This window comes from Coffea arabica, chromosome 1c (genome assembly GCF_036785885.1).
Source record: "Coffea arabica cultivar ET-39 chromosome 1c, Coffea Arabica ET-39 HiFi, whole genome shotgun sequence".
Classification (NCBI taxonomy): Eukaryota; Viridiplantae; Streptophyta; class Magnoliopsida; order Gentianales; family Rubiaceae; genus Coffea; species Coffea arabica.
The window spans coordinates 40,404,122-40,548,300 of record NC_092310.1 but is presented as its reverse complement, the minus strand read 5'-3'; the positions used below and the strand labels follow the sequence as shown (position 1 = coordinate 40,548,300).

The following is a 144,179-nucleotide window of genomic DNA, read 5'->3' as shown; positions in this document are numbered from 1 at the left end:
TTTAATTAAGTTTTCTTTATTGTGCTTAAATTTGATATATCTTTGTGCATCATTGTGATATTGTTTGTACTCATTGGGTTGCACCAGGTCTTACAATTGGTATCAGAGCTTGGTCTCTTTTGATCAAGTTTAACCGTTTAGAGTAAAGATCATGGCAACCATAAAAGTTTCTTTTTTAGAAGGGCAATCTATTGATAGACCACCTATGTTTAATGGTTCTCATTTTAGCATGTGGAAACAAAGAATGATGATTTTCTTACAATCCGTTTATATTGAATTATGGTATGTGGTAGAAGATGATCCTTATGAAGCTAGAATAGTTGACTCCACCACCAATTTGAGTAGATTAAAGACTAGACAAGAATTGAATGAAAAAGACAAGAGATACCTTTCTTTGAATGCCAAGGCCATGTGTATATTGTACAATGCATTAGATGTAAATGAATCTAGCAGGATTAAAGGTTGTAAATCAGCTAAAGATATTTGGGATAAATTGTGTGTATTTCATGAAGGTAACCAAGATATTAAAGAACAAAAGAAATCTTTGCTTGTTTCTCAATATGAATTTTTCAAAATGCATCCTCTTGAAAATGTTGATAAGATGTGTAGTAGATTTTGTGACATTATTCAAGATCTTAAATTGCTTGGAAAAGAATATTCTTTGGGTGAGAAAAATAGAAAGATTTTGAATGTCTTGCCAAAAGAATGAGAAAACAAAATAAATGCTATAGAAGCGACAAAGGATTTAAATTCTATGTCTATCGAATCTCTTGTGGATACCCTAACCTCTTATGAATTAAAGCTGAAATTCAAAGTGCAAGAGGAAGAAAATGCAAGAATGTATAAGAGAGGCATAGCTTTTAAAGCATCTCAAGTGGGGGATAACCCATCCTTCATGGGTAATGAAATCATGGAAGTGGACAATGATACAACTCCTCACATCAAAAGTTCCAAGAAGACCTTCAACAAGAGATGTTCAAGAGGAGATTGCAAAATTACATGGGATGAATGCAATTCAAAAAGAGAAAAAGAAGAGTTGGCTCAAATGGCACTAATGGCCGTTGGAGAAGATGAGGTAAGTTCTTATCACTCTTCTTGTGATGAAGATAATGAAGATGATGATGTGAAAATTCTTATGATTAAAATGCATAAAAGTTTGAGAAAATCCTATGCTAAAAATAAAGATTTGAAAACAAAAATAAATGATTTGTTGGAAGAAAACTCCAAACTTTTTCAAGAAAACAAATGTTTGAGAATGGAAAATGATGATTTAAAAAATCAAAAAGGTGTTTTTGATTGCAAAAATAATTTGAAAAGGAAGTTGGAAGAGAAAACAAAGTTTTATGAAAAAATGTTGGAGGAACAAAATTTGTTAAAGAAAAGAATTAATGACTTGAACGAGTTTCTCCAAAATGAAAAACAAAAGTTTTCTCAAACAAAAGAAAGCAAATCTTTTCAAGACACAAATAAGTTTGCTATGATAAGAAGTAAGAAAATTAGTTGCATTAAATCCACCTATGTGCAAAATACTTCTATCATGTGTCACTTTTGTTGCAAATTTGGACATATGCAAAATGATTGCTATGTAAAGAAAAATATGAGAAAAGGCATGAAATCCATGTGGATTGCTAGATCATGTCGTATTAACTCCTAAGGACCCTATAAAGAAAGGGTACCAAATGAAATTTCTCATATTTAGGCACATCATGATGATTTGATCCAAGAAGTGCTATATGGTTATAAGTACAATTGAAAATTTTGATATTCAATATGGTCTTGATTTGAAAAATAAAGGGGGAGTTTGCTTTTGATTGATGCCAAAAGGGGGAGTAGGATTTATTGAAATTTCTTTGTATGTTGGCACTTTCTAAGAGGGAGCTTTATTTGAACTTATTTGATAAAAGAAATCTTCATTTTGTTTGTCATCATCAAAAAGGGGGAGATTGTTGACCTTGGTCGATCAATCCTTGATTTTGATGATTAACAAACCAAGATTTGGGCTAATGTTTTTATGTGAGTAATTTGTTAGAACAGATTCTTGTGGCATAAAAGAAGAAGCAAAAACAGGGCACTCATGTCGGACGCTATCGGACGTCCGAAAGGATGAAGAACGTCAAGAAGGAAACTCTGTCGGACACACATCGATCGCATCGGACGTCCGAGAAATTTCGCAAAGATTTGATGACTCTCTGCCTACGTTTGGACGCAGGGTTCGGACGTCCGACAGGTGGTTTGAACGCAGGGTTCGGACGTCCGACAGGAGGTCTCGGACGTCCGACAGGCCAACGGCTAGTTTTGACAGCATTTAATATTTGACCGTTGGAGAGACTTTTGGAGCCATTTCTCACCTTCTATAAAAACCCCAAAGCACAAGAAGACAAGGGACTTTTGCCAACACAAAATACAAGCTTACAAGTGAGATTTTTGAGTAGAAAGATTCTTTGTTGGTTGTATAAGGGGTTGGGAAAGTTGGGTTGTGAGATTGCTCAAGTGAAGGTTACTCTCTAGTAGGAGTAAAACCTTGGTGAAGGTGAACCTATCACTTGAAGTGGTAAAACCTTGGTGAAGGTTGTCTCATTTGTATAAAATAGTTCTTAATTGGGTGAGTGATCTTTCAAGTGTAGGTTGTTGAGGGTTAACTAGAATTGTTGTAAAACTCCTTGGCTCAACCAAAGTGTGTTTGGGGTGAGGAAGGAGTGAGCATTCACTTGTACATCTTGGTTAGCATCGCCATCTATTGAAGAACCTATTGGATTCATATTTGGTTTGCATTTCTTATCTTTTCTCTTTAATTAAGTTTTCTTTATTGTACTTAAATTTGATATATCTTTGTGCATCATTGTGATATTGTTTGTACTCATTGGGTTGCACCAGGCCTTACAACCTGGGATTGTTTATTAGAGACGACAGGCTTCTTCATCACAATCTCTTTTTGTGAGGATTCGAAAATTCTATTATTTTTTTTAAATCCCTAATTTTGGCTAAAATAATTATTTATTTGAATTTTTGTCACGAATAATATTTTCTAACCTTATTAGACTGAAGTACATGGTTTTATAGATTCGTTATATTTTTAAAGTGCCTCATTTCAAAAATTATTTTTTTAAAAAACTTGTTTAGCGAAAAAGTGAAAACGTGTCTAAACACTTTAGCCAATTGGGAGTACAATAAACTAAAAATTTGAGACCTATACAATGATTCTAAAATAGACAATTTAGGTTTAAAAACATGAGTGATAGCTAGTGGTTCGATCGTTATAAGAATTTCTCAAAGGTTTCAATTTTTATTGCGCCTAAATTAGAAATACGTGTTTCACGTGCGCGCTTAATTGAGGGACTTTGGACAATTATTTTGGAACAATTAAGAATGAATAATATTTATATAAATGTAAGTGTCCTAGAGATTTAGTACACTAGTGCAACAAACGTGAGAGAAATCGAACACAAAACGGGCGCGTAGGGCACTAGTTGCAATTAAAATTTTACGTACTTAAAATATTAGACGTCAAGCGTCTTTTGTACGCAAAGGCATCCGAATCACATTTCATTTCTGCTACTGCAATGGACGGATAGCACAGCCGCAGCTCTTCACCATTTCCTTCTACAAATCTCACAAAAATCACAACCAAACCTCCATAGATTCAACCAAAACTTCACATACACTTAGCTCTACACTTGGACAACACATTAAGCTGAAAAGGGGAGGAGCTTTCACGGTTTCTTCGGGCTTCAAAAGGACCGAATCTCTGTCTTAAACATCAACTAAGAGTAAGTCTTAATCCAGCCATCTAACTTTGATTTTTGGAAGTCTAGTATATCTTTTAGCTCTTGATCTCTTATGGATTGTTGTGGATGTTGGAAAATTGTTAAATATGGGGTCTATGAACTCCCACTTTGGGTTGATGGCTGTGATGATATTTGATGATGGTTTTATTGCTGAATTAGAACTTAAGGAAGTAGATTAAAGGTGCATTGCTGCCAGAAACGTTATTGAACTCTTGAAGCAAAAAGTTCCCATTTTACCCCTGCTCTGTTCGGTCACTTTAATGCAGAAATCTGAGGATTTAATGGCTTGATTGTGTTGTTTATATGTTGTAGTAGTTGTGTAAAAATTTTCATTGAAAAATACTGAGTTTTGGTGGGTCAAACGAATTTATTTCAAAAACCAGTAATCTGGAAAACGGTTTCGTCGTAATCCAGACCAGTGTTTGTATTTCGTCCATAACTCTGTACTGCGATGTCAAAATCAAGTGCCGTTAGCGGCATTTGAAACTAGATGTTCCCATGTTTCCAACGGTGTATAATGCACATTTTGGTTTCATGTGTGTGAGCCACACCATTCATCTGAAGTCGGCTGTCCTGTTTCTCCGTTCTGCCGAAATGATTTGATGATGCAGCAACTTTAGGCTTAATTTCGAGCTAGTTGCATGCTGAAACTTGTAACGATTTCTTCTGTGAAATTTTATCCCTGTGAATGTATTTTCTAACACTATCAACCATTCCTAATTCTGAATTAAATTGAGGGAGTGATGATCAAAATACGGCGACTGCCTCGTTTTTGAAACCTTAGATTTCGACTGATTGCCTTAAGGATTTTTCCAAACTTTGGTTGATTGATTAACCACCTTTCCGAGGGTATTTTTCTATGAAATTTGATAGAGAGATACCCTTCATATGGGAGTATTATACTACAAAATTTGGTGTCAATTCAAGTCCGTTTCGACACTTAACAAAAGGTCCAAAGTCGGAACCAAATCTGAAAATTTTGTAACAGTCTTGAATTTTTCCCAACTTTGAGCTACCATATCTTGGTGCTCCAAACTCCGATTCTCGATCCGTTTGTTCTACCCTAAACCTTACTTGCACCTCTAATTGAGTTATAAATTTCAAGAGCTGGTTTGCAACGAGTACGAATTTCCAAAGTTAGCGAAAAACCAACCCCGGCTCAATCCTGGGTGATCTGGGACAGCAACTTTAAACTCATTTTTGAATACCTTCCATTTAGATTCGTGGAACAGTGTCTTCTAAGAACTTTTAGTAATTTCCAAGAGGTTTCCAACGGTATAAATTTTTCCAATTTTAGACTTGTATCGAGTGAGATACGATTTTTCAAATATCCATATCAAAACTGAAATTTTCCAACTTTCAAGGAAATAGAGATTTCCAAGAACTTTTTATTCTTTCGACATTATGCAAACATTTTAACCTCGATTTCCAAGATAAAAATCCAAATGCTCCTGTACTTTAAGAAACTCTAATTGAACCTCGATTTGCGAGTAATTGAGGTTCGATTTCGTGGAATTTCCTTAGATTGTACTAGTGTACAATCTTCCTTGATAATTGGGATATATGAATGATAATACGTTATTATTTGCCCAAACGCGCACGAGGACCTTCAAGAGGATCCTACCGTGCACACTTGAACTTCCAGAAAATATTACTTACTTGCATAACGGGTGAGTGTCAAGTGTATGCCTACTTGAACTCTAAAGTCTTGATTCATGCTTGACTTACCTGATTACATGCTTAGTTTATTTGATTTTGAAAAAAATGGAGTCGAGTGTGTACTTAATCGCACTCGTTCTCATTTGGCACGAATGACTCATGTCTAACATGCTCTGCCTGGTTTACATGACCTAAAATACATGCTTAAACCTGTTGAATGCTTGAATATATGACATGGTATGCTATGATTGCATACGTCGATGGAGTGAATCTCCTCGACATTTACATGATACATGGGGGACGCCCAAACTCATAAGCCGACTTTGGAACTCGAGCCGGCATGGGCTTGGTCGGGAACCTCGGTGAACCATGAGATTCACATGATAAGCTTGATCTATTGAGAGATCTCGCTTGGCATACTCGTAAAGTATCGCCTTATAAATGTCGTGCGGGCCCGAAGTGGTGTATGGTGGACGAATGAGAAGTAAGTGGTGAACTACGGATATGAAAATATCAACCCGGTTGACGGAGAGTCATCCCGGGGAGATATACAAATGACATCGGCAAATGTGGAACTTAACTCCTGAGAGCTTCCATATCCTTGAATTGTTTCTGGTTACATTTTGTTGGCGTTATTAATTATTTGCAAGCTATTACCTGAATTGTCATTTGGGTGTTATCTGAACTATGTGTCTGCATGTGTGTTCTTGGCCTCACGAGCGTTTTGCTCACCCTGTAGATTTGTTTTCCTTAACAGGTTTGAACTCGGAGGTAAAATGGAGAAGCCCTCTTGATGTACTTTTGTTTAGGGCTTGTTATTACTTTTGGTTATGCCTTTGGTTTTGGAATTGTACTTTTGGTATGGAAATGTAACCTTTGGACGAAATGTAATCTGTATTCTGACGTGTGGTTTGGAGAATGGATGACTATTATTAAGTTTGAATACTTCTGCGTTTATTGTATCTAAGTTATTGGCTTGTATTGTGTGGTCCGGCTATAAGTTGAATGGAATTGCTTGAGTTCTGGCGAGAGCTAGGCAGGCGTCTCGCGGATACCCTTTGGTTCGCCTTAGGGAGAAGTGAGGGCGTCACACTTTTCGACTCTGGTCCAGTTCTTGCTCCAACCACTCTTAGAAGGTTTCTACGTCTTAGTCATCTGCCTGATCGGTATGATTTCTCTGCCATTATAACTGACACTACAGTTCCTACATCCTATTCATAGGCAGCTCAAAAAGCATGTTGGGTGAAAGCTATGAACGAGAAACTTCAAGTTCTTTAGGAGAATCATACTTGGGATATTGTTCCTTGTCCTGATGGTGTTAAGCCCATTGGTTGTAAATGGGTGTTTTCTCTTAAATTGAAATATGATGGCTCACTTGAAAGATATAAAGCATGATTAGTAGCTCTTGGTAATCGGCAAGAGTATGGAGTAGATTATGAGGAGACCTTTGCTCCTGTGGCAAAGATGACAACAGTTCGACTTGTTCTAGCTATTGCTGCTTCTACGGGCTGGTCATTGTGATAGGTGAATGTTAAGAATGTCTTTTTACATGGCGATCTTCAAGAAAAAATTTATATGACTTCACCATTAGGATTATGTTCGACACTTTCTTCTAATGTTTGTAAGCTAAAACGCTCACTCTATGGTTTAAAACAAGCTCCACGTGCTTGGTTTGATAAGTTTCGTTCTATGGTTATTAGCTTCTCATTTGTTCAGAGTCAGTATGACTCCTCTTTGTTTCTTCGCTAGACTGATAAGGGACTTGTTTTACTTCTGGTATATGTTGATGATGTTGTTATCAGACGAAATGACTCTGAATTAATATCTTAACTTCAGGAGCATCTTCAACATTCCTTTCATATGAAGGACTTAGGTCCTCTACAGTATTTTTTGGGTCTAGAAGTGCAGTCTATCTCAGCTGGTATTTTCTTACATCAGCATAAATACATTCAGGAATTAATTGCTTTGATAGGTCTCCAAGATGGTTGGTCTGTTGATACCCCCTTGGAAGTAAATGTTAAATATCGCCGTGATGAGGGTGATTTTTTCTCAGATCCCTTTCTCTATCGACAATTGGTGGGAAGTCTCAACTATTTAACTATTACTCGGCCTGATATTTCATTTGTTGTACAACAAGTTAGTCAATTTATGCAGGCGCCTAGGCACTTCCATCTAGCTATTGTTCATCGCATTATTCGTTATTTACAAGGCATTTCCTCTCATGGTCTTTTTTTCTCCAGAAATTCTCCTATTCATTTGGTAGCCTATAGCGACATTGACTGGGCGGGTTGTTCGGATACTAGACGTTCAGTTACTGGTTGGTGCATGTTTCTTGGAAATTCTCTTATCTCTTGAAAAAGCAAAAGGCAAGATAGGGTGTCTAAATCCTCTATTGAGTTAGAGTATCGTGCTATGTCCTCTGCATGTTCTGAGATCATATGGCTTCGAGGCCTCTTAGGTGAGCTTGGGTTTCCTCAACTTGCACCTACTCCTCTTCATGCCGATAATACTAGTGCTATTCACATTGCTGCTAATCCTGTATTTCATGAGCATACCAAATATATTGAAGTTGATTGTCATTCTATCCGCGAAGCATATGATGATCATGTCATCTCTCTTCCTCATATCACCACTAATCTTCAAACTACTGATATACTTACTAAAGCTCTCTCTCGACATAGACACAATTTTTTGGTTGACAAATTGATGGCTTTTGATCGATCAGCATCAATTTGAGGGCAGATATCAAGGGCAGAGGTTATGGTCTACTAATTGCAATAATCAAGGGCAGCTGATTATAGGATCTGTTCTATCATAATTGCAAAGATTATGGCTGAAATTATAGGATCTGCTCTACCATGTATATTAGCTATATATTAGCATATCTATAATTAATATATTAGATAGGTAGATATATTTTTATCTAGAATAGAATATACAGAGTTTCTATTTAATGGAAAAGATGCACAAAATGTGACATTCAACCTTTGATCCAAAAAATTGTCAATAGTCATATCATTCTCAAGCTCATTAACATATCAAGCACTTATATAGGTCTACCATGCACTTAGAACACTCACTAAATAGTACTTAAGCGTCTACAGAAGGATCTCCTGCATGCTCAAATTACAACCCTGGCAAACAATTACAACATATAAGTGAACCCTTAGTGTTCACCAAATCAACTCATTAAAGTACGAAAACTTTGTTTTCGAATTAGTCGACTTTAGTGTCCTAGACACTTCAACCCATTTAGACTTTAAAATCGACAATTCAAGTGAAAATACAACTTTTCAATAGGGCAATAGCATTTCAAAAGTTCAAACAAGGTTTTCCACTTTTACAAGTTTTCTAGCAGGCAAATCATAGCAAAAATTCACTTTTCAATTACTTTCATTCGTAGCTTTTGTCCCAAAATCATCTTATACAAAAGAATCATAGTTTGATAGGGTTTCTTGAACTAAATTGACCAAAATTTCATGAAAACAAGGATCCAAAGTCAAATCAATCCATAAAATTGTCAACCACTAAACTTTTGGAGAAAATCTTACTTTTCCCCCTTCTTAACTTCAAAATTTGGATCCAAAATCATTATACATACCAAGATCAAGTTTCAATAGAACCTTTCGAGCTAAAATCCATCCAAAAATCGTTTTTAAAATAACAAAATTAACGTTGGAGTTTTAGCTCACAATTTCGGCCAATCTTAGGTCATTTTCTAGCTTTTTGTAACCTTACTTGTTCCAACAAGATAACCCACAAAATCACTTCATTTTCCTACAAATTTTTTAACATACTTCAACCAACATACATAGAATCAAGTAGCATCAATTCTCCTAAAAAAATTCCAGCTCAAGTGTACAAACAAGTCTCAAATTCAAGGAAGGTAAAGCTGAAAATTTTACCCATGATAATTGGACATCTAAACCAAAAATTTCAGCTTACATACTTTTCAATTTTCGCCAACAATAACCATAAATCACACTCATTCTCAAGGGTTTCATCAATCATTAACCCTAGGATATCAAGAGACAAGAATCCACCATAAATCACACTCAAATCCTCAAGGGTTTCATCAATCATTAACCCTAAGATATCAAGAGACAAGATTCCACCAATTTCTAGCCAAATATACCAAGATTTAAGTGAACCAAGATCATTAAAGCACTTAATACTAAACTTCCATAAAACTTTCAAATCCACCATAGGTTTTCCATAAATAGCATCAATCTACCAAGATTTAGTCCAAAATTGCTTGAAAAATAAAAGAATAAAGTAGATTAGCCACTTACCTTTTCAAAACTTTAAACCCTAGTAAGATCTACCTAAGATGATGGCTAGATGAACCCCTAGGAGCTTCTTTCTCCCAAGATCTTCTAAAGGTGCAAGTAGGTTGGTGGAAGAAAGTTTGGATTGTCAAAATTTTTCAAGAAGAGTGAAGTTTTCTCTCCCTCCCTCTCTCAAGTTCGGCCAGCCAAGGAGAAGAAATGAAGGTCTCTTGGTTGTTTTTTGATCTAAAATACTAGCCACAAGAAAGATTTTTCCGAGTCAATTTTAAATAGTGTCCAATAGTGTCTTCCACTTAAACTTTCTTACTATCACCCTTAGTATTTCTAACCTTCTTTTAACTCCCAAAATCTTTCTTAACTTCACTAATATCTCAACTTACATTCTTCTGGATTTTGGCCAAATTCACTAATAAGTCGCAAAATCAATAATTTTCAAGAAATTAATCGCTCAAAAATTAAAATAAGCAAGTAAGAGAAACTATGAGAACCCGTAATTTTCTTAATTGTTAGATTTTATTTCTTTTAATTGCACGTTTTTCCACATTTTATTGATACGAAAAATTTTAAAAATAATTTTTATGAGTAAATATGGTTTTTAAATCATTTTTCTAGTATAAGTTAGTTTATAAGATTTTAAGAGTGAATACCGGATGTGGGACCCGCTAGTGCAGTAAGTGCAGTAAAATTCGGCCAATTAGGTTAAGTTTTGTATACCAGGAGTAATTTACTAGGTGCTAAGAGATAATTAGAGGTTTCCTAGATGGATTAGTATAGGAGAGACAAAAGGATAATTATCAACCAAAAAGGTGACAAGTGTCACCTTGTGATTTAATCTTGGACTTTGACCACTATTCATGCACTTTACTAATATCCCAAAATTGATAAAAAAATCCTCATTTTCTTCATTCTTGTGGCCGACGCTCCCTTTGAAAGAAAAGAAAAAAAAACCTTCAACTCTCATCTTCTCCATCTAGCTTAATCTAGCAAATCAACCGTTTAAATTTCTGATTTCTCCATAAAAACCCTTAGTTTAGTGTTTGTGAGGTTGTTGTTGAAGTGGTTTGAGGAGCAAAGGTGCTAAGTTGCTTGTTTTCTTGAGGTTACAAGGTGAGTTGTTAAGAACTTTTCCCTTTAGCTTTGATAATGTTCAATTGGTGGCTTAGTGGTCTAATATGATGACATATGGTGTGATTATGGTTTGTTTATGGTTGGAAGTGAAGGTATGATGGATTTTGATTTATTATTGTTCTTTTTCTATTTTGTATGATAATCATGGTTTGGTCATGGATTGAGGGCTTATTATAGTGTAATCTGAAGCTAGTATATGTTGGATACGATTGGTTGCGAAAAATTCTGGTTTGGTGTGAAAATTTCGGTTTAGGCTTCAAGTATTTCTATTCTGCCCGGTACTGTTTCTCCTAGTTAGAGGCCAAATTGGCCTTAGTATAAAACATAAAAGTTGTATAGAATGATGTTTTATAGTTGCCTGCAAAATTTCAACTCAATCGGAGCAACGTAGCCTATGAAAAGATTGAAATACCCCTGCTGCCCTGTTTCTGTCCGAAACTGATAATCAGCTTTGGTAATTGGTTAGTTTGACTGGGAATACTACTGATTTAATTGTTGATGTCTTTTTAAGAATTATAGCCTTGTATCTTGGCTTTCAAATGGTTTTGGAATTACCTGAATTGGAGTTGTGTGTGCTGAGATATGAGTGAATGAATTAGAACTGCTAGTTGAATTCCACAGTGAGCTTCGAACTAGAAAATTTGTAGTTATTTTGGTAAATTTGATCTAGTTAGGGTGAGAACTGGACTAAGTGGTCTTCATCAAAATTGAACCCTCTGTCTTAGCTTCGAAACGGTATAAATTACGCCCCAATCCGATAAGCGTAGATTTGGTTGTGTCTGTTCCGCTAAGAGACGTCAAACCTGCTATTTAGCTTTGTCCTTAAATTTTGATTTCTAGTTGCATTCCTAGACTTGTTTTGTATTTGGATGAATTTGAGCCTAGTTGAAGGGATATTGTATTGAGATTTCTTATGTGTTGAACTGGACTGACTTGAGGAAAATAATGAAGCCATAAATGGCTGGAAAATAGGTAAATACAGAGGGCAGGCTGCCCAAAAGTTTAGGGCTATGCGATTCCTTCAAGTTGAGTTGCTCTTAGTAAAAATGAAGGATTTTGAGGGTTGTTTGTATCTCTAGGACCAACTGTTATCTTTTACTCAAAAGTCATATTTTTATTCTTCGGTACCAGTACTTAACTTGGAAAGGCGTACGACGTGAAGTCAGGCCTCATTTATGCATTCCATTTACTTGGTTTTTGGATGTGCAAACTATAATTGTTTTATTTTGATTATTTTAGGGTTTCTTGGCGATTAAAGCCACTTTGGGTTAAACACTTTTGAAGTATCTATACTGGAACTGGTGAGTGTACCACTTCCCTAATTTGTTACTATCTGACTATCTGTGACTTCTGTATACTCTGTATGAAACGAGGGTGTACGTTATCGCTCTCGTTTCTCTCGTTTGTTTACTTTGTTTCCTGCATACTGTATAAGTCTGTATTTACTCTGTATCTGTCATCTGTATCTGTTCTCTGTATAGTCTGTGACCTCTGAGCTCAACACCTGTGGCTAGTTACTCGAGTCGAGCCGGCAAGGGTCAAGTCGATTAGATAACGAACCACAGTAGTCTGTTCTTGGAATCTTTGGGTATCAAGACTCTTGATTCCGGTATACTCGAGTATTACCACTTCTGTTTCTATTGAGGTGTTCGGGCCCGATAGGGGTATGTTTGGTGGACGAAAATTGGTGTAAAGTGGGGTCTGCGGATATGTTGGTTCTATTTGCGTTGACGAAGAGTCAACGGGTTCGGATCAAGTACTGCAAATAGAAATCTGGCTCCTGAGAACCACCTGTATCTTTTCCCTTTGAATCACTGTGTCTAACTGCTTTCCTTTATATCTGGTATATGTATCTGATTGGTTAAACGTGAAAGACCATGATTTTTTCCCTATATGTTGGTACCTCATTGATCGTAAACTCACTCCTTTCTGTTACCTTTGTTTTTCTTACAGGGAACAAACTTGCAAACCACGGTTTTGGAAGAAAAGGGTCAAACTCGTATATATGTCATGTTGTTAAGCTCTTTTGAAAATGAAGCCTAATTGTATTTTGTGTAGTATGAATACCTGGATTGCACTGTATGTTAAGACTCCAATGTAAATTTATGTATAAGTATTTAACCTTGTCTATTAAATGTATTCCGTTGAAACTATGACTTTATGGTTTAGTAAGTATGTTCTCACCCTAGTAGTTTCCGATTGTTCGTTTTCTTTGGGTCCTATCGCGTGTACTATATTGGGTTTGTGTGAATCGACTCCGTAGTCCTGGCGAGAGTTGAGCAGGCGGTCCGCCGAACCCTTTGGTTCGCCTTAGGGAGAGGTGGGGCTATCACAAAAACTCGTTTAACAATTAACAAGTAAATCACTAAATGAATGCAAACTTTTTAAAAAATATAATTTAAATAAAAAATGCAAATAGTTGGGAGGTGAGAAAATATTTTTCTGGGTCATCACAGTCATTCATTCTAATTGCCAAATTTGTAAAGATGAAAAACAAAGGATGTTGTAAAGGAAAAAATGTAAGGCATATGAATAGATTTTGGTAATCAAGGTAAGAGATGCTATAGCATTTATATAGTACTGAAGATATTATCCACAGAAAGTGTGCATGATATTTATTAATCAGGGGTTATAGTTTTGGTTATAAAGAAAAAATAATAGCACTTATGTTTGTGGATTGGAAGAGGATTCTGTCATGAATAACCAAAGTGCTCGTTTTTCCCTTTTTCTCTTGGTCTTCCTTTTTGCTATCAACTATTGATAAATGGCTCTAAAAGATGGAAAAACTATGATAGAAAGTAATATGTTATAGAATCCAGTGGCCGTTGAATCATCATGTAAGCATCGTCTGACAAATTCTCTAATCTTTTCATCTTTAGTTGTTCTAATGGGAACAAAATTCTGGCAACCATAACTATTGATCGGATGGCTATTTTCATTATGATACTAGTAAACAGGTTTGTTCTAGATACCCAATTCAACATTGCCAACAATAGCATTTTTGGTTACGGGGTTGCAAATCATATTTTTCAAATTCTGCAAAGCGCCTTGCTGTGTCATCATTAGTTGTCATTTTGTGTTCTATAAAAACATAAGAAGAATTTGCTATTAGTATTTGTAATTTAATATTGCTCATTTATTAGATACTAATCTAATAAACTATATAAACTTGTTAATGGATAGCAAAATAAGTATTTGTTCTGTTTTCTACGAATTTGGTAGCTACTTCAATCAGGAGGGATATAATGTGCTTGCCAAAAAGATATGAAGACCTTGTGGAGAGCATTGGCAACAGATTATATAATTGATTCAATATTGGTTTAGATAGTACAAGTTTATAGGAATATTAGTATGGAGTTAATTAGATAAAGTAAGAAATGATTGCAAATTCCAATATGTATAAGAGATTAATTGTCCATAGTATAAATTTTGTATATAATGGTCATTGCTATAGCAAATTTAGCTTACAGCTGTAGGAATTTATTATCTATGAAAATAGTAGACTTTCTATGTTAGAAAACAATAGAATCTCTTAGGAACAAAAAATTGATGTTCTTTTTATCCTATAGCAACTTAACTATATGACATAGGTAACTTTTTCCTAATTAAAGTGTGTTATATGCATGTGAAGAAGAAAAAACATGATATGTTCTTTAAAGCATAGATTTGCTTACATGATGCTGATATAAATTTACAAGTTGAGATTCTCTGTAAGTAGATGTAAAAGTTAATATAGATGCATTTTTCTAGAAACTTTGCCACTAATTGATGAACATGTCAAAGAAGAGCATTATTGAGAAAGATTTTGGTGATAAATGACTACTATTTTTGCATAGTATCACAAGTGAAAGATAATGTATTCATGGTTTCAAAGCTACTCTAAAGTTGTTGTTTGTTAGATGGATAATGATTATAACTGAGAAGTCATTTCCATTAGAATAATATCTATACAGTCTAAATGAAAGAATGTGTAACTTGTAACATTATATTTTTTTCAAGAAAGTATGAGTTGTTGAGGAGTAATTTGATCTTTTTCTTTAAATTGCCATAGAGCTCAAGAAAAAACTTCAGTTAGTAATGTCATCTTTGGAGGGAATGCTACGAATTCTATATTGGATGTTGTGCAAAAAAAAAAAGAATGGAAAAGAGAGTAGCTTAGTTCAAAAAGGCTAATGAAATTATAGGCTGGTGCTTTTAAGTAATATAGATTTATGAGCTAGTAGTCATTATTTTTTTGACCATTTGGTTTGCTCATTGTCTAGTATATGGAAAGATTATATGTATTAGTGTATGTTATTGCATGAGTTGCTATGTTGGCATCTCCTTGGAACCATCAGATTTTAGGTAAGCCAAGTAGACAAGCAAAATATGTCAACAAAAGCCTACATTTTCATTGAATGTCTTTCAATAGCTTTCAATGGTGGATAATAGTGGTAAACTTTTCTTCATTCATAACTTTGAATCCTACAAGTAGGAACTTATAAATAAAATATGCATAGTATTTGTGGTACCAAAAGAAAGTTTTTTAACACAATTTAGCTTGTAAATTTGCATAGTAAAGCTGTTAATAGACTTTGGTATAAAGACTAATGTTTTTCCCACTTCTAATAGATACTTTTCAAAAAAATGATTCCCAACAATTAGTAAACTATCTTGCATGTATCTTAACTTCGAAAGCTATATATCCTATTTTGCAAAGTGAAAATTGGAGTCTTACTCCTATTCAAAAAATGATCGATAAATTTTGGAATTTTCTGCCAACAACCACAAGATAGAACACATAGTTGTAATTTATATGGTGTTTTAATAATAGGCTGTTGTGGTTAAAGATCAAAGGGTAAAAGATATAGATGTACAAGCCGATGTTTATTTTTTTGAGTTTAAATGTGATAGAAGGCAATAGAATCAGCTAAATCTTGAACTATGTTTAGCTTTATAGATGAGCAAATATGTTGATATAATATAAATTTAGCTTTTCTATCTACTGTTCATGAGTTAAAATAAGATACCACTGATCATATATATATATATATATATATATATATATATATATATTAGTGTGTTTGTGTATGTGTGGCTGTTGTGTGAGATTCCATAGAAAATGTGAATTATTAATATATTATTATTTCTAAGAAGGTGTTGTTCCAAAACATCAGAGAGAGAGAAGTGCTATCCAAGGAACTTAAACTTTGTAAATAAGATGAGATCAAAACTTTAGTTTTCATTGTGTCAAAATAGTATCTGTTCATCTTTTGTGATCAGATTGCCTACTACAAATTGTATCCACCCATTTTTCAAAATTAGTCCGATCAATCTCAAATTTTCAACTCTTGTGATCTTGTATAATGGCAACACTATGCTTGTTGTGTCGCTTTAACAAGTCAGAAAGTTCAACTGGTAGACCCTATAATTCAATTTTTTGGCAATTTAGGAATAAAGGAGATAGTCATTTTGTAAATGTAACATCAAAAGAGTAGATGAAGTTAACATTTTTTTATTTTTACATTTTAAAATGAAGCAACATCTGTTACATCATCCAATTCTAAGCTTAAAAGTGAGTTGGTACTTTCAATTATTACTATCATGGAGTTGTTAGGAGATTTCTAGTTGCAATTGAAAAAGTACTTGTTTAAAAAAGGAAACAAACATGATGTTTATTAAAGACATGTAGAGGGTGAGCACTATAAATATTATAGAGAATAAACAAAATGTAACTCAAAGAAAAAATACTAAAAGATTGAAGAAATTAAGGAAATCCATACTTGCAATTTTGATCCTTTCGAATGAGAATTGTTGCCCTACATACGACACATGGTGGTTCAATATTATAAACTCTTTAAATAGATTGAAGAAGAAGTGTAACTGAAGAGGTAACAATGAACAATGAATGCTAGAATTGATTAGTAATTGATACTATGTAACAGTAACAATTTAAAAAATGAGATAAATTTTTTTTTCCAAACTGATGTGTAATAGTAGTGATTTTAAGTGAATTTGCATTAAAACTTTAGCAATTAGCACAGTTCATCATAAAAATAGAAAAATCTTAGTCATTCATGATCTTAGGAAAAAATATTGTACTATAAGGATAAAGATATTATTAGGTTTAAGATTAATAAGTATGTGGAATGCATACTTGTCCATGCACTTCTTTGGTATTATCGGCATATAATGAATATACAACTAAATAAAGATAGTAGAGATAGGAGTGATGATGTTGGCTATATGACAAAAGATACTTAGTTAGTCTGAACATTCAGTGCGAGGAGATGTTAATCCATTTTTTCCCCCTATATATGGTGGTCATCATGCTAATTTTGTTTTCTTCGCAATGCTAATCTGGGCAGTTTCAAAGCTGATTTGGGGACTCATTTCTTTACAATTGGTTGCTTCATCAAACTTGCTTGATAGATTAATACAGATGCTACGTGGAGGGCTCTTATTTTCTAAAAAACAAAAATATTTGGAGGAAATAAATGAGCTATTTCATTTGTACCTTTGACCAGGAGAATCATATGGTACTACTAGTAGGTAGTCTAGTATTGTTCAAGTTTAGGGGAATATTACCCTATGTTTGAAGGAAAGATGGTTGCATGGGAGAGTCGAGTAAGAAAGAGCCCAATATTCTGTGACAATAGTTTGCTGCCACTGATGATCGATTTTCTTGTAGTGAGTTCTAAAAGCTTGGAAAAGCTAGAGCTCCGATTTTTCTCTCTTTCAGAGCATTTTCTCTCTCTTGGGTCGAGAGCTTGTCTCCCTTTGGTGGTAGTTTTCAAAGTTCATGAAAATTCGAACTTCCAAAACCAAAAACCAAGACTAAATCTAAATATTGTAAATCCCATTCATAAATTTTGGTTCTTACCACCAATCAAAGATTTTGCCTCCTATCTAGAAACTCCTTATTGCTCCAAATCAGACAACCCAAATCTATGCAGTTGAGAAGTTAATAAATACCCACCTTCAGACAGATGAGTTTGGAACATTAATGGCTTGGGAGTTTTAAATCAAGATCTACCTCTTCTTTAGTGACATAGTAATCTATATTTTATACCTTCTGATCTCTCTTTTTATTCCTTTTTCTTTCTTTCTCTTTCTTTTTCTTTTTTCAGCTTGTTAGTTACTATAGCAATCGCTGAAAATCTTCTCCTTTGATTGTGGAATCTACAGGTTGGATCAAATTATCACACATCACTGATATTGTAGTTGAAAAGGATGTTGTAAATCTAAGCCTATATAATATCCAGCAGAGTGTAGAGGAATGCCACTTAAGTTTATTAGGCAAAGTATTTGGAGAAAAAGTTGCAAATTTTATTGGAATTAAGAACTTTACAACACATGTGTGGGGTTATCCCAGAAATCTTAGGAGTCACAAAGCTAAAGGCCAACCTTTTCTAGTTCCATTCTGAATTTGAACAAGAAAGAGACAAAGCACTCTACGAAGGTCCGTGGGTTATGGACAATCAATTGTTAGTGATCAAATAGTGGGAAGCAAGAATGGAGATGAAGATGGAAACTTTCAACAGTGCCTTCATGTGGGTGTAGATTTGGAACAAGTATATACACTGGTTGAGCAAAGCAACAGGCTTTAAAATAGAGGAGATCTTCAAATCTATGAAAAAAGTAATAATACCATCAGGAGGGGGAAAACAAGGAGACATATGAAGATATATGCTAAATTCAACATCTCAAAACCTTTAGTAAGAGGCACAAAGGTTAAGCTGAACAGAATAAAGCATTAGGTTGAATTCAAGTATGAAAATTGCCCTGACTTTTGTTATAGATGTGGGATTATTGGTCATGGAGATAAAAGATGCAAATATGAAAGACTAAATGAGCACAATTTAAGAGAAGATCAATATAGGGCATGGCAAAAAGCTAGAAACATTATGGTGTCACCACTAAGAAGTAGAACAAATTGGACTAATGAGAAAAGAGGCACAGGAGAAAAGCAAATTAAAAAGGAAAAAACTTGCACAAATTTATAAGAGGGGAACAAACTTGTTGAGGAAAATAACAATGGAGAAAATCAGAACACAGGTGGAGAAATGCATACAAAAGAGAAAAGGAATCAAGAAATCAAGGAAACTAATGGGAGAGAAATCATGGAAATAAAATCTGGAAACAAGGCAAAGATTGACGGGCATTAGTTGGCATGGAAAGAAAACAACAAAAGAAAGGATAAGCTATAGATTCCATACTTCAAACCAAAGCCAAATCAAGAAACATACGAAATTGCAAAAACAAGCAACAAGGAGGTGGCAGTAGATATGAGTAGATGAATCAATAACCCCAGAGGAGGATCAGAAGCAAAATAAGGAACATGAGCTAGTATGGAACCCAAAAAATAAGGAAAACATCCTTGAATAGGAACAAGTAGTCCAAGAAAAATCAAAGAAAAAGTACAAGAAGTCACAAGGAATGCGAGGACCCCTCTTGAGAATATCAGCAACACAGATATGCCCAAGAGGCAGGGAGAAAAAAGAAGGACTAATCTGTTGGATGAAGATGAGGAAACAATGGATGCAGGACAGGTGCAATAAAAAATTTTAGAAAATAATTCATGACACTATTCCACAGATAAGGAAACTAGAGGCTATTCCCTTAATGCTTCCATAGTCCAAATGAAGATAGTGGTGTGAAACTGCTGAGGTGTAGGAGGCCCCTTGGTAGTTTCCCAATTGAAAAAAGTTATTAACCTCCATTTTTCTAATCTAATTTTTCATTGTGAAACTAAGAATAAAAAAAAATTTATGGAAAAGGTCAGGAAAAAATAAGTTTTGATAATTGTTATGCTGCTGATGCTACGGGTAAAGTTGGGGGACTAGTTTTATTTTGGAATAATGAGTTGAACATTGACTATGTTAATAAAGGGGGATTTTTCATAGAAGCCATGATCACTGATAAGGATAAACAATATGTTGGTAGTTCATTGAAGTCTATGCAAGCATTGATAACAGGATACGAAGATAGCAATAGAAGATACTCCATTAGGAAAAAGACAAGTGGGGTGAAAAGTGGGTAATAACTGTGGACCTAAATGACATTTTATCTAACAAAAAAAGTAGGGTGGGAGGATTGAGCCTAAGAGTAGTTTCAAAGATTTTAAAGATTTTGTGGAAGGTAATGAATTGATAGACTTAGAATATGAAAGGCTACCTTGGACCTAGTCAAACTAATAGGACGAAGAGGGACTTATTCAGCAAAGATTGGACAGGTGCCTAGCAAATATGGGATGAAGTCAGCATTTTCAAAATGCCAAATGTTTACATGTGCATAAGTAAGTTTTAGATCATTATCTACTTCTGCTTTCTACTGAACCAGCTCATAAGAACTATAAGAAGAGATTCCTTTTTGACCAAAGATGGACACAAGAGAAAGACGTAAGCGAGATAATATTAAGAACTTGGACAAAAAATCAACAAGGATCAAGGTTGTTGAAAATGACAAGGAAAATCTGCATGCAAGGTAGCTTTTTAGAATTGGAATAAGAAGAGAAAAACAATTCAGGGACTATCATAAAACAACTAAAAAAAACAAATTGAGGAAGTCAAGATGTCATATAACTACCAAAAGAAGGAAACAATAGATGACCTAAAAAGCAAATTGAGCAAGGCATACAAAGATGAAGAAATTTATCGATCCCAAAATGCAAGGAATAAGTGGCTAAAGCATGGGGATAAAAATACTACTTTCTTCCATGCCTCAGTGGGAATCAAGAGAAGGCAGAACAGAATCTTTGGATTACAAAAACAAGATGAAAGTTGGTGTGACACAAAAGAAGGTATGATGGAGGAAATCAGTAGGTTTAACAACAACATTTTCACCACCTTTGAACCATATAGCATTGATGAGTTTCTTGATGGTGTCCCTTGCACAAATCACACCAGATGAATGAACATTTGATCAAATCTGTGCAGGAAAAGGAAATCAAAGTAGCGATATTTTCAATGCATCCAAACGAACCTCCAGGTCTAGATGGTATGTCCCCTATTTTCTTTCAAAAATATTAGCATATCATCAGTTTGGATGTAGTGAATGCTACTAAAATTTTTTTTCCCAGTGGTCATATGCTTAAGGAAGTCAATGAACCATTGGTAACTCTGATACCTAAAATGACTGCATCTACTAATCTCACCCAATATAGGCCAATTAACCTCTATAATGTACTTTTCAAAATAGTCTCCAAAATCCTTGCTAATAGAATGAAAAATGTTTTGTCCAAATACTTTAATTTACCTCAATCTACTTTTGTTCTAGGCAAACATATCCTAGATAATGTCTTTTTGGCACATAAAGTCATTCATTTCCTTAAAAATAAAAGAAGAGGTAGAATAGGATTCATGACTATCAAACTTGACATGTCCAAAGCTTATGATAGAGTGGAGTGTTAGCTCTTAGGAAGAATATGTTAAAAATAGGTTTTTGTCCTATCTGAATCCAATGGATCATGAATTGTCTCTCAATTGTGCCCTACTCTTTTAATCTAAATGGGAAAAAAGTAGGTTATATCCAACCTAGGGTAGGGGGGATCCTTTATCGCCCTACTTATTCTTGATAATTGTAAAGGGCCTTTCTAATATGATAAACAAGACAAATGTCAACAATCACTGGACAGGTATCAAGGTGGGAAAGAATTGCCCTCCAATCGCACACTTATTTTTTGCAGGTGATACATTACTGTGCTGCAAGACTTCAATCCCAAAAGCACAGAAGGTGAAGGAGATTTTGAATAGCTATGCCAAAACTTCAAGCCAACTAGTTAACTTTGAAAAATTTATTGTTTATTTTAGTAGAAACACTAATCTGGACACCAAAGAGGAAGTATGCAATAAACTAGGGAACCTAAAGGAAGCTTCTAGTGGAAAACACCTAGATCTTCCAATGGCCATAGGTAGAACAAAAAACCAAATGTTTAGAGAAATCAAAGGAAGTGTAACAAAAAAAAAACTCCAGGGATGGAAAAAGAATCTATTAAGCTTGGCAAGAAAAGAAGTTCTTTTGAAAGCAATGGGAATGACACTCCCAATGTATACAATGTCTTGCTTCAAAATATCAAGAGGATTATGCAGAGACATAAGGAAAAAGATGGCAAAATTTTGATGGGGGGTGGATGAACAGTAAAGAAAAGTACACTGGATAAAATGGAGCATACTAACAAAGGTCAAAGGCAAGGGAGGATTAGGATTCAGGAACATAGGAATGTTTAAAACAACACTGCTGGCAAAGTAACTTTGAAGAGTAATTGTAAATCCAAATCTACTTGTTAGTAGAGTAATCAAAGCAAAATACATGAAAAAAAAGTAGGATTGAATGAATGATGCACTAAAGTTAGCATCCTACATATGGAAAAGCTTACTAAGTGCTAGACACATGCTCATAAATGGAATTAGAAAATAGGTAGGAGATGGGAGCATGGTCAAGATATGGCGTGACAGATGGGTACCCGATACAAGGAATAGGAAAGTAACACCAAACAAAATAATTCAAACTGAGGTTCAGTATGTGAAGGAATTGATTAAAAAGGGATAATGGGACAAGGACTTACTAGGCAAACTATTTAGCAAAGAGGATGCTCAGAAGATAACTAACATCCTTCTCAGCATATAGCAAATAAAGGACAGGGTAATATGGAAATACTCCAAAACTGGATTGTATACTATGAAATCAAGTTATGCACTGGCAAGATAAATGGTAGCACAAACAAAATGCACAATGCAAAACAAAGAGTAAACAAGCAATCATAATATAAAAGAAAACTTATGGAAGCAAGTGTGAGGAACGAATGTTAAACATAAACTGAAACAATTCATTTGGAAGTGTTTGAAGAATTGTCTCCCAGTTAATGAATTGGTGCATAAAAGAATAAGGAAATGAAGTAATTTCTGCACAAGTAATGGAAAAGGGATTGAAATTCTGGAACATCTTTTTTTTTTTTTTTTGAATGTGATTATGCCAAGAAGATTTGGAAACTCAGTCCTATGAATTGGGATGGATTAGTAGACCCGCAAACAAATTTTTGGAGGTGGTGCGAAAGAGGAGTTTTAGAGGCAAGACAAAGAGCCAACATCCAGGAGCACATTGAACTAACAATAAACTTCCTTTAATAGATTTGAAAAGCCAAAAACAAAGTCAGTTTTAAAAACTCTAAAATGGAAGAACTCAACATAGTGAAAAAGCCCAACAAAAATGACTGAAATTCAAGGAAGTTGAAGAGGCATTGCTAAAATAACTCTATCTCAATAAAGTAAAAGCTGGAAACCACAAGAGGCATTGCTAAAATAACTCTATCTCAATAAAGTAGAAGCTGGAAACCACCAATGAAAGGTGTATACAAAATAAACATAGATGATAAAATATTCTCACAAATGATTAGGACTAGCAATGGAATTGTTGCTAGGAACTGGAAAGGAGAGATAGTAAAAGCTTGGGCAATGAAGGAAGAAAAGAAAAGAGAACCTAGATTAGAAAAGACCTTGACAATTAGAACAACTCTACAAATGGAGAAAGAAGCAGGCTGGAGAAAGATAGATATCCAATTCGACTGTAAAAGCATAATTGGCAGCATTACGACAAACAATAGCCAAGACTGTAATATTGCAATTGTGTTGGAGGATATACAAGAGTTGAGGGAGGTTTTAGATCAATGCACTTTCTCTTTCATTTATAGAATAGGCAATGAATTGTGTCATAGGCTAGCAAATTTTGCTTTGAAACTAGTTAATGATGTAAAGTGGGAAACCAACTTTCCAAGATGGATCAAAGTTTTAGCACAAAAAGACAATATGGGCAACTTGCCCCTTTTGTAAGTAATACTTGTATAATCAAGTTATATTAACAGAATGATATTACCGTTTTGACAAGCAAAAAGGGTTCTAAAAGCTTGGGTAGAAGGTTCAATGTGTATAGCATGGTCATTGAATCTAGAATGCTTCTGTCAAGACAAAGTCGGACAATTAGATTCTAGAAAGCACACCCCAGTTTCTACATGAGCTAAACCTGTCCAAGTAATATAGGGTTTGTTTTGATTGCAAGATTTTCAAATAAAAATTTCAAATTTTGTTTTGTTTGCATCATACACACAATTTTCAACCACCTTTTTATGTCACGTATATCACATCACAAAAGTGGTACAGTAATTATTTCAAATAACTTCCTATCCAAACAAACTCATAAGTTTTTCTGCCTTTTCTTTTGGCGGTTTGTGTCTACTATAGTAGTGATAGGTTGAGGCTTACTTGATGAAGCATTTTTTTTGCTGTAGAAGCCTCTCGCTAATAGTGTTGTAACTCATCTTTCTTATGAGATAACATTTTTACATATCGTTAGCAGTAGCGAGTATTTCTATCCATCTAACTTAAGGGGAAATTCAAAGGTAAAGAAAAGATTCAAATGATATATGTATCTGATGAAAAATATCAGTGATATGGACAATAGCAAAAGAATTTATTCTCACATACATGCAAAGTAGGAAGTTAAAAACAAAGGACAAGCTAAATTTTGTTACAGTAGATATAAAATACAACTGACAAAAATTGCAAATTCATAACCAAGTGGGAATGGACAAGTAATATCTACGGCAATAATCATCAAGAATGATTTAATCAAACTCAAACAAATAAAATCTAGACACTAAATCTAAAGCATTTTGAGAATGCATTCAAATTTTAGCCATGATGATTGTAAAGAGACATGTAAGGTGCATGAAAGTTAAAGATCAAATAGGACAATGATAAAGGAAAATAAATGAGCCAGAACAAACACAACAAGAACATAGATGAAACCACACTAAAACCACTACCTAGTACAAAGTGGACAGAAATGGTTGATAAGTAATAAATTAAAACTCTAATAGTAAAGTGTATACAGCAAAAGCACATACTACCAGATTAAAACCTGGTACATCAACCCGTCCATAACAATAGCATTACGTCTATTCACAATAAAATTTATCCAAAGATAATAGCTACACGTAACCACAAAAAAGTTTGGAAAAAACTGTATACATGTGTGTATGTGTGCCTATACATATATATAAACATAGGAGAATGTACTACAAGACAACTATACTACAAATATAAGTTTTTTCCTAGAAATAAGCGTAAAAAGTGTAAAAGTATACAGATATATGCTATAGAATTATACAACAGTTATTCACCTTTAAATGTATAGAAAATTATAAAAAAGAATAAGGAAAGGATATGCTATTATTATTAATGATTTTTTTATCGAGAAAGCCAAAACCATGAGTATGAAAGAAAGGATGATCGACAAATATACAAAACTAGCATACTCTATGCATAATAACAAAAATAACTAGCCTAATATAGTATAAGAGAAGATGTTAACCAATGGCCATGAGAATAAACAAATAAAAGAGCAAGGCAAGCAAGGAAATTGAACAAAAGTTGTTTACAAAAAGGACATGTAAAGGGCATGAAAGTCGGAGGTCAAGTAGCATAATGACATAGGAAAATGATGTATGAGATAAGACCTTACTAAGCACTAAAAGATGTATGAGATACAAAAGATAGCACATAAATACCTTTGATAGCACTAGTATAGTAAGCTCCAAAAGATACTTAGTAGAAAAGTAAAAAAATGGTTGATAAGTATTGGGGGGAGAGATGAGTCAGATAGTACGGTAATTGAGAGATCTTGAATTTGAGATCTCCCATTTACACTCAAAAAAGTTTTAAAAAATATTATGAAGTAAAAACTCTAATAACAAGTTTATACTTCAAAAGTGTATATTACGAGATATAAATAGCATGGATCAGCCCTTCCATAACAACCACATTGCATCTATTCAAACATCATTACTCATATAGAACAGTTACTTGTTAGAATAAATCTATCCTAAAAAATTAGGGGGGAAAAAGGAATTAGAGGAGGCTTATATAGCAGATCTAATCTGTGTTTTCTTAAAATTAAAGATAGAATTACTCCACATCTCTTCTAATTTTGTAATTTTTCCCCTTTTGAGATGATTTGCTCCTTTGCTCTGTGGAGTTGATATTTCTAATTGAATTGATTGTTTTACTCTTCCTTTTTCTTTTCTTAACCATGCAGAAAGACATTGCTAAGGATTTCTTCTCAAAGAAGGGGGAATCATGAGCCTAGGAAAACAGTCTTTGGCAAATGCTTGGAGCAAGCACACTAAAGGCATAATAACAGCAATAACAAACTAAATGCAATATAAGAGAAGATGATAAACCATGGAAATGATAATAAACAATTGAGTGAGCAAGATAAGAGGGAAAAGTGGGAAAAGCTAAAGTTAAAAATGATAGAAAAAAACATACTAAAAGTTAAGAATGCAGGAGAAAATCACAGGTAAAGATTACTAATAGCAAGCATGATGATAATCAGCAATTTTTTATAAAAGGGGGAAAAATCTTAGCTAGTATCATTACCAATAATATAATAGGCAAAAGCGATAAAGTGCAGGAAGTTGTGGGATTGAAAGCAAGCAAGACTAGAATATAGTAAAAAGGAGCAATGAAAAAGTAACACATTTGGAATGAAAAAAAGAGCAAATAACAATGAGTACCTCTTCCATCAAAAAGAGCTATTCTAGTAGAAGATTGCCCATTATTAATCAAATAGTGTAGTCTTTAGAAAGAAGAAGAGTGAAGCTTCGGAGCACAGGTATAGGCTTGACAATATCTAGAGACATAAAGTTATGCATATAACTCCTTGATAAGAGAGTGGTAAAAATACAAGGTAGAAGAAGTAAGAATACAAGATAGAAGTAAAAAAGATGTACACTACAAACAATCAAAGAGATCCAATCAACACATGAAAATTGTACACCTCAAAAATAGTAGGAAGAAAGGTCTGCCAGCAGCAAAGTGGCTGTGCAAATTGAGAGGGGTTGTGAGTAAATAGTTAAATAATAACTCTATGATGCATAAATGATTGTTAATTTAGTGTTCAGGTGAGTTATGTAATACTCCTGTGATATTATCTTTGATAGAGGCCTATTGGAATGGGATTCAAGATGTCCAAAAGAGAAAACTATTATTTAATAGTTTTGTCTGACTACATGGAGATTGCAGTGAAGCAGGAAAATTAAAAATTCATTAAGAGGAAAGAGAAGAAGTAGTACAATAATAGAAATGGAAAAAAATAAACAGGGAGTGAACAAATAGGAGAAACACGAGTAGCTAAACCAAGGATCAAAAAAGAAAATCATTTGCAAAGGAACACATTGCAGGATGATGAAAACTTGCAAGTCTGCTAGCAGCTTATATTTAGATGTATAATTAGTCCTTACTATGACTCATTGCGATTCATAACTTATAAAAAAAACTTTTCAAATCCAACTTGTCTTGGGCAAGTTTGTCTTCCCTCTAACCCCTTATACAATACAGTTGGATTCTCCCTCTCCCATAAAATAGGATAGCATGGAAGTTGTCAATTAAAAAGGGTTTTTGTACCTATAGATAGGTCCTCTATAGTAAGTTGGGTTCCTCTCCCCTCTAGGATAGGAATAGTCTAGATGTTGTCAATTAAAAGGAGTTAATCCATTTTGCACCCATAAACAAGTCTCTTGTAGAATAGGATAATATAGATGTTATCAATTAAAAGGGGTTAATCCATTTTACACCGTAGACAAGTTTTTAAAATACAATGTTACAGTTACACATGCTAAAAACACTACCAAAAAAAAAAACCTAATCCATACAATCTCAAATACTACTTAAAAAAATTAAAAAATAACAAATCCTATCACATTTTCTTCTTCCACCCATCGCCATCACCCCTCCCCTCCTCTCTTCTCCATCGCCACCAGACCACCACCATCGCCCCTTCTCCCTCCTCTCTCCTCCCTCATTTCTCCTTCTCCATCTTTTCTCTCTCTTCTTCCTTTCCCCTCCCTTCCCTTTATTCTTGCCTGCCAGACCTGCCTCTCTCTCCCTTTTCCCTACTAGTCACTACTATAGAGGCATGACTAGATCTAGATAGATCTAGTTGTGACCAAAAGCTTAGATGGATCGCGACTAATAGAGGGAAAGGAGAGGGAGGAAAGTGTGAAGGGGAAGGCGGAAGGGAGGGGAGAGAAGGAGGGAAGAGTGAGGAAATAGGGTGAAGAAGAGGGAAGAGGGAGGAGGGAGTAGGGCGGTGGTGATGTGTGGTGGAATTTTTTTCAAATTTGAAAAAATATTTCAATAAAATTTTAAAATTTGAAAACACTTCAAAATATATTTGTAGTCAAAGTTTTTCATGTACAATACTATAATATAGTATTTGAAAATTACCATCAAAAACACCTAATCCATATAGATCCTTAGTTCTTAAATTACACTGTGATTCTCATGTTGATCCTTAAACATTAAATTGAGACACTTAGTCCCCACAGTATACCATGATTCTATCTTTGGTCTGTAAACTCCTTTCTTTTGTCTAATTATTAGACTTTTTTGTTATTGTTTGATTTTCTTTTCTATTCACTTAACTAGTACTTCGTTGATTTTAGAGATTTTTTTTTAATGATTGTGTTTAATTGGGACGATTTTTATACTTTAAGAGCTGAAATATTCTAATTTATAATTTAAGGAGTAAAGTGGGAATTGATGCATTGTTGAAGATTACACATTGAATTTCTCTCTAGAGAAAATGGCCAATTTAGTCATCTAACCCTTTTCTTAAGCCAACATGGTCCTTACCTTTTATGTGGCACAATTAAGTGCTTTAAGTTGAATTCTTTAGCCAATTTCATCTTATATAGCAATATCACGAGATAAATTATTAATTCCCTAAAATTGTGGACAAAACAAATGGATTCATAGGAAGAACACAAGAATAGCCAAATTCATGGGCAGATTTATGAGTTGCTTTCTAAAGCAGACTTATCAGGAGTTTTCTCTAATTTATATCGATATTAAATCCACATTATTTTCTTTCAGAAACCAGATAAGTTTCTAGAATTATAGGACTAGAATGGCCATGTCATTGGGGTGAGATTTGAGAAGACGATTGTTAGAACTTATAAGTAACTTTTGCTTAAGAGTTTTTGCAACCTATTTGGCATTATTTTTTCATGTGAGATTTTACATCGCTTATTATTATACATTAGTATGCCAATATTTTGTCTCAGACAGAGTTGGTTATAGCTTTTCCATCGAAAACTATCAACTTCCATTACTTTTGGTGGTTAGGATATGAGAATCATAAATCCTTTGACTTGGGATTGAGGCATTCAAATGCATAAGATTGCCATTAATGGTTTGAATCTATTTAGCACATAGTTTTATATTGTAATCTCATGATATTGCATGGAAAATAGATATGGTTTCTCCTTATGTTCATGGAGTTGCCAAAAGGGAGATTTCGTGGATGAAGACAAGAGATTGATGGGTGGTTTGTTTGGACTTTTTCTAGGACTTCTCGGTCTTTATTTATTTCTTGAGGTGCTAAACGTTTTGTTTCAAGTGAGGTTCTTTTACCCACCCATGAAAAATATTTTAACACCATTTACTATCTATTAAGTCAAAGGGAATGGCTAGTATTTTCTAAACCTCAAGGACATATTGGTAGTTTGGCCAAACTATGAGGGAGGTAAATGTAATTAAATCAATACTTGATTTTGTGTTGTGTTATAAACATAATTACAATTGTTTTTCTTTTGTTGTCATTGTATATACATGAGTGTCAAAATAATAGAGGTACCCTACAGCACACAGGGAAGAAAGATTTAGTTACTTTATTGCTTTTATTATTTACCTGATTCAATTTATCCACACAAATAAAAGACATACCGTTTTATCTTTGAAAGAATTTCAAAAACCTCTCGTTTCTAACAGCATCATGTGGTACCAAATTTGAAAAATCTCATTTATCTCCATTACTTTAAACTTTTTGTAACATTTGGAATTTATTTCAAAATATAATTTTGAAAAACTTATTTTTGCGAGAGAGTGAATATAATTTCATCTCAAATGTACCCTTTTGTTGTCTTACTCTTTATTACAAAACTTTTTTTTGGCCAGCCCTTTATTTATTAACATATAAAAATAAAAGAAGGAGGGGGACTAGACCAAAACATCCAAAATAAAAGGAGGAGGGGGACTATACCAAAACTTCCAATATATGATGATAGAAAAAAAAAAAGCAAACAAAAGAGGAGTACTAATCCCTAATATATATAATAATTTAAAAAACTTGAGTATATCAATAATAATTTAAAAACAAAATCCAAAAGCATGAAGGTTTAAATCTAATGGGACAAAATATAGTGCACTTTTAAAATAAAAAGAGTTAATATTTCAAAATTTATTTGAAGTCTTTGCAAGTCACAAAACTATTATTTGCTTCATTGCAAAGTGTATTGAGTTAATTTAAGGAGTTTTATAAATCATTTACATTTTTTTTCAACTTTCTAGTTTTTTTTTTGTCTAGATTGATGGCTTGAAAACTAGAAAAATAAAAAATACTACAAATTATGTATAAGCTTATTTATGATATTTTCAAGTTGGTACAAAAAGTTATTTTTATTGCTTTCAAGTTATTTTTACAAGTATTGTAAATTATTTATAATTTTAAATATATTAATATTTCTTGTCCAAACTAATGGCATAAAAAATTATTAAAAGATCTTTCAATCCCATTGTCAACATTTAAATTTTAATTAAAAAACCATATCGACCAAGTTTATAAAAATTAAAAAATAAAATTAATTTGTTATGACAATCAAGCATCCACAAGGAAAAAAAGGGTAAATTTATAATGAAAATTATATTTTCTCTTTCAAGATGAACCTTTTTAGTATTATATTTTGAGGTGGGTTGCAAAAGTTAGGAAAAAAATTTCCAAAATAAAGGAGGTAAATGAGATTTTTTTTAGAGTCGATTTAGTCTCTAACTTTTATTTACCAACTTGCTCCTTAAATTTAATTTTTTAATCCAATTAAGTTACTTTGTGGTGGCGCCACCACGTAAAAGCAATCAAATTTCTAATTTAACAGTTAAATAAGGGTATTTCGGGAACTTCAAGTATGAATTGTAATCACACTGAGTAAATTAAAAAAATCATTAGTATTTAGGGTATTTTTAAATTTAAAACTTTTTAAAGGTATTTTAAAATTTTTAATTAACTTCTTAACCCTTCCTCTATCTCTGCCCTTTTTGCCACCGCCACCCTTTCCTTCCCTTCCTCTCTCCGCCAACCACTTTCCTCAGTCACTCCCTTTCCCATTAACCCACCAAAGATGTGATGTTTAAGGAGATCAAGTACTTTCGCCTAACATCTCTCCATGTTGCGCTGCTAAGAATTGATGCTCATGGTGCATAATAGTATTTCTCTCGGACTGAAACGCTTCCGCTTTACAATAGCTTCACAGCAGAATGGGCTGCGACAGGTCTCAGAATTGCTTGGCTAATCAGTGACTAGCATTGGGGAAACAGTTTTATGACTCCTGTTAAACACGGTAGTTGTCCATCTGGCTGGCTTACATATTAAATTGTAATGGCACCAAGCTGAGCTAAGGGAAATGAATGTGAAATTGACAGAACTGAGTTTGCAAATGGAACTTAATAATGATTTCCAATGGTAATAGGATTAATAGAAAACAACTCAAAACTTATATATTGACATTAATTGAAGAAGATACAGAATTGGGCGGGAAAAGTAAGAAGATGAATAAGAATGGAGGAAACTTGAGAGAGGGAAAGAAGATTGGGAATGGCCCCCAAATCTGACAAATAACAAAACATTTGCTGCCCCATTACAATAGCAAATCTCCTAATATAAAGCTGCTAAGCCTTTAACTAACTTCTTAAATCTACAATCACATTAAGACACATGTCCTTCAAGTTGTTGCGGGACCGCTGATTTTCGAGAAAAGACGTGCTTCCAAAATCACGCTTTCGTCCACTTCTTCTTCTTTTCTGATCACGTCTTCTGCTTCTAGTTTTGCGCCTTCCGTTTCTTTGCTCCTACTTCAATTCTGTTTCATGACATAAATGTGGTCAACCCACCAGAGGGAATTAAAAAAAAAAAAAACAGAAAGGAAAAGTAGGGAGTTCTTTCATTGGGGTCCCTGCTACAGGGTTGCAATTCTATTACCATTTGCTAATTTTTTCCATTACACTGGAAATCTGGAAACTGTATATTGAGGCTAAGTGGAATTTCCACCACCGCTAGAGAGGAACAGTCACTGTACGCTTGATAAGGTGGCATTTTAGGATCTGAGTATGGTTAGATAATATCAATGCATATTGTGGCGAGAAGATGGAACATTTCGGTTTCTAGGGGATGAATAAAATTAGTAAACGTCACAATAGGCCCATAGATAAAAAGTTGCAAAACCACCAGTTTGAGGAAACAACACTGGAGCATCATATTCATGTGCATCAACTCTTGAGGGAAATTGATAGCATCGCATCAGGAAAGAATGAATAAGAGTAGGAAATGACAAGAATGGCAATTGAATCTCCCTTGCTCCCTAGTCCTATGCCCACTTGCATGATTATTCAAGGAAGCAGAAGAATTACACTACTTTTTGTTTGGATAAGAGTTTATTTGCATGATTTATTTGAGATAATTACTGTAGCACATTTTGTGATGTGATGTATGTGAGATAAGAAAGGTGGTTAAAATTTGTGAAGTAAAATTTTTTAATCTAAAATCAAGCCAATCCAAACAAACCCGAGGAAAAGAGGGTGGGGAGAGAGATATGAAAGGAGAAGGATATGAGAAGAAAGAGAAGGTGGGTGGATGGCGACGGAGGTTGGTAGTATGGTAGTAGAGAGATGAGATAATTCAAAATTTTTAAAATGTCCTTATTTAATCGTTAAATTAGAAACTAAATTGCTTTTAGACGGCGCTACCGTCACAGAAGATCTTAATTGGATCTGAAAATTAAGTTCATGTATTAATTTGGCCAAAAATAAAAGTTAGGAACTAAATCAATTCTAAAAAAAAGTTTATTGATGAAATTGGCCATTTTTTCAAAATTTTCAAACTTCCTGCCAAGTGACTACGGTTGGAAACTTCAGGGAGGTTTCTGAAATTATGAAATTATCCCTGTTATTTTTTTTTTTTTGACTTTGCAAAGAACCTCCTCGTCTTCGTTGCCCATTTATTTTTCCTTCTCCTCTCTTGAAGAAGTTACGCAAATTTCAACCATTTCAACTGTAGAAATTTTTTCCCAGTTATTGTTCTCTTTCTAGACACAATATTTTCCCTTCCTTTCTGCTGCAAGCCTGCAACTCAAGCTTTTGCTAGAGGTATATGCATATCGGTGATTTATAGCCTGTAAAATTCAACATATATGGTCCGGAAGATATTGTTTTGAGTCTCAACAACCAAAAATGGCGATATCGATTCCTCTGAGACGGCTTTCGAGAAGCTTCTCAGCAATTGCTTCCAATCCTTTACGTGTTTGCGTCGTCGGAAGTGGCCCTGCCGGTTTCTACACCGCCGAAAAGGTTTTTCTCACATACAAACTCTGATAAAATATATTAGGATGTATTAACTGAAATATGTTGCTAATTAGTGCTATTGAATTTTGTTGTTAAATTATTTCTAGGTCAATTGTTTTGGTATTTCGGTAAATTCATAATATTTGCTTGCTTTATTTGTTCTCCAAAATGACAATTTAATTCATGGACTCAAATTGTTGTCATGAATGGAATGCGAATAGGTTTTGAAGAAGCATGAAAGAGCAGAAGTTGATATAATCGACCGATTGCCCACGCCATTTGGATTAGTCCGCTCTGGTGTGGCACCTGATCATCCTGAAACTAAGGTCTCTATTTTGCTTGCTGTGTTTTATGGATTTGAAAAAATGTTTTTGTTGTTTCATGTAAAGGTAGAAAACTTGCACGGACATTGGATTGTAAATAGCTGTTGTGAACTGTTAATGAATTTTTGGCCCTAAAGCTAGCTTCAAATATTAGGAGACAATGCTAACGATGTGAATTTCAGGAATGTAATTGAATATTATTGATTGCTTCAAGTATTACGTTTATATATGCAATTTACCATCCATTCTAGAAGTTGTACAACATTTTGCCAGCGACATAGTAAACTAAAATAAGGTGTTTTTATGGTGTTAAGTATGCTAAAACAAATGCAGAAATTCACTTTCTTTCTTTTTTGATGTCTGATTAATCTCCATATGCTCCCTGGAACGGTAGAAATTGTATCTAGTTGTGTGTCATGACCATTCTTATGAAGGAGAGCATATACTTAATCGTATCTATTGCTAAAGTAGTTTCTTATGCTTGTTCGTGAAGTGCTGTCAAATAGTTAATCTTTTCTCGTCTTAGTCTACTGACTTGATGGTAAGGTATTTTGTTCTATCTATACTTGTTTGGGATAATTTACCAGACATCTTGCTACAGATTGTGACAAATCAATTTTCTCGGGTTGTGCAAAATGAGCATTGTTCCTTCTTTGGGAATGTGTCCCTTGGATCTTCCATATCTTTGTCAGAGCTGCGAGATATTTATGATGTGGTAAGCTTGCAGCTTTAAATGTATACCTTAGATCTGTATTTCTGGGTTGTTGGCTTGTTAATTTAGTTCAATTTGTTTACAAGAAATGCAACTGCTGTGTAGGTTGTACTTGCCTACGGTGCTGAGAGTGATAGAGTTCTTGGTATACCCGGAGAGGTAGGTGTCACAAACTTGGATTGTCCTACTATTTTACATTTGAGAATATGTTGTCTACATGTTGTCCCATTGCATCTCCTAAACTTGTAAATTAATGCTTTTACTCCTTTCTTTTAAGGGTTTCTTGTTAATTTCCATTTGTCCTTCTGTATGCTCTAAAGGAATTAAAAGGCATTTATTCTGCCCGAGAATTTGTATGGTGGTATAATGGCCACCCGGACTGTAGCAAGCTGGATCTGGACTTGAAAAGCACTGATACAGCTGTTGTACTTGGTCTGGTATGCTTGTACATGTTCATTCCAATATGTGCTCTACATGCCAATTTGAAGATTGCTTATGTACTGCTTTAATTATAAAATGCCTTATTCCATAAATTTTGCTTGGCTTCATTTGGGAATTGGAATTTTCCATGACCCCCCCCCCCCCCCCCCCCCCCCCCCTCCTTTTCTTCTCTCAGACTAATTCAGGAACTGGAGTTCTGCAGAAGTTGTCAATATTGCATGAGATGTTTCATGAAACTGGCAGGAAGAGCGATTGACCTAATAATAATTATAGTTTTAGAACCTGCTTTTGTTAAATGTGAAACACTGCAGCTGCATCCTAGCGAGCTCCAATTGTTTGCATTCGAGGGAATATCGATTTTGCATATTTCTATACATCTATTTCTGCATTTGATTCAGGACCTTGAATGATGAAATTAGCAAATTTCAAACATGTATATCATGAGCTCTTTAATTGTTGACTTTGTACTCGACCAATAAAAGTACATACAATGTGATTTGGATTTTCTCATGTAAGTGTAGTTACAGGCAGAAGAATTGACCTGTACAAGTCGGCTTTTTGACAAATTCAGTTATTTATTAATGATGGATATTCATTCTCATCCAATAAGAATATGTTTCATGAACATTACTTGATATCAACACCTAAACCATCCAGGGTAATGTAGCTCTTGATGTTGCACGAGTTCTTCTACGGCCTACAATGGAATTGACATCGACTGATATTGCTAGCCATGCTGTGGCTGCTTTGGAAGAGAGTTGTATAAGGTTTGTATTCTACTATGTCTTAGCGATTTGATGAATTTGTGTAAATATATGTTCTTGAATCTACAAGTACAATTGCAGAAAAGTATATCTGGTTGGAAGACGTGGTCCAGTACAAGCAGCCTGCACAGCAAAAGAACTGCGTGAAGTTCTTGGTAAATGCTGTAGTAACACATCCATTTTGTTATCTTACTTTGAGTATTACTCAGTGTCTTTCAAGTTGAACTGGATATCTTAAGATTCGTTGAGCAATGATGCTATAGTCTTTTATAGTGTTGAATTCATTTTGCTTCAGTCTGATTCCAGATTGTTTGGGTACATCAGAAAGGATTTGTTTGAATTGACTGCCAGCATAATGTTTCTTTTGCGCTACAGATCTAGATTTATGACACGTTCAAGATCTCATAAAATCTAGTGGTTATGTTCTGAAGGTCTATCATATGAGAATATCTTGCCCTTGCTGTGTATGTAGGATCAACTCTATCTGAATTAACTTAGTCAACTAGCTTTTGTATACCATGGATTTGGTTGCAGGCATCCAAGATTTGTATGTGCACATAGATGAAGCTGATCTTGTGAAAACTCCAGCAGATGAGGTACATCTCTTCTATTTTATTTTCCTGGCTTAATGATCGGTGCAGGTTTATCGCTTTTACTTATTTCCTGCAACTAATTTTTTTGTGTATTGGCAAAGGAAGAACTAAAGAACAACCGGATTCATAGGAGGGTTTATGAGTTGCTTTCTAGAGCAGCCTCGTCAGGAGTTGCCTCTGGTTCAGGTCGACATGAACTCCACTTCGTTTTCTTCCGGAAACCAGATAGGTTTCTAGAATCGGAGGACCAGGGTGGCCATGTTGCTGGGGTGAGGTTTGAGAAGACAATTGTTAGAGGTAATGCTTGCTTAAGAGTTTTTGCTTTAGGGGGTTGCAGCCACATCTATCTGGCATTATTTTTTCATATGAGATTTTACATCTCTTATTATTATACATTAGTATGCCAATTTTTTTGTCTCAGAGAGAGTTGACAACAGATTTTCCATCTGAAACTATCAAAAATAGGATTTCACTAATGAATGATCTTATGCTTCCTGTTGGAGTGCACATGATAATTGGTGAATAAGCGGAATATCTTAATTGAGTTGTCTATATGTTGACGTTGTTTCTGATTTTCCAGAAGAATTGGAATCTGGTAAGCAAATTGCAGTTGGTACTGGACAATTTGAGGACATTGAATGCGGGTAAACATTCTAACCACATGCAATGAAACTTGAGTCCTTTGTTTTAAACTGTGGTTAGTTTCCAGATTGTCATCGACCGGTTTGTTCTGTGTAATATATGTCTCATCATTTTTTGCAGCATTATTTTCAGTTGTAACTTGCATTATGAAACTTGCCATCTTTTTTTATTTCCTTAATTTAGACTATAGTTATCTTGCTCTTTTCATTATTGGGAAGATGATTTTCTGGCTGTTTAATGTGTTTTGACATTGTTGGACATGTATTTTACTGAGCATAGTAGGTAAAGTTTTCATTTGTTTTGCTTATATACACACAATTTGTTCCTCTTTGTTCTGTTGGCTAGAGTGCCTAAAATTGTGTCGACTGATTGTGTCCATTCTCTTTCCCCCTCTAATAAATTAACGAGGACTTAATTTCTGCCAAGCAATTTTTCTTTGTTCTACATTACAGTGTTATTGGTGAAAATCATGAAGTGAATAAAAGATCTCTAGCACTTGCTGTAGTTTTGATGAAGTACTTGTTAGGTTATGTGAAAATAGATTCTTTGTTAGCTAAATCAAGATCAAAGAAGAAAGCAAGAATAAATGGAAGAGAGATGATTAGGGTATAAGCCAAGCTTACTTGGAGTATGATGGTTTATTTAGCTTGTCGAAAGTCTTTGTGCTTCACAGATATCTGGTACTTTTATCATGCTGCTAATAGTATAGCAACCTTTCTGTTTGGCAGATTAGTGCTGAAGAGCATTGGGTACAAATCAATTCCTGTTGATGGTTTACCCTTTGATCATCAGAAAGGTATATCCAATGGTGAAATATTTGCAAAATTATTGTTGGACTTCACGCTGTTTTACGCTTGTTTGAACTTGTTCCTGTGCTGTTTGTATTCTATTCAAGCATATTTACTATTGCACAATTCTATAGCGACCTGAGGAATCCTGGAGTAATTTTCCTTGATGACTGTCCAGTTTGGATAGTTGTTCTTGTTGTACCTTGTCCTTTTAGGTGCATTGGGAGCATAGGACAGGAAAATTTGTCCCTTTTTTTGGGGTGGCAGGTTGAGGGAATTGGGAAGAGGGTGCTGAAGGGATGCAGCTTCTGCTCTAACCCTTTCAGCTTTATATTCCATTTCTTTTACATATACAAGATTATGGTAGAAACACAGGCTACCGGGATTCTAGAAATTTTTTTACTTTTTCATTTTTCTCTGACTGCTTTACCAGGCATGGTTCCAAATGTTGGAGGTCGTGTCCTCAGTGATGCTTCTGGAGATGAAATGCAGTTTGAGAAGGGCTTGTATGTCTGTGGGTGGTTGAAGAGAGGTCCTACTGGGATCATTGCTACCAACCTCTACTGTGCTGAAGAAACGGTATTTGAATGCTTCATTCCATCATCAGAACGGTGTTTTAGAAGCCTTGTTTTATGCAAATCTGCTTTTCAGTATCTCTACACTCTTGATCATTTAACTTCAGATATTACCTGAAAACCTGGCAGGTGGCTAGTATAACTGAAGATGTTGAGAAAGGACTATTCACACGTACGTCCAGCTCACAGCAAAAGCCTGGGAGAGAGGGACTGCTCCAGTTACTTGACAGTAGGGATATAAGATTTTTTCCTTTTGGAGCCTGGGAAAAGATTGATCAGGAAGAAACAAGACGAGGATTGTTGAAAAACAAGTCCAGGGAGAAGCTAACAGAATGGCTGGAGCTATTAAACATTGCCTCAGCGTGAAACGATTTACCTTTTCCTCTCAACCCTGACTCTTTGGGTTCATTTTATCAACAGGAATATGATTCTTATCATCTTGTCCACCCTTGCATAATGTTTACCCTTTGTTAGAGTAACACATAGTTGCCTCTTCAAAGGGTTGAAAGCAGACGAAATTTTGGAACTTCTACTGATGTATTTGACTGCTCAGGTCATTGTAATGTAGCAAAATTTGGGATCTAATGAATGTTGTAGGAACAGCTGAATTTTTACGTGAACAACTTGAGAATTCTAAGTGATGTAGCCGTTATTAGTTTAACTGTCGATTGTAATATATATTCCCTCGAAAGTGTCTGCATGACATACCTTTGATCTTGCCTTCAATCTGTGCCTTACTTGAGCTACGCTGCTCATCTTCAAATGAAACGATGAAGGAAAAATGTGGTGATAATGATAAGGATAAAGCAAAACCGGAGAGTGGAGCTAAATAGGAATGTGCGATGTGTTACTGAGTCAAATTTGTTTTCTCTGATTCTTAGTCCTATTCAAATTTGATTTGTCTTCTGGGATTTGTAGTCCTGTTCAAGTTCTAATGAAAGACGACCAACCATTAAAACAAAAATGTGTCACCAAGTGTGAAAGTTGGAACGGCAAAGTACATTTTCATTTCTTAGTTTATGTATTTATCTCATCTTTTTAGTTAGTCAATTGTTCAATTTTCTTTATTTTCTTGACCTTTAAAATGTTAATCATTTTGGACACACAGAACTCAAAATAGATCTAACAACATAAAGAAGAAAGCCAAGCATGTGCAAGAAAGAAAACAAAGGCACGTTAAAAGTTCATTTGTACTTTTTTTAAGTTACTGAGATAAAGTTACTAGGATGTGGCTAAATCCTCAAAATATTGTCAAGTGCTAAAAAAATCAACCAGATGGCGCGACGGGCTCCAGATTTTTTTTTTTTAAACAAGCTTAAGCGTGATGGCCTCACAAAATTTTTTTAAAGAACCTGTCAAGCCGTCGCGCCATGGTGGCAACACGGCTGACAAGATTTTCCTTTTTTTTTCTTAGTAAAAATTGTGTATAAAAATTTATGAAATAAGAATTAGGGTCGGTAAAACCATTTTAGCAAGTTAAGGGCAAAACTATTGTTATCCCCCCACAACCCTTTGTGAACAGGTTAAGGGCAAAAATAAAGGCAAGAAACACGCGAGGCGTTGATATTGTTCTTTTTTTAACAATATTTTAAACTTCATCCATCTTGACATTTATTTATTTTGATTTTGTGTTTAATCCAGTTGCTATACGTTTGAACAATGTTCAATATTTTCAAAATTGAGAAGTACACGGTATTTTATGAAACCTTACAATACTAGAAAAGGGTACATTAATTTAATAGATAAAAAGGTATAAGTAACTCTATGATCAATTTAATTTTTTTAAACGTTAAATATGAGTATCATATATCAAATAATGACCTATAAGAGCACATTTACTCTCTGTGCGTTTTATACAAACATTCTTTATTTCTATGAAGATACTATTAGTTTTTTAACACAATTGTATTTTATATAAATTTCTAAATATAAAAAATTGCAATTCACGTAGTAATTTTTCTACTTCTATACAATTACAGTTGATTTTGTAAACTCTAAACCCTATTTTGTAAATTGTAAACCCAAAACCATAAACCCTAATTTGATACAACTAAGTGATGAAGACTATATGAACAAAGTTAATATTAACAAACCGTCACTTTACTAATTTGTAAATCATACAAATTATTTATAATGTGTAAACCCTAAACACTTCTACACTTGGTAAAATGGTTTTACCGACCCTAATTCTTATTTTACAAATTTCTATACACAATTTTTTTAAAGAAAAATAAAAATGGCGTGCACGATGGGACAGACAACCACAGAAAATCCTGTCAGCCGTTGCGCCATGACAGGTTCTTAAAAAAAAATTTGTGGGGCCGTTGTGCCATGTAACTTTTTTTTTTTAAATCTTGATACTACGCTTCTGCAGACTCGCATTTGGTTGATTTTTTTAGAAATTGACAAAATTTTGAGGATTTAGCCCTAGGATGTAACATTAGTTAATTACATATTAATTTAGCCATTTTATTTTTTCAAGAGCAACAAATTGTTAGTATTTGTACCACACCAATCCAATTTGAAACAGCTAATCCTATTGAACAGAAAAGTGCAACTATTTTACCCAAAAAAATTTTAAATCAAAATTTTGGTTTAAATCAAATGCTCGAATGTTCTTAAAAGTTTGAAATGTGCCAAATTTACCTTTTAAAATCGGTATTTATGAATCATTTCCTATATTGTAAAAGGATTTCACAATAGAATTGTTCTCTAGTTCAAGAGCAAGTGCCAACAAAGGATTATGGGAGTCAATTCAGTTATTTACAATTGTTACAACTTACAACTTTTGCCTTGTTTTATTGAGTCACTTTTCCTGATTGCCATTACTAGTCTACACATATATAAGTGACAGTACTAGTCTACACATATATAAGTGATTTACACTAACTCTTTTAATTTCACTTTCTAATTCATGATTTACTTAGCAATATAGAGGACTTCACTTTGACAACCTGCAGACGGAAGGGTTGAAGTTGATGAAGAAAATCACTATGCAAGAAATCTATGATTTGAAAGTTCTAATTATCTATTTTAATTCCACTAGAATTACTTTTTTTTGGGCGACTTTGCCAAAATCTTAGTAGATGGTATACGCGATTAAAATTTCAAATCTGTAAAAGACAAGAAAAATACACGACAAATATGTGATATATAAATTTAAGAAAATATGTGAGTACAATCTTTGGGGTTTTCTCGAACTTGTGGAGAGTTTCCCTCGATTCTCCTCCTCAAACACCAATCCAAGGGCTTCGCAGTTTGTTCTTGGATCCATCACCGGTTCCTTCAAATCTTGATATGGAAGACTTGAAGGGCTTGGAAGATATTTGAAACTCAAGTCTTGATATATGGGAGACTTGAAGAGTTTGAAGATCCAAACCTTTCGTGGCTTGGAGCTTCAATGTTTGAGCGTATGAGATACCTCTGGATCTCTGTGTGTCTCTGTGTCTGTGATTTGGTTGAGAAACCCATATTTATAGCTGTGGCAAGAGGTAGAGGTTGACGACCTGTGTACCACTTTACTTGTCTTGCAAGACGTGCAGTCATAGTAGGACTGTGCTAGTCAAATATTATCTCTTCATTTTATATTTATTAATAAAGAGATAAGTAATTCATCGATTGGCCAAACTTGTGGGGACATGTGACGTGGCGTCGTTTGACTGGCCAAGCTATTGCAGTATATAAGAAATATACTTGGATTAAACAACTCTAAATATTATCCCTTTAATAAGAAATAAATATTTAGATATTTATCCAATAGACATGTGACATGATATGATTTGGTTGGTGGAGATATCCCTGTAATTTGAATTGATTCGGAACACCTCAACTTGACACGTGGTGAAATATAATTGGCCATTTAATAACTAATCTTTCCAGGTATACATGACATATGACAATATCCGATTGGATAGAAATATGTCGCAAAAATAATTTATAGACCAATGGTACTTTTAAGAATTAATTAAAATTTCATTGTCTACAAATGCCCCCTCGAAATTTGTTCGCGAGTGTTGAAGACTGAAGCAAGATTTGAACAGACAAGTTTCGACATTTTTTTTTTGAGCACCGTCGGAATATTAATTCTCAAATAAGTCCATAAATAGACTAAATTGGAGATTTAGTGACTTAGTGATCCTAACATAAAGTCTAATGACTTAATGGTCTCAAACTCCACATGAAATACCACCAACATGTCCTTAATGATCTCAATTTCCAAGATCACTAGTGCTTTCAATTTCCCGAGGCCGGATCACTTCATTTGGAAGCTTTATGTCCACCGTTTGAATATCAATCCAAGTAAAGTCCATTCAATGCCGTGGCTTTACTCAAAGCTTTGCAATTCAAATATCAATTCATGGACTTTATTCACAAAGTTGCAATACCGTGGCTTTGGAATTGGTCATAAGAAAGCCATGTGGGGTGCCACCAATTCATGCAAATCATAGTGTTATGAATCCCCAGGGTCAGGCATATCATGCCAATAGCCACAAGTCCATTGCTACGTATGCATTGCTAGACAAATTTCGGTGGTTTCACTTTCCAAGGCCGCATGACTTCATATTAGGTTGCCCCGAGTCCTCTTCTAGTTGAACATACTGGGAAAATGTGGTCCCCCCCATTCCAGCTGACCACTGGCACCGTTCGCTAGTTAGCTGCCATACCTTTGCAGATCGCCTGATGCTCGGTCATTGACATACTTCTCCATTTTTTCTCAGCGGGTGAATTAAGGAAGGTCTTCCCATCAACCTTGACTCAACTCATTAGCTTCATTTGAGACGGCATGGTTGACGAGGTGCATCACTCCCTACTCCATGGCAGCCTTCTTTAACTCGTCGCGACATCTCTCACAAACAGCTGCGTCAAATGCTTCACCGTCCCTCGAATCGATAGTAGGCACCAGCAGAACTTCATTTTTTTTCCTCTTCCTCAAAGACATTACCCATGCTCATCAGCTCTTCTAGACGTCTTGCGTCCCCTTTTGGTAGAATCCCACTATTGACCAAGCTCTCAACTTTTGAAGTCACAGCAGAGGTGGTCACTCTTCCTGTATGCCATTCTACGCGGCTAGCTACTTTCGATACCCCTTCTCTATTTAACAATATATATACATATATAGCCTGCTAAACCAATTTGAATACTGCCCAACATCCTTGACATGGGCTATATACACAAACTATTCCTCCACTAAATTTACCTGCAGGTTTCTTGATTTTCCATGTGTTGGGCATAGTTTGTAGGTTATTCATGTGATGGAGCCGATAGGGTCGAATGCTACTGCACTTAGAAGTTCATTCCAAAACTACCAGTTAAGTAATTCAATCCATGGCAAGCTCCATTCGCTGGAACCCAGGTCTCCATGCCGGTGATCTGCCTCATAATATAGTTGGTTAAAAGACACCATATTAGACTTGAATTCCATTTACTGGAGCCGTGCTAAAAAGGACACCGTTTTGGACTTGAACTTCGCTTACTAGAGTTCTACTAAGCACGCGTAGTCTTCAAGGCAAGACCTCCGAGTAGTTCATGTAAACCCGAACTCTATTCACGTTCGGACTTGAATACCTGCAGGCTTTCAATGAAACTCCCCGCTATAAAACTCTCGAGGCCGAAGTCATGAATTCATAATTTCCTCAGAGTCGTGGATCTCCAATTGCTGCCCCTTTCTTTTTTGCCGCGTTTTGCAATTTGCCCAACAAGAGTTGCCGCTATTTTCTTTGTTCGCTGCCGCCACTGCTACGCTTTTATTTGTTGTTGCCGTTATTCATTGTTTGCCAGTTTGCTTGGCTTTGCAGCCTTTTCGACTGATAAAATCAATTTGAAGTCGGACATCACTCTCGCCGAGCTACCCTTGAATTATTCTAAGGCACGCTCCACTTCTCCAAGCTATGGATGAATTTCTTCTTTGCTAGAGTTTAAAACTCTCCCTTTATATATATATATATATATATATATATATATATAACTCCCCGAATTTTAAATTATCCACGGGCACGCTTGCTCTCATATTATCCCTGCTTGTGTTTCTCATTTTGCCACTTTGCATGGGACAATTGTTGATTTTTGGTAGTTTCTGCACAGATAGATTCAGGGCAATATCTTCTTTGTTGCGAGCCGTTTGCAAAATCTGGTTGCTGCTTCTCCCACAGTTTTGAAGGTAGTCATCTCCAATTTTCGTTCATAAATATTCATACTCTCTCATATCAATGGTTCCCATACTTGTTTTAATTTGTCTTGACCGTGTCTAATGCTTGAAATCTGCATGTTAAGCTGCCATGTCTCAAACTTATGAACCTGAACCACCAACTCATTATAAGATATCATTATAAGATAACATGATTTCCAAATCCCGAAACTTGTGAGTAATTCGCATACGAATCCTTGCATGTTTTGATTATAGGTAATTCTACCAAGTTGCGTTGGAACCTCGGCTCTTTATGTCTGACAAATCGAAGTGACATTTTAGAGTTTCACCACAAAACTAAACAACACCTCAGCCGCCACAATTGCACACACGATCCCTTATAATTGAGACTCCACCGATCTATGTTACTGATCTTCTTGACACCCGAACTCTTAAGCATGCCTTGACATATGACTGACTTTCCGAAACTTTAATTGCCTTATCAATTATTTGTCGTCATCCCATCTTACTTTTGCTTGCCTTTTATTGTCAGGTCCGACTTCAATAGGAAATTAGCATCCAACTCGAGGAATTAGAAACGTAACCATGAGGTAACTTGACTGGCAATGTTTCGTAGAGAAAAAGGAAAAGGTCGCCCTTTTTTTTCTTTTTTTTTTAACCAGCTCAACCTTTCCCTTTTTCCTCCAAATTTGCAGCAACCATGCAAATTAAGGACTATGCCACACCATTGCCACATATTTCATTGACGGATGAACGGGGTGGACCTCAATCAAAGAGTTTGTCACTACATGTTCATAAACCAGCAATTGAGCCATTCGTTGAGTCTTTCATTCCCCTTGAAAGATGCTTTCATCTTGAAGATTGGACTAGCTAGTGGACTAAGGAAGTTGTGGCACCGTCGACTTTCTCCACTACGTCGAGGGAAGAAGAAGTGGTCGTATTAAACTCGTCACTTCATAGTGGAAATCCAGAAATAGCCAAATTCACACTTCCATTCGTGGGATTCAATATTGACAAAACTACATGGAAAATCCCTTCGTCCTTCTTCGGCGAGGCGTGCTTCACTTCTCACTATTGGGAATGAGTCGAGGACATTCTCGGACGGTATAAAGAGGTGCTCACACGTGCATATTTGAAGCTGTTTACGCGTCGAGGTACTCCTACGACTGCTGTGAAAATATCTTACGAGCTTTCTTCAAATATTGGTGCCCCTCGACAAACACACTTCATACACCCGTTGGAGAGTTGTCTATCACACTTTGTGACCTTTATCGACTTGGTGGCCTTTCAATCGATGGTTCGTTCTTTGATGAAGTCGTTCCTTCGGCGCAGGAGTTTCTCACTCGTGACAAAGAAGGGAAGCCACTTCTCCTTGAGAGTTGCAGGCACCTCTTTTCCTCCTACTACCACCTTTGGACGAATGACCAAGGAGTATGGATGAAAGACTGGATTCGCTTCTGGTTCAAAGGAGAGGCTAGGTATATGGCTCCTGCGAGTAGGGCGAATAGAAGAAAGACCACGTCTAAATCGAAAATGACTTACAACCCTTCTGGAAGCGTAGAGCCACACAACCTTGCTGATACGAAGGACTTCAACGTCCCTTTCGACACACTGGATATCCCAGGGTCTTTAAGAAAGGAAACCTATATTGCGGCATTCATAGCGTATTGGATTTGCAAGTTCCTTTTGCCAAGCAAAAAGGTCGATCGTATTCGCCCAAGTGTTTTCAAGGTTGCATACTTAATGGCCACGGAGAAAAGATTTTGTCTTGCAATTCCCGTTCTTGCGAGCATATATCATGGGTTGAGGGAGATCGTCCACGCCCCTAACCTTGGAGAATGTAGGGTAACCTTTCCAATCCATTACGTTTATGCTTGGATTGGCCAATACTTCAATGTATGTTAAGAAAACAATCAAGTGAATAGCCACCACGTGCGCATGACAAGATTTAGTGGTGGGAAAATGGCATATTTTATGGCCGATCAGAAGCTGAGGAAATCTTCAAAGAAGTGAATCCTTTGATGCTTCCCAAATTGTATTGGACTGAGAGTGAAGAAAAGGTGTTGATCGACGATGGATCTTTATCATCAAGACTTACGAGCTACTTCATTAGTCAACGCTCTTGTCATTTAACTCTACGTAAGGACAATACTTTCATTATTAAAAATTCTAATCCTTGCAGGTTTAGCAGACAATCCGATTTCTGTCAGGACATTTCCAACAACTTGAAAGAGATCACTCATACTTATACTTTGGGTGAAGCTATTCAACTAGGGGATTCCTCAGTTCGCACGCAGACGCGATCTCGGATGACTATATCCACACACAAAAAGCATCCATTGATCACAAAAAACTATAATGCATGGTGGTCAACTAGGTCAAATAGTGTCTCTTCAACTTTCTTTAAATTTACCGTTAAAATCCTTCAGCAATCATCAAAGAAGGGTAAGGTTACTTCCGCCAATGAGTCAGTGCATCATAATAGAGCTATAGAGATTGTAACGGGTCTTACCTCATCCACCTTGCGGAAGAACAAAATTATTAGCAGTCCCTCGAAAAATATTGTCACAAAAAATAAGTCTTCCAAGGATTCTCGACAAGCCATCAAAGAGGCGCAACCAGCGATTCCAACAAAGAAGACGCCGCCCAAAGTTTCAAAATCCTTGAACCGGTGGACGATCGTGAGTCTATCGAGGCTATAGAAAAGGAAGGGACTCAAGTTCAGGGCATCGGATCTACCCAAAGAGGAGCCCATTCTTTGGCGAGCAGTAGTAGTAGTCAAGACCGTCACTGGAACCGATCAAAGAAGAGGACATCTTCTGATTTGGAGGAGGTTTCCTTTATACCACCGTCGGCTGGAGTGTCGCCACTTGAGGTAATCATCTTGCTATATTTTTTTTTTTTGTAATTTTTTTAAACTTTTTTCTTTTCAGCCCCCGTTTCTTGAATTCCATCAAGAAGATATTGGTAACAATTCACCATCCGAACTCGAAGTTGATGATATAATTTCAAACAACAAAAGTGACGAAGTAGCTATCAGTACTCCAAAGCAATTTGCCGCCAGTGGATGTACCTCGTCAATGCGTAAGAAGGAGTCAACTAGTTTGCACGAGATCCGAAAGAGACCTAAATCAACACTGGTTTCAGAATTTCACGGGCAAAAATTGATCCAAGCGCATCGAAGGAGATACTTGCAGAGTTTGTGGATAGATTTTCGCCGGTAGATTCTTGACACTCCTATTGAGCAGATCTCTTCTTTAAAAGAGTGTGCAGAGGAAATCGTTGCGAAAATTACAAGAACGGATCCTACCAATGGTCTCCCTTTAAAGGACTTCTTGATAGAATTATTTGCCAAGGCGGAGGCATATGATGTTTTAGCATCTTCGTCATGGGAAAAGATGAGTAAAGAAACACGTGCAGAACTCCTTTTCAAAGTGACCGTCCAACTCGGTAGAGCTAAGGCGAATAAAGAAGAACTAACTCGTTATCTGCAAAGTTTTGAAGAAAAGTTACAATCCATTGAAGACAGGAAGGAAGTTCTGCAGTAGAAACTTATCAATTTGGAGAAACAAGGTCTGAAAATCAGCTCAACTATTGATCAAAAGCATGAAACTTTCAAAGAGATCCAGACAGAAATAATCCGGGCACATGATGAGCTCTATTCTATTGAAAGTACCAGCATCTTGACTGATGACGCAGTAAAAGAACTTGAAGACATGAAATCTGCACTTGAATCATGCAAGATAGCTGTAGTGGATTACAAATTTGACATTTAGTCTTTTCATCATGTCTTTTTCTGAATTTTTTTTCCTCTTTTTTTTTCCTTGTAATGAAATTTGTTTTTATGAATAATAAAATGTTTCTCATTTCTTATCTCTTGTTATTATTTTTTTCTAACAGAAAAGAACTCTTAAATTTAGCATTTTATTTCAAAAAAAAAGAGACGATTTTTTTTTTTTTTTGCAAAGAAAGAGGGTTTGGTTTAGGAGGTGTAACTGAACTTAGAAGTTACCCGTCAACCTGCCTACGTATCCCAACAAAGGAATCAAGTCACACGTAGTTCCTGTCGTTCACATTTTAATCTCATGCGGACCAGGAACATCTATTTGTTTACCACCTTAGACTTGATGGAGTCTTTTAGCAGTTTAATCACATACTACACTATTGGTGATTGCCATCCACAGTTTTAGCTCATGCGGGTCAGGAGCATCTATTTGTTTACCACCTTAAATTTGATGGAGTGTTTTAGCAATTTAACCACATACTACACTATTGGTGGTTGCCATCCACAGTTTTAGCTCATGCGGGTCAGGAGCATCGCGCGGTTCCGATTACGCATAGTACCTTTTTAGGTACTTGCCATTGATGGGGCCAACCCTTAATCCATCCTCAGCAACCAACTTGTATGAGCCATTTGTATACACTTCTCGAATAACATATGGACCATTTCACTTAGGAGTAAACTTTCTTTGGCCGCCATGAGTGAGAATGATCGGTCTCCGAACAGCGAGTACTAACTCTCCAATCTGGAAAGAGCGTGGCTGGACATGCTTATTGAATGCTTTTGAAAGGTGGGTTTGATAGCACTCAATTCGTTGTTGAGTTTCAAATCTCTTTTCGTCGAGTGCTTCTAACTCTTCAAGGTGAAGATGAACATTATCTTCTTCACTGAACCCTTCTTGAATCGCAATTCTTAGCGAAGGTATTTGACACTCAAGTGGAAAAACAGCTTCAATACCGTAAATAAGCGCATATGGGGTCGTTTGCGTGGAAGTTCGAAAAGTAGTTCGGTATGTCCAAAGTGCTTCTCCAATTCGAAGATACCAATCCCTTTTCGATTTATCCACGATTTTCTTCAACAGATTACATAAGGTCTTGTTGAACGCTTCAGCAAGTCCATTTGTGACAGCGTAGTACATGGACGAATTGTATTGTTTGAAATGAACCTTTTCGCAAAGCTTATTCATTGCTACATTGCAAAAAGGCTTACCATTATCGATGATGATATAACGCGGAACTCCATATCAATAAATAATGTGCGAACGAATGAAATCTACTACATTATCCTTTTTGACCTCTCTTAGAGGAACCGTTTCGGCCCACTTTGAGAAATAATCCGTTGCTGCTAAAATGAAAATGCATCCTCCAGAAGATTCTGGGAGCGGTCCAACTATATCCAAATCCCAAGTATTGAATGACCAAAAAGCCACAGTTGGATGCAATGATTCAGAAGGTTGACGGATGAAATTGCCATGGAATTGACAAGCTTGACATCTTCTAGCAAAATCAATACAGTTTTTTACCATCGTTAGCCAGTAGTATCCCATTCTCTTAATGCGGAAGTGTAATTTTGGGCCACATTGGTGAGCACCACATATCCCAAAGTGAAACTCCTTCATTGCTTGCATGGCCTCATCTTCTCCAAGACATTGTAGAAACACTCCATCGAATGATTTTCGGTAAAGCGTCCCTTTGTAGTAAATGAAATGTGGCGCTCGATAACATATATCAACCCTTTTTTTAGGATCTTCTAGTAACTTCCCATGATTCAGATAATCAATGATGAGATGACACCCCCTCCTTTTCGATCTCATAGACAAAAATATGATAAGTATTTTCTTTCTCACCATCATCTTCTCCATCAAACATCGGAGGTATGACCCAATTTTGACATATTGAAATTTGATTTTGATGAGAATGTAGAGTGATCATGGACACCAACCTTGCCAAAGAGTCAGCTTATTGGTTGAAATTTCTAGGGATATGTTTTATAGTGACATTATCTAAATATCCCATGAGTTGTCTTGCATACTTATAATATGGGATCAATTCAAGTTTTTTGATATCATAAATACCAAGAAGTTGATTTACCACTAATTTGGAATCACCATAGACCTTAAGATGCAACTGCTTCATGTCTACAGCTTTTTCTAGACCGAGAATCAATGCCTGATATTAGGCCACATTGTTTGAACACCGACGTGTTAAAGTGATAGAGTATGGCAATATATCTGATTCAGGAGTATAAAAGATAACTCCTGCACCAGTTCCGTCACGATGCGCGGCTCCATCGAAATACATCGACCACGAGGATTCGACCATAAATACTTCTTTATCGGGGAGTTCATCAGTCAACTCCCACTCGACAGGTATGGGATGATCGGCTAAAAAGTCTGCCAATATTTGTCATTTGACAGCTTTCACAAGCACATAAAAAATTTCAAATTGTTGAAACTGAAGGTACCATCTCGCGAGTCAATCAGACAGTACAGGTTTTGCCATGACATATTTAATGGAATTAGACTTAGATATGAGTCGAATAGTGTGTGTTTGAAAATAATGTTTCAACTTCTGAATGACAAATATAAGTGCTAAACATAACTTCTCGATGGGTGAGTAATTCAACTCATTAGATGTCATCATCTGACTCAAGTAATATAGCGCATTCTCCTTACCTTCATCATTTTTTTGAGCAAGTAAGGCCCTAACCGACCGTTCTTGAGCGAAAATATAGAGAATCAATGATTTTCCTAGAATGGGTGCAGCCAACACTTAGGGATTCATGAGGTATGTTTTGATACTTGTAAAAGCATTCCTACACGATTCATCCCACCCGAAAGGCACCCCTTTCTTCATCAGTAGACTGAAGGGTTAGCATCGTCTGGCCAAATTAGAGATAAACCTCCGGATATAAGCTAACTTTCCTTGAAGGCTCTTTAATTCATGAATATTTCACGGTTCAGGTATGTTCACAATGGCATTAATTTTAGATCGATCGTCCTCTATCCCCCGTTGATGAATGATAAAACCGAGAAACTTGCCAGAAGTGACTCCGAAAGCGCACTTCAAAGGATCCATCTTCAGTTGGTATCTCCGAAGGCATTGAAAATCTCTTCGAAAGTCTTAAATATGATCCTCTCGCTTCTTTGATTTCATTACAAGGTCATCGACGTAGCACTTCACATTTCTATAGAGCATATCATCAAAAATTCTTTGCATTGCCTTTTGATATGTTGCTCCAGCGTTTTTTAAGCCAAACGGCATTACTTTATAGCAATAAATTTTCTTGGGGGTGCGGAAGGCAGTGAGCTCCTCATCCTCGGGCGCCATGCGTATTTGATTGGAACCAGACGATCCATCGAGAAAATATAGTGCTTCATGCCCGGTTGTAGCATCTACCGTCAATTCTGTGATGGGGAGTAGAAAATCATCTTTGGGGAAAGTCTCATTTAAGTCTCGAAAATCAACACAAATTCAAATTTGTCCATTCTTCTTCCTTACAGGGACGATGCTTGAAATCCATGTTGCATATTTTACTTCCCGTATGAATTCAGTTTCAATCAATCTATTTATCTCATTTTCTATCAAAAGAATCAATTCGGGTCGAAAACGCCTCTGAATTTGCTTGACAGGTTTTGTTCTTCGGTTGACCGACAAGTTATGAACAGCGACCCTTGGATCCAAACCAGGCATTTCTGAGTAATTCCAGGCAAAGGCATTCTTAAACTCGACCAGCAAATCAACATACTCTTTCTCTTCTTCCGAAATCATGCAAGAACTTATGTAAATTGGACGAGAGTCATCACTTGTGCCAAAATTAATCTCTTTTAGCGCATCGATTGTATTTTTTACTCCTTGTTTAAATTCAGCGGAAGCGTCATCTGCATCTTCTTCTTTTTCTTCAAAATCACTGATCGTAATATGATGGCAAGAAGCAATACTTTCTTGACCCTGTTCTTCAAAGATGGTTTTGATCCTTACGTTAAACAAATCTCTATAGTGCATAAAGAAATTGAAAACTCATTTCCTCGTACCATTCTTCTTTATTGGAGTAAGATCTTCTTTCTTGACAACTTGGTACCATTGTTTTTTGCTGCCCAATTTCTCATAGATGGGTGGTTTCAAATTTTTCGGCTGCGGGCCGAGTCTGTCGAACACAAAAGTACGCTTTCACTTATTTTTTAATCTGTCGAAAACAGACTTCTTTCGACTTGTGATCTCCATTTCTTCGTTCACATAGTTACAACTTGCCCTTTTGATCATTATACGAACAGGAGAGGGCGGTTGATAACCAAGACCCATCGATGAATTCTCAACGTTATAGTCTCTTTCTTTCAACATTTTCTGCGTAGGTGTCAACTCGTGAGTCTTCTCGCCAGTCACTTCAGGAAGGAGTTTGCCCAATGCATTCTTCTCATTGGGGTTATAACTTGCCTTAACAAGAAGTCTGTATGCGTTTGGATCAAAACCTTCTTGAGTCCGATTAGTTGGTAGTGAGTAATGTTCTACTGCCAGTTCTTCTTGGGGACGGACAAATCCTTGCAAGCTCACTTTCTCACTTTTAACAGGTTTTATTTTGGTGAGCGGGACATTTAATGTGTCATTTCTGACAAAAGAAAATTGACATTCTTCTCTCTTTGATCTTGGAATAAACGTAAAATAGGTACTTTGAAATCTTGACTTTCTTCCCTTACTGACTCTTTTCCTTTTGCTTTTTTTTGAAGATAAAATTTGGCATTGACAAAGTGAGTCTCAGCCTCCGTGAAAGGTTTATCATCGGCAGTAACTATTCTAACTACACCGTCTCGACAATATTTGAAACATTGATGAAGAGTAGACGGTATAATTTCATTCTCATGAATCCAAAGTCTTCCCAGGAGCATGTTATAAGAGGTTCTGGCGTCATTAATATGAAATAACGCACTCAAAAATAACTCACCAATGAGCAATTCAAGCCTTATGAGGGCAATCGCTTTTTGCCTCCCTTGGTTGAATCCTTAGATCATAAGACGGTTCTGGGAGAGTTCATCGCTTGATATTCCTAGTTCTTTCATAGCACGTATAGACATGATTTTAATAGCAGATCCCCCATCAATGAGTATCCGATTCATCTTCTGTTCTCAGACATATGCACTAACAAATAAGGGTCGATTGTGGGTTTTGAAATCAACTGTTAAATCGTCATCATAAAAAATGATAGCCGTTGCACAATCCACCGGTAATTTATCATCTATTTTGAGTTTTTTCTCAACTTCAGTGCTAATTTGTGTGACTTGAGAATTTTCAGCTTTGATGACATTACAAAAAGTGAAATTATCAGCATCGTCATTTAAATACCTCTTGGATATAAATTCTCTCAGTGTCACGGGCCGTCGAATCTCTTGAAGGAGCTGAAAATCTGAAGGAATTGGTGTTGTGGCCACTCCTTTTTATTTTTTTGTTGCATTTTGTTGTTTCATTGTCACTTTAGATTTTGTCGAATGAATGCTTTTCGAAAAGATGTACTTCTTTATTTTTGGCTTGCAAGTCCTCTTTCGAGTAACTAAAGTCCATCCTCCGTTGTCATCTTCAATAACGTCTTCAATTGAGGATTTTTCAAGTTCCTTAGACAAAACACTGTTTGATGTGGATAAAACTTCTATCGGATAACACACAGACCCAAGCATTATTGTTGTTTGGTTTGCCGATGCTTTATCTTCCTCGAGAAAGATTTTCCCTTGATGGACTAATTTCATAATTTTGTATTTAAAAACAAAGCATTTAATGAGAGGATGGCCAATCAAGCGATTATAACAACAATAATTTGGATCATTGACATGATTGGCTTCCTCTGGGCGCTTAATGTCTGAAAGTTCAAGGAGTTTCTCCTTGAAAAAATCATCGAACATCCCTTGTAAATCGGATTCAAGGAAGGGGTATTCCTTTTCCTGTATTTTTTTAGAGTGGGTCTTCTTACCGATCTATTTTGAGGGGAATTTATCTTTTCGGTGACCTTGGTAGCAATTTTTATGAGAGCTGTGTTTATTGCCACGGACTCCTTATTACTGAATCTTGAAGGAGGCTTGTCCCCTTTTTTATTTTCTTGCCTTTCATTTCTTTGACGAGCCGGCTGCACTCGCGGAGCTTGAATGGAAAGCCCATCAGTTGTATTGGCTGTGATGCTTAAATCCATATCATGAGCACGAGTAGCTAATTTTTCAAATGTGTTTGGACGTATACCCTGTAGAATGTAGTTCAGGTTCCAATGCATTCCTTGGATGCACATTTCTATGGTAGAGGGTTCAGACAGTCTGTCCTTGCAGTTGAGACTCAGACTTCTCTACCTATCAATGTAGTTGACCACAGGTTCATCCTTCCATTGACGAGTGTTAGTCAACTCCAGCATACTAACGGTTCTTCTAGTGTTGTAGAAGCGATTCAAGAAACTCTTGTTCCAACTGTTTCCAACTGTCGATGGACTCCGGAGTGAGATCAGTGTACCAATTAAACGTGCTGTCCTTCAAAGATCGGACGAACTGTTCGACTAGCAGGTCACCATAGGTTCCAGCGTTATTGCAGGTTTCGACAAAATGGGCCACATGTTGTTTTGGACTACCTTTTCCATCGAACTGTTGAAATTTAGGCTGTTGATATCCAACAGGCATTGCTAGGTTGTCAATTCTAGCAGTGTAAGACTTACAGTAGGTAAAGCTTGACTTTGAATCACCCTCCTTTTTATCTTTGATCACGCCTTCAACAAGTTCCTTCAGTTGTTCCACAGGGATAGTTCCATCGGCGGTCACATATACTTCCTTCACCTTGTCTTTGCCTTTATATAAGGAAATTTCACGCTCTTGGTGCTCCTTAGGGTTCGCATGGCTTTCTTTAGGAGCGTGACCTTTCTGGGTAATCAATTGAGCAATGAGAACATCTTGGTCCTTTATGTGTTTCATCATGGTCTCCATCATCTTGGGCATGTTCGAAACTTGTTCTTCAAGACTTAAAGTATTTGTCATCATGGCAGGCATTGCAGCAGAAGAAGCAGCAGAATCTTCAATAGAAAATCTTGAATGAAGAGTTTCATGTGAAGAGGCTGATCCAGTGCCTGATGAATCATCGTCATGCTTAGAAAACTTGGATTCGGATCCAAATTCGAGCATGGCAAGAACCTTTTCAATCGAGGCAGGAACGTCTTGGATCCCCATCGTGGAAGAATAGCTCGTTGGTGATGTTGAACCAAAGACGGGAGTTGGCGCCGATGGAGCTTCCATGCTACTTTGGATGGAGGTTCTCGTCATACTCCTTGTTATAGGACCAATAATACGGGTATTGGTGGCAACATGTGCAGCTTCCTGAACAGGCTTAGCATCAGTAGCCTTGGAACGTGCAATCATGATTTTGTTGCTCTTTGGTGCCATTGATAATGTATGTAATTGAATATTCGAAGAGAAAAGATGGAAGGTAGAGATGGTCCCACTGGACGTGCCAAAAATTTGTACGCGATTAAAATTTCAAATCTGTAAAAAACAAGAAAAATACACGACAAATGTGTGATATATAAATTTAAGAAAATATGTGAGTATAATCTCTGGGGTTTTCTCGAATTTGTGAAGAGTTTCCCTCGATTCTCCTCCTCAAACACCGATCCAAGGGCTTCGCAGCTTGTTCTTGGATCCACCACCGGTTCCTTCAAATCTTGATATGGAAGACTTGAAGGGCTTGGAAGATATTTGAAACTCAAGTCTTGATATATGGGAGACTTGAAGAGTTTGAAGATCCGAACCTTTCGTGGCTTGGAGCTTCAATGTTTGAGCGTATGAGATACCTCTGGATCTCTGTGTGTCTCTGTGTCTGTGATTTGGTTGAAAGACCCCTATTTATAACTGTGGCAAGAGGTAGAGGTTGAAGACCTGTGTACCACTTTACTTGTCTTGCAAGACGTGCAGTCATATTAGGACTATGCTAGTCAAATATTATTTCTTCATTTTATATTTATTAATAAAAGATAAGTAATTCATCGATTGGCCAAACCTGAGGGGACACGTGACGTGGCGCCGTTTGACTGGCCAAGCTATTACAGTATATAAGAAATATACTTGGATTAAACAATTCTAAATATTATCCCTTTAATAAGAAATAAATAATTAGATATTTATCCAATAGACATGTGACATTATATGATTTGGTTGGTGAAGATATTTCTGCAATTTGAATTGATTTAGAACACCTCAACTTGACATGCGGTGAAATATAATTGGCCATTTAATAACCAATCTTTCCAGGTGTACATGACATATGGCAATATCCGATTGGATAGAAATATGCCGCAAAAATAATTTATAAACCAATGGTACTTTTAAAAATTAATTAAAATTCCATTGTCTATAGATGGATAAGACCAATAAGGATTTAAGACTTGTTATATGTTGCAACTTGTTAAATTTTCTTTAATAGTATTCTGCCATTCACATTTATAGTGTTCTTTGCGTTTACAAGTTTATATATCTTTTTCACTTAGTAATGAAATTGAGCCTTCTAAACTAGTAGTATCCTTATTATGAAATTGAGAAGTGATATCAATTATTGATAGTAGTTGATAGCTTTATTAAGACAATAACCAAACCAATAGACAATATTACTAAGGGATACTTTTGGAAACCTCCCTTGAACTTAAGGTTTTGATAACAGCATCAGTCCAATTAAAAAAAAAAAGTACTATTAAAAACATATTTTGAGGACTGAGGTGATAATTTTCTTCCATGTATGCCCTTTTCTAATTGTCCTCAAGCTGTATTAGTAAAGAATAAAATTTGAAAAGATGCAGCAATTATAACCTGAAGCAACAATCGTCTTTGCACATAGTTAGTGCAAATTGTAATGGCCATATTTTTTTCATTTGCAACTACATGTAAAAGACACAACTAACTCTATAAAGTTATTAAATTATTAGTATAAGCATCTAAATTGGGTAAAAAATTTATCTTTTTATTGTAGTTGACGAAGCGAAAGTAAAAGTATTGGTGCAGAAAATATACAAGTCTTAGTCAACAAATCAGCAACATAAGGTATGAATTAGTTTTGCCTTGACACAAGATTTAACAAAATAAGCCAGTTTGAAAATCCTTATATTTCTATTGCTCATAAGATCTATCTGTGCAGATTATATAAGGTTGTCTGTCCTGATTATTGTTAAGTGATATCAATCACAAAAATAGCTCCATCTTAGGATAGCAATTGATGCCATTGTTTGATTGTAATTATGGTTACTAATTTGAGATGAAAAAATCGTCATTTTGGTTTAATTAGTTGATCTTATTTATTTCTCCGAACCTTTTTTTTTGTCAAATACCCATTTGTAATAATGCATAATGTTTTAGGGCAAAGTAGTACTTTCACTATATCTTATGTAAGTAATGGGGTCCAAATTTCTGACAAGGGAGGTTAGTATAATTTTTAAAATTTCAGGGAGGTCAGTGAAAGTGTTAGAAACCTCAAGGGAGATTTCTAAAATTATCCCTATTACTAATAAGCAATTATGATGGTTATATTCATAGGAATGCTTAACAGCAATATTAAGAACACTATTCCGCAAAGACAAAGGTTGTTGGAATGATGAAATCTCCGTGAGAAAAACATCAAATTGGTCAACAAGTTGTGTATTTCGTTTCTAAACCGTATCAAAAAGGGATAAAAAGGAGTTAATTCTATTCCATGTTGTACATCATTGGGCATTAGTCCATTTGGTCCTTAGTTAATTATACATGTTCATCTAAGTAGTTCTATTTGATCCTTGGTAGAAAGCAATAATGATTAGTTCTAGCATATACAAACCTTGGTTAATTAACAATAATGATTACCCAAGATAGAAACATTCCAAATTCACAACCAGTTATTAGTTTAGAAACTTACAAATATCAGACCTTAATTGATTTGTATAGGAATTATTTAAGCTGAACTCGAAAAAAATAATTAAGCATTATAAATTTTAGTAGTTTGATGTATATTTCATACAATTATTTAAGCAGAAGCTTTCCACCATCTTGTGGTGTATTCGTTTGTAGCGAGTAGGAGGTCAATACTCCTTAAAGATGAGAAGAGAAACCTTGATACACGTCATCACTCCACTGGGCAATGATAGACCAGTGATGAGTAAATCGATAATATATATATATATATCATTATTCATTTAAATTCGGTTCAAAGATACTGGGTATTGTTTTTTGAATTAATTTGGTGAGGGAGAGAAGGCCCAGTGCAGCTGAGGTTTGATACGATTCTGTCCAGTTGTTATACTTTTTGTATTATTTGATATATAATTACATTGCATTATATATTCAAGGTAAAAATAATATATATGAATAAAATATTTAACATATATTCAATATAACATGTTGATGTACTTGTACACTAAAACTTTGAATATGTACAATAATTAGATGAAATCACACAAAATACAATTGTACTAAATCCTTATCCAGACGAAGGATAACAGGCGTACCGCTTTTCATGGTACGTTCGGCTCGGAATTAAGGCCGAATGGAGGGCCAGTTTACTTGTACCTCTCACGGAAGTGCTTTTGTTCTAGAAGTAATGATTTGTAAATTATTCGTGCTTCCTCTATTAATTTTTACCTATGAAATTTCCAAAGCACCTGAAGTAAAGGCTTCCAAGAACTCAAAAAAAAAAAAAAAAAGAATCACGGGATATAGTTTGAATAAGTAAAGGCATCCAAGAACTCCAAAAAAAAAAAAAAAAAGAATTGCGGGATATAACTTGATACAATGATGTGGCAAATTTCTCAGAATAATGTTAAAATAAAAAATTATCACAAAAATGGTGTTTTGTAGGGAGTGTTTCTACCATAAGGGTCGCTGCAAGTCACGATATTGGCTTAAAGGTTATCCGATTTATTTTTTCATTTTTTTCCACGACTTAAGAATTTTTGAAGTTAAGATTTTCTGTTGCATTTTTTATTTTAATCAAAGATGGACCGTTGATTAACATATGATCAAGGGTCGTGATATGAAGGAATAGGAAAAAAATGTTTTTTAAATCATTTGCCCCAATACTAATTTGGGACTAACGAATTAAAATATTTTTTTCCTTAACTGCACATCTGATTTGCGTTGGTTTGAAAAAGTTCTCTCTTTCACCGCACATCTGACGCATACGAGATCCTCAGTGCCATTTTTTCCGTGATAATTCAGTGTCATTTCTATATTTATGTCAAGTATTCTGTTTATTTAATTTGTCATATATTATTTATTTAAATTTCTTCTATCATTATGTGATAAGTAAAATCGACATCGAATTTAGAATGAGTAGTGACGTAAAGGATTCCAACTGTGACGTTGGGTGATGATCAATCTTTCATTACCCGCAAATTCGGACATTTGCGGCGATAGAGGAAAGTTTTTTTGACTGGTCAAACGATACAACTATTACTCGGCAATACACCAACTATTACTTGGGAAGATACAATTATTACTCGGCAATATACTTGGGAAAATTCGTAGAGGCAATACACTATTACTCGGCATTGTTCGACTCGCTGGGTGCCTGCTACGGGGAGGAGAGTGAAGAAAGGCAAGTAGTGGAGCAGCAACTCCTGTCGAGGGAGATACGGAATGTGCTAGCTGTTGGTGGTCCGTCAAGAAGCAGCGACGTCAAGTTCAACAATTGGAGGTAGATGCTTCAGCAGTCAGGCTTCAAGGGTAGCTCTTTTGCTTTTGTGTTTTTTGTTTGTTTTTTTGGGGGGGTGGGGGGGCGCGTTGTGTGTGTGTGTGTGTGGAGGGAATGCTGCAGTCTAGGCCACCCTTTTGCTTGGAATGTTTCCTTGAGATGGGTGTTGAGGACAACGGCACCCTCAAGCTTGGGTGGAGGGACCTGTGCTTGCTCACTGCATCTGAATGGAGGCCCTCCTAAATCATGCTTCTGCTGAAAGTCCTCCAACATCCACGCTTCTCTCCACTAATTTTCCATGGATTAGCAGTTGCTATCCTTCATCTTTTCGCTAGCTACCTTTTTTTTTTCATTTTTTTCCTTTAGTAATTCTCAGAATCAACGCGGTCTAGCTTTCTAAATCGAATACTTACGTCGCCTCAGCGGAGATCTTTGTTCTTTGCTTGAGGATCAGCCCGAAAGTCTGCATTTAATGACGAAGTGATAAAACCAAAGTACTAAAAAATGGATGATTTGGCGAAATTTCATTTTTAATTAGTTTTGTATTTTCAATTGTAACCTTAACGAATTTTTAACGGCTTAACAAAGGAATCGCCGCACGTGAGCTTTGCTGCAATTCCTTTTTAATATAATATTCTTCACCGCTCATTTCACGGGCGGCAAAGCTTTTTAAAAATATATATATATATATATATATATATATATATATATATATATATATATATATATATATATATATATATATATATATCCGCTCTATTAACTTTGTTGGCAAAAAAATTAAAAACTAAAACAATTTTTTTACGAAACTTCACTTCTTATTTGCAGTGACCCTTCAAGCAAACACACCCCTCAATTAACACCACTTTTGTGATAATTTTTTATTTTAACATTATTTTGAGAAATTCGCCTAAAGACACCTGAAGCAGAGTAGTCCATCCCTGGAAAAAAAGTAATTCTTATTATTGTGTAGTTTATTTATATAAAATTGAATTTTGACTATGTTCTGAACCGCAATGACTATTTGAACCACTGTAATTTTGAACCATCATAAAATCATATATTAACACTTTCTTTTAAGCATATAGTTTCTGTTTAACTCGCGAGTTACCTTGAATTGCGATTAATTATTTAAACAGGGACATGATGCAATATGCAACTAGGATTCATCAAGTAGAGTCAAGTGTAAAATTAAAGCTCAATTTCAGCTATAAATTAATCACTCAAAATTTAACTCAATTTGATAAAGATTGACTTGACAAGTACCTAAATGAGCTTTTCTCCATAGCCAATATTCTATATTTGGATTGAGAAATTTGGCAAAAAATTTGAAATCCTCTCAAGTCTTTGTAGTTGTCTAGATTATTTAACCGGTATTTAGATTTGTAATTATTTAGATAATTGATAAATTACAAATTCAAATGTCTCTTAAGTAATTTGAACGATTGGGGCCATTTGAGTAGATTTCAAATCTTTTATCAAATTTCTCAATCCCAATAAAACTTGTTTTGTACTGTGCAATAATCTAGATTTTTAGCAAAAAGTGGTATTGAACCGATATTATGTACTTTCAATGGATAAAAATAAAATAGAAGAAGCTCATGCAGCTAGAACAAAATGTATCTTATGAACAAGAAACAACCTTAGAGAATGGCAAATGAACATTAACTTCTTTTTACCTGCATGCAGTTCAGGTTTGGGTAGACCTGATTTTCAAACATCCAATGACCTAGACTATGCCACACTATCTCACTAAGTAGCGTGACACGATTTGGTGTGGCACAAGTTTTGGCCTTTACCTGCTCCTTATGTGACAGCCCCACCTTCCCCTAAGGCGAACCAAAGGGGTTAGCGGATTGCCTGCCCAACTCTCGCCAGGACTAACGGTACAGTTACGTCAATCTATTACGTTCCGGAACATACCATTGCGCGCAAACAAGTTAAAATTGTAAAATAAAAAAAAATGAAAATCGAAGCCGAAATTTATCCAAACCACAACCAAGCATATACATACATTGGAAATCAACATTTACAAGCCAAACGGCCTACCAAACATATCCATCTAGTTCATACATATATCACTAGCCAATTACACACCAAACATTGGTGGAATCAAAACACTTAGGGTTTTCACCCTCAAGGAGCTATTCAAAATACATGTACAAAGCTCAACTTGTCATCCAACTATCACAATCTTTCCAAAAAAGTTCATTCTCCTGTAAGGAAAACAAATGACACGGAATGAGCTAAAGCCCAGTGGTATACTACTACATTAGCAACCAATAGCATATAGCATAACCAATCACTTAAAGTACACAAATGAGCAATGAAGCAAAACGGTAAAAGGATACGGTCGGCTCTCAAGAGCCCATTTCCACGCTCGCAATCTTGATCCAACCTCATTGATTCTCCGTCAATGTTAAAAGTACCAAACCGTAGACCACCCTTTACTTCCAATCCTTCCACCCATCATACCCCGACCGGGCCCGCACTCCATTTCAGTAGCTTTTGGTAATACTCGAGTATACCGGAACCGAGAGTCTCATTACTACAAGGTTCCTCAGTACAGTCCCCGTGGCATGTCAATTTTCACAACCAAGCCCTCGCCGACTCGATCCAATTGACTACCAAACGGGGTTGAGTTCAGTGATACAGTAAAGCCGTTGGACAATCGTCCCAAACGACACCAATTCAGTTTCCATACATGGAATTCAGTATCTCATATAACAAATGCAGTATTTCAGTAAAACGGTAAATAGCTATAAAGGAAATTACAAGGGGTGAGGGCGGTCAAGTACACCCCCACCTCAACCATTTCCAATAACCAAATAAGCCTTCAAGGCAACAATTCACATAGCACGAAGTCACATTGTAATAAATAAGTGAGTAGTATACTCACCAACCAAGTAAATGGTGTTTCATGCACCACGATCACCAAGACGTCGTGAGCTACCGTCACGCCCTAGAACATGTAACACATATAATAAGACTCCATACCGAGCCATAAACAACACCAATTCACAACCCCAATAGGGTTTTATAAACATATACAAGCATGATAGCAAACCAGAAATTAAGAGAGGGCTTTAACTTAAGCCTTGATAATAAAACCGGATTTGACCTCATAATGCGGTAATGGCACAACTCTCACTACAATTATCGGATGGGGGTGTAAGACCCACCATTTCGAAGCCAAGAAACAGAGGTATAACAATGTAGAAGGTCACTCAATCCAGTTCCTAACACAACTAGGTCAAATATGCAAAATACTATACCAGAATTCCCAAAACAGGTTTGCAAATCACACAAAACTGTAATTACTATAACTCAGTCTATACAAGTCCAAATGCCGAAATTCCAAAGGCATATGTTAGCTAAGACATCCAGCTACATTTCATCAGAAGACACCAACTTCAAAATCCAAACCAATTCCAGTCAAAATAGCCAAATACCAACGCAGTTTTCGCATTCTGACCAAAGCAGAACAGCTACAGTAATTCCGACATAACTCACTCTACACTAATCCAAATGACCTGAAATTTTGCAGGCACCTCAAACACATCAATACCTACAACTTTTATGTTTTGAGCAAAGTCCAATTCGGCCTCTAACCCTATGATCTAAAACCGGACAGAATTAGGGGATTATGAACCCTAACTTTTCACAATTCACTTCAAATCCAAAATTGGTTGCATTTATCCACAATTCACACCTACTAGAGTCATTATAGTCCATTGCCAATCATCAAAGATGGCTACAACATCCATTTCATATTAAACCAAAAAATTCATCATAAAATTAAAAACTTCACCAAATCAAGCCAAACCAAGAAATAAATCATATAATCCATCACTTTAGCCACTTCTAAGCCAAACATAAGCATCATTAGATGTAGTAGGGTGTTCAAGCATCACTTACCAAGAAATCAAGAGAGATAGGGATTGCGGACACCTTAGCTCTTCAAATCAACTTCACTAATACACTTATTAGCACTAGAAGAAAGGTTTTTATGGAGTGAAATCTAGTCTAAGCTCTTGTTTGTGGAAGATTGAGTGAGATGGAAGCTTGAAATTTGATGAACTTTCTTCCTTCTTGCAAGAGAGAGGGCCGGCCAACACAAGGTAAGAAAATGGTGAATTTTGTGAATTTTTGGAGATATTAACTAATTTTGGTCAAAAGTAAAAAATGTGAATAGTAAATCATAAAGTCCAACCAATCATATTGTGACACTTGTCACACTCATTAATGCATTTTTATCTTTCTTTTTCCCTCTCACATCAATCATTTCACACATTCTACTTATCTCTTAACACCCGATAAATTTTACACAGTATCCGAAACTTAACCTTATTGGCCGAATTTTTCCGAACTTTTCGCACTAGTGGGTCCCACGTCCACTATTTACTCTTAATTTTCTAAAAACTCTCCAATACTAAAAAAATCATCTTAAAATTATAATTACGCATAAAATCTACCAGAAAATATTTCTAAGCCAGAAAATGCAAAAATTATACAATTAAGGGGTAATAAACCCTAGGAAAAATATTAGGGTTTTACGGGTTCTCACACCTTAGGTTGACCAAAATTTTCATTTTTTCCCCTTTACCCGATCTGGTGTCCATTAATGTCCTTCGATTAGCCTTTTATGCTAAGGCATCCAAGTCATGTGATTACTCAACTTAGTCGAGTCTTCAATTGGTGGGAAAAAATAGGGTAAGAAGACTCCTTGTTAATCAATGACAATAATTTTAGCAAGCTGTTTTAGCTGAAAATACTCGCTGCCACCCATACACTACTCAGAATTTGCACAGTATTTGAACCTTCAGTAAATAATATTTGAACTAAGCAGCAATTTCCTCGACCACGTACATGAAATTGGTTTGTCTAACCAGCTAAAATCCAACCAGGCACTAGAGGAAGATTGGGGAGGCCCCCCCCATGGGGGGAGGGGCAGGAATGGAGACAAAAACTCAAAATATAACCAGATTTGGAAGAGCATTTTTATACAAGAAGATTTCCTTGTTTGGAAAGCCATTTTTTCACCAAAAGTTTTTATTTTTTTCTTGAACACACTTTCCAATCATTTTTTTTACTTGCCTACATCAAATCCCTGTATACATCAAATCACTACAATACATTTTTCTACAAACGCCCTTAAAAAATATCAATCCAAACAAGGATCAATTTACTACTCTAGGCCCCAAAACACTCTAAATTACATTACATGCTTTATTTGTTTCCAACCATTAGAGTATGTTGAAATTGATAATGTATAAAGGATTAATCCTAAATATAATATTACACATCCAAAAACAAGGGGAGGGAGGAAGACCCTTCTTTCCATTTCTTTTTTGGGTTTTATGCCCCCCGGGGGGTGTGTGTTGGAGTGGATTGTAACGAGATACAGGTGGAGGGATCAATTACAACCTTCCCTTATTGTCAACAAATCAACAATAGGTAATTCATATGTAATCCTTAGATTACGCTATGTAATTCTAACACAACTGACCTGTTTGTATTCTTTGTGAATAATTATCTAATCTTTACATTTTCATTTATAGAATTGTACAAGTTATCTATATGAATTACACTTTCCTTTAGTAAAACTCACTGGTATTGAAAGGGGGATCGGAATACAGCTTTCTTCCATGCACATGCATCCAAGTGATGGAAGCAAAATCAGATAAATGGCCTTTTCAATGATGTAGGGCAGTGGTGCAACTCCCATGATGATTTGGAGAACATTATCTTAGACCATTTTGGGTCCATTTTTTCCAGTTCAAAGCCATCTCCTAAGATAATTGATGCGGTTTTGCAAAGGGTGCAACCTAAGGTATCTAAACGAATGAATGATTCACTGATGCGAACTTACTCAGCTTTTGAGGTAACACAAGCTTTAAATCAAATGCATCCTTTTAAATCTCCCGGTCCTGATGGCATGTCCCCAATATTTTATCAAAAATTTTGGCATGTTGTTAGTCAAGATGTAGTGAAATGTGTTCTTGAATTCCTGAACAAAGGGCATTTTGATGATCAATTGAATTTCACTTACATTGTGCTTATCCCAAAATGCCAATGTCCATCCAATATAACTCAATTTCGTCCAATTAGTTTATGTAATGTAGTTTATAGATTAGCTTCTAAGGTTATAGCCAATAGATTAAATAAAGTTCTTTCAATAATTCTCTCGCCCTTTCAGTCTGCTTTTATTCCTGGTCGTCTCATTACGGATAATATCCTGATCGCTTACGAAGTTAACCACTCTCTTAAATCAAAGTCTGCAGGCAAAGAGGGATCCATGTCCATTAAATTGGACATGAGCAAAGCATTTGATAGGGTTGAGTGGCCTTTTCTTAAAGGAATGATGTTGGCTTTAGGTTTTCACCCATCTTTTGTTGATCTTATTTCCAGTTGTTTCTCTACTGTTTCGTATTCTTTTCAGCTAAATGGTGTTCAATTTGGTTATCTACGACCACAGCGGGGCATTAGACAAGGCGATCCAATTTCTCCATATTTATTTCTTATATGTGCAGAGGCTTTTTCCTGTCTATTACAAGAAGCAGAGGCTTGTGGCAAATTGTCAGGAGTTCGAATAGGTCAGAGTGGCCCCAAGCTTTCTCATTTATTATTTGCAGATGATACTTTGTTATTTGGCAAAGCTACCCTACAAGAAGCTTGACATATTCAGGATATCTTGCAACTATATAAGGAAGCTTCTGCGCAAGAAATCAATCTTGAGAAATCAGCTGTGGTTTTTAGTAGTAACATAGATTTCTCAACCCGACAAGACATCACTCAATTCCTGAATATTAAAGAAGTGGTTGCACATGAAAAATATCTTGGTCTTCCCACCATTATTGGACGCTCCAAATGTGAGGTATTCTCTTCTATCAAGGATAGAATTTGGCAACGAATTCAAGGATGGAATGAACAACGGTTATCAAAAGGGGGAAAGGAAATTTTGCTAAAAGCAGTGGTTCAGGCAATTCCCACATATTCAATGTCTTCTTTCAAATTCCAGATTCTTTGCTAATGGATATCCAATCACTGATGAGCAATTTTGGTGGGGTGATGGAAATAAGGCTAGACCAATTCACTGGGTTAGTTGGGATAAACTTTGTAGCCGAAAAGAAGATGGAGGAATGGGTTTTAGGCAGCTTAAGACTTTTAATCTTGCATTGTTATCTAAGCAAGCGTGGCGTATTTCTACACAACCATCTAGCCTTCTTCATCGGGTATATAAAGCTAAATATTTTCCCAATACTGATTTCTTCCAAGCTCAAGAAGGATCACGGCCTTCCTGGTCTTGACGCGGACTACGTGAGGTCAGGAAGTATATAGAAGCAGGAAGTAGATGGCGAGTTGGTTCTGGCGAGTCTATCAAAATCTGGAAAGATATGTGGCTTCCACGGCCATCTACTTTTAAAATCGTGTCGCGGTCTACTGCATTGCCGGAGAATTCCACAATTCATTGCCTAATAGATTATGAGCGAAAGACTTGGCGAGTTGACTTATTGCAGGAATTTTTTTGGCCTGAGGAGATTGAATTAATTCAAAGCATTCCAATTGGAGACACTCATAATAGGAATAAGCTAATCTGGCACTTTTCAAAGAATGGATATTTTACTGTGAAGAGTGCGTATCACTTGATCAAGCAGCGATCTTTTAATTGGGAGAATTTGCCATCAAGTAGTAGTACTCTAAAGCAAAATGTTTGGTCTCGGCTTTGGCACTTGAATCTTCCTGAGAAAATTAAAATTTTCTTATGGAAGGCATGTAAAGATATACTGCCAACCAGCACAAAACTCAATACTAAAGGGCTCCATTTAGATACCTCTTGCCCTTTATGTCTCGCTCCAATTGATGATATTGATCATACCTTTTTAACTTGTCCTGTAGCTGTGCAATCGTGGGCGCTTAGTTTCTTAAGCCAGAAGGTTCATTGGCTGATCATTTGACATCTTGGCTTCCCAACCAGCTTTTGCGACTATCAAGCAAAGAGATGGAATTAATGGGTGTTATTTTTTGGAATTTATGGAATAATCGGAATGGAGCAATCTTTGATGGGCCCTACAGAGATCCTCTTAGCTTGGTCTCCCTATCCATAGCATTCCTGAATCAATTCCATGAAGCAAATTCCAAAGATAAGTGCAATACGCATACCTTTCTTCAATCAAGGTTGTCAATAGGTCATTGGATATGACGCAATGCAGGTTTTGTTAAAGCAAACTTTGATGGAGCTGTGTTTATGGATAATAAATCATCAGGGGTTGGTGTTATTATCCGAGATGACAAAGGAAGTTTTATTGCTGGCCTCTCCAAGAAAATTCCTGGGATATTGGAACCAGAAGTGGTTGAATCATATGCGGCCAAACATGCTACTCAATTACTAAAATCTTTGGGTTTCAATAAGATTGTTTTGGAAGGAGATTCACAAAAGGTCATCAAAATGCTGGACCGTTTGGAATCTGATGATTCATCATGTGTATGATGATACCATTGTCTTATGTCAAGATTTCATGTGTTGGGAAGTTTTATGGATTTCTAGGTCGTTTAATATTCCTACTCATAATCTTGCTAAGTATGCTGTTAATCTTTCAGATTCTTGTATATGGAGAAACTCTCCTCCATCTTTTATTTGTTCTACACTTGTTGCAGATTCGATCTCATGATTAATAAAATTATTCTATTTTATTATTAAAAAAATTACACCTTCCTTTTACTATAGTTTAGAACAATTTCATTAGCAACCGTTCCTGCACCTATCCTGTAAAGAGAGGGGCAATGTACAATTCGGACTGCAACTATAGATACGAGAACAATAAATATTTCAATTCTGTATAATTTCTTGACAGTTGGAAGATTCAAGAATCTTTTCCCAGTAACTGTGTAATTGGAGACTCAAAATTTGCATTACACGCCTCTGAAATCTTTTTTTTTCCAATTTCTCACATGCAAAAAAAAAAAATCAAAATTCAAACACATCTGTAGTTCTAAAAGACTAATTTCCTTCAATCATTTGAATCATTCAAACGACAACAACTCAAAGAAACATAATTTATCCTAGCTATTCCTCTTTAAAGTGCCAAACACAGCCATGAATAACTTGTTTGTACATAACTCATGGTAACACTGGATAAATATTTAGGGTAGTGAACAGACGAATGTTAATAACTGTGCATTTCTTCTCCTGTGGGTCTTAGTCAGGGCACCAATTTTACTGGCAATAGCATCACAAGAATGGGAGAGTTACACATGGGTTTGTAATTTTAAAAAATTATTTTATTTGAAATAGGGTCGCTGCACATTCCACATGCGACGATCATTGTGTGTCCTTTTATGCAAAAGCTCAAAACATTTTGGGTCTGTTTGGATTATTCGGTTTTTCAAATACAAATTTTTTATATACAAGTCTAGAATATCACAATTCAAAATACTCCGAAAAACATTCCAAATACATACAATTTCCAATAAAACTAACAAAAGTATAACAAAATAAAAAAAATAAAAAACAACCTACACCTCTATCTTCTTCAACGCATCACCACAATTTTTGTTTATTTTTTCTTAGAAAAATAATCAACAGCCAACTAGCCATTGGACATGTAAAGCTTCAATTTTTTTTTCCCTTAATTTTGTGGTGAACAATGTCACCACACATGGGATGTACTTTGGTAGCTTTCTCCATGGGCAGTGACACTGTTCATCAAAAAATAAAAATAAAAATAAAAAATTGGAGTTCTGCATTCCAATGCTTGGGAGACTGAAATGCCAAAAAAAAAGGGTCGCCGCACATCCCTATTTCAAAAAGAAATTAAACAAAAAAACTGTCATCACATATGAGATATGCAACGACCCTAAAATTAGAAACTCACCTGAAATTCCTCCATTCTTACAGTTTTTTTTTTTTTTTTTTTTGCATTATGAGAAATTTTCCAATTTTACCTCTCTCTCCCCTTCATCAAAGGCTGCAGTCGAAAATGCATTCAATATCTATCTCCTTTACTCGATTAACTTCTAAAGCCCCATTTGGGGTTGCAGTGGTTTTGATAAAAAAAGCACTTTTGATAAAAAAGCACTTTTTGATGCTAAAAGCAACTTTAAAAGATTTGATGAATGTCATCCCATAAAATTAAGAGTGAAAATTTTGTGTTAAAAGCACTTTTAGCAAAAGTTCAAATTCAGTGCTTGTAGGCCCCATTTGGGATTGCAATACTTATAATAAAAAAGTATTTTAAAATTGTTTGGTGAACATCATCTCATAAAATTAGGAGTTGAACTTTTGATATTAAAAGCACTTTTAGTAAAAGTTTTAAATTTGGTGCTTTTATAGTAGCTTGTCATTTAAAAAATAAAACATCAAATTTAATCATTCTATCCTATATTATAAATCAAATAAAGAGATAAACACTTTTAAAAATTTTCAAATTACACATTATCTAATACAATAAGTACTTATTAAATTATGTCTCCAAAAAATATATTTAAAAATAATTAATTAGTTGATAAGTACTTTTATTAAAAATTCTACTAGAAAAGTACTTTTTAAAAAACTATCGTAACTCCAAACAGGCCCTTAGTCAAAAGCTCCTTTGGTTAAGTATTTTTTAAGAAACTACTCCAATCCCAATCGATCCCTAAGAAAGTGGGATAAGTCAAAACTAGTTTACTTGAAACCTAAAAGAATCTTATCTTCTTTCAACAAAAAAACCCCAACACCCTAAATGAAGAAGACAATATACGAGAATCCTCTCCTTTTCTTTTCTTTTTTTTTTTTTTTAAAACTCACCACAATTTTCACTAAATCCTAACAACTTGTTTTATTAACCTCCGTAATTTTCACTAACCCTAACTACTCAATAGCCCCATTTGGAATGTGAGTTTTTTGGGTGTTTGTCTAAAATTTTATTATAGATTACTGTAGAAGTTGTAAGAAACATTTTTAGGATAAAAAACTTTTTGCTTTCTTTTTCTTTTGCTTTCTTTCTTTTTTCTTTTCTTTTCTCTCTTCTTCTTTTCCCTTCCCTCTCCCCTGGCACCTCTGCCTCTGACAAGAACCAGCAACCATGTTTCCAATTTTTTTCCATTTTTCTCTCCCCCTTTTCTCCCTCTCCCTCTCCTCCCTCTCCCGATTGCCCTCCGACGCCAAAGAGTTGCAGCCATGGATTTTTTTTTTTTGCTTTTTCTCTCCCCCCTCTCCTCTCCCTTTCCTGCCACCCTCCCCTCCCAACCAAGGGATTTCACCCAGTTAACTAGGAAGGGATGGCTTGTAAGAAGATGGGAGTGGTACCAGCTATACCGATTAAGGATCCACTTAGATAACAACAAACACTTATCTGTCGTCTGTCTCCCATGTCCGAATCCGTACTGCTTTTAAGCCATTCTCTCTAGCTGCTGCGCATGAAAAGAATCAGCTCCTGCAATTTTTTTTCCTTTCTCTGCCCCTCTTCTCCCTTTCCCTGTCTCCCTCTTCTCTCCCCCCCTTCACCCTCCGATGCCAGAGCTTGTAGGGTTGGATTTTTTTTTAGCTTTTTCTCTCCCCCTCTCCTCCCCTCCCCTCCCCCTCCCCTAGCTGCGATTTGGCCCCCTCCCCTTCCACCTTTGCGATCTGGTCGCGCGACCAGATCGCAGCTAGCTGGAGGGAGAGAGGAAGAGGGGAGGGGAGGAGATGACGAGAGGGGCTCAGGGAGAGGAAGAGAAAAAAAAAAAGAGGAAGGCCAGCACTGGAATAGGTGATCGGCGCCGGGAGCGGTGATGGAGGTAGTGGCTGGCGACGGAGGGAGGAAAAAGAAGAAAAGTTGAAGAGAAATTTTTTGTGTATTAGAAAAGTTGAAGGGAAAATTTTTTTAAGTGTGTAGGTTAAAAACTTTAATAAGTTTTTTAGATTTCTGTAGCAAAAATTGTTAAAAAATTAGTAGCATACAAACTTGTAAAAAACTTGGGATTCCAAACAGGGCCCTTGATAGCCACAATAAGATGTGACGATGTGAAGCCACAATAAATACTTTTTTAGGCATCATAATGCATACGATGTGAAGATACATATACATATGAAAATTGTTACTTCATATGCATAGCGAAAATTGGTACAGAGGATTTGATGCACCTAGTAAGTGATGTTATCTTTATAGTGGGATCTCAACAACAGGGCATCAATTTTGGTTTAATCAATCGTGGCTAATCTAGCAAATATCTATTCCTACTACTCTAGCCTATTTTAGGGTAGGTCCAACATGGTCTATAGAAAGATTAATCGGAACTGAACCATCATTGAACCAGATGGGTGCATACAGATAGGGACTAAACCACCATCGAACCAAACGAGTGCATTACGCACCTATATGGATCGAGAGGAAGCCACCTAAAGTTGGGATCTAGAGGAAATCACTTAAAGTGGCAAGCCACAAAGTGAACTGACAGGGATTAAAATTCTATCAGACCAAACGGGTACATTACACACCCATATGGATCTAAAGGAAACCACCTAAAGTGGCAACCACAAAGTGACAACCACCATCGAATCAAACAGATACATTACATACCTGTATTGATCTAAAGGAAGTCATCTAAAGTGGCAAGCCACAAAGTGACAAATGATGGAAAGTAAAGTTTGAACTTTTGATCTCGCATCTCACTAAAACTTAAAAGCCTTGATGGTGGCCAACAACCCAAATGGTTGTTGGTTAACAGTGCATCATTCATAAACCATATATTCTAAGGTATCCACATGTTGGTTAACAGGTGTGTGTGTGTGTATCTTTTTGGTATTCAAACAAATTTTCTTTAATGAATTATGCGCTCATTATTGATATGCTTCTAATAGTCAGCACTTATAAAAATTTTACCAACTGTCAATATGAAAAGGGTGTAAGGAAGTTAACAGTGAGAGGAAGCGTTCGATGATGGTGATGAACAAGATAAAATATTGTATTTTGATTTTCAAAATAATATTCTTCATTCCTATACATGATATAATTTTCTAGGTCATTCACTAAATTATCCTTTTTTTCATATAGACATAGAGATAAGTACCAACAACCCAACCCATGACCAATAAAGGTTTATGGAAAGGATTTCTATTAAATATTTTACAAGTGCAAAAACCAAGAGGTTTCGTAGTTTCAAAAATACTTATGAATGTCTTCAATCTAATTAGCAGCAATCAGTCAGGACTCCAACCAGAGTTGGCAATCAAAATTTCAGTCAAAACAGCCTACTCGATAGAATTCACAAGAGTAGGAAAAGAATGCGCAAGGCAAATTGAAGTGCACCATATCATAGAATTAGGTTAGCATTCAAAAACTTGGTGTATTATTCCATTTTATTCAAAAACTTGATAATCACTGGATCACGAAAATGCTAATACAAATGTTTATTACTTCATAAATTTGGAGTTAATTACACTTTTAAATAAAATTATAAATTTAAATGCATTGCAAGGAGCTAATGACCAAATTTAGGAAATAATAAACATTTGTATTAGCATATCTGTGATTTAGTAGTTACCAAATTTTTGAATAGGATGAGGCAATATATCAAGTTTTTGAATGCTAACCTAACTCCATGATATGATGTACTTTAATTTACCTTACGCATCTTTTTCTACTCTCGTGAATTCTACCGAGTAGACTATTATGAGTGAAATCTTGATTGTCAACTCTTGCTAGAATCCTACCAGTCGCTGTTCACCAAACTGAAGACATTCATAAATATCTTTGAAATTACGAAACTTCTTGGTATCTGCACTTGTAGAATATTCAATAGAAGTTCTCTCATAGACCTCTGTTAGTCATAGGTTGGGCTGTTGGTGCCCACTTCTATGTCTATATAAAAAAAGGATAACTTAGTGAATAAATTATAAAATTAGAAAATCATATCATGTATGGAAAAAAAAGAATATTAATTTAAAAATCAAAATGCAATGTGTTATCTTGTTCATCACCATTATCAAACGCTACCTCTCACTGTTGACTCACATAGGATGTGCCCTTTTCATATTGATTGTTAGTAAAATTTTTATAAGTATTGATTGTTAGAAGCATATCAATAATGAGCGAATAGTTTATTAAACAAAATTTGTTCGAATATTAAAGAAAGCCACCTAAAATGACAAGTGATACGAGACAAGATTTGAACCGTTGATCTTACACCCCACCAAGATTTAAACCAACAACCCAAATGATTGCTGGTTAATAGGGCATCATTCATAAACCATATATTCTAAGGTATCTACATGTGTATGTGTGTGTGTACATGCATACGTATGCTGATTGACAGGACACATTTTTCTACCTATGCCTACTATCTTTGACACACGGAGGACAAATTTTTAGATTTAATTGTTTTTTCTACAACGATGCCAACCATGTGTCAAAAAATTATTCCTAATCGTATAGTAGGGATCAATTCACAAAATAAACTCGCCATGTGCCTGCCACACCATGAAAGAATTATTTTTAAAATTTTTTTTTAAGGATTTGCAATTGCCAAATTGCAAACAATTGTTATAATTCAACGGTAGGAATCCAACTTCTACTTCTTCCATTATCCTCCTCTAAATTTCTCATTCTAACACTCTATTTCACTACACCAAAAGCACACTCTCTTCCCCTTTAAATTTTCTCAACTCTTACTCTCGAAACTCTCAATCCGAAACACAAACACTCTCTCTCCAAAGTCTCTCAACTATCACTCTCCTACAAAGGGAGTACCTCTGTTTACAATTGATAATGTCACCCCTGAAAAATGGGACGCAAAATTCCAAGAATTTCATGCTTGGATGCTTGCCCAAAATCTTACTAAGGAATCTCACTTTGAAATTTTATCCACTTTTACAGCTCATTTGTCTGGAATTCTTAAAGACTGGTGGACAACTATTGGAGATGCAGATAAAATGATGTTTCTAACAAGACAAGATTTTATGGAAAATATCCATCTGTTACATTTAACATTCATCGGGAATGTTAAGAGAAACCCAGGAGGCAAAGAGAAAAGAATTCTTCCAAATGAAACGTTTATCTTATGATCGTCATGATCTAAGTAAATATTTTAAAAAGATGATTAAGTTGTTTTATTCTTTTGGTGCGGATATTAATATTAAACAAGCATTTATCAGTTCACTTCCAAAGCCACTGGCAGATGGTGCAGAAATGTATATCCATAACAAGTATGGATACATATTAAATCTCACTATTGGACAAATCAAACAAGCAGTTTTCTTATCTCTTGATGATTTTTGCCACAAGAGGAAAGTTATTCGGGAATATCTAAAAGGAGATGTTTGTTTGGATCAAGCTTGCAAGAAACCAAAATTTATTACTAAAGGAAAATGTCAAGCTTGTGCTCCTTCCCGCAGAAGAAAAGGGTATAGAAAGTTCAAAAGATTCAAAAGTTTCAGTAAATCTTATAGGAACTTTCCAGGACAACCTTTCAGGAAAAAATGGAGATATTTTAGACGCAAGTCTAAAAGATTCAGGGGTACTAAAGGAAACAAATGTTTTATTTGTGGAAAACCAGGCCATTTTGCAAAGAATTGTCCGCAGAATTAAAAGGGAGTAAAATTAATTTCAGAAATTCAAAATGAGCTTCATTTTCAAACCTCTAACATAGAATCTGAATTTTCTGAACAAGAGGAACCAATTGATTCTACTCTTTTGGCTTTACAGGTTCCAGAAGAAATTTTAAGCATTAGCCCTGCTGCTTTGGCAAACAAGGAGGAAGATGAGAAAGAAGTTTATCCACAAACTCTCATCCATATTTTATTGGATAAATATTCTAAGCCTATTTCTCTTATTGCGTTCTTTGATACAGGACCTCATACATCTATTATGAGGAAAGAAATTCTACCAGCTTCATTCTGGATTTCACAAGTCAACAAGTTTCGAGGAGCTGATGGGAATATTTTTTAAACAAAATTCATCACAAAGAATCCCATTACACTTAAACTTCTCCCAGATTGTTTTGTTACTTAAAGATTCTTGGGGGCAGATTTCATTGGTAAAGATTTGCTATTAGGATTTGATCTTTACAAACAAAATAGATATCTTATTACAGGACAAGGGATAAAATCAAAAAAAATTTTAAACCTTTTATTGATATTCCCAAACTGTATTTGATACAAGGAGAAAGTTTTCATAAAAATCAACTCCAGCAAATTCAGACTCAGATTATTCAAGAATCATGCTCATCAAATCACCAAGAGTTTTTACAAAAATGTGATCATCCCTTGTGGAAAAACTTTGATTTTTATATCCGACTTCTCTTTAAAAAAAATGAGGATATCAATCCCACAAAAGCTAGCCATTCAAGAATGAATTCTGATGACACTAAGCTTGCAGAACAGGAATGTCAAGAACTCTTGAAGTTTGGACTTATTGAAATTTCATATTCTCAATGGACATTTCAAGCATTCTATGTGAATAAGAGATATGAACAGGTAAGAGGGAAAATGAGATTGGTAATTAATTACCAACCTCTCAATATTTTTCTACTTGATGATAAATTTTCAATTCCCAATAGGTTCACACTTTTTATCCAGATATCCAAAGCAAAATGATTTTCTAAATTTGATTTGAAATCTGAATTCTGACATTTGAGAATTCATCCTGAAGATAGGCATAAAACTGATTTTTGCATTTCTAATCATCATTTTCAATGGAAGGTCATGCCTTTTGGATTAAAAACAGCACCTTCTCTTTTCCAAAGAGCCATGATAAAAATTTTCCAGCCTATCTTGCATTCTGCATAAATCTATATTGATGACATACTTCTTTTCAGCAACACTTTTGAAGAATATCTCACATTGATTAAAAATTTTCATAATATTGTTAAGCAATATGGAATAATGCTTTTCGAAAAGAAAATATTCTTAGTACAACAAGAAATTTCTTTCCTTGGCATGAAAATTGCTAAGGGACAGTGTACGATGTTAGACAATTTGTCAATGATTTTTTAAAAGAAAATCTCTCAAAAATACAAGTTCAGCAATTTCTTGAAATTATCAATTATGTCCGAGAATTTATTCCTCAAGTTTCAAAGCATATTAGTTTTTTGACTAAAATGCTCAAAAAGAAACCTCCTCTTTGGGGTTCTTCACAGACTCAAGCTATCCAAATACTACAGAAAGAACTTCAAAATCTTCCTACCCCACATCTCCCATCTGATGGAAAAAAGAATTTTACAAACTGATGCCAGCGATAAATTTTGGGGAGCAGTCCTTCTTGAAGAACATGAACAGGGAATGAAGCATTGTTGTAGTTTTGCTAGTGAAAGATTTAAAATTTCTAAACAGCACTATCATTCCACTTTCAAGAAAATTCTTGGAGTAAAAAATGATATAAAAAAAATCTCTTTCTTCCTTATATCTCATCATTTTTTTTTGGTTGAAATGGATATGGGATCATTTCGTAAGATGCTACATTTCAAACAAAAATCTATTCTTAACCCTCAATTGCTTAGATGATCAGCATGATTTTCACAATACTCTTTTGATGTCAAAAATATCAAGGGTAAAAAAAATATTGTTGCTAATTTCTTTTCAACAAAAGAACCTTTACCTCAACAAGCCTTGTCCATCCAAGTTTTTTCCTACTTAATGTTTACACCTATTTCTTCAGAACCCCCTGATATTCATCAAATTCCTTATCCATGGAAAAAAGAAGATATTGAAAGAATCCGAAATCAATATGAACTAGAAATTTTTAGTTCATATGGAGGATCAATTTTAAGTCATTTTGGTACTAATTCTGAATATCCTTTCTGTCAGATCTTCATTGCAAGACATGATTTTCTCAAATCATTATTATGATATTTTTGGTGTCTTTGCCATTCGTTGCCATCAATATCATATTTTGATGGAATTCCAATCACCATTTTTTTATCAGTCTTTAACTCCAAATTTTCAAACCTTTTTACAATGATTTCGACCATTAACATATTGGTTTGGATTATTCTCAACTCAATCTAAATATGTTATCTTTCATTTTCATAAACCCTGTAGTTTGTTAAACAACCAAATTCAATCCTGTCCAAGTGCAGTCATTTATAAAGAAATGAATTATACTATTTTAGACCTTGATGATGAATATGAAGAAGCACAGAGATATATCTTTCAAGAAAACAGTTGCATTCCTCCTGAAATTTGGCCCGGTTACTATAGTTCATGAAATTATCATTCTAACCATTCTCATTGGACCAGAGTTAAAAAAAACTAAAAAAGAATATCAAGACAAAATGAATGACACTGTGATGTAAGATTCTCAAAATCCATATGATACATCACAAAGCTCCACAGCTACATCAGCAATCTCTTCTTATATTTTCAAGAACCGATCAGAACTCAAAAGTTTGAAAAATAAAAGAAGAAACAAAGAAGCACATGAAGACTACATTGAGATGTATAATATTACTGATCCACCCACTACTCCATCTGACCCTCTAGATGATGACTATCAGTGGGCATTGAATGATGTTAACATGAAGGGATCCCTATGATAAAATTTAGAGATTATTATTGTTTTTGTTATTTACTTTTACGAAAGATCATTTGTTCTCAAAAGCCAAGTCAAGTTTGTTGTTTGCTTTTACGAAAGGTCATTTGTTCTCAAAGGCCAAGTCAAGTTTGTTGTTTGCATTTACGAAAGGCCGTTTGTTCTCAAATGCCAAGTCAAGTTTATTGTATAAATAGATGAGTCCATTCATTTGAAAGGATCATCTTAATTTATATCCGAATCTTATTAAATAAAAGTCTAGTTTTGATACTTCCTATGGCAAACTAAATTTTAAAATTCGCCAAGGAAGGCCGAGAGATCTTTATAGTTGCGTGTTGCTTAGAACCTCATAACTCTACAATAATTTGTTCTTGTGATAAAAGTCTCTTGAACTTTTGAAAGCCCAAAGGAGAAAGGTTGATGTGTTCGGGAATACCTTCAAGGAATAGCTTATTACTCTGATATTTGGATTCTAAACCGGCACTCTGGTATTTGGTATCAGAGTCAACCCTGATGAAGTCATTTCCAATCAGTTATATTAATTTTATGCACAATCAAGAAGATGTTTACCATCCAGGTATGCACATGAATATTGTAGATCAACATGACGAGCTTATTGTATGGGTACAAAATCATTATGGCAATTATAATGCATGGTATGAGCATATCCGTAATACTATTTGTATAAATAGTGATATCCCGTTGTTTGATCAGTATAGTGATCTAAGTAAGCAAGAGTGTATAGATAGAATAGAATCTTATAAAGATGTCATTAAAGAGTTTTCTGAATATTTGCATCCTTGGTCATATAGTATTGTCAGTAGACAAGTTAAGATTGATTTGTTATATCATCGTATTTCTGTTATTTGTACTGAAGAGCGTGTACAAGAAGATATTAAAAAATCCAAAAAGAAAGTTTTTATTAATAAAGATCTGAGTGTTAGTCGTGTGTAATTTATGGCTTCTTCTTCTAAATCTACTTCTATTACTACTGCTAGTGGTTTAAAAATAGAAACAATACATAGTAATAAATTAGATTATTTATAAGAAGTTTTTATTGAACCAGAGGTGGTTAATCCTACCTCTATTCTTGTTATAAATCCATATAGTGCTTTTGCTAAACAATCTTTTTTTCCTACTCTTGTGATAAAATCATTAATTAGATCTCATCCTAATGGAGTTAAAGAATATATTCAAGCATCAAAAGTTGACCAACACCCAATTCCTGCTACCAAAAAAGAACAATTTATAACTTTGCACATTCCCAATGATTTTCTTATGCAATGGAAATAGCAAAGTTATACCCATATACACTTTGGAGCAATCAGGATTTCTCTATCATTTCATGGAAGAAAAGGACTTCCAGTAGTTGCTCGTGTAGCTCTACTTGACACAAGATTTAAACAATATCCGCATGCTTGTATAGCAACGACAGAAACTACTCTCAATGCTGGAACTGTTTTTGTTACTCTCTTTCCTAATTTTAACATGTCCTTAGCAGATCCACATCCATTAGATGCTCTTAAAGTGCAGGTATAAATTATTGGGGCAAAATAGGTCTCAGATGCCATTGCTGCAACTCTTCACTACCAAATGATTTATCGTGTCCAGAATCATACTCTGGATCTTACAATCCTTGGTGGTGAAAATGCCCTTTTGATCCGGGAAGATGAAAAAAATAGTGCATCTTGCACTCTTGTTCTCAGACAAATTTCAAAATCAGAGTTAATTCAATTATTACCAAATAGTTGGATTACTGATTATGAGAATTTGCACACTTAAGCAAATGAGCCCCTTGAGTCATCCAACTCAAGCAAATTTAGTTTTTTGTTTGCTTTTACAAAAGATCATTTATTCTCAAAAGCCAAGTCAAGTTTGTTATTTGCTTTTACGAAAGGCCATTTGTTCTCAAAGGCCAAGTCAAGTTTATTGTATAAATAGATGAGTCCATTCAGTTGAAAGGATCATCTTAGCTTATATTCGAATCTTATTAAATAAAAGTCTAGTTTTGATATCTCCTATGGCAAACTAAGTTTTAAAATTCACCAGGGAAGGCCGAGAGATCCTTATAGCTACGTATTGCTTAGACCCTCATAACTCTGCAATAATTTGTTCTTGTGATAAAAATCCCTTGAACTTTTGAAAACCCAAAGGAGAAAGGCTTGTGTGTTGGGGAATACCTTAAAGAAATAGGTTATTATTCTGATATTTGGATTCTAAATCGGCACTCTGGTACTTTGCTTTCAAAAGTTCAAGGGACTTTTATCACAAGAACAAATTATTGCAGAGTTATGAGGGTCTAAGCAACATGCAGCTATAAGGATCTCTCGACCTTCCCTGGTGAATTTTAAAATTTAGTTTGCCAAAAGAGGTATCAAAACTAGACATTTATTTAATAAGATTCAGATATAAACTGAGATAATCCTTTCAAATGAATGGACTCATCTATTTATACAATAAACTTGACTTGGCCTTTGAAAACAAACGGCCTTTCGTAAAAGCAAACAACAAACTTGACTTAGCCTTTGAGAACAAATGACCTTTCGTAAAAGCAAACAACAAAAGTAATAATAATCTCTAAATTTTATCGTAGGGATCCATTCATGTTAACATCATTCCATGCCCACCGATAGTCATCATCTAGAGTGCTAGATGAAGTAGTGGCTGGATCAGTAATATTATGCATCTCAATGTAGTCTTCATATGATTCTTTGTTTTTTCTTTTATTTTCCAAACTTTTAAGTTATGATCGGTTCTTGAAAATATAAGAAGAGATTTCTGATGTAGCTGTGGAGTTTTGTGATATATCATATGGATCTTGGGAATCTTGCATCACAGTATCATTCATTTTGTCCTGATATTCTTTTTTATATCTTTTAACTCTGGTCCAATGAGGATGGCTAGAATGATAATTTCATGAACCATAGTGACCGGACCAAATTTCAGGAGAAATGAATCTGTTTTTTGAAAGATACATTTCTGTGCTTCTTCATATTCATCATCAAGGTCTAAAATAGTATGATTCATTTCTTTATAAATGACTGCACTTGGACAGGATTGAACTTGGTTGTTTATCAGACTACAGGGTCTATGAAAATGAAAGATAACATATTTAGACTGAGTTGAGAATAATTCAGACCAATATGTTAATGGTCGAAAGCATTGTAAAAAGGTTTGGAGATTTGGAATTAAAGACTGATAAAAGAATGGTGATTGGAATTCAATCAAAATATGATATTTATGGCAAAGACACCAAAAATATCATAATAATGATTTGAAAAAATCATCATGTCTTGCAATGAAAATCTGACAGAAAGGATATTCAAGATTAGTACCAAAAGGACTTAAAATTGATCCTCCATATGAACTAAAAATTTTTAGTTCATATTGATTTCGGATTCTTTCAATATCTTTTTTTTTCCATGGATAAGGAATTTGGTAAATATCAGAGGGTTCTGAAAAAATAGATGTAAATATTAAACAGGAGAAAACTTGGATGAACAAGGCTTGTTGAGGTAAATGTTCTTTTCTTGAAAAGAAATCAGCAACAATATTCTTTTTACCCTTGATATTTTAACATCAAAAAAATATTGTGAAAATCATGCTGACCATCTAAGCAATTGAGGGTTAGGAACAGATTTTTGTTTGAAATGCAGCATTTTAGGAAATGATCCCATATTCATTTCAACCAAAAAATGATGAGATACAAGGAAGAAAGAGAATTTCTTTATACCATTTTTTATTGCAAAAATTTTCTTGAAAGTAGAATGATAGTGTTGTTCAGAAATTTTGAATCTTCCATTGGCAAAACTACGACAATGCTTCATTCCCTATTCATCTTCTTCAAGAAGTACTGCTCCCCAAAATTTATCGCTGGCATCAATTTGCAAAATTCTTTTTCCATCAGATGAGAGATGTAGGGTAGGAAGATTTTGAAGTTCTTTCTTTAGTGTTTGGATAGGTTGAGTCTGTGAAGAACTCCAAAGAGGAGGTTTCTTTTTGAGCATTTTAGTCAGAGGACTAATATGTTTTGAAATTTGAGGAATAAATTCTCAGACATAATTAACAATTCCAAGAAATTGCTGAACTTGCATATTTGAGAGATTTTCTTCTGAAAAATCCTTGACAAATTGTCCAACATGTTGTTCAGACGTACACTGTCCCTTAGCAATTTTCATGCAAAAGAAAAAAATTTCTTGTTGTGCTAAGAACATTTTCTTTTTAGAAAGCATTATCCCATATTACTCAACAATATTATGAAAATCTTTAATCAATGTGAGATGCTCTTCAAAAGTATTGCTGAAAAGAAGTATGTCATCAATATAGATTAATGCAGAATGCAAGATAGGCTAGAAAATCTTTATCATGACTTTTTAGAAAAGAGAAGGTGTAATTTTTAATCCAAAAGGCATGACCTTCCATTGAAAATGATGATTAGGAATACAAAAACCAATTTTATGCCTATCTTCAAGATGAATTCCCAATTGTCAGAATCCAGATTTCAAATCAAATTTAGAAAACCATTTTGCTTGGGATATCTAGGTAAAAAGTGTGAACCTATTGGGAATTGAAAATTTATCATCAAGTAGAAAAATATTGAGAGGTTGGTAATTAATTAAAAATCTCATTTTTTCTCTTACCTGCTCAGATCTCTTATTCACATAGAATACTTGACATGCCCATTAAGAATGTAAAATCTCAATAAGTCCAAACTTCAAGAGTTCTTAACATTCCTGTTCTGCAAGCATAGTGTCATCAGGATTCATTCCTGAATGGCTAGCTTTTGTGGGATTGATACCAAATACTAGAGTGCCGGCTTAGAATCCAAATATCAAAATAATAACCTATTCCTTGAAGGTATTCTCGAACACACCAGCCTTTCTCCTTTGAACTTTCAAAAGTTCAAGAAACTTTTATCAAAAGAACAAATTATTGCAGAGTTATGAGGGTCTAAACAACACGCAACTATAAGGATCTCTCGACCTTCCCTGGTGAATTTTAAAACTTAATTTGCCATAGGAAGTATCAAAACTAAAAGTGAGAATTTAGAGAATTTAGAAGAAAACAGAAGGTGTACTTTTTAATGCGGTGAAATAAAATGTTAGAATGAGATCTGTATACAAGGAGAATAGAGTAAGTAACTATTAAATCCATACTATTGGATTATAACTATTGTATGCAATCTGATTGTTGCAAATTTTTCACAAAAAAATTTTTCTACATTCATCCGTCTTGTGTCAAGCATACATCAGGATCATAAACCTAAAAATACCACGTCCTCCAATGATATTTTTTCAACATTTTTTTCCAACAATATTTTAAGAAATTTGCCTTAGAACCACACTTTTGGCACTGCTAATAACTTTATGGTGGGTAATTTTATTTTTTTTTTTGTTGCGGGTGCCGGGAAGAGAGATGGAGAATTTGATGCTGAAAAAGTTCTAGAAATGAAACTTTATGAGCATGTTAGAATCTATATTATATTGTCTTGTTCGAAGTGTATCCATAAACAAGCTAATCCCAGTAATTCCTGTTTTTAAACAATCTACATCAATTGGCCCCAAAAAAAATAAAAGTGATTTTTATACGTTTCTAGTGATTAGAAATTCTATGATGTTTTTGCACTTCATCCGTGTCATCTATCTTATTTATGCACTACAATTTAGTTTCTTGTCATTTATGCTCATAGTCTATCGACTTGCTAGTTAATTGTCGTGAAACAGAATCATAATCCAAAAGCATCTGTTTTTCCTGCTTTTGGTCTTTTAAGCTTGTTTTACTCTATGGAAGCTAAAAGCAAGTTTTGAAAAGCAACTGAGAACAAGGGGAAAAGAGAGAGAGAGAGAGAGAGTAGATATTTTATATTCAAAAGTTGAAAAAAGTGTACCATATCATTTGAGAACAAGTCTGACATCAATCAACAGCAGAAGAATTCACGGGGAAGTTACTATTTGTATAACAAACTAAAGCAAGAGATTTTTTTTTATTGTGGGGATACAAAACAAGCTATTTGGTAATGTAAGTTAAATTAAACTGTATAGATTATGATACTCTGTTTTCCCACTAAAAAATTCTTTAACAAGTTACAGAGATTAAATCGTTTAGGGATACTACATTCACTTGATCTTTTTTCAAACCAACACTTGCAGGTACATATATAACAATTCTCAAGCTTTCATGCTGTTGTATGGTTAAAGTACGTTACTAGCAGCTTACACGAGTTGACCACAACTTTTTTCTAATGACTTTCAGATATGAAAAGTATTAGACACATCATATGCATCACGTTTAATACCATAATAGCATTTATCCATCACCAATGGTGATAGGGTCGTCGTAAAGTACGTGCCACACAAGAAATGGCCCACCATCATCAAGTAATAATAAGAAACTATTAGATAGTCATCGCAAGTCCCGTAATACTGCTGCTACGTTGTGCATCAATATCAACCACATTCCCCCAAATAAGTAAAGTGAAAATCCATCAAACAAGCATATTCCACCTTACTTTTTTAGTAAAATGTGATTGGTATTAATACACCATGTGGCAATGCTACGTGCAAGTATGTTGATCATGTAATACCTCATCTTTGGTAAACAGGGAATTGCCTACCACCATTAAACCATTAATTGATGATGAGTGATTGGCAGTAGTACACCATACAAAATATTTCACATAGTGGACATAACTCACTATGTTATTGGCAAAATGTCTCACAAACATAATCCACTTTACTTATTTAGTAAAATGTGACTAATAGTAATGCACCATGTGGCAATAGTATGTGGAAGTACGTCGATCATGTAATGCCTTCTCTTTGGTAAACAAGGAATTGCCTACCACCATTAATTAATGATGAGTGATTGACACTATTACACCATGCAAAATGTCTCACGTAATAGACATAACCTTCACTCAAGACGAAAACATGATCTTAAATTTTTGAACATCCACTAATGAAATAATTGCCCATAATTAGCTCTCAAAAACCTAAAGCACAAATAGAAAATGTCTCAAGTCTGCTTCCCCTTTAGTTTTAGGTTTCCGCATATTGTCATATTGGCCAACAATATTTTATGGCAGCACCATTAACAACGATTGAACCGAATAACCTATTTATACAAACTCTAAAAGCTCTTTTTTATTTTTCTCCCTTGAGGAATTGAAAGTTTTTATTTAACATTTGAATTTCATGTGGATGCTTTAATTTTAAGAATTTCTCAATTGGACAATAATGTTTAACCCATCTTCCAGAAATCAATTTTTCTTTTAAACCTTTTGCACTCTACCCTAAAAAATTTATCCTAGTCTTTCAAATTCAATATTTTTATTTCTCAATCAATGATTGCATCAAAATCTGGTTAAACTTGTGATTTAAGACAACTCTAATAGTCAAGAGGAAAGAGGATGCTAGCATCTAGTACCCAAACATCCAGTCATCATATCCAATTGATATACCCGGAAAAGTTACAAGCTAACAAGTATAGACAGCAAACTATTTAACAATTATATCAATGAAAATGTAACAACGAACATAGAGAATAATAAACTTATAATGCATATATAAAAAGGTAATTAACACGCACAACTCTAAAATATCAAATGTCAGATTATGTTTCATGTTGGAGATGTTTAAAATTTTGAAAAATAATATTTTGCATGCATCAATTTGCCTCAATGAACAGAAAAGGGACTAAATTACTTTTAACTCATACATTGCCCAATTTTTATCTTTCCATTGACTTTCAATAGTTTCATTTCACCAAAATAAACTTATAACTCTTCCAAATTAGTTCACTCAATTTGATTGTTAATAGCACACACAATGACACATATAGTGAAGGGTAAAACTATCTATAAAATAGCACAAATTTGATGAAGGGTAAAATTACCTAGTAAATAGCACAAATTTGATCTCTCTTGTTACTAATTCAATAAAAAAAACACCGCTCCCCTGGTATTTAAAGGAAAATTTTCCAAAAAAATAAAAATAAAAATTCCAAGACCCTGTGGCAATTAAGCTATAGAGCTCACAATCCCTCCACCTAGATAGTAGAGTATTACATTGCTTCTTTTGCAAAGAATAAATGTGAACAAATTCAACTAATTGCAAACAACTAAAATTTGATGGTGGAAGATTAGTACAGATAAGAGATCAAGTAGGTCAATCCGTTCTACAAAGTAAAAAACGAATAGACTATACTAAGGTGCAAGTAAAAAATTAAATTTCAGGAGTTGTAGGGGCATGAAATTTAAAATAGTTCACATATTCTATTACCACAACTGGAACCTATTTTTTTGGTGCTAAGTTTAATTTTTCTTTAGCAGGAAAGGGTGGAATTTAAGAAGCGAGAAGGAAAAAATGGAGGACCTCTAATTCATGAGACCTAGACCGTCCCCCTCAGCTGGTGCTAACTTGGTTATCAAGTATACATATTTCAACATATTATTCAACCCAATCAATGCTATTAAGCATTTGGAGTTGAACTGCTTTTTGTTTTCGGTTTATTTTTTGCTCTAAGTTTAGGAGGGCAAGTTAGATATTCCACTATCACAGCAAGCCAGTAACGGAATGGGAGGCTTATAATGGTTTTGTTAAAGATTGTATACTGATGAGGGACTGCCAGAAATGCAATTTGAACATAGAGTGTTGCACCAGATCTAACAACCTTACAGTTGATCCAACTATCATGGGCACCTTCTAATTATTATAATCAAACTTAATTTCCCTAAAAAAACAACAAACAATCTCAACATCACCTAAACAAAGGGTCACACCAATACTTACGGTCCGTTTGGATGGTGTGTTTTTTAGTATTTGTCTAAACTTGACTACAGAATTTGTAAAAAAACTTTATTTGATGGTTTGTCAAAAAAATTTTCTTATTTTCATTTTTTTCCCTTCTCTTCTTCTTCCTCCCCACACCCCAGCTACTCTTCCTCATCCCTCCCTCCCCACCACCAGCCACTGGTTGCGGTACCCTCACTCTCTTTCATTTTCTTCTGCATCTCTCTCTCCCTCCCTCACTCGTCCTCTATCTCTCCTCTCCTCTCCTCTCCCCCCTCCTTCTCCTCCCCCCTCTCCCTCATCCCGCCCCCCTCTCCCTCCTCCTACCCTGATCGTTTGACTACATCTAGATCTAGTTAAGCGACTAGAAGTCGCTAGGGAAGGGGTGGGGTGAGGGAGGGTGAAGGGGGTGGGGGAGAGAAGAGGAGAGGAGAGGAGGAGGGAGGAGGGAGGAGGGAGGAGGGAGGAGGGAGGAGGGAGGAGGGGAGAGAAGAGGAGAGGAGAGGAGGAGGGAGGAGGGGAGAGAGGAGAGGAGAAGGGAGGGAGGGAAGAGGGACGAGGAGAGGGAGGGGAAGACAGAGAGTGAGAAGGAAAAAAAGGGAAAGGAGTCTGCCAGCCAATGGTCGTGAGGTGAAGTGGAGAAGGGAGGAGGAAAAAGGAAAGAAAGAAAAAATTTTGTATGTTTTTGAGTATTTTGAAGAATGGGGTGTTTTTAGAGGTTTCATTTAAAGTTGTAAACCAACTTGTCTGTTAAAAATGGGCCAAAAAACTTGGCTACCGAATAGACCCTTAATCTCATAGGTTCCAAACGCTATTTACAGTCCAAATTGAAGCCTTATCCATGACATGCAACATTGATCTCTCTCACAATTGGTCTATTAATTTTTTTTCAGTTGCCAAGGTACTGCCCAAAATCATTGGGATCCCAATCCCGAGTTAACTTGATGTGCATCAAGCCAAACGTGTAATTTGACTTGACATATGTTTGACATTAGTAACAGTCTGAGCTAAAGAGAAAAGCAGCCTAAGTATTACCGATCGACCACCTCTCTCTCTGCCAGAACCAATAAAGTATAAGCTCTAAAGCTTAATTCTGAACCAGTATTTACACAGTCAACGATGGTTAAGGACAGTAGACTGGCAATCATTTCAAATATTTGGCAATATCCGCTAGAGAGTGACTGTACACCAGATGGACTCATAACTCTACAGTCAGACTGCATAGAACAACAAGCCACATAGCTTTTTACAAGTTCTCATTACAAATACAGAACATGTCTCACCTGAATGAATTCGTCAAGCTTAACTGACCATTTCAGCAGCTTCCACAATTTTAGTACCTTGCTCTTTTACCACATTAAGCATGGGACACATTCTGGTGGGATACCAAGCACTACCTGTCATCAGAAAGGAAGTCTGTATTACATAAAATCCACCCAGAGAAATTAACCCAACCCTTACATCCCCAGCCAAAAAACAAGACCAAGCTATCAAAATTGTTGCTCGCAGTTCCCTCTCACTGTCCCTTTTCTACTTCTCTCTGGCTTATAAACCAACAAATCTGCTCACCTTTGACTTGAGAAATATTATCTCGTTCACATCAGCATAAAACCAAGGACAATTTCGTAAAGATAGTATCACATTAGCAGGGAGGGGGAAAAAAAAAGCATAGACGGACAAAAGAATTATTCAAAGAAAAAAAGAAAGGGGAACAAACAAGAATTTCCTAATGACCTAAAACGAATTTTCTAAATCTTTACCAACAAAAAAAGAATTCGACATTTGAAAGCCTTCAAGACTAGCCAAAGAGTTTACAAGAGGACATTTGGGATCAAGAATTATGTCCTTCCTCTCAGTGATATACATAGAAATTGATTAAAAAAAAGTAAATTATGGTTTTTCATTATAGAATAGTCATTTCACTAATCTAGAGAAGTCAAGTTGGCAGCATGTCCACAGGCCTTAAAAAGCGTGTTAGCTATCACCAAGTTACAAGACCTTCAATCTTAAACTATCTTCACTTCAGCATATGTTAGTCAGAATTCTAAAAGATTTTATAGCTAATTTTTCTTCTCGTTGGACACACCATTCTCAACTCTGACATCAAGGCCATGATATGGAACTTCAACCATAGGTCTTGGCACCATCCGTCCACCAAAGTCCTCTGGAAAAGATTCAAAATCGGGTCCAAAGTTGAACTTGACAGTGCAATTAGGTTGGTTTGGCAGCGTATACATCGAGGCAGCTGGGAAATAACGACCACCATAAAGATCCTTGAATGCGGTGCCTTGGCATACTCCATTCTTGAAGAAAGATATCTCACTTCCTGTAGGGTAGAATTACCATCTAACATGTCATCTATAGCACAAACTGGAACTGAGTGCTGTATGAATAAAACTAACAAAAAGTTCATAATAAGTAAAGAAACTAGTACAAAACTGACAAGCCTGAAGACCAACACATCAGCAGAGACACCTTAGGCAAGCAGGAAAATGGGAATACTGCTCCCTTTCAAATGAAAAAACACCAAGCAGAAGGGGGAGGGGGAGGGGGAAGAGAAAAGATTTTAATCTCAATCAAGACATTTTCCCTCAAATTCAGCATCTAAATATGTAGGTCAAAACTGTGTGGCATTCAATCAGTACATATCTTGTTTAAGAGAAACTATTAACCAGAAAAATCTAGAGAAGAAACTTTCTATTCCCAAAACCAATTAATAAGCAAAAGGAAATCATGGGATCACAAAATCCACAACTATGGATAAAATAACCAAACCCTGCAGCTTTGTTGTTAGAATTTGGAAAAGAGTGAGTTACTGGGGCTGTTTATGGTCCAGAAGTGAACATCATAGCAAGGAAAACATTTGCAGAATAACAAGATCTTGAATAAGAAAAAGAAAGCAGAAGATAAACGAATCTCTTAGAATGGTAGACAACTAAAAAGTAAATCATATAGACTCGAAAGCTCTGACTAGCTCAGCCACTGAGAGTGAGTGTTTAGGACCCTATTTTCTATGTGGGAGGTCCAAAACTTAGTACAGGGTAAATTGCAAATCGTTCTATTTACTTAATCTCTATGACAATAAGCCCCACACTGCATCAAAACCAAAGACAAGGGCCTCAAATATTGGATATTCTAAAGCCAGATCCTTCTATGGAGTACCATTATCCATCTCTTCCTATTCCACTCCCTATGCTACTGAACAGCAATTTGTAGTGTCAGGCCTGCTTGCTTTCTTTCAAGGTACTATCCTTAATGTCATTTTAACTGTTAAGACTACCAACAGAAAAATAATATGTTCACCAGGTATTTTTCCAGGAAACCAAGCAAGTCTAATTAAACTCTACAGTAACACTTTGCATACTAAGGATGTAAAGAATACAAGAAGCTTTCATTTTCCATATAAAACTCCTAGCAAGACACCTCCATTTGCATCATAGTGAGCCACACCCAACAAGGCGTACTATCTATCAACCTTCAAGGCCACAGTATGCTTAAATTCATTTTTTTAAAAGCACAATTTGGAAATATTCCCTTCAATCAATAGATTAGACGACAAAATAATACCAGAGACATCAATTGTCCAAATGCAATATAAACATGGCTACATATGACTTCACTGCCCAAAACTATGGCAGAAAAGAAAAAGATTTAAAAAGATACACAACCAAGTCAAATGCCATATCTACCATCTCCCTGAAAAATATAATAATAATGCTTCCACGAAAGGAAAATGCTAATAAATTTAACCACATTAGCCTGAGAAGCAACCAAACTAAAAGCTCTTTTATCCAAAGGAATGAGTCGTATTTAGTTTTAGAGAAGTTTAGGACTGAATATAACAACGAGAGATAGATTCAACCAGAAAACAAATGAAGGAAGAATTGCACACATAGACCACATCCATTGATAAGCAAGCCCTACTGCAAAGAATTTAACTGCAACAACAAAATATATACAAAACATCAGTTCTCACTCACCAGGCACCACTTTGGGAGGATCATCTTTTGCATCGGGAGCAGAGACATACTTCTGACCTTTGTACCATATCCATCTAGGTGGCTTGGGGGTATACAAATTCCCTTCAGGCAAATTGATATAGAAACCAATAACATCACCTTCTTTATATCCGTCCTCCCCATACTTTTCCCTCACAGCCTTGTGCACTTTGCTCCCATCAATATCCCTATAACCAAAACTGTTCCCATCATATCCAACTGGCGCCTGCAAATCCCCTTTATCCGTTGACCACCCCAGCCTCGTGTGACCGGTATCGCCTAAATGTACTACCTTAATTTCATAATACCATGCCCCTTCAACCACCCCTCTGGTCGCCCTCACCATTCTATACCCTTTAGTGCTCCCAGCACTCAATCTATCCTCGCTCAATTCCACCTTCTCAGCTTTATAAACCTTAGAAAGACATATTGCCGCATCCGGGCTATCATCATTTTTGTCCGGAAACCTGGGGATTGGGGTTATTAATACCTTATCCTCTGATTCAGCAATATTTGTAGTATTGTTTCCGTTCTGATTACCATTGTTTTTCCCCTTCTTTTTCCCTTTTCTCGAAGTCGGCCTTGTCCATACATTATTGTTCTTTTTCTTGGATTTCTTGCTGCTTTTCGAGCCAGATTTCGCCATAGCAGCTGGCGGCGTTTCTGCAGCGGCAGCTGCAGGCGTGGTAATTCCACCAAGATTCAGCTTTTCAGGGTTTTCCGGCGATGGACAGGTTAACGAAGAGAGCTGCTTCTGCTTCTTTGGCGGGGGCTCATCTTCGTAGTCTTCTTCGTCTTCAGTGTCCTCCGAGACTTTGGTGAAATTAGGAGAATTCCTTGACCCATTCCCTTCTTCTGCTTTAGGGTTTTCGTTGTCGTCGGAGATTTCGTCGGAGGAGAGGTCTTCCAATACCATTGCCGTCGGTTGCTCTTCTCTGATGCCGCCGCTTCCAATTTCGGGTTCGGCCTCGACCTCTTGTTCCACCTCGGGCTGGGGCTCAGTTTTTGGCAGCGCATCAGAAGGGGCTTCAGTGGCGCCACCGCCAGTGATGGTGGTTTTAGTGGTGGTGGTGGTGGTGGTGGTGGTGGCGGTGGAGGAGGGTGGATGGGGTTGGTCGCCAATGTCACGATCGTCCTCATCGTCTTTGTAATTAGCCATAAGAGTATCCATATTTCAGAAGATACTGAGACAACAAGAGGCAACGAGGAAAGTGGAGTGGAACCAAGTGTTAGATCCGGAAGTCGTTGTTACTTGAAAACGTGCAAGTTATAGGGCTACAGTAGGATTAAAATAAGGGTTAATCACATTTTATCCCCTTAAAGAATACCCCATTTCTCAGTTTACCCCCTAACCTTTAATTTTACTCACTTAACCACCTTTAGGACAAAATTGCCCTTGCATTATTTTGACTTTTCATTTACCTTGTTATCCTTTCTTTTATTTCTTTTTCTCTTTCTTTTTTATTTAATTTTTCCTCTTTCCCACGAAAATCTTTACCTTAATGATTGAAATTAAAAAAGAGAAATTACAGAGATCTATCTTCTCCTTCAATGATTAAAAAAAATATTCAAATCACTTCCCTAAATTACAATTTTTTTTAGCCTTTCAATTCTTTTAATTTTGGATTTTCCTCTTTCCTTTCTAGTTTCTCATTTTATTCTCAAGAAAATATCATAAGATGAAATTGCTTCTCTTTCTTTTATTTATTTTTCTCTTTCTTCTCTTTTTCATCCTTCCCAATAGAAATTCCATTTCAACGAAATTTTTTATTTTGAGTTTGTAATTACATATTTTTGGGTGAAGGTTTAAAAGGCATCAAAAACTAATTTTGATTTTTTGTATGATGCAACGTGTCACAAATTTCAATTGATGATTATTAATTAGGTCACAATTTCATCTTAAGATATTTTCTGGGGAATAAAATGAGAAACTAGAAATGAAAGAGGAAAACCCAAAATTAAAAGATTTGAAAGGCTAAAAAAATTGTATTTTAGAAAAGTGATTTGACTATTTTTTTTAATTATTTAAAGAGAAGATAGATCTCTGCAATTCCTCTTTTTTAATTTCAATCATTAAGGTGAAAATTTTTGTGGGAAAGAGGAAGAATTAAATAAAGAAGAAAGAGAAAAAGAAATAAAAGAAAGGAAAACAAAGTAAATGAAAAGTCAAAATAATGCAAGGGCAATTTTGTCCTAAAGGGGGTTAAGTGAGCAAAATTAAAGGTTAGGGGGTAAACTGAAAAATAGGATATTCTTTAAGGGGATAAAATGTGATTAACCCTTAAAATAATTACATTTACTACCACCAAGGTTTGACCAAATTATTTAACAAACCCCGAATTCATCGATCGACGATCCTGAATTCATCAAAATACGAGTCTATTTCGATGGCGTATTTTTTTCAAACAGACTCGTCTTTTTTTGTGTTTGTATGAAATTTTATACTATGAGTTCGTTTGAATGGTGTATTTTTTGGTATTTATATAAAATTTTACTGTAATTTACTGTAAAATATGAGAAAAAACCGTTGTGAAGAATTTGAAATTTTTTTTCCTTTTCTTTTCTTTCTTTTTCTTTCTTTTTTCTTTTATCTTCCTTTCCTCTCTTCTCTTTCTTCGTTGCCACCATTGCTACTCCAACAACTAGCTGTCACTATTGGCTGTTGGCACAGTGCACTTCTTTTTTTAACCTTTCTCTATCCTTCCCTCTCCTGCCTTTATTTTCACTTTCTTCTTCCTTTCTCCTTCTCTTATCTCCGTTCTCCTTCTTCCTCATCTCCCTCCTTCTCCTTCCCTCCCTTTCCAAATCCAATCAAATCTAGTCTACACCCGACAAAGAAGTGAGAAAACGGTCCCTCATGCGATGTTTGATCTATGACCAAATCCAACCAAATTTGGTCCAAATTCAACAATAGAGGGGATGGGGGTCGCAGGTGTCACGGATTGGCTAAAATCTCTAATAACACACGCTTGTGCAGCCTTCCGTTTAGTTCTCCCAGAAAACAATCTTCTTTTTTTGAGCCCGCTGTTAAGGAGCTGGAAACAAAAATTATAAAATTCAAAAGGGCATATTTTCTAGCTCTAAAAGTTTTAAAGAGAAAAACAAAATTACTTCTAAGAGTTTCAAAAGAAACAAAAAAATGGATTATCGAAAGTTTTTTATTTGTAAAAAGACTAATAAAAGAACTTTCTAAATTAAATCCAATTATATTATTTAGATTCAGAGAAGTATATGAATCGAATGAAACTAAAAACGAAAAAGATTCCATAATCAGCAATCAGATAATTCATGAATCCTTTAGTAAAATTAACTCTCCAACGCTAACAAGTTTTAAGATTTAAGTTATGAAACATTTGCTAATTCAACCTAACTCTCAAATGTGTGGTTGTGTAAAAAAGAAAGAAATAAGCAAAGAAGGGAAAATGTGAGAAGTGAACAAAAGCCCTTGTACTGCACTCAAAGAATATTAATAGGTAAGTCAAGAACTCTTAGTAAAGCTCTTGAAACTTTTACACAATACCTTTCTACACTGGTCTCTACAACATTCTATACAAGTAAGATTCTTATGTACAAGGTCTAGACTATTCTCCAAAACTCTTGAATGGTGTAAAACACTCCGGAAGCCTTTAAGGTTTGCTACAAGCTACCAAAAACGTTTTAAGATACCTCCATGTATTGGTCCTAACCTCCAAAACTTCTCATTCGTTCATTGAAATAGACTATGCCTCTACTACCAATTCTAATTTTTTATTGATTCCCTTATGGGCAATAGTGTATGTCTAGCCAACTACGAGATGGGCACATGCAAACCGTGTCATCTTCTCCCACTTAAACAAGGCATCATCCATTATGCCTATTAGTTCTCTTTGTACACTCATTTGAGATTCTTGAACTGTCATAACTTTGCTACCGCTCTCAACTAGTTTCAAACTTAGGTAAACCATGCCAACACACCATGTACTTCTTCATTGGTGCACGTTTCTTGTGTCAAATAATATAATCAGTTAAAATATCCTTTGTGACCTTTTTGTAGTCATCCATAACATTTGTGGGTGCCCTCACTGATACGTCCCTCGACAGGTCTTGCAAATTCTTACGGAATAGTTTGAGTAGGCTAATAAGATAGATCCGATAGAGTTGGGATAGAATCTTGGGCAATTTCACTTTGTAGGCAACGTTTTCAATCTTATTTGGTACAGTAAATGATCTTTTATATCGTCTCATGAGACTCTTATGCACCCCAATAATGCATTCGTGTTGGAAGAGTTTCATCAACACTTGATTTCCTTCATTAAACTCGTGAAATGTGTGTTTACGGTCAACGCATTTTTTCATCCGCTGTGAAGTCTTCTCCTAGTACAACTTAATTGTTTTTGCTCATTCTTACCAATCTTGGGCAAATCAAAACACAGGAGGATTTAGACCCTTATACCTGTCAACAATATTTTTCAAAACCATTGGTTGAAATTTAATACGATCTTGAATTGATTTTTGTCGGTGTTTTCCTTCCTCCACAGATTGAAGTAAAATTAGACAACAATTAAAAATTTTATCCAATCAACTTGATTTATAGTCACGTAGCGTTGAAAGTACACTTTTAGTACTTTGTTAACTTTTTTCGTCTGCCCATCCATTTGTAAATGCATTGTTATTGACATAAGTTTCGATCCTAACAAACAGAATAGTTCCATCCAAAACTTACCCATAAAACGAAAGTTTCGATCACTTATTATAGATGTTAGCAAGCATCAATACTTGATGACATGCCCCATGAAGAATTTTGCTGTTACCTCTGTTGTGCATTCTTTTAGGGTAGGGATGAACACCGTATATTTGGACAAATGGTTCACGAAAACAAGTATGCTTGTACACCTTTTTTATCTCGGTTGTACTACAATGAAGTTCATAGAGACACTCTTCTATACGCGTACTAGAATTTGCAATGGTTGTAAAAGTTTAGTAGGTGGTTCGTTTTTCACCTTGTCTTATTAGTATGCAAGATAAGTTCTCATATACTAATTGATGTCGTCTCTCAAGTTAGGTTAGTAATACCATTCTCGCACAAAAGACAATGTATGATATGTTGTTAGGTGACCAACATATTGATTGTCGTAACACTTTTAAGAATGTCCCTCTGTAAGTAATCCAAATTCAAAACGAATATGTGTTGCCTCTTGGTATAAAAGACCCAAATCTTAAGCCAAATTCTCTTCCACTTGTCCTCTTTAACTAACTCCTTAAGCATTTGGGATTGCAGGTCTTGTTGAAACCCCTTTTTAATGCGTTTCAAAAGATGTCTCTTGATCATATAAGTAAATGTGATAGCAATTTTGCGGCTAAGGGTATCAGTTATTATATTGGTCTTATCCAAATTATACTCTAACTCATATTTGAATTCTGTTAGATAGTTCATCTATCATGATTACTTGCTTGAGAGTTTTGTTTGTGACTGATGGTAACTCACCGCTCAATTATCCGTCTTGATTTTGAACGGTATAATAACCTTAAGATAACATTCTCATACTCTCAAGTAATGCACGATCGCAAGCATTTCCATCTCATGAGTCAACCATTGTTTGTCCACATCGTTTACTTATGGCTCTCGTAAGTTATGGAGTAACTCTCTTGCATCAGAACCTTACTAATGGCTAAATCGGATGCTTGTGTGCATTTTGAATGGTTTGTCAAAATCTAGTAGTGTCAAGATTGGCTTCTTCATCATTGCATCCTTTAAGACTGCGCATGCAAAGTCATCTCATGAGTCAACCATTGTTTGTCCACATCGTTTACTTATGGCTCTCGTAAGTTATGGAGTAACTCTCTTGCATCAGAACCCTACTAATGGCTAAATCGGATGCTTGTGTGCATTTTGAATGGTTTGTCAAAATCTAGTAGTGTCAAGATTGGCTTCTTCATCATTGCATCCTTTAAGACTGCGCATGCAAAGTGTCCAATTCCTCACCTTATCTTTCCGTAATAAGTCTGTCAATGAAATGGCAATGACCAAGTGACCCTCTATAAATTGACGATAATAGTTCACTAGATTGAGAAATGACTGCAACTCCATTGCCATAATTGGTGCTCTCTAGTCTATGATCATCTTAATTTTTTGCGATTGCATCCAAATCCTATTGTTCTCTACGATGTGATTCAAGAAGAAGACCTCAAACAGTTCAAACTCGCACTTCTCATTCTTTACGTATAGTTGGTTGACTCAAAACGCGACAAATACTTGTCTCAAATATACAACACATTCCTCCATGTTAGTACTATACACAATAATATCATCGAGGTGTACCACAACGAATTTATCAAGCAAATCTTCAACATCTCTTGCATGAGGGTGCAAAATGTAGCTGGTGCATTAGTTAAATCGAATAGCATTACTTTGAATTCAAACAATCCATACATCGTGGTGATAGCCATTTTTGACTTATCTTTTTCCTTAACCCTTACTTGATAATAGATCTTATGCAAGTCTAGTTCAAAGAAAATCTTACCCAATTGAAGGCAGTCGAACAAGTTTATGATTAGTGGAATAAGATACTTATTTTTCACCATAATCTCGTTGAGAGCTCGATAGCCATTGCACATATGTAAGATTCTGTCCTTCTACTGAAAGAGGAGGGACGTTATAAGGTTAGATTTCAAAAATTCTCTTGCCTCCATAACACTTCAAGTTCTTCAGAAGACATTTGATAGGACGGTCAGGAGACGAGTTTAACGCCTTCCACTAGCTTGATGGTGTGATCTACAACACCCTTAAGAGGAAGTCTCTTTGGCAAGTCTTCAGGCATCATGTCTTGGAACTCTTCCATGACCTTCTTGAATTCGTATAGGATCGATACCTCTGTCTTAGATTCCAAAGTTGGAGGATTCTCCTCGTTAAATATAAATGTTAACTCATCTTTTTCAAGTTGAAGGTGACTTAACTCTTTCTTGGACACATGTTCATGAAATAAGAATTATCTTTTTATACAATAATGATAGCATCCTCATAAGGCACCATGATGAGTCTCAAATAATCGAAAAATCTCATATAAAAAAATTGGTAATCATCTATTAGGCAATGAAAAAATTAGCCATACCTATTCACGAATTTATGCGAATCGATACTTTATTAGTTTCTCTCGTGAGTGGTGTCCACTTGCCATTCATGCCCTTGAATTCTCTAATAACCAGCATCCACGTAACTACCATCTTTAAAATGGTGTTTTCACTCATATAGTTCACGATGATTCTGATATCCACTAATGTCATGACTTAGTACCTGTTGATAGTTGTATCAATGTACATATGACCTCAATCTTACGTGAGTACCTTATCTTGAATGGATTTGATGAGTCGTATATATGCCACATTTCATTTTTTAACCGCGCTAGACTTTTGTGTGGTTGTGTCTAGGTAGCCACAATGTAGGCAGTTTTTGGTATAATGCTCCTTCGTTTTATATATGAAACACCTATCAAAATTTTTGCTAGATTTTTCATTGTGACTATTCTTATCCTTCATCATCTTGCTTTCATCGGCATTATTCGATTGCAAGGTCTATTTAAACTTGTTTTCCCTACTCTTTGTGATGACTCCATCTCCCCCTAGGGCGTACCCCAGGGTTTAGCGAATCGTCTGCCAGCTTTCGCCAGGACTCACTCACTTACTTAAAAAAATAATTTACAACTATTGAAATTGAATGAAACAATAATTCCCAAGGTTAGAATGTACATTGATGCTTAAATTAAGCTCCAAGGCTCATACATTCTCAAAAATCTCAAAATATTTAAAATTCCAGGTAAATTCAACCCTAATCGAGCACTAGCGCGAATACAATCGCAAAAATTCAAAAAAACTGAACGATACTAGCCGGCGCCAGCCTCACGCCCTTGCTCGTACTTGGGTGAGGTAAAACTCAGTGAGGTTCCAAAACATCATGCAGACCCAAAAGAAAGTTGACCACTATTTAAAAGTGAAAATATCAAAGTAGTGAGTATAAGAGTTCATAATATGAGCAATAACAGTTCACATAGCAGTCATTAGGTAAACAACATTTCCAAGTGAAAGGATACAGTCGCCTTTGCGAGTTAACTCCGCCATAACTTTATCAAGTAATAGTTGATACTCTGTCAACTTTCAAGTAGAGTAACCAGTCCAGTAGTACCCCACTTAACTCCACTCTCCGACCACCATTCAAACCCCCTATCAGGCCCGAACTCTAAAATAAACACTCGTGGTAATAGTCGAGCATACCAAGTAGTCGAGGAGATAACACTCCACTCGACAAAACTAGAGACCCAGTATTCGTTATCTAATCGACCAAACCCTTGCCGGCTCGACTTGATTAATTAGCCACAAGGTTTCTGGAATTCCAGACCGTATTCAAGTTATATACATGTATATCAACTAATTGCAACCAATGAACAATAATATGTCACAGTAGGGCAAGTGCGATAAAGTACATCCTTGCCCTTGCCCGACCAAACAAATCAAACATTATCCGATTACATTGGTAAAGCATTTCAATCAAGTATCAAGTTCAATAATGCACTTGGAAGTACTCACCAATGACTTATGGCTTTTTAAAACCACGTTCAGGTGCAACTCCTTGGTTGAAATCCAAATATGTGATAAAATATCATTTAGCAGTTTGAAATCAATTAAGTTTCAAAATATAAATGAAACTCGTTTAAGTAGCATTTGTTTACTTATTAAACTTTAGAAAATTCATGTTCACTCTTTTGGTTTTGATAAAGAAGCGATTAACACTTATAAGTTCGCAACTTGGTGTTTAAAAAAACTAAGAAATCTTATTTAAAGTAGTTGCTACTTTCACCTTTAAAAGTATACGAGTTTTGGCAAAAATTCAGCTTATATACTTTTACTAAAGGAATCTTGAATACCCTAAACAACGTAAGTTCAATTCATTCACGAATCACCACTTAAGTTTCGATTTCACTCACTTATTCTACGAAAGAAAAAATTTAGGCAGCATATCCTTTGTATTTATCAAATTTTCAGCCATTAAGGCTTCATTTTTTTTCCTCAAATCAGCCCAACTCCAACACCACAAGTCGCATATTAAGATAGCTCTTCTTCTAGGCTAAAAACTATCAAATTGTAGCTCATTTCTAGGAATAATCATCCAATATCAAAACTGGAAATTTCTTAGCAAAGCTGGAAATTCATCTTTTAATGCTAAAAAGTCACAATCATACTACTAATCACCTCACAAATTCCATATCCAAGTAGGGATGGCAATGGGGCGGGGGTGGGGCGAGGGATCCTTCCCCTGTCCCCCGCCCCGTTGTCAAATAACTCCCCCCGTCCCCCATCCTCCGCCCCTTGCCCCCCATCCCCCATCCGTTTCCCCCACGGTCCCCCGCGAGGAAAAAAAATCAACTTATCATAAATATTCATTTACAATAATACAATTGTAAATAACGTTAAATAAAATTAAATAGCTATCAAGATGAAAATAAAACATAACAAGTCAAGTTACATTCATTCTTGTATTCAACAAATTCAGTCAAATTGATTTCTCATATTCAACAAACTAAAAGCACTCAACAATAAATCCAACTTTTCTCTTCATTAATATAATTCAACAACTTCAGAACATTTTCTCTTCGTCTATCTCGAGATGTGATAACTCACTTGATAAAGCAACCCTAACATTTGATATTAAAATAAAAGAAGAATCTTGTCAACAGAGTATAGTGTATAACAAATAATTGGGAAAAATCAATTTAGATGAATCAAATTTCTTTAATACCTATTCAGTAACACAATCAACATCATCTTCTTCATCAAATAATGTATTACATGACATCTCTTCCGAAGTAGAACAAGTAGCTGCACCAAAAACAATAGCCACTGATTTACTAAATAAAGAAATGCAAAAAAAAATTGTATAAATTTAAAAGTAAAAGTTAAATCTTTTGTATACCATTTATTTCATTCCAGAGCCAAGTGCGAGTACACATCAATGCTTCCAAGGTATTGGCATGAAGTTTACATCGATGAGGACTAATTATTCTTCCACAAGTATTAAATGCAGATTCAGATGCCACACTTGAGACGGGTATAGCTAGAATATCCTTAGCCATTTTTTGTAAAGTGGGATATTTAACCCCATGTGTTTTGCACCAACCAAGTATGTCAAAAGTCGGAACTCTTGGTAACACATTTTCCTCAAAATAAAAATCCAATTCCGTCTTAGAAGTAACATCAATAGAGTTAGAAGCCACAAACTTATCAAAATCAGCAAGAGGATCCGTTTCAACTTCATTCTTATCATGACTCCCACTAACATGCTCACTTTGTGAAGCCATGCACTGACTATCAACTCTATTTCCACCCAAACTAGATCGGTATTGATAATCATGCAACAAAGAATAACAATTTTGACGAATTGCTTCAATTTTCACGAATGATTCATCACCATAATGATAGGAAAATAATACTCAATCAACTTTATTTTGTATCTAGGATCCAAAACTGCAGCAATACCAAGTATCACATTACAATCTTCCCAATATTTTTGATACTTTGCCATCATCTTTTCTGCCATTACTCTAATTAAACAATTTGAACTTTTCATCCATTGAGCCAATGATACCTTAATGTCACAAACTTTTGCAAAAAAATCATTTGATGTAGGATATCGAGTACTGGAGAACATTTCAGTGACTTGGTAGAATAATTTCAACTTCTCACAAATGGCATTACAAACTACCCAATCATCATCATTGATAAACTAGTGTAGTGTTTCTCACGCACTTTAACCCGTGGAAATACGTCTTAATAAATTGCAGCTATTTGCAACATTAAAAAAGTCGAATTCCAATGGGTTTTACAATCCAAGCACAACTTTTTAGTAGAAGAAATGCACAATTGGCGAGCCGCTTCTTCAAAATTTTCAATTCTAGCAGCAGAAGCAGGCCAATACACCATACTATCACGAATTCTTTCAATACCACCTGATATAATTTCTAAACCATCGTTGACAATCAAATTTAAGATATGGGCAGCACAACGCATTTGAAGCACTAGACCATCTATCAACAAATCACTCACATTTAACTTTTCCAACAAACAATTAATCATACCATCATTGGTGGAACAGTTATCTAAGGTAATCGTAGATATCTTACGATCAATATTCCAATCCATCAATGAACTAAGAAGCACATCACTTAACACTTCTTTGGTATGTGGAGCAAGAACATAGATAAATCTAAATAAAAGAAAAAAATAAGTTGCTCATGTATAACAAACAATTAACATAATTCAAGTTTTTAACTTTTGAAAACATACCTCAAAATTTGACTTTGTAAGATCCAAGACTCATCAATATAATGTGCAGTGATAGTCATGAAGCCTTTCTTTGTGTTGCTAGAAGTCCACATATCGGTTGTAATTGCTATCTTACTTCCAAGCTTCTCCAAAATATTGCAATTCTTCAATTTTTGCAATTCATAGATCTTCAAAATATCTCCTTTAATTGTATTTCTTGACACAAGTTTAAAACATGGCTGCAAACTCTTAACAAATTTTCGAAAGCCTATATGATCCACAATAGATAATGGATACTCATGCAGTACAATTGCAGATGCAAGCTCATGGCGTGACTGTTGTTGATCGGACACATAATTGTGCAATTCTTGTTTGCCATCATTCTTTTTAATACCACTTCGAAGTAACATTTGCCTAATATCTTGTTTAGACCTTTTAGCACACCTATTGTAATGATCATGCAAGGTACTCATCCCATGAGTGCTACCTGTCTTGTATTTTTTTTTACAATACTTGCACACACCATAAACAATGCCATTTTCACCTTTCTCTCTATCAAAATGTGCCCAAACTTTTGATTTTAATTTCCTTTTTCCTCCTTCAATTTCATATTCATCTTCTCCTACTGTATCGGTCAAGTCAACTGATTCAACATTCATTGATTGTGGAGTTGATGAATTATCCCCTTGTTCAGATGCAATTAGATTTCCGGACTGATTCATTGTGATAAGAATTCTACAAAGACAAGAAACCAAATAGCACAATAAGTGGACTGCTCACAAACATGAAATACAACTATAATTTGTCACTTACACTAAAATTATAGCTACTCTGTTTAGAATCTAGAGGAGCACAAATGGATCATTACTGATTTGAAATGCTTATGCAAATATTTAATTCTGAAGACCGAAGAACAAAAAGTTTATTGTATGTTTGATGTCAGAAACAAACACAACAATATAGAGTCATCACAAATAATCACCTTCGTGTTCTTAGGATCCTGTTTTGTTTTAAAATGGACATACCAATTCATCAGCACAACAAGACAATCAATGTATAAGCACAACAATGATGGGCCCTTCAAATCTACCGCGAGGCCCACGACCACCAACTATAAGAACAAAATTCTACTTTGTACATCAGGGATTCAGGGTTCAACAACACATAGTTCGCAACATCAACGACTAGCTTCACATTGAACAAGATACATCACAGGACTCATCAGCAATATAGTTCGCAACATGTTGAAGTATGTTTATGTGCAAATCAAGCTTCAGAGCTCAGTGCCTCGGTAAATCACAGGTTTCAGTCAATTTAAAAGTTAATGAAAACAGAGTCTGCAACATTTTGGCAATTGCAGAGATAAAAAAGACTCAAGTACATGAAGAAAAAAAAATCAAAACAAAACAGAAGTCGATGCAATAGAAACAGAGGCAAGAGATAATAAACAATATCCTACTACACCACAGCCCACATGAATAATGATGTAAGAAAGACTATAATGTATCCTCACGCAGTAGAAGTCGATGGAAAATCAGTGCTTCCCACAGAAATGCTCTTCTAACTTGCTACAAAACCAGAAATTCAGTTCACTTGGCAAGAAAAAGATGAAGATTTACGGACTGACCACTTGCCGACGAAGATATGAGCTCGATCTGGGATTCTGGGTTGGTTAAAATTTTAGGAGGATTTAGACAGAGAATGGGTTTAGTTGAGTAGTGATTACTGATTAGAATTGAGGGGCATGGGACTATGGGAGGCGACAGCGGTGGTTGGCTGGCTGCGATTCTGCGAAGGAGGAAATGGAGGAACTGAGGGGGAAATGGGAATGGCCGAATGGGGGATAATTACATCTAGGGGTTTTGCCTTTCTTTGTGTATTTAATATATATATATATATTTTTTGCGGGGGACGGGGCGGAGGTATGTTGCCCCATCCCCCGCCCCGTTTTAAGGCAGGGGTAAATATTTTGCCTCTACCCCGCCCCATCCCTCGCCCCCGGGCACCTGCTCCCATTGCCATCCCTATATCCAAGGTCAATGCCAACATAATATAGTTGAACAACATAAATTAAGGCTAAAATGGCAAAATCCTAGCTGCAAATCCACTAATTTACACCAAAACTAGAAGATCATCCATACTATTCCAAGATTCATGCCATCTTTACCATATTTAGCAAGAATAAGAAAGAGAAAAGAAGTTGATAAACTTATACATTCCAAAACTTCTTGAAAAGTGAAGAACCAAGCAATTTTTCCCAAGAATTTCACCACTCCAAACCTCCTAAGCACCAAGGGTGATAAGTGAATATTCAACGTATATTTTGTACAAGTTTGCCATAAATTTTTGGTATGTTTTGAGAAGATTAAAGCCATATTTGAATTCTTTTGGTAATAATTGCTTAAATATTATTTAAGTATTCAAAACTTGACAAATGAGTGGATTAATGCGTTAATTTTGTGAAATTGTGAAGGATATTGATGTATGAATTCATGCACGAGATGAAAGAAATGTAAGGATCGTCCAGGGGATAAAGTACACAAGAAATTATGAGTAAAAGTGAAGAAAAAGGAAAAGAAGTGAAAAAGGGAAAAAAAAGATCAGCACGGATCCGAGCTCGGATCCGTGTAAATCAAGAGAGATCCGAGCCCTTGTCTGTACTTCTGGAGCAGTGTATCCGAGGACAAACGATCCGAGCTCGGATCCATTAGAGAAAGGCCTCGGATCCGCTTAATCCGAGCTCGGATCGAACTTTCACCTCTCGGATCCAAGACTCGGATCTGTCTCTCTCTTCTGCAAATGGCACAACCTTTTTTTCTTACTTTTCACACAACTTTTCAGCTATTTGGAGTCAGTGAATTCGGTGGCACATGCTTCTGCAACAAAAGGGAAGACAAAATGAGTTAAAAAAAAAGTCAAAACAACATTTTCTTTTGACTTCCTTTACAAAATCTAAGTGGTTGAAATTATGAAAGAGAAAAAAATGCCTTTCCACCACCTTTTATGCAGAGACACAAGGGAGGAGCTGGAGTACCATAAGTAGTTAGTTTTCCTTCTTGTAACTAGTTTCTCTCTAGTTAGGAGTTCTTGGAGAAGCATTTGGAGTTTTCACTTGTAATCATCTTGTACAAGAATATAGCAGAAATTGGATTGGTTTCACCATCAATTGGCTAAGCTTTCTTTTATCTTTCTTATACTTGTACTTTATTATGTTTTGCATTAATAAACTTGTGAGTTTGATTGTTAAATCATTCATGAGTAACTAATTTTCTTTATCTAGGAAGTAGATGAAATTTATGGCTAAATAATATGAATTGAATGTGATTTATACTTGTTATATCTTGTATTAACTTGTCTATTTGTGCATGTGATAATTACTTGTTATTGCTTGATCACCAATAGCATGCTTATAGTTGTTATTGTTCAATGAGAATTGGTAGTAACAATGGAAACACATGAGTAGAGGTTACGTTGTATGTTCATGAAAATAGAGATACACTTGAGTGAATTTTCTAACATTTCATGAAGGAAAACAGAGTAGAACTAGTATTTCACCATGAAAATAGGGAAAACTATATTGCTCTAGGCCATTTCATCATGAAAATGAGATTTGGTAATATTGCAAATGAATCCCTGGTTAAACAAGAAAAAAACAAGAGGTAAATCTATTTATTTGTGTTGTTTATGCCATAAGTGGAATCTACATCCCTAGATTCAATCTTTAGTGAAATTTCTCCATTTGTATTTAGCATTGATTAAACCAGAGTTGTAGACAATAGCATTATAATTTTCTTACTCAGATTTATTGTAAGTCTAAATAATAGAGAGAAATAAGGGCCTAGTACTTGTATAATTTGCTTCTCGTGAGATTGACCCAATACATACCATACATTACGATTTCGGCCTGTATACTTGCAGTCAACAGGTATAAAATCGGATTTAAACTTGCATTGATATAAAAATCCCGTCAAAGGGATTAGTTTAATCAGTTTAGTTTTTTGTGATCTCTATTCAAACAAGGAAAAATCAAAGTTGGAATTGAAAGTTTTCTTCTCTCTTTCTCCTCTCCTAGCTTTCGGCCACCATGAAGATAAAATGAGAGAAAGTTAGCCAAAATGAAAGATAAGAAGGAAGGAAATATCTTGGTTAAACTCTACTTTGATTGCCAATACTTGGCAAGTCAAGATTCTTCTTTTTTTTTTCCCTCCTTTTCTTTGGTCAAGAATTTCAGCTGAATAGAGGATTAATTTAGGGCTGATTATATGAAATAAAAACAAGAAGATTATGGTAAAAAAATATTGTTCAAGTGGTGTATTCAATCGGTAACAAACGGTGCACGTCGGTTCAAGCCTATTTTTCTTAACTCTCTCGTACTAGTGTTTTAACTTATGATTTATACTTATTATTAGCACTTCTAATCACAAACTTTCTCTTACCTAAAATTCACTCTTATCCACCAAATTTAGTACACACATCTCACCAACTAATCACACTACTAAAATACGCAAAACTATAGTTTACCCTAACTATAAAGGTAAAGGTAAAACTATCGATTTTATTATTTATTACAACTAGTGAGAGGGTAAATTAGTAGTAAAGATATTATAAAGTAACTTATTCAAAATAAAAGGAAATTTTAAGAAAATATAGAGAATTTGCAAGTGCTCACACTTTTTTTATTAATAGGTGATTACTTACCCTTGTTCTATATTGATTCCTTCTTCTAGAACTCATGCAACTTTTGAGCGACCCTCATTGCTTGAGAGAAATTTTGCATATCCTTGTCCTCAATTCGGTGTCTCACCGACGGTCTCACACCATTAAGGAATGTAAAAAGTGCATCTTTAGAAGACATGTTGATAATCTCCAGTAACAAGTTGGAAAACTTGTCCAGATATTCCTTCATGTGCCCGTTCTTGTGTTGTAGACAATGAAACTTGGTTCGAGTTTCATGCTCGCCATTGAGTGGTCAAACTTCGCTTTTAATCTGATTTTAAACATGTCCCGTGTGATGATGACAGTTTCTCCCTATGCCCATCATCACACCTCCTCCTCCATCATATCAATACGAAATTCTTAAAATATAGTAAAATTGTATAGTATATAGTATCATTCCAAAGGGTGGCAAGCACATCAAAATAACGTTCCAATCCATAGAGAAAATTTTGTATATCTTGGTCTTTCCTTGTTTCGGCATAAATTTCTATGGTCTCGTATTCACTTTTGAACCATCATCAACGTCAGCCCTCGACCCTTGATGTAGCCATTGCGACACCAAATGTCCCTTGTATCCTTATCACATCAAGTTTCACAAGTTCTTCTCCAACAAATGACGACTCCATTGTGAACACACTAGTACCCTTTGCTAGTTGGGCTCTGCACAACTCATATTCACTTTTGAGTTGGATGATTTCATCATGGAGAGACTCGACCAAGAGTCTAATAGTATCGTCCCTCTTGAGGAGTTGATCTACGATCTCATTGAGTGCCCCTTACATGTCCTCTTATAGTTTCTCATGCAACACGTCTTCGTGAAGCTGTTTCACGTATTGATCCAACTCATCCCTTTAGTTGTAATGATTAACTATGATTAGTTTTACTCTATTTAACCTTATCTCATGTGCTGCCATCAGTTCTGAAATGGCCAACTTGTCCCCCTTGCCTTTGCCACGGGCAACTCTGTCTAATTTTCTTGCGGCGTGCTTCTCTTGAACATCCTTAGTTGCTTCCAAAACTATAACCATTTCTCAAACGACTTTTGTTGGTATCAAACTCGAATACCACATGTCTCGGATTGATTAAATTCTCTATTAACACAAAACCTATGCAACACTAGCAAATTTAAGACTTTAGTGATGAATGATTGCTAGTTTAGTCTAACTCTTAAATGCGTAGTTGTATGAAAGTGAAAGAAGTAAGCAAAGAAGAGAAAGGTGAAAGTTAAAAAAAAAAACTCTTTTATTGCACTCAAAGAATTACTTAAGATCCATACTTGTTAGCTTACTCGATCTCGAGTTTAATCATAATTGAACTTAATCAAGTTCAAACAAGCGCAACCAAGTTAAATCAATATAAGTAATATATTATCGTTTCCAAATGAGAGATAAATTTTTCGTTTCATACAATTGTACAACTGACAACAATATTGAAGACCTAAATACTTACTCAACCCACCCAATAATTTGAAAGGTTAGATTGGATCAACTGAATTGGGTCGAGTCAGTTGGGTGTTGGATTTCTGTTGGATTGATTGAAAAAAGTTTTCTATAAAGAGCTAGTACTTTGTTCATATAATGAAGAAGAGCCATAAAAAGGGAGTATTTTATGAAAAAATTGATACTTTATGAAGGAAAGTCATAAATATATAATAATTTATGAAAAAATAGGTATTACATAATAAACTCACTTATTTGTTAAAAATTTTACTCTAATTTTATCCGATAAATAAATTAGTAATTTTTTAGATTTATACATAATTATTTTTTTTCTTTTCTATTTTTATAAAAATTAATCAAATTTTTTTCAAAAATCACAAAAATTCACAAAGGTTGATTTTTTTCAAGAAAGCTGGAAAAAGCTGGTACTTTGTGAGAAATAAATAAATAATTTGAATTTTAAATTGATAATATGAATGGACCATATTCATTCAACCCACTTATAAAAGGATTGGATTTGGGTACCCATCCAAACCCATTAAATTATTCCATATAAAGCTAGTGGTTTAATTATACATAGCATAATTCTTTTCTTACACTCATATACGGACCTTTTTCCATATTCCAGCAATAAAACGAGTTTTTTTCGACTTTCAAAGTATGCCCCCAAAAAATACAGCAATAAAAAATTTCATCAATTTTCTATTGTTTTGATGGTAAGGCCCAATGGTAAGATATGGATTGCAAATTCCTTTTTTTAGTTCAAATCCGGGTGTCGCTTGATCAACAAAAAGCTGAGATAAACTTACCAAATTATTTTTCATCCAAAGTAGAGATAGGCACTATTATTAAGGCTTCTTTGATTCTGCTAATGAATGTTATCCAAGCCATTTTTTCAGTCTTGTAGTTGTCGCGCCCCATTTTTTAATAAGAAAAATAAAAGACGAGTTTAAAAAAATGACTTTTGATTCAATTTTTGATTGAAAAGTGAATTTTTGATTTAAAAAGAACATGAAAAACATGGGTCTAAATGGAACTTGAAAATGTGACGATTTAACTCAAAATATAGTTTAAAAAAGAATTTTTTGAATGAGAAATGAAGTCGCCATTTGGTATAGAGTTAAGGTGTACCAAGTCACCTAAAAAATGAATTTTTAAAGAAAAAAGTAGAAAAATCCTTTTTTAAACGACTCCAAGTCTACAAAAATCAAAGAAAAAGATTCGAGAGTCACATTTGAAGAAAAGGAATGCAAGGATAAGAATCCAAGGCACCCTTTCAAGCTAGCCAAGGCTAGTTGCGCGATTTAGTCAAAAATTTTCTTATGTTAACCTTAAGATTTGTCACATTTGGATGTACTATATGAATGCATACCCTAGACCTAGGAGGGTGTCAGGGGATCGAAATATATCTTCAAAACTTACTTGGTACCAATCACATTAATTATGACGCCCAATAAAGACTCTTCGAAGAAATTACGAATAATGCAAGTCATAAGACTCGAAAGAAAAAAAAAAGAAAAAAAAAAATAATATACAAATGTGTATAACCTAAAGGAATACATCATGTCGGGTGCGGAGAACTAATGTTCGTGACTCCAATGTTCCCTTTAATAGAGGGAATACGAGCGTGCTAAGGCTAGAGAGCCAAACTCGTCCATATCTCATACGCAAGGAATTTTCCCTAGTCTAATCAAGCAAGATGGACTAATCTACCCCTAATTCCCTAAATGAGATGCAAATCTAAATGTTATATATACATAGGGATAAGGGATATTTTATTAGGGGGAAATATGATGTGAAAATGGTAAAGATTCTAAAAAATGGAAAAATATGCATGAAGTGTAACGTAATCATACAAACATGATCTAGCGAGGGAGGTCCTTAAGAGTCTAGCATTGGACTAACCCATATCTATGAATTCCTACTAGCATTGGACTAGTGAAAAATCGGAATGAAGGGCCACAACTAGCGTTGGACTAGTGTGGTAACGTCACACATTCATTACAATCAAATAAATCATGTAAAACCTAATAAAGCACATAAATCACATATAGCACATAACACATAAGCATGATATCTAGATGCAAGACCCTAAGAAAGCGGATAACACATAACACATAAGCATGCAAGACATACCAAGCAAATAAGCAAACAAGCCCTAACTATTACATTAGGGGTAGCCCTACTACAATCTAAAAAGGGGAAAATACATAAATAAATAATTAAAGGAATACCTAACTATTACAAATTTGGCATTCAAGTGCCTTTCAAATGATAGATATACAAAACTAAAGACAATAAAGCAAATAAACAAATAAATGAAATAAATAAATAAACATCCAAGGGGCATGCAATTAAACACGTAAAATCACATAGGGCACGTAGGGTCAAATAAAGTAAGGGATAGGGTGTACCTCCCTTGATTTGGAGCCCCAATGGTGTGAAATTACTTATTTACCCTCCAAAATACAAAGAAAAGGTCAAGGCATCACTTTAATTAACAAATAATCATAAAAGATAAAAGTGAATTGTGAAATTGAATCAATTAAATCATATAAACAACCCACATTTAAGAAGTCAAAAGAAGAAAGGACTTGATTGCAAAAATTAACAAAGTTTTGGGGTCTAAAATAAAAGAAAAATAAAGTTTAGGAACCTATTTGCAATTAAACCTGGGACCCAATTGAAAGAAGCCTAAAGTTTTTAGGGCCGTAGCATAATTAAGGAAAAATCCGAGGACCATTCTGCAAATTCATTTTCTGGTTCTGAAACAAACAGGCCATTGGGCCACTTTTAATTTCTTCTTGGGCCAATACCACTTGGCTCGATCGGAAGTCCAAGGTACTGAAATGAGGTAACCCACTTTTTGCCAATTAAAACCCAACCAAATTAATCAACAACCCAATCCTAAACCCAATCAAAAGTGTTGGACTTTATCTTTCTAAACCCAAATCAGAAACCCAACAAAATAATCTAAACCAACTCCCTTAAACCCAAGTCAAAAAAAAACCTCTCAACCCAAAGCACACATTTCACTAAAACCCAACATGATAAAATCAAATAAAATTATTAAACCACAATCATGACCCAAAATCAAGAATTAATCTATCCACAAAGTCACATAAAATATGCAAACAGAGGATTAAACTTAAAAGGACAAAATTAGTTCAATTTTTCGAGACTTTGGACCACAGTGAAATTGGGCAGGAAATGAAGGGTTCAATTGCAATTTTCAGAAATTTATGCTTCAGGCTCCGCGGAAGCTCTCTTCTTCGACGCTAATTTCTGGGTTCTGCAATTTCTGATGCTTCAAAATCCATCAATTTTACCCGGCAAAACACACTACATCATCCGATACCAAAGACATTGAACATGACAAGAATTGATTCCAAAATTCCTTTATTTTCTTTTCCTTTCCCCAATTAACAAACGGGCAGATTCTAGCTAGCTTTGGACCGGCCGGCATTCCTCTCTCACGGATACAGAAGAGCACCCAAAATCTTTCCTTTTTTGATTCAAGACTTTGGTTTGGGCATTTTAGCAAACAATACATGAGCATAAAAATTTTCAGCAAATCTGTGAGCAATCGAGATAACAACCAACCCCAAAATTATTTAGGAACAAAGAACTTCAATTCCAATCATCATATGCAGTATGTATATTCAAAAATTGAGGCCAATTAGCAAGAAGATTGCACCAGATGAAGCCACGGCCGTCAAGCTTAGGGGGCTTAGGAAGGAATTGAAATTCAAAGGAAAAGGGTCAACTTACAGTGCTCTTATTTGAGCGGCGGCTATGACGAAGACGAAGACGGTGAATTGGAAGATGACGAAGTCTAACTTCGTCTGAGAGCTTTCATCTAGATTCGCAGCGAGCGGCAGCGGCCAAGAAGGTTGTGTAGTGCTTTTTCCCTCTGTGAAAATTCGCAGGTGGGGGTTGAACAATTCCGGTGGTGTCAGATTCCGGTTGCTCTGTTTTCCTTGCCTTTCCCTCGTCTTACAATTACTCAAATTCCAAATCTTCACGGTTCGATCCCACGACCCAGAAACAATTGTCGGCTGCAGATTGTTCGGCTAAACCCAATCTGTAGGCCCATCAGCATCCTGTTCCACAGCTTGATGGTTTTGTCGCCAGAGGCAGAGACAACTTGGCGGTTGCCAATGGAGAAGGCTACGGAGAGAACATCTTTAGTGTGGATGATGAAACGGCGAGCGGTGGTGCCGGATTGAAGGCTCCAGAGGCGGAGCTCGCCGTCCCCAGGATCAAACTCCCTTGTTGCTCTGTTTTTTTTTTTTTTTTTTAGACGAAGCTCCCCCCCTTTTCCTTTTTCCTTCTCAGCCGCCTTTGCTCTCCTCTTTCTTTCGGCCCTCCAATCCTTTTTTATTTCTTTTCAAAATCCCTGTCCTACAAGTGTCTCCTTCCCTTGCCACCTAGGTGATGCGTTGTTAGCAAATAAGAAGGGACATTTGTCCCACATGCAAGTTTCTACTTGTCAATTTTTCTTTTCCTTTTTTTTATGAAATTTAGTATGAAGATCAAAATAAATAATAAAATAAAATAAACTAGAACAAAATAAATAAAAGAACTAAAAATAAAAATAAAATAAATAAATAAACTAAAAACCTAAAAATTGAACACATAAATCTAAACTTAAATCAATTAAATAAACAGAGTTGAAAATCAAAAATTTGGTGTATACAGTAGTCGATTCAGGTATATGGGTTGACGTAGAAGCACTAGCTAATGAATTTTTTGATATTAAGGAATATTTTTATCCCCACAATTTGATGAATTTGATGTCAAATAATGATAAGGATTATGATGTGCTTGTTAAAGAATTTTATACCAATTGTACTAAAAATAAAGACAAATCGATAGTATATTCAGAAGTTAGGAATGTACATATTGAGGTGTCTATTGAGGTTCTAAGGGGTGAGTTTGGTTTGGTTGACAATAGATATTGTGTTGATTATAAAATGATTAGTGCTAAGAATATTGATAAGATTGTTGTGGAAGGGTATAATGAGACAAAATTTTTTAGAGAAATTAAGCAAAAGGATGACAAAATTATGCAAAAGGATGAAAAAAAGAAAGTTTTATGGGTCTGATATGAAAGTTTTGCCAAGTTTTTTATATTTGCTGATTACTCATGACATTGTGCCTAAAGTTGGAAGTGTCACTTCCATTAGTACAGTAGAAAAAATGATTTTGTGGTACATGTTGAAGAAAAAATCAGTGAACATTGGCAAATTGATGATTACCATAATCTTCAACAAGATTAGGAAAATTAAGAATATGGAGAATAAGAAAATCAATCTCCCATTTGATAGATTTCTAGCCAAGATCTTTAAGCGCTTTAAGGTTCCTATAATATTGACAAAGGATTTTTTGGTCAAATAATGGGAGTTTCATACTTGAAAGAAATTGCAATCAAAACTGAAAATTAGGGTTGGATGTTGAAGAAATTTAAAACTGTTGATGATATGGCTATTGGAGTGAGTGGAGAACAGAATAAGAAAATTGAACCAATAAAAGAATTGGATCAAGTGTAGCAGCTTGTTGGAGTGGAGAAGTTGTCGATCTTGGAAGAAAAAGAAGAGTTTGATGATGTTGTTATACTTTTAGAAGAAATCAGAGTTGCGACAAGTGTATGTTAATGTGTTCGTTTTCATCTTATTGTTTCTTCCTATCAAGTAACTAAAGTGTATAACCTAATCCTTTTTTTCCTAGATTAAATATAAGGTGAAAGAAATTCTAGAAAAGATTGGTTTCTAGTGTTGAAAGAGACCAGATTTGAAATATTGGTATTTCTGAAAAATGTAAGACATGTTATTTATGTTTTATTATTAATTTATATATATATTAATTTCTTTTTGAACAGTGTCAGTGAGAAAGTTCTGAAGTACTAGAGAAGGATTTGAAAAAACCTGTAGACTTTTAGCTTAGAGAAACCCTTCTCCACAGAACCTAGCATCATTTCCAAAGGTGCCAAACACATCAAAATAACATTCTAAGCCATAAAGAAAATTTGCTATGTCACGAGCTTTCCTTACTCTAGCATAAGATACTAAACATAAAATCTCAACCCTTGATGTAGCCGTTGCGGCACCAGATACCTCTTATGTCCTTATCGCATCAACATCAGTCGTTAGTTTCACAAGCTCTTCTTAGACGAATGATGATTCTACTATGGACACACTAGTACCCTTTGCTTGTTGGGCTCTGCACAACTCGTGCTCATTTTTGAGTTGGATGATTTCATCACAAAGAGACTCGACCAAGAGCCTAACAATATCATCCCCCTTGAGAAGTTGATCCATGGCCTCATTGAGTGCCCCATACATGTCCTTTCACAGCTCCTCATGCAACACGTCTACTTCAAGCTGTTTCATGTATTGGTCTAGCTCATCCCCCCTATCGTAATGATTGACCATGATTAGTTCCATTCTACCTAACCTCATCTAATGTGCTACCATCGATTCTAAAATGGCTGACTTGTCCCTCTTGCCTGTGCCATGGGCAACTCTCTCCAACTCTCTTGCAGCGTTCTCCTCTTGAACATCCTTTGGTGCTTCCAAAGCTATAACAATTTCTCAAATGATTCTTGTTGGTATCAAACTCTAATACCACTTGTCACAGATTGACTAAAATCCCTATTAACCCGTGCAGCACTAGCAAATTCAAGACTTAAGTGATGAATGATTGTTAATTCAGCCTAACTCTCAAATGTGTGGTGAGGAAGCGAAAGTAAGCAAAGAAGAAAAAGATTGAAAGCTAAGAAAAACTCTTTATTGTGCTCAAAGAATTACACAATGTGTTTACAAATGAAGGAGTTTGGCCTATTTATAGGCAAGCCAAGTAGTCTTAACAAAGTTCTAGAAACTTCTACACGCTATCTCTCTACACTTAGTCTCTAGAACGTTATATACAAGGTAAAACTCTTATGTACAAACTCTAGACTATTTTTCAAGGCTCTTGGATGGTCTAAAACACTCCAGAAACCTTTAAGGCTTGCTACAAGTTATCAAAAATGTTTCAAGAATCTTTCATGCATTGGCGCTAATCTCTACGGCTTCTCATATTACTCATCGAAGTAGACTATACCTCTACTATGGATTCTAATTTTTCACTGATTCCTTTATAAGCAGCAGTGTATGTCTAGCCAGTTATGGAACGGACACGTGCGAATTGTGTCATAGGGGATAAGAGAGGAGGAAGAGGATGAAGGAAAAAGGAGGAGGAAGAGAGGAGGAGAGGAAAGATGGAGCACAAGAAGGCAAGGAAGAAAAAAAAATGGGCAATGTGGACTAAGGTTGGGCAATGGTGATAGAAATGAAAATTGTTAGTAGGTTGAGGGGGGGCAATGGCGACAAAAATAAAAATGGTTTCAAGGGAGATGGTAGAAGAGAGGAATGGATGTGTGGTTTTAAGTGTTTTAGAATATGTAATTTAAGGTTTTTGTGGCATTTTTGAGAATTACTATAGATAAAATTGTTTAAAAAAACTTGTCCAATAAAAATATGCCAAAATATGGGATGTCCAACACTCCCTACATTTGTCTGATTCACTTGTTCTTTTATAATAAGCACACAAAAAGAGAAGTGAGTCACAATAAAATTTCAGCATTTATCACCCATCCATGGATTCTTAATATTTCAACGTTAAATATTTGAATTTTTGCTAATGAAGTTAAACTGGGCTGAACTAAATTGAAGAATGTAGGTGCTTCTACATAAGACTAAAATGAAAAATATAGGAAAACTATCTGGAAGTATAGAGAAGGTAAGGTAAAATATATGTGCTTCTGTTATGACGAAAACGAACATTGAGATGGAAATTGTAAGCCTTAACTTAAGAGCTTGAATTAAAAGAAACTTAATGAAGTTTCTACTTCTAGTTTATATATCATTGAAATTAATATATCTACATTGAAATTTAATTCATGAATATTATAGGAAGTGGTTCCCATATTTGTATCAAATATGCATGAGTTAAAAAGAAGTAGGCTGCTTAATAAGGACGAAGTGGTCATACAAGTTAGTACTAGATCAATAGTTATTGTACTAACTTGAGGAACATATTTAACTTTCTGTGTTAGAAGTAAAAAGTTATTATTTTATTTCAATTTTGATTGCAAATATGATTTCTATTTTATATTTGGACAAGGAAAGTTTTTCCATTGCTATTAAAGATAAGTATTCTTCTTTTTTACATGATGAAATTTTCTATCAAAGTTGGTCCCATATGATTTACATATTCTAAATATGACAAGTATAATTATCAATATAATTACTAAGAAACAAAAAATATATGATTTGAACTCTCTTAAATTTTGGATTGTAAATTAAGTCATATGAATCAGAAATGTATTTCAAAATTATATTAAGATGACTGTTTGGACTCAATTGATTATTAATCATTTAAAACATACAAAAATTTTTCATTTGAAAAGATGACCAAGGTACCTTTTAGTGATATGGGTTAAAAAGTTAAAAAGTCATTAATACTCATAAATAGTAACATATGTGGTCGTATGATAATTCATTTTAGAGGTGGTTTTTTCATACCTCATTACTTTTCTAACAACTATTATAGGTATGAATATGTATAAATAATAAAGTGCAAATAAGAGGCAATTTGAGAAGTTCAAAAAGTTTGAGAAAGAATTAGAGAAATAGTTTGGTAAAAATATCAAAAGGTGCATATTGAGTAAAGGATGTATATTGTTAGAACAACCACCGTTGTAACAAGCAAGTAGTTTCTCAGATGTTGACATGTTGTAAGATACACATAAAGGATGCTAAGTAAGTTGTTACATGGGATAGGGGAGAAGCTTTTGACGGTAGGAGAGGTTATATAATGGTTGATTTTGGGATTCAAATTATATCCTCGTATGGGACTTATTTCTCATAAAGGATAGGTTTTCTCTCCATGGAGATAAATTTGGTAATTGAATTGAACCATGCTAAATCTTGTATATCATTTGTATTTTCATGATGCGTTCCATTGTTGTATTTTTTATTTTTGATAGTTGTTTTATTTCATGCTTGGATCTCAATGGTTGGTATCAAAGCATGGTAGGATTTTGGTTGACTATTAAGGCCAATGAGTCAGTAGCAATTATAAATTCAACAATTTAATGGGTGAAAATATTCTTTTTTAAAAGGCTTGAACGGAAATGATGGGAAACCAACAAGCATAAAGGATATTTGACATTAAATCAAAGCAGATGATTCAAGCTTTTAAATTCAAATTATATTTGTTTTTGGGTGGTGTGGCATGTATTCTAAGAAAACAAAGAATCTAATTTTCAAAATTTTTGTTGCAAATAGAGTTTTTTATCACATAATTATATTAATGGTGGAAGTAGAGTTCAAAAAAGAGGAACCAAACTTGCTTCCAAATTGCAAGTGATGATGAGAAGGAAAATCTGCAAAAAAATAGAGCAATTTGAAACACTTTCTCATGAGTCAACTAAAGGATGGACTTGGGTTAACTATTTGTGTCCATTTTTGGATTGAATCAAGTAGTGTCAAAACTTCATTAGTTCGGGTGTGTAGTTTGGCACAAGGTTAATTAGTGGTTAAAATACAAATGATTACTAAAACAAAAGTTCACCAAGGTGTAGATTGTAAGGAAATTTGGCTTATTTCTCTTTTAAAATATTTTGTTTTGTATAACAAATAAATACTATAGTTTCTAGCAGTTTCTATTTATTTGGGTAGTAGCTAAGAAATTTTCTATTTTTATAATTTTAAGAATTATCTTAAGTTATTTCCTTATGTTATTTGGTTTTAATCAAATAATGTACTCCATAAATAGATAGAAATTAGCATACTCCAAGGTGCACAAAAGAGGAACCATATAGATCTTTAAATGGGGTGAGAGAGGGCTGATTAGAAATGAGAGAAATTATACAAGAGTTGGTTTTGGGGTTTCTAAGTTATATTCTTCTTTACGATTCTTCTCTCATAATAAAAAATAGATTTTCTCTTCATCGATATAGGTTTGGAAATTGAACCAAATTACATTAGATCTTGTGTATCATTTGTATTTCCATGTTGTGATTTGATTACATTAAATTGTTATATTTTTTATTTCTCAACAGTAATTTCATTACGCACTTGAATCTGAACATTGTGCATTATTACTCTATGCATTATAAATCACTTTTTAATTCAAATTTTGTTAGTTTTATTTTGACCTAATGTTTCAAGTGGCTAATAAATAGTTGAGATAGGATTATTAATATTGGGTATGATAGCAATTGATTGCCTTACTTATTGCGGTCTCTTGTCCTTGTAAATTCATGTATACTGTACGTACTTGTATCCTAATAGATTTATGTCTATTATAATATGTAATTTTAGTTTTAGTAATTCATCTTTTCTTTTTTCTTACAATATGAAATTTTTCAATTTTCCCTTATTTTTTGTATATTTTAGATTAATGCAATTGCTAAATCCTTCTGTTGGAACGAATGCAGTTAAGGATGGCAATGGGATGGGGTAGGATGGAGGAACCACCTGCTCCCACCTCGTCACCCAAAAGCTCTCCTTATCTCATGCCTTATCTTTTACTACCTTCATCTTCATCTTATTCCCTACCTTACTCCGTTACCCTTGTAGGTGCTTTTGTTTTGCCTCACTACTATTTTTATTTTTATATTTGACTTTATTTTTATATACGTATAACATAAATAATGAATTTACTAAAATTTTTTTTTGCATTTTTAGTAAAAAGAAATTTAATGTGAGACAAAATTTAGGGAGTCACGGATAGGTTGATTGGTTCAGGGGGAGAAAATGTAACTGAGAGATCTCGAGTTTAAACCCCCCTACTTACACTATAAAAAAATTTAAAAAAAAAGTTTGAAAAGGGTTTAGAAATCATTTTGATCTTGTGAGCTCTCCTCATCTCATGCCTTATCTTTTACTACATTCATCTCCATCTTATTCCCTACCTCACTCCGTTACCCTTGCAGGTGCTTTTGTCCTGCCCTACTACTAGGGATGTAATTAAGCCGAATTGCTTCAAAAGCTTGACTCGAACTTGGTTGATCGAGTTCGAGCGGCTCGATAAGCTAAACGAGTCGAGTTTGAGCATTCAAAAGTGATGCTCGAAGGCTTATCGAGCCTTATCAAGTCTTTTAATTTTAATTATTTAATATATTATTATAAAATCACTCCTATACTCAAAAGAGTTGTTGAATTTATGAAATGTTTCGAATCGTATAAAAATTTTAAAAGGTTAATAATGTGTTTTTGCACAAAAATTATCAAGAAAATGAAATTTAGTAACTCGAGCTCAACCGAGCTCGATAAGACTCGATTGACTCGAGCCCATGCGAGTCGAGCTCGAGTATTGCGAGCAAGCTTCGAGCTCGAGCTCGAGCTCCAATATCACTACTCGCTCGAGCTTGAGCACCTTTCTTGTATATCAAGTTGAACTCGAGTATGGCGATACTCGAGCTTGACTTGACTCGATTACAGCCCTACCTACTACTATTTTTTTTTATATTTGATTTTATTTTATATACGTATAACATAAATAATGAATTTACTAAATATTTTTTTGCATTTTTAGTAAAAAGAAATTTAACATGAGACAAAATTTAGGGTGTCACGAATAGGTTGATTGGTTCAGGGGGAGAAAATGTAAATGAGAGATCTCAAGTTCAAACCCTCCACTTACACAATAAAAAATTTTAAAAAATGTTTAAAAAGGGTTTAGAAATCATTTTGATCTTGTGAATGCGTTTCTCTGTATTTGATATTATATAGTATCTAAATCAATTGTTGTTAATTTTTTATAAAATACATTACATAATTAAAAAGACTAATATAATGAGATTATTATTTAACTACAACAAGTTTACTAGAAAGATTATATTGTTTTATCAAAAAATATCATATAATCAATTTCAATTTACATGTATATAGTTATGTTATATTACATTATATTTCATATTTTTTTACATATAGTATTAAAATTATAAGTGGGTAGTCGGATGGGGGAAGGGGACAAAGGTATCTTCCCATGCATCCAGCCCTATTTAAAAACAGGAGAAAATCTCCCCATGCAAACCCCTACCCCTGCCCCCATCTCCCGCCTTTTATTTTTTCTCACTTCGCTAAACCCCTATATGGGTATCCTTCTCATTGCCATCCCTAGATATAGTTTATAAATTATCACTCACACTACTAAAAAGGCCTTTAATAGCATCACAATTGGATGACTTTTTAAATTTGGGAGAATTAATAAAATGGTAATAGAAAGATTGTTTATTCATAAAAAGGGTATAATATGAGGTAATTCAAGAGAAGGGAATGTGCTACTATATAACTCATTAAACAATGATTATCTCTCAATTAAAATTGCCTTGTTGCCTCTTTTTGTTTCTCTCTAACCTAATCCACTCTGTGCCTATCATACCCATCGCTTTTCCTTTTCTTCGTCTTTAGATGATATTTGAAAATTCTTGAACCTTAGTGTCTACATCGAGCATTCATTTTACAATCAAAGTCAAATCCACTGGATAAGCAAGATTGAAATTTTAAATATTCTAGTTTCTAATGTGTGAATTTTACATCATTAACTCAACTCTATATTTGGTTTTGGAACTTAAGATTTTGACTGATTCAATGAAAATTTCTAGAGATTTTGACCATAGCCCAATTTTTGAAGTTTGCATTGTATAAATGAATTGGGTTTTATTTGTTTGTTCATTCTCATGTCACTCCGTCATCATTTGAATGGTCAAATTTGCTGATGTCTAAATTGTTTGATGTGGAATTTCTAGCTTAAAACATTGTGGAAATGTATTCCGGACTTGCTAAAAAGATAGTTCCTTTGTTAATGGGGTCTAATGTTTAGAAATCAAGTAGGTATCGCAAGGTGGATTTTAGGGGTTATGATGATCATATGTTTTGTTTCTTTAAACCTGGGGTTGTGATGATCATATATTTTGTTTCTTTAAACCTTCTACCCCTTTTCTTCATTGTCAAAGCTATTTTTGCTAATTCATTTGTCAAAATAACACCTACTTTGCTACGACTATTGCATGAAGAATAGAATATAGTCACACGATCTAAACATCAATTAATAATAGTCAAATGTAGTATAAAGCAGGAACAAGGTTTGCAAAAGGATGGCCGTCCTCCCCTGTGTTTTTCATGTGACTTTTATACAAAGTTTCTTGTTCCTACCATGGTCTTTAATTCTTATCTAATGGCTATCTAGGCAAACTAGCATAAGACTCTAGGCCAAAGAAAAGAGCAGGGCAAAACATGGTCGTCCTCCGTGTGCAATGCACAAGCATATTATGTAAGAATTTGCTTTTAAGTATAATTTTTTTGTGTCTTGGAACTCAAAAGAAAAAAAGTATAAAAAGCTCTTTTATTGGTTTTGTGACTTGGAACCCAAAAGAAATTAGTGCGTCTATATAAAAAGCATAAAAATGGAATGACACTTTAAGAGGCCTGAGGCAAAAGCCTTTTTTCGTTCACCTCCTTCTTCCCTTACCATCTGCATCTTTTCTTATTTTTCTCACTCATCAAAAATCACCACCAATTCAACTTCCTCCATGCCTCCCTATTTTTGTCCTCTCTGAAAAACACAGACAAGCAACGTTCAACAGCCAACATTCAACGATCAAGGAGGATGACCATTGTTTTGCTCTCCTTGTACGTCTTTTTTTTTTTTTCAATTTTTTTCACTATCCAAACTTTATCTTTTGTTATTGAGTATTTCTACTTTTTTGTGGTTTTTTGGTTGTAGATACTTTTTGATTCTTGCCTCCAAACCTCTAGACTCACGGGTAAGTATATCAAGGAATTAATATCTTTGTTGTTTTATTTTTTGTATATATCTTATAACCTCTATCCTTTTTAATTCTGGGAAATTATTTTTATTTTTTAATCTTTTCTTTCCTTCAATTTGTGATAGTTCTCGATTAGTTATTGCTTTTATTTTTACCTTGTAATTATGAATTTTGGATAGGATGGCCAGTATAGGTTAGTAATGATAAAAATTATGCTTAATTCGTTGTTAATTTGTTAAGGAGAACTAATTTTTTTTTTTTGAAAAAAAATGTTTTAAATAATTAAATATATACTTTCTAGTAGTATAGTTCAGTAGCTGAATATAAATTGCATACGTGTTTTAGGTGTTAGAAAAGAATGAAGGAGTACTATAATGATGCATCTTAGCAAACTGAAGGAAATAAAAAAGTCAAAATAAAAGCAATAACTAATCAAGATTATTACATGCTATTAATTCCACTTTCTATATTTTAAATGGTTCTACAAATATATTTTAAAATAGGTTGGAATTATGGAGAGTCGACTGAATAACTGTATCATTGATTTTCTTTAATTTGTTCCAATTTAAATTTGCTAAAAGAATATTGAAATGTAATTGTAAGCACAAATTTTGTTGCCTAAAATAAAAGACAAGAAAATTCGCAAAAATATCAAATTAATTAAATCAAATAATGAGCGGGTTACAATCTCTGAAAGTTCTTGAATCAAAGAAATTAATCCCCTGATTCTTTTCTTCGAATAGTTTCAATTGAAGGGCCGAAAAGACTTGTTCTCCAATCGAAAGGGTGTTTCCTACAATTTTGGCGTAGAAAACAATTGATTTGATGATGGCGTCAAACACTTGGAACTTTAAGTCTTCAACACCGGTAGCAGGAGGATTTGTTTGATTTGAATTGGACTTGGATTTGAGGAAGAAAGCTCTTGAGAAAATTTGACAGAGTTTCTCCGAAAGTTAGGAATTTTTCTTGTGTCTTTGCCTTGAGGAAAGATCTCTATTTATAGCCAAAATATGTAGGCTAGATCTTCAAGAAAACCCTCAGAATCTTCCTGCATTTTGGATCACTTGTTACTCAAGAAATCCATTTAACCTGGGTTTAAATAATGGGCCAACCCAAATACTGCATTGTGAATTAATAAATCAATTAATTCACTTCAACTTAAATGGGCATTACAAATTTAATTTGGTTTAATAGCCCATATAATATTGGCCCAATTTGCAAGTTCAAAACATAATGAACTTCTATAATTTAACTTAATTTAATCAAGATCAATTTAATTTAAATAAATCTTAACTAAATAAATTAAATAAATTTTCTTTGTCTACAAATGCCCCCACTTCAAGACTCAATTGAAACTTGCTTGTCAAGGATTGAAATAGAGACTTGAAGTACTTGATTTTTTTTTTTTAATAAAAGGAGGCTGATTTCCCTTGAATCACGTGTGGTTTATACCAAGGTGCAATGCGTAGGATCATTACCCAAGTGATTACAATGAATCTGTTGCTTGCAATTAGTCTCGTGCATTTGGGAACCTTCTATGACCATTGCACCGCCCAAACATTTAATAATCAAAGCATCGCTATGACTTTGTTCGGTGGAATACTTATCATGAAACTTCCACTCTAGAGAGCCGAAACATGGTGCAAAGATTAGGAAATGTCTTCACACTTCGGCACTCAAAATTACATGCGGCAGACTTGCTAAGTCGAATTGATAATTTCCAAATTGCATCTCAAGTTGCTGACCACCAAATCTTGTTCGTGGCACTTGGCAATATAGAATTTGCTAAGTTTTAACACTTCCTAAATCGCAAATGTATTCCCAAAACCAATGTTGGTAACTTCTGAATGCCGAATTTCGAAAGCTTCCCTAATTGACTTGCAATTGATTCCAAGAGAATTAGAAACATACCACCTTCAATTATTTCCAAATTGAGCATTGCCGAATTCATTGAGCACTTGCAATGAATTGGTAATTGCCAAAACCAATTCTACCAAGTTGAGCACCTCGGAAATGGAGAGAAACAAAACAAAAACAGAAGTAATGCTCCTCTTCCTAAGATTACTCAAATGTTTAAAGTAACCGGCAATACTTTGAAATAAGGGATGGAAATGTCCAATTGGGTATCACTGCAACAAGTTGACTATTGCCAAAATAAACTACTGGACACTTCCAACTCTCGGAACCGAATTTGTCATGTCACAATGTCCGGTCCTTGCAACTCCCAAATGAACTGTGACTTCCTTTCTTCTATATGAAGAGACACAACCTGTACAACACAACTTGCAAGGTTTTTTTTTTTTTTTTTTCAGCTTGCTTGGAGAATTACAATTTGCGAAGCCTTCTAGCTCGTGCCGTTTTCCAGCTTTCGTCTAGACCGAAATTTTCCAGCTTTCTTGAAGAACTACAAGCCGTCAGCTTCACACCAGGTAATTCACAATCTCATCTGGAAACTTTCTTGCTAAGAAATTCAATTTTCTCACATTTGTCGTTGCTGGAATTTTAATTCTTTCTTGCACTTGTCGCTGCTGAAAATTGGGTTTTGTCAAACTTTAAGAAGTCATGAGGCCACTTTCCATTTGGTTTGCGGTCGATTCCATGACAATTAGATAACCACTTTCAACCATTTCCATTTCTCATGATGTGGCAACTAGTAGTCATCTAAATTGAGTCTTACGAGGAAGGAGTAATTGCTAGAATCAATGCCCAGGCAATTACCTTTGTCTGCCAAGCAATGTTCATTAATTTGGGAATTGCCAACACCAATTAGGCTACACAAGTGCACAAGTTCCGATAGCTTTCAATTCTATTATAGAGCCTTTGAAGTCAATTTGTAACTTCTAAATTAGCCACTGGATTCATATTTCCATGTTGGATGACTTCTAAAACGGCCAAACCTCTTGGTTTCCGAAATCTTCAACTTACTTTAAACCAAGCCCACCGTGATCACCGAATATGAAGTCCTCAAGATCGAATCACCAAGTTATAAATATTCTTGACTTCCACATAGCTCCAAATACCTCGAATTGCAAGCACCAAGACGTTAGCCTTTACCAGGAGCCGGCCCCGCATTACTCAGGTACCACCCATCTTGATTGAATCTTTATAACACGCTTTGTCGAATCAAAACTCACTGGATTAAGTCATGAACCAAACTGAACATTTGCCTTCTAGTGAAACTAGGTGATAGTTTGTTATCTCAAATTGAACGGGCAAACTTTCATGAAATAATCAGCGATTGCTATGCTTGTAGGATTGAAATTTTCAAACTCGGGTTTTATTAGTGTCCCAAAGTTGTTGACATCTGAATGCCCTTTTGAAATTTAATGGGCATAGATTAACAATTGAATTCGGGGCCAAGAAACTTTAAGCATCTGATTACTCTCCCGCATGCAAAGTGCACGTGTTTTCTTTCCATTGCTGTATACCATGGCTTTCTCGATTCACGGCCAGGTCCATACTGTTTCTTTATTCAAATTGCAATTCAAGTAGTTTGCATGCAATTTTGCTGATGGTAATTGGTTAGAGCAACACATGCCCCGCGCCACGTCTTTTTCTTGAATGTCTGTTCTTACGAAGCAAGGCAAGATTTGTCGTTGATGATTTTTCTTCCTCCTCTTTTTTTTTTTTTTTTTTTTTTGACTTCGTGTGATAAGAAGGGAACATCACCCGATGACTAAATAATGCCGTACTTGATATTAAAGATAAGCATGGCCCACCATAAGAACTTGTCCCGCCATTGCATGCCACACGTCACTTCTTTGTTTTTTTTTCTCTTTTTTTGTTTTTTTTTCAAACAAAAATTATGGCTGAATTTTTTTTTTGTTTTTTTGCAGCTGACGTTGGCATAGCTTGTTTGAAGTAAATTGACGTTCCAATTGTGTCCACAATTTTAGGACCATAACTCTTGGAGTTCAAAACGCTAAGGTAATTCACATACCTTATGGCTTTTATTTCTTATCAATGCCAATTTTTTTTTTTTTTTGGTGATATGAGAAGAAGGATCCCCGACACATCTTGTATGGTAGACATTTAATTTGAAGAAGGCGCAACCGCAAACTCCCACGAGAGTCATATTATGGCTTGAGGAGCACATGAAGGAGATGATACAGCCAAAATTTAAAGAAGGTGCAACCGCAAACTCCCACGAGAGCCATATTATGGCTTGAGGAGTACATGAAGGAGATGATACAGCCAAAATTTAAAGAAAGTGCAACCGCAAACTCCCACGAGAGCCGTATTATGGCTTGAGGAGTACATGAAGTGGGTGTGACCACTCAATTTGAAGAAGGCGCAACCGCAAACTCCCACGAAAACCATATTATGGCTTGAGGAGTACAAAGGAGATGGCGCAACCAAAATTTGAAGAAGGCGCAACCGCAAACTCCCACGAGAGCCATATTATGGCTTGAGGAGTATATAAAGAAGGCGCAAATGTCCACCTCAACAAGAGCTTACTAGCGCCCAGAAATCTCGTTATTTATCCTATGCTAACGACTTAGTACTCCACTTACTATCTTTGATCGCGCCATCGTGACCCTTTTTTTTTTTTTTTTTTTTTTTATGCAGGTTAGCCTTGACGAAATGGCAATATTCAAGGAAGTAATCACTTCAAACGAAAGGTACCTCCTTATCGCCAATAGTCATGACGACTCTGATGACAAAGGAACGAAATTACTGGTGCATATCCCTATACAAGGATCTTACTCGGGTAAGTGGCCTTCTCACCAGTACCCAGAATTGAAGGACTGGTCACTTGAACATTCTCAAGATGACGGCACGAAAGTCCACTCCTTGAGTTCCCTTATTCACAGTAAGGAGCCAAGGACAACTCCCTTTCAAACCCTTGGCAGGCGGATCATAGACGGAGATGCACACTGGGGTCCTTCCTTGAGACTTAATGGTGCATTCAGTTACATCGAGAGTTTTTGGGAGTAGTTGGAGAATATTCTCGGCAGGAGCAAACAAGTGTTTCGTGCAAATTACTTGTTTGATGCCTTATATGCTTCACTTTTCACATATGATAGGAATCCCCATGTACTTAGGGCATTCTGCGAGGCGTGGTGCCCAGACACTAATACCTTGCATACATCTGTCGGGGAATTGCCTCTCTCACTTTGGGACCTGCACAAGTTAGGAGGATTTCCAATCATCGGGGGTATCTATGAAGAGGTAATCCCATGCGCGGAGGAGCTAACTGGAGTAAATGAGAAGAAATTAAGGCATATTCCACAAAATTGTGAATATTTGTTCGCAGCCTTACATCATCTTCAACATGGGGAATCCAACAAAACTGGAGTTTCTGCTGCCCAATGGATTAAGTTCTGGTTTCAAGGCAAAAGCAGGTACTCAAAGCCAAAGCAGAGAAGGATAAAGAGGGCATCTCGTGCTCAAGCGACCCAAAATCCGGATGGCGAAATTGGACAACCACGCAAATTTTCAAGTCAAGACAATGGCGTATTTGACACCATCGGAGTTAAACTTCACTTGCGGGAAGAGACCTACCTTGCAGCATTTATATCTTGTTGGCTCTGTGTCTTTGCTTTACCTGATGAGGACCTTCATTATATTAGACTATCTACTTTTAAAATGGCTAGTATGATGGCTGCCGGTCGTAAGACTTGCCTTGCTGTTCCTGTCCTGCTAAACATATACCGTGGGTTTGATAAAATTTCAAACTCAGCTACCCTAGGGTGTGCACGCGCGGCTTTTCCGGTGCACTATGTATATGCTTGGTTAGCGAGTTATTTCTCTACCCATTATTCGACTCTAAATACCATGCCTGGATCCACCATGACCAACTATTCTGAAGAGGGTGGTGCACGATACTTTGATGAAAATAGTGCTCGCGACCTCATTCATCAGGGAGACAAAGCAACTTGGGGACCCACTTCTCTTGTGAAGAACCGTAATGAACTTTTTATTGACAATGACAAATTAGCAAATCTCGAACTAAGCTATTTTGTAAGCGCCTGCTCAAATTACTTAGTTTCACATGCTGAAGGGGATTTCCTTGTTGAGCCATATAGTCCATACAGATTCGCGCGGCAATTCGGATTTTATCAAGTTCCTCCCCAGGAACTCGGGGCAGATGTTCGTTCCACAAGTTATGACTTGAGTCGAATACTCTGGCGCACTGCCATTCGCAGTAAAACAGAGTCAAGGGTACTTTTCCCTAGCTATCCCTTGAATGCTAGCAAACACACATCTTCGGGCTTTCGAACATGATGGGTTATGGTGCATGATGATCATCTCCTCAAAGGGCGTGATACTTTGATTAAGAGTGTCCAATCAAATGGGGAGCAGAAGAAGTCGAAAGGGAAGGAACTTGCAAAGCTGAACAATTCTTCCAAGGTTGGCAATAGTCTTGAGATGAAGCAAAAGACTATGAGAAGCGAGAAGGAAATTTTGAAGAGTTCAAACAACAAAGCTACTTCCCATGAGGACCTTACTCCTAATGAAGGATTTTCGAAGGGTACTTCATTTCATCTTCCTTCAAACATTGTGGAAGCTGTTGATCATGATTCTTGCAATTCACATGAGAAGAAGAGGAGCGAACCTTTTAATGAGGAGGAAGAGCAATCCACCAGTACGGACCAGCATTGGAAGCGCAAGAAATCCAAGGTAATGACTCTCCCCTTGGATGACATTGGTTTAGATTCTAAAGAACTCTTTAAAGACATTCCAGATATATCCGTGCCCGGTATAAGCCGTGCCAATATTGTAAGGACCCTCCTAGCCTTTTTTAATCTAGCATTTGAAATTTGCTTGTTAATTTTATATTCATGATTTGTCTCACAACATTTTTCCCTACAGTTGGATGATCAAGACTTGATCTTCATTGATGATGGAGAACCAAGTCAAGTATCAGTTGAAGGACCTACTGCATTTGAACTTTTGGCCAAACAAGTGGTCAGTTCTACCCAAAAAAAGGGTGCAAGTGAGAACTCCAAAAAGGCAGTAGAGGATGAAAATGTGATTCAGCAGGTCATGCCATGGAAGGAGGAGCATATGACTCCATCGGCCAAAAGGAAACTCAAAGTTTTTGATCCACCATCGTGGCCAAGGGCATCCCAAGTGTCTGAATTTTGCCCCCAGAGCGTGATCTCAACATGCCGTCGAAACTATATCCAAATGTTGTGGAATAACTTGAGGGTGATGATATCTCAAATAACCTTAGAGCGCATGCCTGCACTTGAAATGAAAGTCAACGAAATCATGGAGGAAATGCAAAGCTTCAATGCCGCGGATATCTCAAATTTGCAAGGCCTTTTAAAGGCTTTCTTTGCAAATGCAGTTCGTTACGTTGCAATGAAATCTTCTCTCTCAAATAAAATTCCAGCTGAATCATATGATGAGTTGCTTTCTACGGCCACCCAACATCTTAGAGACGCTCAGAGTAAGGAGAGACAACAGGTGGAGAAGATCTCAACACACATGTTGAAACTTAAGGAGATTGATCGCGAGGAAGTAGAGTTGAGGAAGCGACTTGAGTTCTTGGATACTCACAGGAAGGAGACGCTTTCACTGCTACGAGAAGAGCAAGATGAGCTTACCCGAGTGCAAGGCGTGATGGTCGACTTACAAAATGAAGTTCGAAAGATTGAGAATTCCTCGCCCCTACTTGCTGAGGAGAGTCAAACTTTGGACAAGATGCAAGCATTACTTGAAAACAACCGAAAGGAGCTGTCGTCATTTGAATTCTAGGAATAGTTGTCATCTTTTATTTTGTTTCAAATTTCATCTCTTGTTAATTACTCAAAGCGTGCAGCTATGAGTACAAGCACTTCATAATGAAACTTTTTTTCTTTTCATCACATTCTTGCAGACGTCCTCGTCTTTACTTGCTCTTTCGATAGCCACCATTTTAGGCTATCAACCGTAGTATGAAGAATTCTATCTTTGCATAATTTTGATCACACTTGAAAAGATAATTATCCAAATAATTTGATAACCTAAATAATACACTTTCAAGTATATGTCACAAAATAATTTGAACTGTCCTAAAGATGAATGTTCTTTTTTTTTTTTTATCAAAAGAATCATTCGGACAAAGACTTTAGTTTTATAGGGTTGTAACTGAACTTAGAAGTTGCCCTTTAAACTGCCTACGTATCCCCAAAAGGGAATCAAGTCACACGTAGTTCCTACCGTTCACAGTTTAAACTCTTGCGGGTCAGGAGTATCCTTTTGTTTACCATTTTAGATTTGGTGGAGTGTTTCAGCAGTTTAACCACGTGCTACACTATTGGTGGGTATTGTCCACAGTTTTAGCTCATGCGGGTCTGGAGCAACATGCAGTTTAGACTCATGCGTCATGGAGTGCTACACTTTTTTTTATGGCATTTATAACTTCATGAATTTTTCATTTATAGGACCAACTTTCACGCCATCTTTGTCCACCAATTTGTACGCGCCATTCGTGTAGACTTCTCGAACGACATATGGCCCATCCCATTTGGAGACAAATTTGTCTTTAGTGCGATGAGTCATAACTATTGATTTTCGAACGGCGAGTACCATGTCCCCGACTTGAAAGGAGCGGCGCCGAACTTTCTTATTGAAGGCTCTAGAGAGACGGGCTTGATAGTATTCCAGATTTTGTTGGGTCTCTAATCTCTTTTCATCTAAAACTTCCAATTCTTCAAGGCGCAGGCGAACATTTTCTTCCTCCGTGGACCCTTCTTGGATAGCAATTCTCAAAGAAGGAATTTGTTGCTCAAGGGGTAGAACAGCTTCTACACCATAGACTAAGGCATATGGTGTGGCTTGCGTTGGAGTTCGGTATGTGGTGCGATAAGCCCAAAGAGTTTCACCTATCCTTTCGTGCCAGTCTTTTTTTGATTTAGCCACCACTTTCTTCAACAAATTACACAAAGTTTTGTTGAATGCCTCTGCGAGACCATTGGCGGGGGCATTGTACATGTAAGACTTGCGTTGCTTGAGATTAAATTTTCACACAACTTATCCATCAAACTATTGGAGAAGGATTTTCCATTATTTGTGATGATGTACCGGGGAACTCCATAACGGTAAATAATATTCACACGAATAAAATTCACCACATCTTCCTTTCTAACTTGCTTGAGCGGTATGGTTTCAGTCCACTTAGAAAAGTAGTCGGTCGCAACCAATATATATAAGTGTTGATCGGACGATTTTGGTAATGGCCCCACAACATCAAGGCCCCAAGCATCAAAAGGCCAAGAAGCAACGGTCGGGTGTAACGGCTCAGGTGATTGATGAATGTAATTTGCATGAAACTGGCAAGCTTGACATCTTTGAGCATATTCTATGCAATCTTTGACCATAGTAGGCCAATAGTAACCCATCCTTTTAATCCAAAAATGCAACTTGGGACCGGATTGGTGAGCTCCGCATATTCCAGAATGTGCATCGTGCATCGCCCGATATGCCTCTTCTTTGTTCAGACAGCGCAACAGTACACCTTCAAATGATTTTCGGTACAACGTGTCCTTGTACAAGATAAAATGAGGGGCTCGACGACGGATGCCAGTTCTTCTACGTTGCTCTTCAGGTAATTTTTGATATTTGAGATAATCAACGAGGGGTTGTCTCCAATTTTCTTTGTCAATTTCATAGGTTGAAACCACATGAGCGTCGCCTCCTTCAATATTTTCATCATCAATTAGTGAAGGAACTACCCACTTTTGGCATACACGAACTTGTATCTCATGATCCGGCATGGCAAGTGAAGAGGCTAGCACATCTAATGCATCAGCTTGCTTATTTTCTCTTCTAGGAACATGCTTAATACTTGCACCTCCAAGCCGCTTCATAAGTCGCGTTGCGTATTTGTGATACGGAATTAACTCGGATTTTTTGACTTCATAACTCCCTAAGAGTTGGTTGATCACCAATAGAGAATCACCATAGATTTGAATGTCCAACTGTTCCATGTCGACAACTATTTCAAATCCGAGTATGAGAGCTTGGTACTCAGCGACATTGTTTGAACAATATTGATTTAGGGTAAAAGAGTATAACAATATCTCTCCATTAGGAGTTACGAATACAATCCCCGCTCCAGCCCCATGACGATGAGCAGTACCATCAAAATACATTTTACATGGTGGACGAATCTCAATAAGGAGCACATCCTCATCTGGTAGGTCATCACTTAACTCCCATTCAGCAGGTATAGGGTGATCAGTAAGAAAATCTGCCAGAACTTGTCCTTTCACAGCTTTTTGAAGCACATAAATAATCTCAAACTGTTGTAACTGAAGATACCATCTAGCTAAACGGTCGGATAATACTGGCCTACTCATCACATACTTTATGGGATTCGCCCTAGAAATGAGTCTCACACTATATGTTTGAAAGTAGTGTTTTAACTTCTGTATTACAAAAATAAGAGCTAAACACAACTTTTCAATCGGCGAATAGTTTAGTTCGTTAGGGGTCATCATTCTGCTTAAATAATAAAGAGCAACCTCTTTTCCTTCATTATTTTCTTGTGCAAGCAATGCCCCCACTGAGCGTTCCTGAGTAGAAATATAAAGAAGTAATGGCTTTCCATGAATAGGTGCAGCCAGAACCGGTGCTTTCATAAGATAAGACTTAATGCTATTGAATGCATTACTACATGCCTCATCCCATTGAAATGGCACATCTTTCTTCATCAAGCGACTAAATGGTTGACACCTTCCTGCCAAATTTGAGATAAATCTCCGCAGATAAGCTAATCGCCCTTGAAGACTTTTCAATTCATGAATGTCACGAGGTTTAGGCATTCTCAATATAACATCAATTTTGGCCTGATCAATTTCAATACCTCGATGGCGAACCACAAAACCAAGAAATTTTTCGGACGTGACTCCAAATGCACACTTGAGGTGGTTCATTTTGAGTTGATACCTTCTCAACCGATCAAAAACTTGTCTCAAGTTCTCCAAGTGATTATTTCTTTTCTTTGATTTAACGACTAAATCATCTACATAACACTCGATATTTTTATGAAGCATGTCGTCAAAGATGCTTTGCATTGCTCTTTGATATGTAGCCCCAGCATTTTTGAGACCAAAGGGCATTACTTTATAACAATAAATACCCTTATGAGTACGAAATGCAGTGAGCTCCTCATCCTCTGGTGCCAATCGAATTTGATTATATCCAGAAGAACCATCCATAAATGACAGAACTTCATGCCCAGTAGTTGTATCAATCATGAGCTCAGTGATCGGTAAAGGAAAGTCATTTTTGAGACAAGCATTGTTAAGATCTCTGAAATCGACGCAGATGCGGATTTGCCCAATCTTCTTCCGCACAGGCACGATACTCGAAATCCATGTGGGATATTTAACTTCACGAATAAACCCGACTTCAATAAGTTTATTGATTTCAATTTCGATTAATGGAATCAAATCGGGTCTAAACATCCGATGTGCTTGCTTCATAGGTCGAACTCCCTTTTTAACAGCCAAATGGTGGACGGCCACTTTTGGGTCTAAATCCGGCATTTCTTTATAAGTCCATGTAAAAACATCTTGATACTCCCGCAAAAGTTCAATATATGCATTCTCTTTGTCGGGGCTCAATAAAGCACTTACGTATATTGGATGCGGGTTCTCTGAAGTACCAAGATTGATTTTCTTTAGATCATCCACAGTGGCCTTAACACCTTTTTCCAATTCAGGTGGAGCGTCTTCAGCATCTTCTTCTTCTTCAGGAGAGTCACCGTCAATTAGGGTTATGTGATTGCATGAAGCAACACTCTCCTCATCATCCTCTTTTAGTCTTGTGTACACCACAGTATGCTCCCTGACCCTTAAGTCAGTCCCACACTTTATTATAAGGTCTGTGCATCTTCTCATTCTCGAGGGAATGATGCTACCAAATTTATGAGAACAATCAAAAGATTCTTCAAGATTTTGCAATGACTTTGCCATTTTTTCTTTACCCCTATGAGAGTTTTGAGATTTTTATTTTCTTTGCGGTCCTAATCTCTTAAAAACAGATACCCGCGGAGCTTTATTCTCCTTTTTGTGAAAAGTTTGAAATTTACCGATTATGTGAGAAGACTCATCCTCCACAGCAATATATTGGCTGCTAGCTCTGTTGATCTTAATGCGGATTGGTGTAGGAGAGGAATAGCCAAGACCAAATTTTGGATTTTCAACGGCATATCCTTTTTCCTTCAACATCTTTTGGGTAGGATTCAACGCATGCATCATGCCACTAGTAGACTGAGAGGATGGAACATTTAACACCGAGGATCCTTTGAGATCGTATCCAGCCTTAGCGAGAAGCTCATAGGCAATGGGATCAAAATCTTCTTTGGTTCTTGACTTTGGTATGGTGTCTTGTTCGATGTCAGATTCCTTATTTAAAGGGTTAGACCTTTTAAGGGGAGGAGATGACGCCTTCTTTGTATCAAGATGAGCTATCGGAAGAGTCAAATCTTTTAGAGTTTCATGCTGAATTGCAGGTGACTGTCCCTGTTCCATCCTTAACTTGGGAGGACAGCGAAAGGCAATTGATTCATTATTTGGCAATGAAACATCAGTTTCTTCATGAATTTTCTCTTTTGATTTGGAAATTATCACTTTCTCCTCTTTTGCACTCAGAGATTCGGGGTTCTGGATTTTATCCACAGATAGAGGTTGCTCAGATTTATCCTTCGCATTGTGTCTTTTGATGTAAAATTTGGCATCGACAATATATGCCTCCGCCTCAGTGAAAGGATTATCATCAGCTTTCACATTTCTTGCCACCCTGTTTTGACAGTACTTGAAGCATTGATGAAGAGTTGAAGGTACAACTCCATTTTCATGAATCCAGAGCCTTCCCAACAATACATTGTATGTTGTTTTAGCATCTATCACATATAACAGTACTCTGGACGTCATGTCATCAATGAATATCTCCAAATTTAGTGATCCAAGAGCTCTTTGCCCTCATTCGTTAAAACCTTGAATCATCAGTCGACTGTTAGAGGGTTCATCAACCGGGATGCCAAACTCCTTCAGAATCTTTAAAGGAAGAATATTGACTGCGAAACCTCCATCTATCAAAATTCTATTCACTTTTCGCTCATTTGCATAACCAGTCACAAACAAAGGGCGATTATGCGGTGTTGACCCAAGTAATAAGTCTTCACTAGTAAAAGTGATACTTGTGACGTTCACCTCTTCATTGCTGGTGAGCATACGACTTTTTTCATCGCTGATAGGCACACAAGCTATCTCACAGAGAGATTCACGAGTATCATCTTTTTGTTCTTCGACATGATCTACTCGCGTTGTGTAACTTGTGACCATATCAACATCCAAGAATTCTTTTGGCATGAATTCTCTTAGAGTGACAGGAGTCCGCAACTTTTGCTTGTCCCAGATTCGGCTTCCTTGAAAATTATGACAGTCATGGTTTCTTTTTACATGCTTCTCTTTCCCCTTCCAGATCAACAGACTTCTTGTTAAAGCCTTGTTCGCCTTATTAGATGGACGGGAATGTCGCCTCCTTCCTCGAGTGACTAAAATCCATCTTTCATCGTTCACATCGGATTGTAATGCCTTTCCATCTTCATATGCATGTTTTTGATGAGTTGGAAGAGCACTTTCTTGCTCGATTTCTATGGGATCCAATGAACCAAATTGAATTGTTGGCAATGCAGGAGCCCTGACTCTTTTAACCTCCATGGATTGCAGAAAATCAATGGACATTTGATTCACACTAGCCTTGTCTTTTTCAAGGAGAATTTTTCCTTGTCTCGCCAACTCCATTACTTTGTCTTTGAAGATAAAGCATTTTTGAATGGGATGCCCAACCAATCGGTGATACTTACAGTAATTTGGATCGTCAGTGTTCCTGACCTCATCGGATCGCTTCATCTCAGGAAGCGTGATCAAGTTTATACTTAACAGATCGTCAAACATACCAGGGACAACAGAATCAAAGAAAGGGTACTCCTTATCCTGCATCTCTTTGAAAGTTGGTTTCCTCTTTCCTTGTTCTTGATGTGCATTGATCTTACTGTCTTCTCTCCTGGTAGTTTTGAGAACAACCTTAAAGGGTGTTACACTTGTGGCCATAGCCTCCTTCTTTTCATTTTTGAATGGTGGCTTGCCCCCTTTTCTCGTTTCTTGTCTCTCCTTAGCCTTGTGGGGGTCAGGAACTGGCGGTTCTTGTCCATCAAGATTAATCTCCAATTTATGGGCTTTTGTGGACAATTCATCAAACGTTTCTGGTTGTACACCTTGTAAGATGTATCTGAGTCCCCAGTGCATTCCTTGAATGCACATCTCGATCGCTGAAGATTCAGAAATTCGATCTTTGCAATTTAAATTTAGATTCCTCCAACAGTCGATAAAATCAATGACAGGTTCACTCTTCCATTGACGTGTATTAGAGAGTTCAGTCATGCTGACAGTTCTCTTTGTGCTATAGAAGCGACTAAGAAATTCATGCTGTAGCTGCTCCCAACTGTCAATGGTTCCAGACTCCAGATCCGTGTACCAATCAAAGGTATTACCCTTCAGCGAGCGAACAAACTGCTTAACGAGCAAGTCACCATCAGTGCCGCATTGTTACAAGTTTCCACGAAGTGTGCAATATGTTGCTTAGGGTTGCCCTTGCTATCAAATTGTTGAAATTTTGGAGGTTGATACCCAACAGGCATCTTCAAACTTTCCACTCTAGCGGTGTAAGGTTTGGTGTAACCACTATATAACTTGGTACCTCCACCAATCTTGTCCTTGATTGTGCCTTCGATAAACTCCTTCAGATTATCAACATGAATAGTGCCATCAGGGGAGATTGAAAATTCCTTCGTGGCTTGTGACTTCGCATCCTCTTTTTCCTTCTCCCTTGATGATGAGTCACCTTCATCTGGCACATTGGATTTCTGTTTGGACATACTAAGGCTATTTTCGCCTATATTTTCCACCATAACCATTAATTTGACTATCTTAACATCTTGACTTTGCGCATGCACTACTAGCCCTTCGACAATTTTGGTTAGATTTGAAATCTGGTCTTCCACAGTTGTGGTATTGGTCATCATGACGGGTATCACCACAGAGGCAGTCGAATCACTTGGGCTATCAATAGATTCATCATGAGTTCCTTTCTTATTGGGAAGCATCTTGAGGTTTGCTTCTTCAGTCACAACGTTCGCTTTGGCCTTCTCTGCTAACTTCTTGGCCTTACTCCTTGTCAGAGGTGCAGTATACTGCGTCTCTTGAGTGATTGAGACATCAGCAACTAAGCCTTCAAGAGAAAAGTTCACCTTCTTGAACTCCATTGAATTTTGAAACTGGTAAGTTGTTGGAAGAAAAGAGATGAGAGGCAGAGATGATCCCACCGGGCGTGCCCGAAATTTGTAAGCACAAATTTTGTTGCCTAAAATAAAAGACAAGAAAATTCGCACAAATATCAAATTAATTAAATCAAATAATAAGCGGGTTACAATCTCTGAAAGTTCTTGAATCAAAGAAATTAATCCCCTGATTCTTTTCTTCGAATAGCTTCAATTGAAGGGCCGAAAAGACTTGTTCTCCAATCGAAAGGGTGTTTCCTACAATTTTGGCGTAGAAAACAATTGATTTGATGATGGCGTCAAACACTTGAAACTTCAAGTCTTTAACACCGGTAGCAGGAGGATTTGTTTGATTTGAATTGGACTTGGATTTAAGGAAGAAAGCTCTTGAGAAAATTTGACAGAGTTTCTCCGAAAGTTAGGAATTTTTCTTGTGTCTTTGCCTTGAGAGAAGACCTGTATTTATAGCCAAAATATGTAGACTAGGTCTTCAAGAAAACCCTCAGAATCTTCCTGCATTTTGGATCACTTGTTACTCAAGAAATCCAGTTAACCTGGGCTTAAATAATGGACCAACCCAAATAGTGTACTGTGAATTAATAAATCAATTAATTCACTTCAACTTAAATGGGCATTACAAATTTAATTTGATTTAATAGCCCATATAATATTGGCCCAATTTGCAAGTTCAAAACATAATGAACTTCTATAATTTAACTTAATTTAATCAAGATCAATTTAATTTAAATAAATCTTGACTAAATAAATTAAATAAATTTTCTCTGTCTACAGTAATAGGATTGTTTAAAGGTACAGCTTGATTCTGGCAAAGGAAAGATGAATGGGAAAACTGTTTTATACTTATTTTCTTAACCATCTCTTCAATTTAATTTATAAGTTTTCTTTTGTTGTATGCAATGCTATTGCTTACTTTATTTTGTATTTAGTAGTTTGTTTGTTTGCTTTTGGTTTTGTTTTTGCCTCACACAGAGAACTAGCAAGAAAGGTATGATTGTGAGGGCTCGTACATTTATTCTTAATGTCACCTATTTTAAAATTAATTGCAATAGCATGTCATTTAATTTTATCACTTTATCATAAATTTTACTTAAATCACATTTTATCGTTTACACGTCAAAATTTTTTAAAAAGCCGTACCGCCGCGATTAATTGGGGATTTGGAGTAACTTCGGACTAGTAAGAATGAGTATTAGTGGTGTAAGAGAAACTGCATTGGAAGATTAGGATTTGAGAGTAAGAAACAAGAAGGAAACTAGTTAGTGCATGGCACTATTCGCCACTATTCCTAGTTGACTTTTAAACCACCAAAAAGGCAAGCTTTCTTTTCATTTCACATCACCAACCAAAGCTTCATCTCTTCTCCCTTTTCTCTCTCTTGGCCGACTTCTTGAAGCTCTAAAAGAGGGTGAGAAAAACTCCATCTTCAACCATAAATCTTGCTCCAAGAATCTCTCCAAAAACATTCACACCTTTGGAAGTTGATCAAGCTTGAAGAAAGCTCTTTTTTGTGGCGATTCTTGGTGGATTTGGTAGTGCAAAGCTTGACTTTAACTAGGGTTGAAGAAGCTTTGAAGAAGCTTAGGAGAGGTAACTAGCTTCACTTCACTTGATCTTTAGTTTCATGCAAAATTTGGTAGTAGCTTTGGGTTGCTATGGAAGGGTATGTGAAACCCTAAAAAGTTAAGCTAGATGACTTGAGAATATCCTTGTTTTCTTGATTTACTCTTAGGTAGATGCCTTGAGGAGGATTATTAGGTAGTAGCCTTGAGGATTTCTTGTTTGTTTGGTTGTTATTTTAGTGATTTCTAACTTGATTTTGGCTTGAAAGTTAGAGAGAAAAATTTGAAGAGAAAGAGAGCCAAGACTGTCTGATTTTTGGCTGGTTGTTTCCCCTTGATTTAATTTCGAAATTTGTTGTTAAATTGCTGCAAAATTCTTGTTATATGTTGGGTTGTGTATGTGAAAATTATCTTTCAAAAATCATTTCATTTGATTGGGTGAAATTTAAATTTAGAGGAGAGAAACAAATCTGGAAAATTATGATCAGGACAGCCAACCAGAGTGTATTTAACTGCATATAATTTTTCGTATAGGAGTCGAAATCAAGTGTGTTGGCGGCATTTGAAACTAGACTCCGAGGGCTTTTCAACGGTATAAAATACCCCTACTAATTCACTTTCTATGAGCTGCAGTGAACCGGCAAAGTTGACTGATTTTCTCCTACTATTTTACCCGTAAGACAAGAACAGCTATATCTTGTAGCTCATTTTCACTCCTCTTGTGAAATGAATTTGAAGATAGTTTCTTATAATGATTTATAGTACTTTGAATCTAGTTTTCAACACCATAAACCACACTAAATTTGGACTTGTGTAGCCTTAGTTATGACCTAATTTCGAAACTGTGTTGGATGCTCCAAGGCTGGAAATTCTTGAATCAGGTTTCAAAAACCAGTTTTAGAAAAATTATTGTATCTTGGTGTAGAAAAATCCAAATTGAGTTTCACTTATTGCGTTTGAAAATAAACTTGAAGTTCTTTCAATGTTATAAATTTCAGGGGCTAAATCGATTCCTATGAATTTTGCTGAATTTTCAAATTTCACTAAAAAATCAAGACTGTATTGCCCTATTTTAATGAAGCAGTGAGTTGAAGCTGAGATTTGACTGATTTCTGTTTTGAATTTGGAAAAAGTGTCTTTTCAAGAGTTTTAATTCATTGAATCTAGTTTCTGACAGTATAAAGTTTTTAATTTTTGGACTTATAGAACTCAAGATATGATTTTTCAAGTAGTGTCACACAAAGCTATAAATTTTCTGGTTTCAAAACAAAATGTTCTTTTAAGAACTTCCAAATTTCCTTTGAGATTGTAAGTCCGTTTTATGTTTGATTTCATGGATGGATACAAGGTCTCTTGTGACTTTAAACCTTCATTTTGAATCTTGATCTTCGAAAGATTTAAACCTCTCTTGATATGTTGTCTTAATTGCCTAAGCAAATGAATTTTTCTTCCTTGTATACTAAGTAACTTAGAGTATACGTGAGTGATGGTTTAAAGGGGAAATTGGCCTAAAGGTGGTTTGCATTTAGTGATGGTTGCTTGATATTGTTTCAGGCGTTCAAGAGGATTTCGAAAGGAATCCCAGCGCGGAATATTAAAGGACTTACTTGCTCGCTTGCTTTTGGATTTGGTAAGTATCAAGTGCATGTCTTGTTGCCACTACTTGGATTACTTCTTGTCAATTATGTGAATTAAACTTGTCGAGGCGAGTGTGTACTTTATCTCACTCATCCTCTCTTGCTTGACTTGATAGTTTACTTGCTTGTACTTGAAAATCCTACTGGTACTTATGCTTGCGCTTGACTTGGCATCGATTTGAGAGCAATCTCATCGACTTATACTTGATTTTGAGGGCTCCAAAATCCAATGACTAGCCATTCAACTTAAGCTAGCAAGGGCTTGGTTGAGAAGTTTGGCGAACCTTGGACTCGTGTACTTGACTTGCTTGGATATACTCAAGTAATATCACATCTTGTTTGACTTGTGGGCCTGGTAGGGGGTGTAACAGTGGACGAAAATTTGGTGAAAAGTGGGGTTCTATGGACTTGTTACTTGCTCGGTTGACGGAGTGTCAACACTTGGAAATTATGGATCAAGATTATCGGTGAAGCACAGTGGATTTAGCTCCCGAGAGCTCCTGTATCCTTTAGTGATTGTGTTTTTGTTTTCTTTTGTGAGTTTGCATATATTATGGCTGCCTTTTGATTTACATGTTATTATGCTAGTTGCACTTATTGTTTGCCTGCTTTTTTTGGCCTCGCTGAGCATTAGTTCACCCCCTTAAGTTTGTTTTCCTTAACAGGAGTTTGAAGTGGAAAGATTTTGAAGAATCTGGTCTTGGATATATATTTTGGTCTGCTTATGGATGTAAATGTTTTAACTGACCTTTTGGTAGTTGTAATTTGGGAAGTTTGATGTAATTTTGGAAAAATTATGATGTAGAATTGAATGACTTTTGAAGGAAACGACTTCTTCTTTATATTAGTTTTCTGGTTGGTTAAGTAGTTCTAAGTTATGAATTTGGCTTGTATTGAGTCCTGGCGAGAGTTAGGCTGAAGGCCCGCCGAAAGCTTAGGGTTTGCCCTAAGGAAAAGTGGGGTCGTCACAATGATACTTGAAGCTCATAAAATGACTTGAGTTTGATTGCAGTATAAAGTGGGAATAAGCTGCTAAAGAATGGTTTGGGTGGCGCTCATGTGACTTCATAAGTTCTTATGTTCTAATTGACATTACATTTTGTTTTGCTAGACAATGGTTGTCATTTGCTTTATGAAATGTTATGCATGTCTTTATCTTTATCTTTAATAGTGCACAGAGTCTTTTATCATTTAAATAAGTATTACCCACTGGAAGAAAAAAAGTATGGTTTGGGTTCTTATTGGTTTGTCATGTTTGAATTTGTGACAGGAAATGCAAATGAGATTGAGGGAAAGATGGGACTTGCACTGTAATCTATTGCACAAATTAGACTTGAAGTTATAGTTGGATAGAGGTCAATTGAGAAATTTTACATTTCAAATTATACAACAAGAGGTATGTCTGTACTTACTTTTGTTTCATGCCTTAATGGACTTGATTATTTATATATGATGGGAGATTCTATTTAAAAGACTCCATGACAAATCTATTTTGTCTTTTCTTTCACTTTTTTTCCTTCTAACGAAATGCTAAACTTGAAAGAACTTAATTGTGCTATACATTTTTCCATTTTCTCATAACTTGAACGCACTAATTTTTTTTTCTGTTATTTAACTTGTCATTGATGTTTTGAAACAAAAACGAGGGGGGAAAATGGCAAAACCTAATACAACTCACCGTACATGTGAATACTGTAAGATAATAGTGGGTTTAATTGCCAAATTTGTTGCAACGAAAGCTTTTGTTCAAATTATGATTTCTAGTTGAAGGAAAGGTTTCTTGCTATTGTTTGCCTTGCTTGCCAAGGTAGTGGTCAAATTTTATTGCATTAATTTTCTTCAAGAGCATCAGTAGCATCAAAGACATCTATTATGTAATCAACTGTTTTGCTTTAGGTGATTGTAAGTTTTTTTTTCAAACATCAGGTTAAAGCTGGTGCTAGAGTTAAAAAAATTATCATTTTTTTAAGTTTGAAGGTTTGAAGCCAATTGGGTGAGAATTCATTATGTAGTTAAGAAGTACTTAATCGAATTTATATTGCTAAATTAGATTAGCTACCTTTGAACTTGTACACATCATTAGCAGCAGACATGATCATAAGAGAATTTGTGATTATAAACTTTTGAAAGAACGCAGAACAAAAGGGTGAAACCTACCTATTTTATTTTGGATAAATTTTTATCCATTATTGTAAATATTAACTCTGGAATTGTTCTCATTAGATAAATTTCATGCCTGTTAATCTTATTTACCCATGCTATTTTTCAGTTTGCTATTTTTTTAGTTGCATCAATTTTACTTATTAACTATAAATAAAATCGTATCCGTTAGAAATGCTTGAGATGATGGTCATGCTGGGAATCTTTTTGCAGCATGTGTTTATTGGAATTAATTTACCTGAACAATCAAGGAAAGTGAATGGAACTAGGGGAGCATTTTGCATTAATCTCAGCAAATTGTTAAATTATGATGGCACGCCCAAGATTTAACCATGCTGAAAGTGAAACTTTGACGAAGATGTATTTAGTGACTTTAAGGCACATGGGACAAGTGTGATTATATTGGCTATGGTAAAAAGGTTTGAATATAAATTCATCCTTGAATTGGTGAAAATGAATATAGCTACTGAATCAACAGACTACGTGCCGACTATAGCTTAATTGTTCTGCTATGGAGAATGATGTATTGATTATTACACAACTTAATTTAGAAAGGAATGATTTAATCACCCATTTGTTATTTTTTTGGTTACATCTACCTCACTGATTAACATTCTCTAACGCTTCATCATTTTTCTCTAATACGTAAAATATGCATATAATTTGTATTCAACTATTGAATCATATTGAAAACTACTCTACTTAATTATTTAATATATTTCTCCTTAAATATATTGGAAAATTCTATTCCTACTAATGACTAAATTCCACACCAATAAATTAGTAACTAATTGGGCACAATATTTATTATTGCTAACAATGTAGGGCATAATTATATTTTGGGTTAATTCCACTTTGTCCCCCCAAACTTTGGGCGATAACCCACTTCAGTCCCTAAATTTCAAAATGGGACACTTTAATCCCTAAACTTATAAATATCTCCCAATTAAGAAAAATTATTGACAGAATCCTGAATGCCGTTAGTGGTCGAAAAGCGTGACAAACACGCTCCGTTAATAAAGATGGGGGAATATTGTTACTGAAAAGGACAACGACATAAACGTAATTTTGGGTCGTAAATTAATGACAAACAAAGAAAAAAATTGCAAAGGAGGGAAAGTCTTGGATAGTGGTCATTTGTTTCCTCTGTCTTAGGCGAAAAAATAGAGAGTAGCAGAGAACCGAAGTCTGTAAAAATTGGGAAAATATAGGCTGGATTGTTCGACTGATTGGGGTTGAAAAACACTAAAGATTACAAGAATGGGAAGAAAG

The 144,179-nt window shown here is 35.5% G+C and overlaps 3 protein-coding genes and 1 non-coding gene across 8 annotated transcripts; 2 read left to right on the top strand and 2 right to left on the bottom strand.

The window, feature by feature from the left end:
- The first annotated feature begins 33,025 nt into the window (after nucleotides 1-33,025).
- LOC113721880 (NADPH:adrenodoxin oxidoreductase, mitochondrial-like) lies at nucleotides 33,026-38,764 on the top strand. The gene is made up of 13 exons (XM_027245589.2): nucleotides 33,026-33,291; nucleotides 33,507-33,611; nucleotides 34,210-34,323; nucleotides 34,426-34,479; nucleotides 34,641-34,757; nucleotides 35,419-35,528; nucleotides 35,607-35,680; nucleotides 36,060-36,121; nucleotides 36,220-36,415; nucleotides 36,699-36,762; nucleotides 37,489-37,556; nucleotides 37,982-38,127; nucleotides 38,253-38,764. The coding sequence occupies exons 1-13, from the start codon at nucleotides 33,175-33,177 to the stop codon at nucleotides 38,487-38,489; spliced, it is 1,464 nt and encodes a 487-aa protein (XP_027101390.2). The 5' UTR covers nucleotides 33,026-33,174; the 3' UTR covers nucleotides 38,490-38,764.
- A 22,870-nt stretch (nucleotides 38,765-61,634) lies between these two features.
- LOC113721420 (protein TRAUCO-like) lies at nucleotides 61,635-92,235 on the bottom strand. Of its 5 annotated transcripts, XR_003456120.2 has the most exons (5): nucleotides 90,967-92,234; nucleotides 89,073-89,312; nucleotides 88,270-88,383; nucleotides 62,609-62,671; nucleotides 61,635-61,925 (listed from the first exon to the last, which is right to left on the bottom strand). XR_003456120.2 is itself a non-coding variant. In XM_072066057.1 (4 exons), exons 1-3 carry the CDS (start codon nucleotides 92,153-92,155, stop codon nucleotides 88,289-88,291), a joined length of 1,524 nt encoding a protein of 507 aa, XP_071922158.1. In that variant the 5' UTR covers nucleotides 92,156-92,234; the 3' UTR covers nucleotides 61,635-61,925; nucleotides 88,270-88,288. The 5 variants fall into 5 exon arrangements, 4 of the variants coding, with proteins under 4 accessions (XP_071922158.1, XP_071922125.1, XP_027101352.2 ...); XM_072066057.1 differs by lacking the exon at nucleotides 62,609-62,671; XM_072066024.1 differs by lacking the exons at nucleotides 61,635-61,925; nucleotides 62,609-62,671 and adding an exon at nucleotides 84,036-85,034.
- Nucleotides 92,236-100,448: 8,213 nt separating this feature from the next.
- Nucleotides 100,449-112,818, bottom strand: LOC113721630 (uncharacterized). Its single transcript, XR_011821459.1, has 4 exons — nucleotides 110,843-112,818; nucleotides 100,925-103,008; nucleotides 100,751-100,830; nucleotides 100,449-100,646 (listed from the first exon to the last, which is right to left on the bottom strand). It is a non-coding gene; the product is annotated as an uncharacterized protein (transcript).
- A 15,663-nt stretch (nucleotides 112,819-128,481) lies between these two features.
- On the top strand, nucleotides 128,482-130,031 carry LOC140014738 (uncharacterized). Its single transcript, XM_072065921.1, has 2 exons — nucleotides 128,482-128,874; nucleotides 129,067-130,031. The coding sequence occupies exons 1-2, from the start codon at nucleotides 128,485-128,487 to the stop codon at nucleotides 129,955-129,957; spliced, it is 1,281 nt and encodes a 426-aa protein (XP_071922022.1). The 5' UTR covers nucleotides 128,482-128,484; the 3' UTR covers nucleotides 129,958-130,031.
- Nucleotides 130,032-144,179: the final 14,148 nt, after the last annotated feature.

Excerpts from the sequence above, each read along its gene's own strand:
- LOC113721880 (XM_027245589.2), top strand. The coding sequence starts at position 33,175 with ATGGCGATATCGATTCCTCTGAGACGGCTTTCGAGAAGCTTCTCAGCA. Across the intron at positions 36,122-36,219 it reads TGAAAACTCCAGCAGATGAG|GAAGAACTAAAGAACAACCG; the intron begins GTACATCTCTTC and ends GTATTGGCAAAG. Across the intron at positions 37,557-37,981 it reads ACCCTTTGATCATCAGAAAG|GCATGGTTCCAAATGTTGGA; the intron begins GTATATCCAATG and ends CTGCTTTACCAG.
- LOC113721420 (XM_072066057.1), bottom strand. The coding sequence starts at position 92,155 with ATGGATACTCTTATGGCTAATTACAAAGACGATGAGGACGATCGTGAC. Across the intron at positions 89,313-90,966 it reads TCCTCCCAAAGTGGTGCCTG|GAAGTGAGATATCTTTCTTC; the intron begins GTGAGTGAGAAC and ends TCTACCCTACAG. Across the intron at positions 88,384-89,072 it reads TGATGTCAGAGTTGAGAATG|GTAGTGCTTGGTATCCCACC; the intron begins GTGTGTCCAACG and ends TTCTGATGACAG.
- LOC140014738 (XM_072065921.1), top strand. The coding sequence starts at position 128,485 with ATGGTGCATGATGATCATCTCCTCAAAGGGCGTGATACTTTGATTAAG. Across the intron at positions 128,875-129,066 it reads GGAAGCGCAAGAAATCCAAG|TTGGATGATCAAGACTTGAT; the intron begins GTAATGACTCTC and ends TTTTCCCTACAG.